Source organism: Acanthochromis polyacanthus, chromosome 6 (genome assembly GCF_021347895.1).
Source record: "Acanthochromis polyacanthus isolate Apoly-LR-REF ecotype Palm Island chromosome 6, KAUST_Apoly_ChrSc, whole genome shotgun sequence".
Classification (NCBI taxonomy): Eukaryota; Metazoa; Chordata; class Actinopteri; family Pomacentridae; genus Acanthochromis; species Acanthochromis polyacanthus.
In genome coordinates, this window is record NC_067118.1 from 7,342,031 (window position 1) to 7,461,834 (window position 119,804).

General features: G+C 39.8%; 1 protein-coding gene across 2 annotated transcripts; it reads left to right on the forward strand.

The window, feature by feature from the left end:
* Nucleotides 1–14,441: 14,441 nt before the first annotated feature.
* lamb2l (laminin, beta 2-like) lies at nt 14,442–109,180 on the forward strand. 2 transcript variants are annotated; one of them, XM_051949811.1, is made up of 35 exons: nt 14,442–14,636; nt 37,440–37,495; nt 47,534–47,703; nt 54,949–55,084; nt 55,399–55,472; nt 55,764–55,952; nt 56,697–56,760; nt 59,057–59,259; nt 59,579–59,708; nt 60,815–61,003; nt 61,088–61,267; nt 63,143–63,255; nt 63,604–63,683; nt 63,803–63,959; nt 82,545–82,685; nt 86,176–86,337; nt 86,423–86,544; nt 89,001–89,121; nt 90,594–90,786; nt 90,889–91,032; nt 93,509–93,740; nt 94,777–94,940; nt 95,907–96,131; nt 97,066–97,280; nt 97,377–97,473; nt 98,158–98,530; nt 98,617–98,801; nt 98,917–99,164; nt 100,941–101,156; nt 101,236–101,380; nt 102,713–102,920; nt 104,507–104,648; nt 106,963–107,139; nt 107,222–107,387; nt 108,563–109,180. In XM_051949811.1, the coding sequence occupies exons 2-35, from the start codon at nt 37,453–37,455 to the stop codon at nt 108,697–108,699; spliced, it is 5,541 nt and encodes a 1,846-aa protein (XP_051805771.1). In that variant the 5' UTR covers nt 14,442–14,636; nt 37,440–37,452; the 3' UTR covers nt 108,700–109,180. The 2 variants fall into 2 exon arrangements, with proteins under 2 accessions (XP_051805771.1, XP_022061638.2); XM_022205946.2 differs by lacking the exon at nt 14,442–14,636 and adding an exon at nt 31,443–31,732.
* The last annotated feature ends 10,624 nt before the right edge of the window (nt 109,181–119,804 follow it).

Consider the following 119,804-nt stretch of genomic DNA (forward strand, 5'->3'; position numbering starts at 1 on the left):
AACATTTGTTTACTCCACATGTGAAATAAACAGATCTGCAGAATCAGTCCTGTGTATAAAAATACATTTTCCACTGATTTACACGACAGATAACACTGCTACTGTCTGCATGTACAAGTCTACTGATCAACCAAACGAGGCATTTGGTTTCATTGTGCCAGGAGATCCTCAAAACAGAAATAAATGAGTGATTTCTATCAACCTGTTGGGTTCAAGACTTTCATTGCGTTTCAGTCATCACAAAAAGTAAATGGTGTTAAACAGTTCACCCTTTTTCCCTTTGAACAACATCACACTGTCTGCTGTCTGCATGTTCACGCTCACGGCTGAATATCTCACCTCCTAATCGACTCTTTGGTTCAGCATAGCAGTGAGTCGACATGCAGTGATTTCAGCCATCAGTGAACACAAGGTGGAGCCATCTCTCCCCTTCATCAGGCTGTTTTTGGTGTTTCTTCTCTCTGGAAGTTTACACTGAGGGTCTGATCACAATACCATCTATAACACCAGATTTTTACACCCTAATCATTACATTGCTGTGGAATGGCACCAAATTTGCTAAAGTTTGATTAGAGAATTTCTCCCCTGGATGGAAGTATGAAACAGAGGAGCCACCGTTTTAGCTGTCATGTATTATTGAACCATTCTAAATAGCTCTTGTGATTTTAATAGTCATGTGCTCTGCAAAAATGCATTAGAATATTGCGTTAACACATGCTAACTAATAAAAATAGCACTTTAGCTCTGCATGTATTTGGTCAAAATATTGTAATAATTTGGTGTCATTTCAACCTAAAAGCCAAATTTTATGTCAATCCTTCTAATGGTTGCTGATATTTCATTGTTTTTCATGTCCTGGATACATTACAGCTTGAAGTTTTCACACAGTTCATCGGTCTGTGTGCTCACCCTCAATAACAGAATACCTTCTCTTTTTAGTCCCTACTAAGTGTAAGGAGCCCAAAAGCACAGCAGTGAGCAGTGTTTTCACTCAACCATTTAGAAAATACAGTTATTCTCCCTCCTTCGGCTGTAAAACTGCCGATATAACCGCTGTTAAACACATTGCTGCCATTCTCGCTGACAAGAGATGAATGGGGCTGGGCTTCCTCAGTCTTAAGATGGCGCTGTGCGAGCAGCAGCTGGTTACGGGAGCTCTCAACCCTTTTTTCTTACTTTTCGTTTTTTCTATTGTAAATAGGCACTTTTTCCTATTTTTCCTTAAAGTGGGTGAAGCTTTGTGCAATCGTGCATATAGGAAACCCACTTTTATCACACTTTTATTCGGAGTTGTGCTGTTTTTTGCACTTTTTGGACTTGCTTCAGGTGAGCCCTCTGGGCACAGCGGCGGCCGCTCTGAGGAACAAAGACGCTACACACGTGAGACCCTTCTGGGCCTCCGCAGCTCATCCTTTCTCCACACGGAGAGGCCCCATGTCCCCGCGGAGATACGGAGGAAAAGAAGAGGCTGCAGAGGAGGACGGCGAAAGCGCAGGACTTATTTTCCCTCTATCATCATGGGGAACGTCCTCTCCATCACCAACAAGGTAGAGGAGCTGGCCACGCTGACGCGGCTGAAGGAGCATCGTGAGTGTAGCCTCATGTGTTTCACGGAGACGTGGCTGAATGGACATACACCGGACTCTGTGGTTTCCCTGAACGGTTTTACACTCGCGCGCGCGGACCGGAACGCGGTGGGAAGCGGCAAAAAGTCTGGGGGAGGATTGGCTGTGTACGTGAATGAGCGGTGGTGTAACCCAGCAAACGTGCATGTGAAGGAACAGCTGTGCACGCGGGACTTGGAGATGCTTACGGTGGCGCTGCGGCCGTATTATCTACCGAGGGAGTTCTCGCACGTGATTGTGTTTTGCGTATACATCCCACCATCAGCTCATGCAGGGACAGCGTGTGAAAGACTCCACAGCGCCGTGAGCGAAGTCCAGAGCCGCCATCCCCGGGCGCTCGTCCTGATCAGTGGAGACTTCAACCACGCCTCCCTCTCTGCCTTTCTCCCTACTTTCACACAGTATGTCACGTGTCACACGCGGGGCGACAAGACACTGGACTTACTGTATGTGAATGTGAAAGGCGCCTACACCGCTGCCCCCCTCCCCCCACTGGGCCGCTCGGACCACAACCTGGTTCATCTGCTCCCCCACTACACACCCAAGGTGAGAAGAGGACCTGTGCAGAAGAGAACTGTGAAGGCATGGACAGATGAGGCCAGTAAGAGACTCAGAGACTGTTTCCAGACCGCAGACTGGAGCGTGCTCTACAGTCCTCATGGAGATGACATCGATGGCCTCACGCATTGCATCACAGATTACATCAACTTCTGCGTGGACAGCACTGTGCCAACTCGGACGGTACGGTGCTTCTCCAACAACCACCCCTGGATCACCCCTGAGCTCAAGCCCTCCTGAACCAGAAGAAACGGGCTTTCATCTCAGGGGACAGAGAGGAGCAGAAGAGAGTGCAGCATGTGCTCCAGTGGCGGTTCAGAAGGGCCAAGAAGGACTATGGGAAGAGGCTGGAAGAGAAGCTGGTTCAGAACAATGCGCGGGACGTGTGGAGAGGACTTAAGAACATTTCTGGACATGGACAGAGTGCCAGAGGGACAGCTGATGGGGACCAGCGCAGGGCGGACGAGCTGAACTGTTACTTTAACAGATTTGACTCTCCCGCCACCCCCTCTGCCCCCTTTCCTGCTCCCCCCTCTTCACACATCCCCAGCCCAGCAGACCCTCCCCTTCCTGCGACACCTTCACCGGCCCCCAACTCACCCACACGAACTACTCCCACCCCCTGCAGCCCACCTCACTCCCCCCCTCACTCCCCCCTCTCCTTCACACCGGACCAGGTGAGGAGAGAGCTGATGCGACTGAAGCAGAGGAAATCTGCTGGACCAGACGGCATCAGTCCCAGGCTGCTGAGGACCTGCGCGGACCAGCTCTGTGAGGTCCTCTGCCACCTCTACAACCTGAGCCTCAGCCTGGAGTGGGTCCCCGTCCTGTGGAAAACCTCCTGCGTGGTCCCAGTCCCTAAAACAGCTCACGCCAAGGAACTGGCCCACTACAGACCTGTCGCCCTCACTTCCCACCTCATGAAGACCATGGAGAGGCTCCTCCTCCACTACCTCCGCTCAGTGGTGAGCTCCGACCTGGACCCGCTGCAGTTTGCCTACAGGCCCAACATGGGGGTAGAAGACGCCGTCATCTACCTGCTGCAGCGAGCGCTCACTCACCTGGAGAGCGCCGGCAGCGCTGTGAGAGTCATGTTCTTTGACTTCTCCAGCGCCTTCAACACCATCAGGCTGGCGATGCTGCGGGGGAAGCTGGTGGATGCGGGAGTTGATGGACATCTCGCTGCCTGGACCACTGACTACCTCACTGACCATTCACAGTACGTGCGGCTGCGCGGCTGTGAGTCAGAGGTGGTAGTCTGCAGCACGGGGGCGCCCCAGGGCACCGTCCTCTCACCCTTCCTCTTCACCATCTACACCTCGGACTTCACCTACAACACGGACAGCTGCCATCTCCAGAAGTTCTCTGATGACTCCGCCATTGTGGGCCGTGTGTCTGAGGGGAACGAGCTGGAGTATCGGTCGGTCATCATGGACTTTGTGGACTGGTGTGAGCGCAACTATCTGTGCCTCAACACCAGTAAGACGAAGGAGATGGTGGTCGACTTCAGGAGAAGGACACTCCCACATCCACCAGTGAACATCCAGGGGCAGGACATTGAAACAGTGGACAGTTTCAAGTTCCTGGGTGTTCACCTCAACAATAAACTGGACTGGTCCCACAACACCGATGCTCTGTACAAGAAGGGCCAGAGTCGCCTCCACCTTCTGAGGAGGCTGAGGTCCTTCGGAGTGTGCAGACCTCTACTAAGGACTTTCTACGACACTGTGGTAGCCTCTGCTTTCCTCTACGCTGTCGTCTGCTGGGCCCCGGGCAGCACAGAGCGGGACATGAAGAGACTGAACAAGCTGACCAAGAGGGCCAGCTCTGTCCTGGGCTGCCCACTGGACTCTGTGATGGATGTGGGTGAGAGGAGGATGTTGACCAAGCTCTCATCCATCATGGACAACACCTCCCACCCACTGCACCGGACTGTAGTGGAGCTGAGCAGCTCCTTTAGCACGAGACTCAGACACCCTCAGTGCAAGAAGGAGCGCTACCGCAGGTCCTTCATCCCCACTGCCATCAGACTGTATAACACTACTGTGTAGTTGTTATTATGTGCAATATTTATTATCTTGTTCTTGCACTTTCATGACTTTTGCACTCCTGTTTTTTGTTTTTGTTTCTAAGAGCCCTGTAATGTTAAATTTCTCCTTTGTGAGATTAATAAAGTCTATCTTAATCTTAATCTTAATGCAGTGTGTAATTTACACCCTGCTGATGTACCCATCATGCTACAGAGTTATATTATAGGGTGATCTAGAAAGAGCAGCAGGAGTGGCAGTTGTCAGTGAATAACTCCTGTTTGCCACGAGTGTTGCTGCTTTCTACCAGAAATCCTGGATCCCAATGAAGAACACACGGTGTTCTAAATGAGTGATTAATAATACACAAATACAGTATAAAAAAAGGCACTAATAGAAAAACATGTCAGACAGTTGGGACAAAATAAGATCCACACAATAATGCAACTCAGAGTCAAAGACAGAAAGAAAACCTCCATATGTCCCTATTTATACTTTCCATATCATTTCAGCTTATTCTGACCACTTTAAGCTAATATGTTAAAGGAGAAATTAGGTGTTATAGACATATTAAAAAAGCATATATTGTCTGAAAACAGATACCCAAAAATCGGAAACAAACAGACGTAAATTGAGAAACAGTAGCAGAGAAGAGCCTCATTACATCAGCAGAGACTCCCATGTCAACTGAAATTAAATGTGCATGTAAATTAAATAACATAGCAAAAATTAAACACATTATTTTTAAATTGTTTAGATTTTAGAATACCGGCAGAACACTGGACTGCACATTTGCTTTAAGATTGCAGTGTAAACGGTCATTCTTAGTCCGTTTACAAATCGGAAATCGGTAACAGTTTCAACAGGAGGGACTCACATGCATTAAAGCATGCATTAAAATGCATGAGCCGCTGCCAAAACATAGTACACAGAAGCTCAGACACACACAGAAGAGGATGCGAGTTAATTTTTTGTTAAGAATGTCATTACAATTCAATTGAAATTCAATGCATTTTATTAATCCCACTACTGGCGATTCATTTGCAATAGCTTGTTGCACAGTATGCCTACATGTATATACATAAACGCCTTCATATCCATGCACATCATAATAAATTAAATTCAACAAATAAAATTATTGCATTGATGAATAGCAGAAGGAAGGAATGATTTCAAATACTGGTGGCAGAAGCATGGCGGTGGCGGCATCATGAAGGTAAGCATGGCGGTGGCGGCATCATGAAGGTAAGCATGGCGGTGGCGGCATCATGATGTGAAGCATGGCGGTGGCAGCATCATGAGGTGAAGCATGGCGGTGGCAGCATCATGAGGTGAAGCATGGTGGTGGCAGCATCATGAGGTGAAGCATGGCGGTGGCAGCATCATGAGGTGAAGCATGGTGGTGGCAGCATCATGAGGTGAAGCATGGCGGTGGCATCATCATGAGGTGAAGCATGGTGGTGGCAGCATCATGAGGTGAAGCATGGCGGTGGCATCATCATGAGGTGAAGCATGGTGGTGGCAGCATCATGAGGTGAAGCATGGCGGTGGCATCATCATGAGGTGAAGCATGGCGGTGGCGGCATCATGAAGGTAAGCATGGCGGTGGCGGCATCATGAAGGTAAGCATGGCGGTGGCGGCATCATGATGTGAAGCATGGTGGTGGCATCATCATGAGGTGAAGCATGGTGGTGGCATCATCATGAGGTGAAGCATGGTGGTGGCAGCATCATGAGGTGAAGCATGGTGGTGGCGGCATCATGAAGGCAAGCATGGCGGTGGCAGCATCATGAGGTGAAGCATGGTGGTGGCAGCATCATGAAGGTAAGCATGGTGGTGGCGGCATCATGATGGTAAGCATGACGGTGGCAGCATCATGAGGTGAAGCATGGTGGTGGCGGCATCATGAAGGTAAGCATGGTGGTGGCGGCATCATGATGGTAAGCATGACGGTGGCAGCATCATGAGGTGAAGCATGGTGGTGGCATCATCATGAGGTGAAGCATGGTGGTGGCAGCATCATGAGGTGAAGCATGGTGGTGGCATCATCATGAGGTGAAGCATGGTGGTGGCAGCATCATGAGGTGAAGCATGGTGGTGGCAGCATCATGAAGGTAAGCATGGTGGTGGCGGCATCATGATGGTAAGCATGACGGTGGCAGCATCATGAGGTGAAGCATGGTGGTGGCGGCATCATGAAGGTAAGCATGGTGGTGGCGGCATCATGATGGTAAGCATGACGGTGGCAGCATCATGAAGGTAAGCATGGTGTGGTGGTGGCGGCATCATGATGGTAAGCATGGTGGTGGCGGCATCATGAGGTGAAGCATGGTGGTGGCGGCATCATTGTATTGATGAATAGCAGAAGGAAAGAATGATTTCAAATATTGGTTAGTTTTAGGGAGAATGCATCAGCAAGGACAGGACAAAAGAAACCAGAACACTTTTAGTTTTCTCAAGGATTTATTGATTGCAAAAAGATCTTTTTTCTTTACTCAATTAAAATTTAAGAGGCTCTCCATAAAAGGTTAAGGTGACAATGGTTGAGGATGACTGGACTGACAGTCCACGCTTCAAGATGGTTAACTTTAGTACATCTTTATTATTTTTCTTCTATAGTAATGTGATTTTAATGTGTAAACTTTGACATGTTGCACCTTTAAAGTTTTTATGGGTAACGTGTGCACAGGGACACTAAAACTGACGAATCTTTGCGACAAAAGAGTGTGTATGCTCACTGCAAATTACCCAAAAGCACGTGCAGAATGAAAAGAAGACCCGAATCCAGGTCTTCAACTGTTCATTTTCCCTTTCTGAGCGTAGCAATCATGTGAAACACCTCCAGATGTTTCTCCACCCAAAAGGTGCAGCGCCGGACAAATTACAGTCTTCACTTCTGTCAGGATTCTCTCTCATTTCTTTCTGTCTTTGCTTCCCAACTTTTAAAAATCTTTTGGTTTCTTTCATATTCTGACACACAGCTCGTTTCTCTCCATTTCAGTTGACTGCTTTCATCACTGCATGGTGTGTACCAGGCGTGTCGTCTATCACATACACTTGCGCGCAGTTTTTTTTAAACCTGCTGTTTACTTTCATGTTTGCATTTCAGGAGAATACCTTGTGCAGAACTGTTGATAATTATGGATTCCAGCACCTAAGCTTCCTAAGCTTCATCTTGCAGAACCTGCAGTGGCCTTCACAGGTGAACCTCTCTCCTGCTGTTTGGTTTTATCTCCGCTTCAGTCTGTCTCATTTTAACCCCATTATCAACAAATAACTGCCACATTTTTCTTCTCCTTTTACCCTATAAACCATCAGTTTTATCCCTTTAAAAATCACGAGACTACTTTTTGAGAATCTGAATTAAATATTACACGCTTTTTCCTACCACTGTTGTTACATATTTTGCAAAATATAGCAATTTTATTGCATCAACATTTTTTTTGATTTATCAGATTGCATGTTTTTTTAACGTGTCATCAATTAATATTATTTTATGAGATTAGATTTAACTTTATTGACACTGCACACAGTACTAAGACAACAAAATGCAGCTTAGCATCTAACCAGAAGTCCAAAAGCTGCAGTAAAGTCCCTCATTTCCAATATGTTACAATATAAATGAAATCAACAATGGATCATGTGTTATAAACACAGTAACATATGAATACGTACATACAATGCTTGACAAATGTATTAGATCACCTGCCACAAAAACAAGAAAATAGATATTCTAGAAATCTGTCAAAAACTTGTTTCAAACTAAAAAACTGTATCGTTATTTATTAGGCAAATAACAAATTGGAACAACTAAATAGTCCTTATTCACATATATGAACCAAAAATCTGAATATTTTATTTATGAGAAGTCAGAAATGAATCTAGAATAACTTACAACCACGAAAAAAAAAATCTTTCCAAGAATGCAAGTAAATAATTCTATTTTAGCATTAAAGGTATCGTTTTTATTCAAGAACTAGCACATACTGGTGGATTAACCATTACAGAAACATTAAAAATGCTTTTGATAATCAGCAATACTGTTCATTGAGGGCAGCGATGGTGAACACTTTACACTGGGTGGTGGTCTAATACATCTGTTAAGCACTGTAGATACATATAATATAAAATAGATCATCTAAAGAGATAAATAGATGTATGAGCTTTATAATTACTATAGTAGTATGGTATAAACTGTATGAATATAGTAAACAGTAGGATATATGCAGTAACATACACTACAGTTCAAAAGTATGGAGTTACCCACACAGTTTCATGTTTTCCAATGAAAACTTCCATTTTTATTCATGTGCTAACATAACTGCACAGCGGTTTTCTGATCATCAATGAGCCTTTCAACACCATTAGCTAACACAATGTAGCATTAGAACACAGGAGTGATGGTTGCTGGAAATGTTCCTCTGTACCCCTATGGAGATATTCCATTAAAAATCAGCCGTTTCCAGCTAGAATAGTCATTTACCACATTAACAATATCTACACTGGATTTATCATTCATTTAATGCTATCTTCATTAAAAAAAAAAGTGCTTTTCTTTCAAAAATAAGGACATTTCTAAGTGACCCCACACTTTTGTACGGTTGTGTATTTGTATAATTAGCAGTATCAAAGATGAGTTCTGCTTGTGAAATATCACTTATTATCAAGTATTCAGTGAAAGTTAATGCATCTCTCACGAATAACCTTTTTAACTAATTTTCTAATGTTTTTTTAGTCCTTTTTATCCCCCGCCGGCCGTAGGCACGGAGGGGGATATTGGGGCGTGGGCACGTCCATCCGTCCGTCCGTCCGTCCGTCCGTACGTCCACATTTCGTTTCCGGAGCATATCTCAGAAACTACTTGAGGGATTTCAGTCATATTGCACCCAGCCCATCTCTATATAGTATAGATGTGCCTTTTGGGGTGTATGACCTTGACCTGATTTTCAAGGTCATTGTGAGGCATTTCAAATATTTTTTTGTTTCCGGAGCATATCTGAGAAACCAGTTGAAGGTTTTCCTTCATATTGCACACACTAAGCCTGTTAGTAATGTAGATGTGCTTTTTCGGGTGCATGACCTTGACCTGATTTTCAAGGTCATTGTGAGGCACTTCAAGTATTTTTTAATTCTGTTTCTGGAGCATATGTCAGAAACTACCTGAAGGATTTCATGCATATTGCACCCACACCACCTGTGCATAATGTAGATCTGCCTTTTTTGGTGTATGACCTTGACCTGATTGTTTTTATTGTAGTGAAGATATATCATTTTGTAGGTGTATCGTCCAGTATATATTATTATTTCTTGCACTTAGAGGTACTATATATAAGGCGGGGGATGTTTTAAGCGAAGCGTGTTTATTTATTAAATGCTGCCTGCATCCTAATTTGACTGTGACACTAGCAAATAAATGTAAACAAACAGTTCTTTAAAGAAATAGAGGACAAAAATATTAGAACTTCACACAGACAAACACTTTCAGAAGAGTCCGTCCCAGCGTCCGGTATAGCTGCCGGTTGTGGATATGTGATGTGTATCGGTTGACTCGTCTGGCACCACATAATGAGTTTGATGATTAAGGCTGTCATCATGTCTTGATAATTCCCCTGGTTCAAATCCTGCTGGTGATGAGCTCTGAAACTGTCTTCCCTCCGTGAGGCTGCACGCTACAGGAGAGCAATCATTTTCACCTCCAACATCAAACTCTGTATTCTACCAATGTCAAAGAGGAAGACATAGCATGGGTTAAAGTAGGTCAAAATCCACAACCACATCTTGTTGTGACAGGAAAAATGCAAGGCCATGAAGAGAAATATGCGAGATCTGGATTCCAGATAAGAACGGGACCTCAGACAGCTGCTAAAAGTGCAGAAAGCCCAGACACATGTAAATGTTTGTGTATATAGCATATCTATATTTTGTCTGTTAATGTTTCAGTCCGATCTGCAATCGTCTAACACGTAAATTATGTCGCTCTTGGAGGTTATAACACCGATAAAGAAAAGAAAAACCTGTTGTGTTGGTATTCAGAGTGGTGTCAGAGGACACAAAAAATGTAGAAAAACATTTCAAGGTTGTGGAACATTGTGGACATTTTGTCATTCACAGGTGTAAATAATAGAGATAAATGACTGAAGTTAGTTTTGCCAGTGCTGTGTAGACTACATAAACCACAGCAGAACGACAAAAAAAAAAAACTTTTTACCTTGAAACTTTAGTGGAAATCTGTGAGAAATGAAAATGTTAAATTCATTGAAGTCTATATGAATACCAAATGGCATATTTTCTTCTATTTATTAAACTGGACTGAGTTCTTCCTGTGAAATGCAATAAATATATGGAAATAACAGCTGTCAGTGTCCACGGTGTTTTACATTAACATGAGCTGAGAGGCTCCATTAAGAAGGAAGTTCTTTCTCTCAAAGCAGAACCTTAAGGCCTAAGTTTAAACTTTAAGTTTGCTGCTGATCACATGGACAAAGGAAAGGCCTTCTGGAGGAAAGTTCTGTGGTGAGATAGAAGAAAACTGATCAGAAATCTGTTTGGAGGGGAGAAGATGAGGCCTTTAACCCCAAGAACATAAAACCTACCATCAAGCATGGTGGTGGCAGTATTATGCTTTCCGGAAGTGCTTCTGTACTGGATTCAGACTGTATGTTGGACTGGTTTTGGAATTTTTTGGGACTGGTTTATGTTTGGTTTTAGTCTCGACTCTTCTGGTTTTGGATGTGATTTAAAGTTGGTTTAGGATTTATTTCGCACTAGATCTGGACCTGGCTGAGGACTGGTTAGCTGCTCTTGGATTTTTAGTAGTTTACGTATGGTTTTGGTCCCAATTTTGTACTGTTTTTGTACTGGTTCTAAAACTGGTTTTGGTTTTGGGTTGGTTTCAGACTGGTTTCTGAACATTTTTTTTGACTGGTTTAGGTTTGATTTTGGTCCTGGTTTTAGACTTGTTTAGGAATTGTTATGATCCTGCTCCAGCTCCTGTTTCTGTCCTTTGCTCTCCCTCCTGTTATCTCTCTCTCCTGTCTCTCACCCTCCTGCTCTCCCTGTTTCTTCTGCCTGCTGATTACTGCTACGAGTGTCAGCTGCAGTAATCAGCTCACTCCGGACACCTGTTCACAATCACCTCTTGCAGTATAAATCCCAGCTCATTCATTTACACCTTACTGGATTATTGACCCCACATGCCTTCATAAATTCACATCTCCACACGGACTCTGTTTTCCCCTCCTCTGGGTTTCCCTCACTTGAACTCAGTTCATCTCTTGGATTCTCGTTAGCCCCGCTTTTTGTCTCCAGCTAGTAGCTCCGGTCTAGTCTCCGTTCACCCTAGGTTTCCCATCTTGTAAGTACCCCTCTTGAGCTTAGTTAATTTAGTTTAGTTTTATGATCTCCCGTTTTTGAATTCTTAGTGTTGGTTTGTTGAGTTGTCAGTAGTGTGGTTTAGTTCTGTCCCCCCAGTTCGGTTCTCCATTTATGTATTGGTTTAGTTATGTGTTTGAATAAAACTCTTTCCTTTATTTACTTGTCTGCCGATTTCTGTCTGTGCTTGGGTTCTCCAGCTCCCCTGTAACAGGAATGGTTTAGGACTGGTTTCAGATTGTCTTTGGCAGGTCTCTCTTTAACTCCAAGAACATCAAACCTTCCATCAAGCATGGTGGGGACAGTATCATGCTATGTGGAACTGAAGCTTTACAAAATAATGAAGGAAGACTACCTCCACATTTTTCAAGAAAACCTAAAATCATCAACAGAAGGTTGATCTTGGACACAGGTGGATGTTTCAACAAGCCAATGAGCCCAAACACACATCAGACGTGGTAAAGAAATGGTTCAATCAGGCTAGAATGAAGGACTGGTCTCCCCAAAGTCCTGACTTAAACCCATCAAGAAGCTGTGGACTGATGGAGAAACGAGTCAGAAATTATCAGAAAGACAAGTTTAATTGTCAAGAGGAGGGTCAAAGATACAATCGGATGCGAAAGAACCAAAATGCATGATTTTTGTGACAAAGATTCATGTGTTTCTATAATTTCATAATAGAAAATCAAGAGTTCTAGGAGTCATTGGAAAATATACACTGCTGTGACATATATGATCTTTACAATTGATAGAAACCTTTGTCTGAATTCAAACTGTTTTATGAGGAAGTACTGGTGTGGTGCTAAAAACTGATTCCCAGATGGTTTCCACTTGTCTACAGCTGCTTTTATCTGGATCAAACAGTCTCAACATGCAAACACACAGAGCTGCAACTGTTAACTGATCAGTTGTAAGCTGTTAAAGGTATTCTAATAAGACATAAATTGGTTGGAGTCATATTTAAAGGAAAAAGTCTTAATTTTCTGACTCCAGCATATTAAATGTGATTATTTTCTGGTTTGTTTACTCCCTTGTGATGGTAAACAGAATATTTTTGGACTGTGGACATTATTCTGATAAACAGCAATCTACATTTTTCACCGTTTTCTGAGATTTTACAACCAGAAATTAATCAACAGATTAGATAGTTGCAGCCTTCCATGACAGGCAAAGTTTCTAACGTCCTCTGATGTTTAGACTGCATATGTTTGGTATGATTAACCTTTAGATGCATAAGGGTCATTCCAGGTGAAATGACCAGATATTCCTTGGGGGTGTTGCTGCACCATCTTCAAATTAGTCCTAAATTTGTATGCTATTAGATAGTCACAAAAGTACTTTCTATGCAAAATTGTAGGCCTGTAGCTCAAATAGTTTCTGAGTTGTGGGGGTCTGAATTTTTCTGAATTTGGTCTATAAAAAACCTCGCCAGTGTTTTTTTTTTTCATCTTTCAGTGGTTATTTCTCAGCCTCCAGACATACCAGAGAGCTGTGAGTTGGTAAACAAGGCCTCTGCATGTAGCTAGTGCCCCCCTTATATTTAATTGTACAATGTCATGTTTCAAGCAAAAGAACCTATACCTAAGTTATAACTTAGGCTATAACTTAAGTATACCTAAGTTATAACTTAGGTATACTTAAGTTATAACTTAGGTATACCTAAGTTATAACTTAGGTATACCTAAGTTCTACCATTACACTTTTTGAAGGGAGTCACCTTTAACAACTAACATTTCAAAAAGAACAAAACATACATAATACTACCATTGGAATGACTACTAATACTTGTATGACATTACCCATGCCATTTTGAGTAAGAATATCTCAGTAACTACAAATATAACCCAGCTGCTTTTTTGTACAATGATAGAAGACAGATGGAACTGTCTTGTAGAAAAATTTGGGGTCTCTGGTACCTGTCCCACACTGAGATTTTTGCCACCAAAAATAGCCAATTAAAAATTTCGCCCAACTTTGGGAGCTCATATTTTCCAAACTGAGGTACCTAGAAAGCTCCAGTTTGCTAAGTTATCACACAAGTTTGTGTAGAATGGAACCCAGGGGTGTTAGAACACTTCTGTGCAGTATTTCTAGTACTTTTAAGGTCCCAAACCCCACTCGTGAGTAGGTATCTCTTAATTTTTTTTAGCATTTTTAGCAAGCCCCCATGGCCTGCAGAGTGTAGGGAAACACCTGGGGATGTTTGTGGGGCACTAGCTACACGCAGAGGCCTTGTTTACCAACTCACAGCTCTCTGGTATGTCTGGAGGCTGAGAAATAACCACTTAAAGATGCAAAAAAAAAAAAAAAAAAAAAAAAAAGCTGGCGAGGCTTTTTATAGCCCAAATTCTGAAAATTTCAGACCCCCACAACTCAGAAACTATTTCAGCTACAGGCCTACAATTTTGCATAGAAAGTACTTTTGTGACTATCTAATGGCATACAAATTTAGGACTAATTTGAAGATGGTGCAGCAACCACCATCTGGTGAAACCATACGGAATGACCCATAAGTGGGTCAAAAATGATTATTGTGATTAACATGATTGGTGAAAAAAACTCCTTTTGCTATTGTCCTATAGGTTAAATCTCTAAAATATGTCTGCCTTGAATGAAATACAGTGATTTTGGTGCATTAATATTATTTCAGTCACTTTTAGAGGAGTAGAAAGTGACATAGGAGCCATAAAGCTATTTTAACTGATTAAAATGGCTCATGTAGAACACAGTGGAGGTAAATTATGCAGACTGCTTTTATGGAATAAAATGAGTCACTTTTAGGCACCACACCTGTAGATGCAGCCGCCCCCCCCCACCGGGGACTGATGCTGGCGGTGGGCCGGGTCTCCGTGGGTGAGGTCCGGCTACCTGCTCCTGTGCAGCCGGTGACACCTCCTCCCTTCCCGGCGGGGCTGAGCCTCCACTGCTGTCCCGGACACCGACTCACACGGCTGCAGCGGGACACGGAGAGTCTGTACGGGAGGAAGAAAGCGAAAGAGAGGCAGTTTGCCCGGTGTGTCGGAGAGGTAACGGCCGCAGAAAGCTCCGGAGCAGGTGAGCTGACCGGGTTGGATTTAAGCTAACTTTCCCCGCAGAACAACCGGGAATAAGCGACGGGTTCGTTACCCTGATGTTCCTACAGGGGCAGTGAGGTTCTGCTGCTGTGTTCTTGGAGTCCTCTTGAACCTGACAGTGATCATGGTGCTTCTGTGGTTCTACTGTTAGAACCCAAATGTTACTTTTAAGGAACTTTAGCGCACTTTATGCTAGGCTAATTATTAATCTTTGTAACGTTAGCTGTTAGCTTTCTGTCATGTTTACCAGCAAACAGGGAACATTTTACCAGAGTTTAGAACAGTTCCTCAGTATTACCTACAAGTTCTAATAATGTTTGAGAGACAACATTATAATCTGATGTTCACAGGACGTTTTAAGGATATTTATCATTTCTAGTAATGTTCCTCTGAGTTTAAAAGTGAACTAAGACAGAACGTTTTAACATTCAGAGGATGTTTGGAGGATGTCAGATTATGTTCAATGATAATTAAAGAACAACGTTCTCAAACAAACATACAGAAAATGTTCTCCAGATGTTATTGAGACCTTGGATGATTTAAATGGATGGATAGATAGATAGATAGATAGATAGATAGATAGATAGATAGATAGATAGATAGATGAATAAGTAAAAGATTCCTGTAATGTGATGTATTAAGAAAGGTGCAACATTCTCCCTGCAATGTTCTGAGAATGATTTGGGGATGTTTCTGTTGAGAATTTTCTTCTTTACAACATTCCCTCAATGTTACACGATAACAAAAGAAGGTTGTTCTGAATATTTTAAGAACTTTTTTTTCAGAAATCTTTACAGACTTTTATCTACAAGAACATTCTGGACCTAAAAACCCTCAAGCTGAAGACATTGGAAGAACTTTGCAGAACGTTTGTAGAACAAAAATTATGCTTTTATGGTCTAACGTTAGCATTCAGAGGACGTTACCAGGAACATTGCTTTGCAGTCAGAAACTATTTATTTAAAGAGTTCTTGACTGCATTGTGAGGAAATTCAACAAAGTTCATGAAATTCTTTAAAAAGTTTATTCAAGTTTCCAGAATGTTCTTCTCAAAGGTAGGATTCATTTCAAAAGACGCTCTTAAAATATTCCTAAAGCATTTTTCAAATGGTAGACTGATAACTTCCTTTATTATCATGTAGCATTGTGGCAACATTTTATAGAACATTCTCAACAGCAACATCCCCAAAACATCCTCGGAACATTTCAGACAAAAACCACATTCTGTCTTCTGAGGCCTCAATAGCATGTCCACAACATTTTCTGAATGTTGATTTGAGAGCTTTCTTCTTTTTTATCATGGAACATAATCTGAGAACATCCTCAATAATAAATATAAATTGAATAATGTGTTTCATAGAATACATTTTAAGAACAAAAGGGAATTAATGAACACAAACAAAAATATTGTGTTGATTTGAAAAGCATAAACTCCTACCTACCTAAATATTAGTAAAAATCCAAATTAAAGAGATACTCCACATCATCTGCTGAAAGAGGAAAGTTTTATTTGCTTCTGTTAAATCTGAGTTTAAAATGTCCACTGAAGAGCCAAAGAGTGATGCTGAAAAATAATTATTTTTTTATTTTTTCACTGAATTACCCTATAGATTAAATTTTAAATATTTGTTTGACAGAAAGTACTCACAGATATTGGACTTTTTTAATTACAATTTTTTTATAAGAACATCTTTGTGGGGAAATACTTAGAATTTTTCTGTCTGGTTCTTGATCTGAAATATTTTCGACCAAATCAAGACTAATGTTAGAAAATTGCCTCAGAATGGAAAGAAAAAAGAAGGAAGGAACTAGAAACCTACAAATTGGAAGCTTTGAGAGGCTGGCGATTTGATGAATGTTTGTGTGTTTGTGTATTTGCGTCACTGGTGTTGTGGGTTTTATAAATGCGTTTACACAGTCGCAGTATGAGGACCTGGACTTCCTTTTTGGACAGAAGTAAATCCCCATAATGCAGATTGTTAAATTCTAGGCTGAAAAGTTTGGGTTAGAGTAAAGTCAGTTGGAGTAATGCTTAGAACCAAAGGTAAGTGGATGCAGTGTCCTTTGAAGTGATGGAAATACGACTCTGTGTGTGGAACTGTTCTTTTTCTAACACCAGCAGCAGATTTCTGCTCACATTCCTACCAGATTAACCAGAAGGTCAGATTAACGGAGAGCAGAGTTCAGACTCAGCATCTAAAACGGTAGAAATGATGGTCAAGTGTTTGCTCCAGTTGAAGACCAGACACAGTTTTTCGCTGAACTGTTGGTTCCTTGAGCTCAGGGTAACATTAGAAAGCACTCAAACTGGTTCTACACGATAATAAGATTTTTAAAAAGTACCAGAGTTTGCACCAGGTGAACAAATGCTTTAAATCCACAACAATAATCAAGTTACAAATCAATTCTTGCTTTATCTGGGATTTGAACCTCACTCAACCCTTTTAAATCTTTCAACACACCCATAATCAGAGATTTTCCTCTTCAATGGCTGTGTGAAGTTGCTGGATATTGGCGGGAACTGGTACATGCTGTCGTACACGCCGATCCAGAGCATCCCAAACATGCTCAATGGGTGACATGTCCGGTGAATATGCTGGCCATGCAAGAACTGGGACGTTTATCTGAATGTTTTTTAGAAGAAAAATATTCTAGCTGGATGTCTGTGTCTCTTTACCACTGACCGCTAAAAAAGGCTGAAAAATGAGAGTCTTTAACTTACTTTTCTTTTGAGCTTCAACCGAATACCTTAAACTAAACTGCTTTTGGTTTTAAACGTCAGTGACTTCATTCAAGCTAACGTTGCTAATACCTACATTAAACCAGCTTCTGTTCTCCTAACTGATGCAACCTAACAGGGATTTAATCTGCTTTAAACACAAGTAAAATTGATGAGCAAATCATTGATCATGAAGCTGCGTAAAAATCTGTCTTTTTCTTAAGTCCTTCCTGTCTGTTATTGATCAGACAATCTGCAATGCCATTCACGTTATCGGTGATTTCCGGATTTACTGGGTTTGTGTGTGCAGCACAGGGAGACAGACTGAGGAATAAAAACCTGCTTTCTTAATCTGAAGTGCTCGACTTTACTTTGGTCTAGAGCCATTTATCGACACAAAACATAATAGGTTTTAATGTCAGGGTCACATATGTAGACGGGAAAAGACAAACAAGTCGGGACTTATTGCAGATAATGACGGAACTCATGACGCATTGTGCTTTTTAATGTATCTGAGAATATTTTCTCAAAGACACGAACAGAAAGGTCAACATTTCATTTTATCGGAGCATTTCTGCAGCACTCCAGAGGTGATTTATGAGTGTTGGTGTGCCCAAAGTGAGAACCAGTCGATCCAAACACCTCTAACAACCTGCCGGCTGTTTTAAAAAGATTCATTTCACCTTCCTCAGTCAAACTCCAGACCATCCGCTTCACACAGTTACACTTTTTATTTGTTCTTCTGGCTCTGTGCTTTACATCGACGGCAAACTTTATGTCAGATAAAGCACTTCTAATGCATTGTGTCTGAAGTTTCACAAACTGACTCACAAATGTAAGTTTTCTAGACATATTTTGACTTTTGAACAATTTTACATTTTTTTAAATAGTTCTGGAGAGATTTTGAGTAATATTGGATATATTTGGATTCATTTTTGGAAAAAAAAGTATAAATTCAATAAATTTCATATATCTTTATCTTGTTTTTGGACAAATCTTGAGCAACTTCACACAAACAGACATACAAACACACACAGACACAAACTGACAAACAAATTTAAGTTATTTTGAAATTTCAAATTAATTTTAAACAATTTTAAATAGTTCTGGACAGATTTTGAGTCATGTTAGATACATTTGGAGTTATTTGGGGGTAAAAAGTCTGGAACTTTATCAAAATTGATCAATTTTTTTACTTATTGTGGACAAATGTCGAGTCATTTTAGACACAAACTGACACACAAATTGAAGTTTTCAGGACTAATTATGAGTTATTTTGGAATTTTTAAATAAATTTGGAACAATTTTACACAATTTTTAAAAATTGTTTTGAGCAGATTTTGAGTAATGTTGGAAATATTTGGAGTTATTTTTTTGTGTGTGGGGGGATATGAATTCCATCAACTTCATCCAAATTTTATCTAATTTTGGACAAATTTTTGAGTCATTTCACACAAACTGACACACATATTTAAGTTTTCTAGACAAAATTTGAGTTATTTTGGAATTTTTTAAATTAATCTTAAACATTTTTTTTTAATATTCTGACGAATTTTGAGTCATGTTCGATACACTTTGAGCTATTTTGGTTAAAAAAAAAGTATAAATTCGATACAATTTGCAATTTTTTTATCTTGTTTTAGACAAATTTTGAGTCATTTCACTTCAAAAGTTACTGAACAACAAAGGATTATGTCTAGCAAAAGCATCAAACTTAGAATTCTCTACCATTCCACTTTTCTTTGTGTCAAAGTGTTTTATAGGAAAATTCAGCAGTTTCATCTTCTCAGGGTTCTAAAACCGAGGCGTCCTGATGGCAAAAGTTTCATGTTTAGATTTAGACCTCACACAATCAGAAGAACCCGTCTGAGGATCTAACACCACAAAGGGGATCGAAGGGGGTCAACATTTCTGATATATAGCCTAAAAACGGACCTAATGAGCTTAAAAAGTCGTCAGTACAATCTTAGATTGAGTTCTAAAATGGTGAAGTTATGTTAAAGTTACTGGATCAAACCCAGTGCTTGACAAGCAGGTAAAGCAGCTACTAACTAATGTTCCTCCATCCGACATGACCAGTTTGACCAGTTGGGGTCTGCTGGACTCGTGGATCCTCTTAACCTCCAGGTTAGAGCTGATATTAGCAGCAGGGTGAGAGGTCCTCAAGCTGATTAAAGCTGGTAAGCCTACTGGGCCATGGGAACCTCCAAACACTCTAAACACCAGGACACAAAGGAAATGTTCGATTCCCAGCAAAAAAGCAAACATTCTCCAGCATTTCCTCACTGAATAATAATATTAAAGCAAAGGTAGACAATATTTTTTTGCATCTTTGGCCAAAAGTGCCACAAAAACCCTCTGGATTCTTATGGACTTATGGACTTAGTTCACTTTTAACCTCACAGGAACATTATTAGAAATGATAAATATCCTTAAAACATTCTGTGAACATCAGATTTAAATGTTCTCTTTCACACATTATTAGAACTTGTAGATAATGTTGTGAGAATGTTCTCTGCTTGTGTCAACGTTTGCACCAAGGCTTCTTTTAGTTCCCAGAATGTAAGTTGGGAAAGGTTCTGTCTTCTGAGGCCTCGATAACATCTGGAGAACATTTTCTGAATGTTGTTTTGAGAACGTTCTTCTTTAGTTATCATGGAACATAATCTGACAACATCCTCCAAACATCCTCTGAATGTTAAAACATTCTGTCTTAGTTCCCTTTTTACCTCACAGGAACATTATTAGAAATGATACATATCCTTAAAACATTCTTAGAACATCAGATTAAAATGTTTTCTTTAGAACTTGTAGGTAGTGTTTCCTGCTCGCTGCTAATTCTCACAGAAATTCAACTTAGCTAGCCAGAGCTGACAGATAAACATATGATGTGGAGTCTTTCCATACGCATTTATGACTGAACAGTAATTTTCTTGGTTGCAATTTGCTCCATAGATGCTGAATATGTTCTTATAAAAGCCGTTGCATTTTCTGAATTCATTTCCCTGAGCTGTGGCCTCACTTTGCTCTTTCCTGACCTGCTCCATTTGACTTAATACTGAACTGAAACCTCCTCAGAGCTTCTCAGTTCACCTCCAACCTTCTCGCCTACTGATTCTCTATATTTCTAGTCCAAACATGAATGTCGGTGGTTGTGTCGGTCTGATGTGTTAAACTGAATCACATCATAGTCTTCTTGCCAGCTACAGTTGGTTCATGTCCTTGCATGAGTCTTTGTCAGCCACAGCGGGTGTGTCCCTTTGAGTTTCGCTTAATTTTATGATTAATGATTAATCACTTAAGACACTAAACAACAGAGCTAATTTGAGAGTAGAGCTGCAAATAAAAAAAAGCTGCACTAGTTGAGCATGAAAGCGATTGTGTGTTCAAACTTTCCACTGTGTGTGTACATAGGTGGTGTGGAACAAAGGATAAAAAAGCCCTGCTGGTCTCAGGTGTTCTTTATTTGATTTCTGGGTCAATAGTGGTGAAAATCTGCAGCGCATCCCACACTGGGAGACGTAACTATATCTCTTAAATCCCAAAATGGAAAATTATCTCTGATGATGATCTGTCGTTTAGTGTAAGATGCCAGCACATGTAACGCAACTGTTCAGACAGTATTATGAGATTTCCTTCAGGTCTGGAGTCGTTGATCTGATATTGTATGTAGTGGATTAGGAAGCCCTTTGAAGAAAAATCCGTTCCTTGTTAGGCACAATTCATAAACCCAGTCCTTTTGCTTGAAGATGTTTTGTTTGGGTGGTCGGCTCCTATCAAATCGAGCAGATGTTCAAATAGTTATTTTTCCTAGCAAGTTAAATTTGGACAGAAACAGAAATGAGAAAGAAGTGGAATAGGCTGAATGAAGTCTGCAAACATTGGAAATTTCTGCATTATTGCCTGAATAACAACCATGATTTTATGCACTATTTTTTCAACTTTATCCCAAAGCCTGTAAAAAGATCTATAGTCTGATTTGGGTGGTGGTGGAGTTTTTGGAAACATTTCTGTGAGATCAGTTCAAAATTAAAAAAAGAAATAGAAATAAAAATAAATAGGAAAAAATAAAATAAAAATCTGATAATTAAAAAAAAAAAGTAATCCATTTTAATCTAATAAATCTAATAAATCCAATAAATCTGTATAGGTATTAAGTAATAAAATATACTGCATTTCTAAAATAAAAATACCAAAATAAATAAAAAAAATATTAAATAAAAATATCGTAAGTAAAAATATGATGAATATGTAAATTTAATACATTTTTTCTAATAAATTATAATAAATCTAGTAAATCTATATAGCTATTAAGTAATAAAATATAATACATTTATAAAAAAATAGAAAATACAAAAATTAATGACAAAAATAAAATTAAAATATAATAATTAAAAAAGATAAATATGTAAATTTTAATCTAATAAATTACAATGATATAATAAATCTATATAGATAATAGGTAATAAAATCTAATATATTTCTAAAATAATAAAACGCATAACACCAAAATTAATGTGAAAAAAATATCAAATAAAATAATATACCTATTTACATGTTAAATATTAAAATGTAATACATTTATAAAATAAACAATACAAAATGCAAAAATAAATATAAAGTAAAATATAATGTTATAAAAATCTAATAAGTATTATAGATAATAATAAACTGAAAAATAAATGACAAAATCTGAAAAAAATAATAAAACTAAAAAATAGATTTAATTAATGTTTGAAATAATAACCATATGTAAATATTAAATAATAAATATATTTTTAAAATAAGACATTCAAAAAATGAATACAAAATCTAAAATATAATTATAATAATCTTGAAATTATATATCATAAATATTCTAAATAATGATAAACCTATATATTTATTAAATAATAAAATATAATACATTTTTGAAACAAAAAATATAAAAGTCAAAAAATATATGCAAAAAATCAGAAATTTAGAAAATAGAAAAAATGGAAAAATACAAGACTTTATTTCCATTTCTTATACTCTCAGTTGATGCCTTAAAAAACAACTCAAGATGTATTTATTTCCACTCTATCCATTTGACTCACCTGTTGTGCTTTAGGTTTGTAATCTGTATATTCTCTTACTTGTAATATGACTGTTTTTTATTTTTTCTTTGGCTCTGCTGTTGCTTTGTTTTGTTGTTTTCATGGTCTTATGTTGTTTTTCCTTGGGACTATGCGCTAGTAAAAGGCGCTATATAAATAAATAGCCTTTACTTACTTATTTACCACATCTGTGGATAAGTGTGGATCATTATCTGGTACTTTCATCTCTCTAGGAGAGTGGAATCATCTTTAGCTATTTGTTGATAGAAAAAAAGACTGATGTCTTTCAATCTGATAAGACGATCCAGCACTGGTTGTTTTGGTGTGTCTGTTAGCAGAATGGCTTTATTAAGTCTTATGATGTTCGTTGTTGTGTATTTTAGTTCATAATCATTTCCTCAGAGTTTCAAAGATACAATTCCATACTAAAGATACTAAAGACCCCAATTACAAAGTCAGTGCTTCTGTTGTTTTTGTACCAGTGCTGTATTTTCATGTTGAGAACCGTTTTTCCCAGAAGATGTTTTTCTCCACATAGTATCAAAACCATCCTGGAATTTTCACTTAATTTAATCTGGTGAGCATCAGTCATTGTGGCTTCAAGGTGTGTCGCAGTAATTTACAACCTAGCATTTACAAAACGATTAGATTGTGTTTGTGATGGTAGCTGAGGGGGATGCAACACTCACCTTTTGATGAATTTAATACCAAATAATACCATATTTAAAGGGCTTCAATGCAAATATTTTAATTACCAAGTGAGAAAAACAGTACAATATATTGTATACAGCTTCAATGCTTCGTGTCGGGTCAAATAAATCACAAGTCTCTGAAAAACAAATATGTTTGTTCCAGGCTGCTAGAATTATTGTTTTTTGTTCCAAATATGTTCTGAGCAAGTTCAGCAAAGTTCTACTTATATTTACAGTGGGAATGTTAGAATAATTAAAGACGTTCTGAAGGTGTTTGGCGATGATGTTGGTAGTGTCACTTTAGTTCCCAAAATGGAGTGTTGCACTGAGAATGTTTCATCTTCATTTCATGTAACAGTGTGGGAACTGTACACGTATGCGTGTCGTCAACGACATCCCCTCAGAACTTTACGGGATGTTCCACTTTTGTTAAAATATTACAATACTGGCACATCTTACAGATAAACATCAATTTCAATTCAGTTTAGCACCAACAGCATATGTCATCTCATCACACTTCACACAATAAGATACAGACCTTAAACAAAGAACAGAGAACCCAACAAGGACCCAAAAGACCCCCTCTACCCCCACCCCATAATGGGGAGGAAAACAACAAACCTCTGACAGAACCAGACTCAGGGAAGGCGGATGTCTGCCTTGACTGATTGGGGTGAGAGTCGGGATGGAGGATAGAGCGGTAACGTTCCGTCTAAACATTTTCCTAATGTGACGTTGAGGTTTAGGAGGGTATGTAACAGACATTAGTAACTACTTACATGGTAAAAGTTCCTCCAACGTGTTGATAAAGTACTGGGCATCCAGCGACAAGTGATTAGTGATGAGAGTGGTTCGTGTTTGGGCTGGTGTTGAACACAGGTCGTGGATGCTACCATATCGTTATTGATCTGCAGAGTGTAAGTACAAAAGTTCAGCTCATTTCATTAATACAGGAGGTCCTCGGTTTATGACATCCTCGACCTACGGCATTTCATCTTTACGTCGGAACCAGTTATGGTCAGGTCCTCAGTTTACGAAGAATTCTGTTCTGTTGGAACTGGTTACGTGGAACTAGTTGGCGAACAGAGTGGAAGAATACATTGTCACGCGGCTCTTTAAGACGGCTTTATTTACATTCACCGGTTGTACGGAACCTTGCATTGTGCTACACTTGCTAACTTTTTGCCCTTCATCATGGCTCCCAAGCATAAGTCCGACTCTTCTGATGGCAGTACTTTGAAGAAAAGGAAAGTCATCTCCATGGAAGTGAAATGAGATATAATGAAACGCTCAGGTTGTAGAAAGAGTGCAACATGTTCTGTTATCTTATTGTAAAATGACTCATACATGCGTGAAAGTCATTGATATTCTTGACTTTTCCGAAGAACTGATCGATATCGTGATGCACATAATGGTTTTGTTTACTAAAATTCACTTCTGTCAATCCACAGGGACGGAACTCTGATGTAAGTCGAGGACCCCTCTGTATCAGTTACCTCCCCTTTATCTCATTTCATTAATTCCACATCCTCAACTCCTCTCCTGGCATCTTAGGTGATGTCAGTTAAATATTATGTAGCTGTATGAACCAAGGGTCGACTGATACTGGTTTTCTGGGGCTGATGCTGTCATAACTGGGCTTCTTCTTTAATGAATATGATTATCGGTGAATATGTAAAATAGAAATAGGAGTCCTTAAATTAGGACACTCTCGACTGAGATTGATCAGTTTGTCTGCTGGTGTTCTTCTATTCTCTTCTTTTTCGAAGGTTTCATTTATCGGTACAACAGCAGTTCATATTCCTGGTGACATATCTCTTCAAGGTTCTGTGCCACTTTGTTTGGTTTATTGTTCTGCTGGAGATATGAAAAAATATTGCTTTAGTGGGTTGTTTTGTGTCATCCTGTCCTTGTTGATCCTTCAGTGTGCTGCAGAGCTCTAAACATGAGGCAGATTGTGGATTGTGGTTTTTATGCAATGAGTGAAGTAAGTCCTGTAGAAATAAGTTACACTTATACTGTATGTTGTTTTTTTGCTGCAGAAAATGATTTTTTTTTCATTAATTTGCGCCTTTATTCCTATTTGTTTTTTACCAGTCTTGGAAAAGTTAGCAATTCCCACCCCCTAAGTTTGACATATATTTTATGTTTTTTATTGTTTTCCAAAACAAATATTTTGAATTTTATTGATTTAATACATTTCAGGACTGCGTAGATAATGTTCAAGTCACTTATTGATAACAACTGGAAACAAGCACCATTGGAAACTGTTACTGAAGAGGGATTTTAGATTTATGAATTCATAAAGCATAGAAGTTTAACAATTTGTATGCAAATTTATGGAATAGTCTGGACGACGACTTCAAAATGAGTATAACTGTAACACAATGAAAAAATGTACCAAAAAAGGAAATAAAAATGTAATAAAGTGGAGCAGTAAAGGTGTTCTTGGGGTTTGTTAAAATGTAGCAAATAGACAACAGTAAGATGTGAGATGTCTGGACATGTTAAATTAAACCCCATTATACTTATTTTGAAGACAATGCTTTCATTTTTCTTCGTTCTTTTCCTTTTGTGTGATTTATTGTATGATTTTTTTTTTAATTTTATGATTTTGTGGCATGTCTGAAACAAAGAAAGATAGAAATACAGTACCGGTCAAAAGTTTTAGAACGCCCCAATTTTTTCCAGTGTTTTATTGAAATCCAAGTAGTTCAAGTCCAATGAATGGCTTGAAATGGTACAAAGGTAAGTGGTGGACGTCCAGAGGTTAAAAAAAAGGTAAGATTACCCAAAACTGAAAAACAATGTTCATTTTGGAATTATGAATAAAGGTCTTTTTCAAGGAACAAGAAATGGGTTAACAACTTAAAGTTGTTCTGCAACAATGGAGGTTGATCAAGCCTTGAAAGTTGGTGCTACCAAATCCTAGGTGTCCAACTTTTCTTCATTACTTACAGCCCCCTCTGTCTGCATAAAAGTAGTGTTAGAACACACCGTGGAACCAAACCCTCCAGAGCATTATTTGGAGAAAAGGCAATTAACAATAGAAGAGAGACAGACCATCATAACAGTAGGTCATTCCTACAGAGAAGTTGCAAAGAAAGTCAAGGTGTCAGTGAGTCCAGTTTTCTTCACCATCAAACGGCCCACAGGAACGTGGGGAAACTCTGACAGGAAGAAGTCTGGAAGACCCAAAGCCACAACAGAATCAGAGGACAAGTTTGTGAGAGTCAACAGCTTCAAGCACAGCTTCATAGTGGTCCTAGTAAGAAGTCTCAGTTTCAGCTGTGAAGAGAAAAATTGGAATTGCAGGTTTGACAGATGGAGTTGCAGCAAGAAAGTCATTGCTAAGATGCCAGAGTACGAAACAGAGGCTTGCCTGGGCCATGAAACACCACCAATGGACTACTGAAGACTGGAAGAAGATATAATGGACTGAAGAATCAAAATCTGAAATCTTTGGTTCATCACGCAGGATTTTTGTACGCCGTCCAGTAGGAGAAAGGATGGTTCCTCAGTGTGGAACATCAACTGTCAAACATGGAGGAGGAAGTATGATGGTCTGGGGCTGTTTTGATGGATCCAGTGTTGGTTCTTGTACAGAGTGAGAGGAACCCTGAACCTAAACGTCTACCACAGCATTCTGCAGCTCCATGCAGTACCCTCTGGTATGTTCCTAGTTATTCAGGGGTTCATCCTCCAGCAAGGTAATGACCCAGAACACCAGTCCAAGCTATGCCAGAACTACCTCAGGAAAAAAAGAACCAGATGGTAAGCTTGAGAACGTGGCAGCACAATGTCCAGTCGTTGTCCAGTGAAAGCAAAGAACCTACAAGAACCTCACATTTATGGGAACTTCTGCTACGGAGTCAGAAGAACTTTCTGAACAATATTTGATTTCCATAGTAGAAAACATGCCATCAGGGTGTTCAGCTGTTATATCTGCCAAAGGTGGTACTTTGATGAGTGAAAAGTTTGGAATACATTTTGGTTTCTTTATAGATTTTTTTTAATTTCATTTGTGTATTTGTTCTATGCTTTCATTTCAGAGTACAATGAGTGTTAACATGCAGAATTTCCAATGAAAAAGTGGAAAACTGGGGTGTTCTAAAACTTTTGACCGGTCGTGTAAACAGCATGAAGGACTGTCCAGATCTGTTGGAATCAGCCTATCTGGAATGTCATGGAGGTGTTTTAGTTCATAAGATAGATAAATATAGGTTGGGAACCACTTGGTCGAGATGTCAGTGCACGTAGCAGCAGCATAAATATTGAATCACCTGCCTGTAAAAGGAAAAGCAGACTTCCTCCATGATCTCATCTGAATGATCTGATCCAGTTTCCAGCCCGGTCATGTTTTATAACACGTTAACGTCCATTAGAAGTGTACAAAAACCCACAGACACAGTCGCGCTTATCATGTTGTGCTGCTAAAGGATATGGGAACCTGGCTTTGTTTGGACTTGAGATTTTTTGGCTTTGTCTGACCGCTGTGCAGGAGTTACAGCAGCGGCACTGAACTTTCTACCGCTTCCTCTTATCTTATTGCAGAGATTATGTGTGTGGATTTATGCCAAAGTCTTTGCTCAAGGTCTTTGACTGGCTGCAAGGAAACATTAACACCCTCTTTCACCTTTCTCCTGCTTTGTTCAGCTTCTGTTGTGCATTTAAATACATCGATTTGCAGAAGCAGGGACTTAAACTACCGTTCAAAAGTTTGGGTCACTTACAAATGTCCTTATTAACTCATTCAGAGCCACTTTAACAAATATGGAGCAGCTCAAGTCATTTAGAGCAACTTTCACCAATATAGAGCAACTTAAGCTCATTTAAGCAACCTCAACTAATATGGAGCAACTTTAACTAATATAGAACAAAAAACTAAAACAAAAAATTATTTACATTTTTAGAGTAATTTTTCTAGCTTTTAGTGCCATTTTTCTCTTTTACTGCCATTTTTGGAGCTTTCAGTGTCATTTTTTAATCTTTGTGTGTAAATCTTGGCATCTTCAGTGTCATTTTTGTGTCCATTAGTCTTTTTTTTGCATCTTGTAGTGTCATTTTTGTCTTTTAGTGCCATTTGTTGCATCTTTTAATGTTATTTTTGGATCTTTTGGGGGTAATTTTTGTATCTTTTAGTGTCAATTTGGCGTTTTTTGTGTCATTTTTGCATCTTTTTAAAGTGATTTTTGAATCTTTTAGTGTAATTGGTGTCTTTTTGTGCCATTTGTTGTTTCTTTCATTGTCATTTGTGGATCTTTGAGTGTTATTTTTGCATTATTTTTGAGTTATTTTTGCAACTTTTAGTGCTATTTTTGTCTTCTAGTGCCATTTTTGCATCTTTTAGTGTCATTTCTGCTTTTTTGTGTCATTTTTCCTCCATCTTTTCATGTTCTTTTTGGATATTTTGGGGTCACTTTTGCATCTTTTAGTGTCATTTTGGCATCTTTTCTCCTCATTTTTGGATCCTTTAGTGTCTTTTTTTTGTTGCAATTTTTTGCTTCTGTTACATATTTAAATACATTTAAACATATCACTTTATACACACCGGCACATTTAATAAATCTAAACACATGCATTTCCTAAAAGTGTAATAATCAAAAATTGCAAACCTTGTTTGGTTTCATTTTAATCTTTCACAACAATCCAACAGAATGAAATTTTGCAAATGTCTGTACATGCTTCAACTTTCTGGGTGGTTGGTTGTTTACCTTCTGTTATATATTTACGTCCATCTTTATATATGAGCAGAAACATACATTACATCAATAACTGGGTTGCTTACAGCATAAAACTGTGTAATTGAAAAAATATGCAAAACTCTGTGTCACATTTTAATCTTTAACAACTATCCAATAGAATGAAAGTCTGCTAATGTCCATTCATGCTTCACCTTTCTTAGTTGGGTGTCTGTTCAACTTTTGTTTAATATTTAAATACTTAAACTTATAAAAATGGGCACTTATAATAAATCAAATAACATGCATGCTGCTAAAACTGTGATGTTCAAAAAAATAAGCAGAACTTTCTTGGTCACACGTTAATCTTAAATCACAATTAAATAAAGTAAAAGTCTGCAAATGTCCAGGAATGTGCACCCAAAAAGCATTATTAACCGATCGATTGCACATAATAATGAGTGACCAAAAGCCTAATTAAACATAAATAATTCAACAGTTTTTGCTAAACAGATGGACACACTTCATGCTGGTGAAGTAGATGAGAGGATTACTAACGCAAACAGAGCTGCAGTCAAACTTTGAAGTGCAAAAGTCCTCCAGTCCTCCCTCTGATTCTCCAGCGAGTGAAGCTGTCTGACCCAGAACTTCCACCAGTTGTTAAACTTTCCTCTTCTGTGCTTTCTGTCTGACATTTTCAGCATCTCCGTCTCCCTCTTTAGTGGAGGTCAGAGGTCACTGTGAATGGGAACGCCACTTTGTTTTCTGCAGCAGTTATTTAGTCGTCACGTTCGCACACATGCATGCACACGACCCACACAAACTCTTTTCCTCTCCTTTCTAATCGAGTCATTGTACCAGAGTTACTTCAGTGGCTCGAGTGGAATTAATCGATGTGGGCTTTGTGTGAAGTTTCAAGTGGAATATCGCATCCTTTCTGTTTTTTAGAGATAAAAAGAGAAAACTTAACATGACATTCATATTCTTAGCTTGAATCGGACTTTTGAAATGGTGAAATTCCACCGAGTTTCAGCCCACATCAGACTGCACTGAGGTTTCACAGTTTGGAAATACACTGTTTCATTTACATGAAGCTAGCAGCTAGTTAGCTTAGCACAAGGACTGAAAACAAGGGGAATCAGTTATCCTCCTCTGTCCACTGCTATTAACATTAGCCTATCAGCACTACTATTGAGAAATCTGTCTAATTCATACAGATATCGACTGATATTTCTACTCTGCCAAGGAACACGGCGGAGTTATGTGACGATTGGTGTTGGTTTGTCTGTCTGTCTGTCCGTCTGTCTGTTTGTAACATTATTCAAAACTAACAGGACTAACAGATTTGGATGAAATTTTAAGGGAAACTCAGAAATGACACAAGGACCAAGTGATTAGATTTTGGCTTATAGTCTGGATCCACAGATTTGTTAAACAAATTGTAAACTTGTAAAATTCTACATTTAAATTATTTCTGGACCAAAACAAGTTGTTTTGAATGTAAAGTAAAATGCTATATTGTTCTTTTGCCATTTTGTGTCTCAGTTTGTCATATTTCATCTTGTTTTTGTTGTTTTTTTTCTCTTTTTGTGTTTCCTTTTTGCCGATATTTTGTTTTCTATCTTATTTTTATTGTTTTATGTTTTGCTTTATTTGTTGTTTTTTGTCTCGTTTGTGACATTTGTCTGTTTTTTGTCACTTTGTGTCTTGTTTTTGTGATATTTTGTCTTGTTTTTGTTTTTTGTCTTGCTTTTGTTGTTTTTTGTCATTTTGTGTCTCCGTTTTGTAATATTTTTTAAGTTGTAATGTGTAAATGATAAACTGAGACAATGTTGTTGAAATTGAAGTTATTTTTTCTACAGAAAATTCAGGTTGTTCATAAAATTTTGTAAAAATATTCCTTAAACAGGAACATTTTCAGAATGTACTTATAGGACTAAAACAAAGGAAAAATGTGGAGTTGTGGTTATTTATGATTTTACTGGTCAGTTGAGATCAAATTGGGCTGAATGTGGCCCTGAGCTAGAATGAGTTTGACAGCCCTGATCTAGACTGTATTTCTGATTCATTTAATGTCATCTTCATTGGGAAAAAAAAATAGGGACATTTCTAAGTGACCCTAGACTTTTGAGCGGTAGTGTATATTTACCCCAAACATCAGTCATCTGCCTTTCCTGAAGACCACTTATCGACATCAGCCCTTGAAGATCCACATCCCTCATTTCTGTAGCAGTTTGTGTCAAAAAAACTAAAATCTGACTCTCTATTGTAAACGTATTGTGAACTTTTGCTGCTCTTCTTGCAAACTTTCATTACTGTGATGTTGTGTAGTTTGTGGCCTAGTTTACCCCCAAATATCTCTCTGTCACTGTCAGTGTCGCTCCTCTCTCTTTTTTCTTTAACTCATTCCTTTTCTTCTCATCCTTCTTCATTTAAGTTTCCCTCTCTCTCCCTCTTCCTCCGGCCTCCTCAGCCTCTCTCACTTTCCCTCGGTGTCCAGAAGAAAGGGGTGGTGCATTCCAAAGGCCTGGAGACCATTCCCCTCTTTCAGCCAGTGGCCCGCGGACTGACAGAGGAATTAGAATAAGAATAGCTGCCCATTCACCCCGGTGCCCCAGTGAGAGGGAGGACAGGAATGAAGGGGGTCCCACAGTCTCTCCCCTCAGCTCCCATTGGACGGCGGCGTTCCCTCTGTTTTTACATCGCTGCCGTCAGTTGCGCTTTGGAGTTTGTTTTACGCATTCTGGCGCACATACACGCCGCACATGTGCATGCACGCGTAAATGTACACACTGCGGGGTCCGGGGCTAGAACACGTGCAGCGAGAATACAGGAACCTGTGGAGCTGAAGTCGGCCTACGGGGACGCAGAGTGACCAGGAGGAGAGCGAGGCGACCCGGGACAGCGTGAGTACCAGGCCGGGCTCAGTCGGTGCCGTTGGTCCTGACGGTGGTTGTCCGTGGTTTCCGTGGCGTTTACGGTGAAAGTTTAGCAGTAAATGTGACCTTGTGACGTCGCCGCCCCTGTAGGTTGATTGTGGCCAAACTGTAAACTCCTTTAACTGTGGAGCTGTTAAAGTTTAACAGTGCAGTTCCTTCAGCAGGTGGCTTGTGGTGTATTACACAGTTCATTAAAAACATGTAGATTTAACACAGGAAAGTGGTCATGATAGTGTGATGCTTTCTAACTTCTGACAGGTTTCAGGATTTTTCTTTGTAAGTCATTTTTGCATATTTTCATGTCATTTTTGTCGTTTAATGTTGTTTTTTGCAAATCTGAACCTTATTTTTGCATCTTTTAGACTTGTGTTTGCATCTTTTAGAGTAATTTTTGAATCTTTTATGTCATTTCTGCATCTCTAGTGTCATTTTTGCATCTTATAGTCTTATTTTTGCATCTTTTCATGTGTTTTTTGTGTTTTAGTGTCATTTTTGGCATCTTTTGGGTGATTTTTGTCTTTTAGTGTTGTTTTTGCATCTTTTAGGGTCATTTTTGCATCTTATTGTGTAATTTATGCACTTTCTGTCATTTTTGTCTTTTCGTGCCATTTTTGCATCTTTTGGTGTCATTTTTGCATCTTGTAGTGCCATTTCTGTCTTTCAGTGCAGTATTTGGAACTTTTAGTGTCTTGTTTGCATTTTTAGAGTAATTTTGCGTCTTCTAGTGTTAATTTTGGTCTTTTAGTGCCGTTTTTGGATCTTTTAGTGTTGTTTTTGGACATTTTGGGGTCATTTTTGCATCTGTGTCATTTTTACATCATTTTGTGTCAATTGATACATATTCATTGTAATTTTTGAGTCTTTCAGTGTCATTTTTGAGTTTTTAGGGTAATTTTTGCATCTTTTAGTGTAGTATAGAACTCGATTCAAGCTTAAAAGTTAGACATTAAAAATCCAAAAATGAGAGGATTAAAGAATAACACAGCAAAGAACTAGGCAGCTAAAATTAAAATCAAACAAGAGAGAACATAGAAAATAAACAGGACATGAGGCAGAATAGAAAACTAAAAATAATTCAAGCTAAAAGTAAACTTCAAATCAAAGCAAATCCATAAAAGTGTGTTTTCAGAAGTGATATAAAAGAAGTTCCTGACTCTCCAAGCCTTATTTTGGGCACTTTTCTTTTGAGTTATAGTTGAAAAAAACTGCAGTTAGTGACTCTATTCTCTCTGATTTTGCTGTTTTCTTTAAAATGTGTATTTGTGTATCTCTAAAAACCAGTTCTTTTCATTTTCCATATTTCTCTCATTTTCATTTTTGCATTTTCCTTCATTTGTGTCGAGAAACTACACACACTCTTTTGTATAGCGTTAATTAAACCATCACTTATTATGATGATTTGTCGTTACACAAGCAGTGGATTTTACATTCAAACTAACTTGAAGCATAGAAGTGCATTCAAAAACTCAACCATGGAAAACTAGATTTACCACCTGGCTGCTGTATGTGTCCACTAAAACTAGTCAAGCTGCATTTTACATCCGTTTTTATCCAAAATCATGTGTGCATGTATGCTAAAGTTCATTGAGATACACAAAAATACAGATTCAAATTCCTTATTTGTGACCCGAGGTACATGCAAGCTCCATACAATGACCTCAGTTTAAACACAGATACTAAAACGACTAAAGTGTCATCAGTTTAGTATCTGATAAAATGCAAAATATGGTCCTATTCTTGAGTTATGGGGTTAAATTATGGTCAGAAATTTTTGAGTTGTGCCTAAAAACACATGTAGTTGTATCCACTGTGAACTTTGACTTTAGACCAATCGGTTCATCATCAAGTCCAAGAGTACGTCTGCCAAATTGAGACACAACACAGGAAGGTGGTTATAATATTGTGAGGCTTTTTATATTGTGAATGTTGTTTTGGGATCTTTTGGGATCATTTTTGCATCTTTTTGTGTCATTTTTTGCAACTTCAGTGTCATTTTTTCATCTTTTCGTGTCATTTTTGGATCCTTTAGTGTCAATTTTGTGTTTTTTAGATTAATTCCTTGCAGACGTCCTGACACAAAGCCATTGAAACAAACATCTTATTGATGCGGTAACAATCCTAATGCATGTGTAAATCTGTTGGGCAGGGCGTTGAGATGTTGAATCTGCTTCAGTGCTTTGAAAATGTGAATTCGGGTCACCATAGAGCTCTTATTGCTAAACTGAGTGTGAAAAACGCAGACCTGGATTAGCGCGTAAGGTTAAGCTGTTTTAAGAAATTCTTTAAAATAGAAGAGCTTTGATTTGTGGAGCAACAAAGCAGTCGTCCCTCTGACTTAAGTGGTTTATTTAGGCTGAGAAAGCCATCCAGGCCGCAACACATTCGCTTAAAGGAGTCCGTCTTTTTATGTACTCCGGTTCTCTTTCCTTTCTGTAAACACCTTTAGTTGTCTGAGAAGTCACGTTGGGTCATTGTGCGACGCGAACAATGTGTGTTCACGTCTGTCGGTGTTTCTACACAAAAACAAACAGCTGGATATACACTGGTCAGTCCCTTTCAAGCGGCGTCCACATGAAGAAGAAACGAGGTCTAAACGCAAAAATTTCTTGCCAAATCTGCGTATCATCCACACGAAGACGGCGTTTTGGGGGTCTGTAAACGATAATTTTTGAAAACGGGTTCCAGAGTGGAAAGATTTTGAAACGCCGTTTATGCAGCTCCATGTGTATGGGCGATCCGCTGCTTTTCAGAAACGCTTGCGTCATAGTTTCGTATCTTCATTGACACGCATGCACCACACGCAGCCACGACAACAACAATGGCGGCGTACAGTGTAGCAAATGTGCTGATGAAGCTCTCTGTTTACAACTTTTGCCACAAGTGCACATGCCCACAGTTTTTTTCTTCTGTTTGCGTGTTTCCGTCATATCGTTACAGCGCCCCTAGAGGTCTGGCATGTGTTTTACAGCATTTCCATGCGTATAGAGTGCATTCGTGTAGACGCATAAATTTTCTGAGACGCCTTCGTCTTTATGGCGATCGTTTTTGAAACTGTTCAGTGTTTCGTCTTTGTGTGGACGGGGCCTCAGTGTCACATGTTAGCTAGGCAGACCCGAGCAGAGAGCCACTACTACCAGAACCGGAGAAGTTGAAAAAGGGTTTTGTTGTACAGGGGTGGATATGGCTGGAGTGCAGGGACCGGGATGCAGGAACGGGGATGCTGGTGGAGGGAGGATGTGGCTGGGTGGGTCTGGGGGCCGGGGATCGGTGGTTGTCTGTGGTCCGGGCGGGACTGGAGTGCCGCAGATGGTTGTGGGGGATCCCTGGCGGCCAGACGTCAAAGGGCTCAGAGTTCGATGGAGGAGGAGGGGTTCGAGACGTAGCACTCTGACGATCCGGGGGGCTGAGGTGTTGGATTGGCCGGGCAGAGACGGCGTCTCACCGGTGATGTTCCGGGAGGGGCTCCGGGAGGCAGGGAGCAGCTGGTTGGCTGCTGCAGCTTCAGCGGCCGGGAGGGAAACGGGTCGGGGGCGCCAGGAGGGGGTCCAGGCGGGATGGGGGATCCGAGTGGGGAGGGGACCGGTGCCGAATGGGTTGGGGGGTTCAGGCGAGGGTTCCAGGTGGGGAAGTTCCCGGGCAGCTGGGTCTGAAAGAAGGCCGGAGAGATATACGTTAGAAAACGTCAAAACTTTCAATAAACTTTCTGGAGGCTAGAGAGTGAACTGACAGCGAAGTCTATTTCAACAATCTGGCAGGGTGTGGAGTGTTGAGCCGGTACTTATTGCTTGGTGAGTAATCAGGATGATTTCTTCCAGCTGCCCGGGACTCGTGGAGGAGGTTGATTACCTGAGTGGAGACGGCTGTGAAGCCGAACTCCACTCAGGTGCCATGCTGTGAGGGAAAGCAGAGGAAAAGGGATGGATGGGAGACAGGAGGCAAGACAGGGAGGAAAAGGATAAGGGAGGGGGTTTTGTTTGGGATGCCAGGTAGGGAGGGAATGAGGAGAGGGCCCTGACACTCAGTGAGCAGATCCTGGTGTTTGGAGAGCCTGAATACACAAGAGGTCTGTTTCTGTCGTCGGTGTCACAACACAATCAAGACCCTTGAACCTCTGAGAAAACCCAAGTGCCACACAGCAGGACACGTGGAAGAAACAATGATATGGATAATATTTACTGCAACCAAAGAAGACCATAGTTAAGACTAGGGATTGACTGATGGGGTTTTTTAAGAGACAATGCTGATTATACACCACTGTTCAAAAGTTTGGGGTCACTTAGAATTGTCCTTATTCTTGAAAGAAAAGCATGTTTTTTCATTGAACATAACATTTAATGAATCAGAAATCCACTCTAGACATTGTTAATGTGGTAAATGACTATTCTAGCTGGAAACGGCTGGTTTTTAATGGAATATCTCCATAGGGGTACAGAGGAACATTTCCAGCAACCATCACTCCTGTGTTCTAATGCTACATTGTGTTAGCTAATGGTGTTGAAAGGCTCACTGATGATTAGAAAACCTTTATGCAGTTATGTTAGTACATGGATGAAAGAGGGAGTTTTCATGGAAAACATGGAATTGTCTGGGTGACCCCAAACCTTTGAACGGTAATGTCGGTACAATTCATTGGTTGTAAGACAGAAACATTGTTTTGGTCACAGTCTGGAGCCCTGTAACCAATCAGATAGATCTGTAGTTGGGACATTACAATCCATCATTGGTTAAAAAAATAACAGATAATTGGAAAAATACCAAATATTGATAGATAATCAGTCTATTCATTGTTACCATCTGCCTCGACTGTCTGACAAAGACCTACACCGATCAGGCATAATATTATGACCACCTGCCTGATACTGTGTCGGTCCTCTTAATGTGGTCCATAATGCTCTGAACCACTGGGTCTGGACCAGAGGACCTCTGAGGGTGTCCTATGGGGTCTGGACCAGAAGACCTCTGAGGGTGTCCTGTGGGGTCTGGACCAGAGGACCTCTGAGGGTGTCCTATGGGGTCTGGACCAGAAGACCTCTGAGGGTGTCCTGTGGGGTCTGGACCAGAGGACCTCTGAGGGTGTCCTATGGGGTCTGGACCAGAAGACCTCTCGGGGTATCCTGTGGGGTCTGGACCAGAGGACCTCTCAGGGTGTCCTATGGGGTCTGGACCAGGACGTTGGATCCTTTGGGTACTCTGAGTTGTGTAGTGGTTCTGTGAGTCAAACTTGTTCCACTGCATCCTGTTGATGCTTGATCAGAATGAGGTCTTGGAAGTTTGGAGGTCAGATCAACATCTTGGGTGATTGTCATGTTCCTCAAGATGAGTCTGATTGTTTGATGTTTTTGCGATGTGGTGGGGTGCATTTTCCTGTGGCTATAGACCAGTGTCTAAGTCTCATCAACACGGATGCCAAACTCCAGCGTTTTCCAGCAGAACACCTCATAGAACCAACATGATCAATGTTATTCACTTCCCCTGTCAGTGGTCATAATGTTGTGGCTGATGGGTGTAGAGTATAAACTGCATTTCTTATTGGACAGAAACACTTAAAGTTTGTGGTAAATTTGCTGTCAGTGTTGACAAGCAACCATGGTCTCTATTTTTCTACTGGCAGCTGTGATGAGATGTTTTCTACACTGACGTCTCTTGAAACTGATGTTATTTGTGTTTGTTACAGCCAGACCGACGGAATGACGTCCACCATGACTAGACATCTGGGCCTCTTCATTCTGGGTGAGTAGAAGTTGTAGAATATCTGATTTATCTGTTTCTGTTCAGGATGCTTTACATCTCATTTAGGCTGAGACGGTGTGAAAAAGAGGTTTTGATTCGGCTGCAACTGGACTGCAGTCTTTTTGGCTTGACTGTAGTGTGAAAACTGAACTATTTTTGAGTCGTGTAAAGAAGCAATTTATATAATGAAACAACATCATTTAATCACCATGGTAACACAAATGGGCATGAAGTCACGAGTCACGGATCTTTGCTCGATTGAGCCGGCTTTTTAGAATTTATTTTCTCACAAGTGTCCAGAAAGTGCAGTGACTACAGGATGCATTTCTAACATGCATTTTTCTTGTTGTATATTTTTATTTACATTTTTAATTATTTATCTGTATTTATGGTGGTGGGAACTCTACTCTTTCTGCCATAACAACCAAATTTTCTCTCGGGGATTAAGGAAGTTATTCTATTCTATTCTATTCTACCCAACAGTGAGCTACTTGCACAATCTGTAAATGCCAGCATCTGAATGTGTGTTTTCTTGGCCCAGGCTATATAAAGCACAGGTGTGGCTTCAGTAAAACTACACATTAAGCGTGTATTTTACGAAAGAGCAGTGAATGCAAGTTAGACCCTCCAGAAAAATGCGGGCAAAAATCCTTGATTATGCGGGCTAAAATCCTTGATTATGCGAATAAATATGCAGGGTTTTTATGCCATTTTATGCGGGGAAATTGCGGAAAGTTGCAAAGTATGCGAATAGTTGTGAAATATGCAAAAATATGCGCAATTCACCTGCCGTCTGGCCGCAGAGGGATGTGTCCTCTAATCAGACACTGGGACTGCTGCGGGGTTACTGGACTGACAGCCTGTGCTTTGGGAGGGGGAGGGAGAAGCTCACAGCAGCACCTGCTGCTTGTTGAGGACAGTAACTGCAGAATGATCCGAGTTTTCCTGTCAGTCTCCAAAACGGCAGAAAAATTCGCTGGATTTGTGGCTAGTCGCTTTTGACAAAAAAAGTCGCTAGGACGCTTTGGAAAGTCGCTAGATTTAGCGAGAAAGTCGCTCCGCATCAGCTCGTGCTTCTAGTGTGTGTGTGAATGCATGAACTGATGATGTCAGGCCGGGCGTCACATAAAAACTAGCTCACAACTCCATTCATATTGATTATAGTTTTCTCATTTTATGCGGAAATTGTGAAATCAAGCGGGACCCGCATATTTCTGTTTTTTTTCATTGAAATGTGAGATTCTTGCGGGAATTATGCGCTGTTTTGCGGGCATTATGCGGCCTTTTGGGAAATAATTGACCCCCCGCATAATCAGCGGCATTTTGGTGATTAATGCGGGAATTCATGCGATCGCATAATAGCGTTTTTCTGGAGGGTCTAGTAAGTAGGGCTCTGCGATGTAACTGAAACTTTATCGCAGTACAATGTTTTATCTCAGTCAGTATCAATAGTTATTTTAAATTTCCAGTCAGGTATTTTTGATAAAGGCCAGAAAAAAAATCAATTCAGTACCTTGCTCAGTTTATCACAAGTCATTTTGATGGTAACATGGCAATAAAATCCACGCAGAAATAAATGAATTCACATCCATGAATATAAATAAGTAAGAATTAGAGACTGATTTATTTAGTATTCAGTAAATGTACAACAACAGAACTTTTCCTTCCTCGCTTTCGTGACTGTTTAATACGTTTAAGTGAAACTGTCATACATTCATCCATTTTCTTATTTCTATTTAAGAAGTGTTTGTGTTCCAGTCGTTTTGTTGTGCTAAACAGGATGACTGAGTTTCAGTTCAAACAGCCTTGACAGTGATTCTACATTTTTCCATTAAAGTTTTGCTTTAAGGACAAAAACAATCCGTAATATTACGGACTGGAAAATGGTGAATAAAATGCTGTTATCTTACTGATATTTTTCAGACAGATTGGCTAAAGCTGTTTAAAAACATAAACAAATCTGTCTGTCTGACAGACTCGCTTTAAAACCGTCAACTCCAATTTACATATTTTCCTGCAGACTCACTCCTGTCTGCTTCGGCCTCCTGCACACCTCATACCTCATATGTGCTGCAAAAACCAGCAAATAAACTGATCAGTTTGCTAACAAACCTGATCGCATAGCATGCCATGTATTGGCAAAATATAGCCAACGGGCACCTCCATTTCAGTAAGTTTACTCAGAAACTAGAGGACCCTAGACCATTAAGAAAAACTTTTTGTGGAGTTTTTTAATCAGCAACCAACTGAGCAAATAGCCCTAGTGTATACAAAATATTTTTATTCTTTAGACATAAAATATCTATGTATTTCTCCCATTTTAAAAGGCTAAACAGATTCTTTAATCTTTAACCAGAAAGGAATGAAAAGCTAAGACAGTAGAGAAGAACAGCATTAGACAAACTGATAAATCTCAGTCACATAAACAGAGGACATAATTTAACCACTCCTGTTTCTATTTTACATCTTCAGTTATTAAGAGGAAGCTTTGCTATGAATGACAGGTTCTTTGATATCATATACTGTTAAAACATTATATTTAATGTATGTCGGTTCCAAATATTGGTTAACGGTCTTTCTTGATTGGCAATAGTTGGCTTCAGTAGTCCTGAATAAATCCAGCTCATACACCAGGAGAAAAGTTCATCAATGCGAGAAAATAAAGGAATTTCGTAACAACAGAAAGTAAAAGGGTGACAATTTTGTGCTAACTTTAGCCAAACACTGCAAAGTTTCCTGAATCTTTAATGTTTGTGGGGATGGAAGTCAACTTTTACAGTTTTATTTTGATTGACTAAAAGCTGTTTTCCGAACTGCAGTCACCTCCAGTAGATGCTCTGATCAGAACCGCTTCCATGACGTTAAATCTCTTGCGATCATTTGAACTCAGGTTTATCGGGTCAGCGTGCAGGATCTGGACCGGACTCTGAACCGGGAGAATCTGGGGTATTTGTGGAATGGGTAGTAAATGACGGGGCCACTGAAATGGAAGGTTGAAAGGCTCATTGTTTTAACAAGTATACACTCAGCATGTTCAAAAACTCCTGAAAATTTGCACACGCATCAGAACTGGCAGAAAAATTTTATGTTTTATGGGAAAAATGGCTCCATAGCGCCACCTGCAACATTACTACGGTCAGGACGTTTCATCTACATCTACCAAATTTGGCAGCCATATGCAGCATATTCAGGTGCAGAAAAAAGCCAATGGCGGCCATACTCTAAACCCAAAAGGAAGTCTGTCATTTTGCTTTTACTATGAGATTTTCTGCTATTTTTGCTCATTTTCAGGGGTTAAATCATCGTAGGGGGAAAGTCAAAGAGACATCTCGAAGGACCTATCAGTCAATCCTGAATAAATCCAGTACTTAAAACAGCAGAACACTTAAAATTTCATCAGTGTGAGATAATAAATAAATGATGCTCTGATCCTAGCTGCACCATATTTCAGTTTCTACCTGCAGAACAGCTTCCATGACGCTAAACCTCTTGCGATCATTTGAGCTCCGGTTTAGCGGGTCAGCGTGCAGGATCTGGACCGGACTCTGAACCCGGAGAAGCTGGGGTATTTATGGAATGTGTAGTAAATGACGGGGCCACTGACAGCAGATCTGAGGCAGAAATGGAAGGTTTAAAGGCTCGGTGAAGGGGCCACACACACACCAAGCTACAGTTCAATTAGCTTTGTTTCACCGCCAGGATCTGTCACCGCATTTGATCAAAGTTAAACTGAAATTCCTATTTTTAAAACGAAGCCTACACGTATTCCAGTTGCCTCCTACCTCCTCCTACATGCAGGTATCTGGGTCAGTCGATTATTAACTAGATTATGCTGCATTATTGGAGCCAGACACTGTCGGCTCCAATAACAGTGAGCTGTAGTTGGCTTTATTCCTGCAGTATTAGTGAATGGATGAAATAATGAATGAATATGCAGGTTACCTTGCCTGGATTATTATTTAAATTTAAAGTATAAATGTAAATACATATGACGTCTGTGTGTAAAAACTCTGTAAGAATTAGTAAGCCTCAAAGTTTGGCCTCTTCTTGAAATCTGCTCCAATAAGACGAAGGTAAAAGTTCAATGTGTCAGGATGCCAGACAGACGTATGACTACTATTATCATTAAACAGTACAAATAGTGTAAATAAACCTACTTTATGCTTATATTTTATAAGGAAAAACACCTGTACATCTATAATTTCAATAAATTCTGTATTTTCAGACTGTAGCTATTATTTGCCTAATTTTCAGAGAGAATCAGGTCTTTTTTTTTTTAGATCAACTAATCAAAAATATACCTTTATTTCTAACTGTGCCCGTTGTTTAGTTAATAGATATCCAACACTTCCTCCTCGGTCACCTGTTTGCAGCATCAGTACAATAAGGGTCATGTGAGTGTTTTCACCCAAAGACCGTAAATGACACTCAGCAAATTCTTGCTTGTGCTCATGTCTTGTACCATCTATTTTTTATGTGCAGAGCTGGAGAAGGTGTTTGCATCTCTTTTCGTCCACCGCTCCGACATCTGGAATGTTTCCTCTAATGAATAACATTTTTCCCTCCGTCGCTGCATTCCTGCCGTAACTCAGTATACAAGATGCCTCCGGCCGTGTTTACCTGCGACTCGTCCTGCGTGCTGTAATCAGCCTCTGACAAACCAGCTGGTGTCCGACAGTCAAAATCCATATGAACAGCTTCAGTTTCTGTGCTTTTTGGTCACAAAACAAGAACCTTCACCTAACTGATGGGCTCTCGGTGGCCTGATTTGAAGGCTTAACTTGGGGTGTGCATGGAGACCGGTGTGGGTGGTACCCAACATTAAAAAGGGAATTATTTTCTTTAAATTCTTTAACTTTGTGAAGTATTAACAAATCCAACTTCTGTGTGTAATACCCAGTAAGAGATGTTGAATGTCAAAGTTTACCTGTTTCTTGAAATCTGGTCCAATAAATTTAAAAATAAGTAAGAAGTTCAGGGTGTCAGGATGCTATATGACCATACAATATATTATCACTAAACAGTAAAAACAGTGTAGATAAACCAACTATATGCTTATATTCCAGAGGTAAATGCATCTGTATTTTCGGTGAATTATCATAAATTCTCAGACAGTAGATGGATTCAGTGTCCACAATGACCTATGCTGATGTTAATTTGTCATCTTCCCAAGTCCACAAAGGTACACATGTGCCAGGAAAACAGCAGGAATGATTGTTTTGAGGCTACTTCAACGGTAAAAGAGCTCATATTAAAATAATAATTGATGCTGGACTTTGGAGATGCTTTGATTTGGACCTGCTTCCCATCAACACTATTGAATTCTCCAGATATCTTGTGCTGCGTCTATAAAAATGCTTTGATTTGAAGGAAATTGGCTCACTGACCTGCTGAAATCTGCAACCAGCTGCTATACTTTGCATCGAAATGCAAAATCTCAATTCTTAAAGCATCCTTGTGGGTGTTTATGTGATCAAAGTGGCGGATAATGAAACGTACCTACACTACTGTTCAAAAGTTTGGGGTCACTCATACAATTTCAAGTTTTCCGTGAAACCTCACACTTTTATCCATGTGCTAACATAACTGCACAAGGGTTTTCTAACCATCAATGAGCCTTTCATCACCACTAGCTAACACAATGTAGCATTAGAACACAGGAGTGATGGTTGCTGGAAATGTTCCTCTGTACCCCTATGGAGATATTCCATTAAAAATCAGCTGTTTCTAGCTAGAATAGTCATTTACCACATTAACATTGTCTAGACTGGATTTATCATTCATTTAATGTTGTATTCATTGAAAAAAAAAAGCTTTACTTTCAAAAATTAGGAACTTTCTGAGTGACACCAAACTTTTGAACGGTAGTAGCAGACCGATGTGCACAAACATGGAGACAATGAAAATGCAGTACAACTACACAGTACATCTTGTCTACTATTACGCCCATCTACATAAGGTTTTTAGCGTCATTTATGCATTAACATCTCATGCACACCCTCTGATAGCTTGCATCTGTAGGTACAAATGCATTTACAAATGCATATAGTAAAACCCTGAGAGTGGAGATGCTGGTATAGTTAGCGCTATGCACCACAGGACGAATACAATGCTGCCGTTCTTCATGCTAGTTGGGGCAGGGGAAAGCCGAGTGGAAGATGGCTGGTTCGGCCCACACAGAGAGGGGGAAAAGCACGGATGTCTTTATAGAAACTGAGTCTGTTTTACAGGTGAGCGTAGATGACGGCTTTGCTTTGTAATTACCAACACAAATGCCCTTTCTTTTTCTGCCTCAACACGGCCTGACGGATTGGAGAAAGCCATTAGAGGCAGAATGACCCAGGTTTAACGGCATTCCTCGCACGTGTGGTCTATTTCAAAACGCAGCGGTTAATTAAAAACTGAGGCTGAATTACGAGCGCCGAAGGCTGCATGCCGAGACAGAGGACCTCGTAACACATCCGAGTGTCGCTTTCATCACTTCATCAGTCTGAAATATGCACTTAGATCACTTAGATGCCTTCCTTCCTTAAGATAGTCATGTTTTTGACAAATGTGAATTGATTTTACTCACTGTCAGAGTATATAAATCAATTTAGTAGTATTTCTTCAGGCTTTGTAGTGAGTCTTTCTCCACTACAGGGTGTCTCTAAAGTCTGGACAAATAGGTAATCTCATTAACTATCATTTTTTTGCCTCCACAGATTAAATATGGCTCTTACATTTTTTTGTTCATGAAGTTGTTGAAGACGTCATGAAAAGTTCCATCTTTGAGCTCATAACAAAAAAAATGATAATAGAGGAGTCAACTAGTGATATTTCCAAAGCCATAAGTAGCTGCATGTCACAATAATACAAAACTAGACATATAGAATACTTTTTAATATGAAATACTTGATCACAGAAATGAAAAAAATAAGGGTTTTGATTAACTTTGATGACTGATTGAGCAAGTTTGACAGCACAAAAACACAAAAATGCTGATCTAGTCCAAGGAAGACATTATTGTAGTTTTGAAAATGGTTTAATATGGGCGTATTTTTAATTTTTCATACTCGACGTTTTTGGCAGGAGACACTGAATCAATGACGATTAGAAATAACATTGTTCTTAATCATTTCTGAGATATTGTAGTTGAAACATCCTCAAATTTCAATGTGAGAAAAAAACCTGCTGGAAGTGTGTAGAAAGACTTTTTTTTAAAATCTCAGAAAGTCTTACAAAGTATTTGACATATCAAGCTAAAATTTCACAGATATCTTCATAGTTATCTGCAGTTTATGGGGTTTATGCTATAAAAAGTTCAGGCCAATCCAAGATGATCCAGCAGAAATTCTTCTAAAAATGTGAGATTCGAGACGGAGTGACCTACAGTCCAACACTTGCTTTTTTTGTTCATGGAAGGAGCGTTTGTGTGTTCAGTGTTTTATGATGCCTCACCTGGTTCAGGTTATTTGACCAGTGAATGAACCTGCTCTGTGAAGTCATACCTGCAGGGTGAGGTCAGCTGAAACCCAGTTACAGCTCTGAATCAGTTTCTGTTTGAGTAGGATAGTCAAACTATATATTCAGCTTTAGCACAGACATATGAAGTGTTTTACTGCATCTCTTAAAACTCGCTATCGAGGGAACTGCAAAGTCAAACATTCTACTTTCTTGTATCTGCACATTACATGCTTGAGTTTCAGTGCTGCATCGCCTCGTGTTTTATGTTTGACCAGGGTGTGTTAGATCTTTATCTGCAGTCCACAAGTTTGCCCTCGAACACATCCACGTGCATTCCTGAATGCACACACCATGAATGTTGTCCCATTTCATATTACATCTGTTACATTTACTGTACATGTTGTGGAAACACATCGCAGGTTGATTTTTGTTGGTATATTCTGTGCTTCCTGTCCGGTTTATTTAGAACTGGCAGCAATGTTGGGCAGGCGGTTAATGTTAATGTTTCACAGGAATTCAGTTCAATCTTTGACTTGAACTCAGGGCATGGCGTTTATTGTGTGTTTCTGTTTCGCTCGGGTTTGCAGTCTATGCATACGTTTTCAGTTTTGGATTTTTGATGGCAGTTTTGTGTATAATCTTGGATCTTTTTCATTACAAAATCATAGAAATTGTACAGATAGTGGCGTGATGTTTTCTCGTCTGGTTCAAGAGAGTATCTTAAGTGCATTGTGTCACTAAGCATTATAAATCCTGACCTGCAACAGTTTAAAAGCTGCCATTTTTGAACAAATTGAGACCACTTTATGTGCCTCATCGTGACTCAGAAAAACTGATTGGAATGCGTCACTTCTGTTCAAAGGATAATTTGACTGAGAATCACTACTATTTGCATGGCACTTAGGCTTTCATAAACAAAACCAGGAAGATGGAAGATACGCTGCGTTTATGATGAGGAATCTGACCAAGTAGTTCTTCATCTGCACTCCACACGTCCATGTCTTTAAAAACAACATCACTGGCAGCTTTTAGTGATTCTTTTCAATCTGTGTGACCACTTTACGGGTGCACAAGTCTTTATGTATGGATTTGAATTGTTTCTAGCAATTTGAGGTCATGCAATCATACTGAAGTGCTGCACATAAACAATTTGAGGTCTGAAAATTTGCTCTGATGCCATGTTTCTCACAGTGCTGCCATCATTTGATGCAAACACAACAGGAAACTAGCCCTCGTTTCAGACACTGCACTGCTGCCACCCAACTGGCTATTGGATAATTGCACTGACTAGTCAGGTGGACAGGTGTTCCTAATAAAGTGCTCACTGGATGGGCGGCAGCACAGTGTTTTTCTCATACTACGGAGGATGCTTTTGATTCCATGTCAGACCATCCTCGTCTTTCCCATCAAGCCTCAACATGCAGCTTCTGTTGTTTTCTGCAGATCAACAGGATGAAAGACTTTCATTTATCTCTCTCGACATCTCCCTTCCCCTATCAGTAGACCGCCAAGACTTTTTTCTGGCAGGCACGGAAGTCATGACTTGTGATTATCATTCTCATCACACTGGGACATGAAAACTAGGGCTTGGTAGGAGTGATCTGTGAGAAGCACTAATGCTGACATCAAGTGTCTGTCTGATGGTGTTTTAAATGTAAACTGATTGGAGAGAGATTACTTGAAATGGTTTATTGCCTTCAAAATGTGAAAGACTTATGACCAGAGCATCCACTAAGCAATTAACAACTTGTAAAATGGAAAACACGATTCTGTCAAGGTGGATGCTAGAAGAAGACTCAATTGCAGACACTATAAAGAAATCTGAAGTCGAGTTTTAATTTAAAAAAACAACAAAATGATGCAAATGGTAACTTAAGTCCAGATAAACCAAAAAACCTAGAGGTGGCAAACCAAAAGTATAAAAAAGACAACTAAAGCACCCTTGAAGAAAGGAAAAAAAAATAACAAATCAGTTTTAAAAACAAACGCACAAATCAAATTTTTACGAGGAACATGAAGAAAACCAAGAAGACCAATACAAAGGAAACAAACTTGAGGCTATAAGGGACAAATTGGCAAAGATAGGACTATTTATACACTCAGAACTGGCTGTAGAGGCCAGACACAGATAAAACTGATGAAAGAAATCAAAAGAGGAGGGAAACATACAAAAAGCAGGAAATACAACAACTAGAGATCAACAACAAAGTGCCAAAAGTATGTTATGTTTAGACTTTGGTGCCAAAGGTAACTTAAGTCCAGATAAAAAAAAAAAAAAAAAATAGAACTGGCAAACCATAAATATCCAAAAGACAGTTGAAGTCCACAGTGAAGAAAGAAATAAAATAACATATCAGGGTTTAAAAAAAACAAATAACCCCCAAATTGGCAAAGATAAGACTATTTTTATTCAGACCAGACACGGCTGAAACTGATGAAAGCAATCAGAAGAGGGACAACAGTCAAAAGGCAGGAAACAAAACAGCTAGAGACACAAAAGGATGGGACTTTTTTCAAAATAAAACAGGAAACTACAACTAATCAAAAAGAGGTTCAAACAATTACTCTCCCCTTTGTTTCTGCCACCTGCAGCTCTCGGTGTGATTGGACAGGAGGTCCCATCAAGCCCTCACGGCTGCACCGAGGGAAGCTGTTACCCGGCAACGGGAAACCTTCTGATTGGACGGGCCGTCAACCTCACCGCCACCTCCACCTGCGGACTGAATGGTCCGGAGGAGTACTGCATCGTCAGCCATCTGCAGGTCAGAACACGCCGACGCTTAGTCAGAGAACATTTTAAAAGAAACAAGATGATGGCTCTATTCACACCTTCCAGGAAAAGACTAATTAGGCTAGTTAAACAATGTATTTTTCTGCTGCTCATTATGCACTATGACTCACATTAATTGCTCCACAGTTTTAAATTTTTAGTGGCCAAGAGGGATTAGAACTACATGACTTGTGAGATTAATACAAAATACTTTTTCAAAAAATCTTTTGTTTTGACTGCTGATTTAACCACTTCACCTACCGTACACTTTACATTCTAAACAAAGTCTAAACATAACATACTTTTGAATTTAAAAACATTCAAAAACCCACAATGCACCAAATTTTGACAAAGAACATGAGGAAAACAAGACAGGTTGATACAAAGGAAACAGACTGGAAGGTACAGCGGACAAAGTGGTAAAGACAAGACTATTTATATGTACACTAGGAATGAGTGAAACTGATGAAGGCAATCAAAAGAGGAGGGGAAACAGTCAAAGGGCAGGAAGTAAAACAGCCAGAGACCAACAACAAAATGGTGGAAAAGGTAACTGAAGTCCAGATGAATATAAAACCCGAGAGCTGGCAAACCAAAAATATTCAAAATACATTTGAAGCACACACTGAAGAAAGAAAAAAAAACATATTATGTTTAAAAAAACAAACAAACAAGCAAACAAACAAAAAACAAAATGCACAAACCAAATCTTTACAAGGAACAGTAGGGAAGCCAGGCAGGTCGATACAAAGGAAGCAAACTGGATGCTTAAAATGACAAATTGGCAAAGATAAGACTATTTATGTTTATACCAGACACAGATGAAACTGATGAAGGCAATCAAAAGAGGAGGGAAAACAGTCCAAAGCAACCAGTCAATGCTTTTTTTAATATATTAAAGAAGTCAGATGTAATCAGCCACCTAAAGTCATACACGGATTCAGGCTGAAGGTCAAAATGTGATACATGTTTAAGAATATTCTCCTTCAAAACATCAATTTCAACAATGCAGTTTTCTTTTTTTTAAATGACATGTATGGCTGAAAACAATCCAGTGGGCCTGAGTATGTGTATGACTTCACATTCTTTAGTGCTGAATAATTACGCTACAACTGTCGTCTTTCTGATTTTAGAAAGCTGAAATTTTCCAGGACAGTTTATTTAGGTGCGGTTTGTGTGTTCGGGAAAGTTTGTTTGTTCTTCATCATTCACTCGACACTACTTCATCTTCAATTGTTCATCCCTCCCGCTTGTTTGTGGCCTGGTTTCCATCAGCGAGGCCCCTCTAACGACACACATCCACCAGGTGTAGACATACGAGTCAGCCACACCTTCACTCGAACTCACTCCCTTGCACTTCAGTTTTTTGCAAACATCTGTCTGCTCATTTTGGGGATAATTAAGGAATGTAGACGAATCATAACAGCATAAAAATTCTAGCTCCAGTGTCACACTGACACCAAAACCACCGTCCTTAACCACAACAGGCTGGTTTGGATTCCAGCCCACGGCCTTTTGCAGCATGTCATCCCCCTTTTCTCATCTTTCTTTTCATTTATTGCTATAATTTATGGCATAAAATATCATACCCATAAGATCCTCATTAGCTTTTGCAAGGCGGGAGCTATTCTTCCTGGGGTCTTCATAATTTCACACAAAATACATACAAAAATGCACATACACAATACATACGACACACATTGAACCAAAGAAGCATTAAACACGAAAAACTCCCACACTGTATCATCATAAGAATGCAATTTTTGTTCTCCAACAAAGATTCTGTGACCCAACAATAATAACGATCTGCTCTAGAAACCAGCCATGATTTCAGTTTCAGATCACATGATTTGTCTTATTGCTTTAAGTTTGTACCGTTTCCTGCAGTATACATGTCATTAGGACATACTACTTTGTCATAACATCGCACCTTGAACTCTGTTAGTGTCATATTCTGAGCTCAACTTTGCGTTTTTATTCAAATGTTAGTCTGAAATCTGATTTATTGATAGAGATAAGACTCCTTAGATTGGTTTTAAAGTCACCTAAATGATACATGCACCTCATAGCTGCTGATTTCTTTAGTGGTAAAAGTAATCCTAGTGATTCTTGTCTGTACAAATGCAAACAGGAATATCTGGCAACCAGACTCCAAATTGTAAACCGATATGCTTTGAAAAAAAGACACCATATTTCTGGCTAATGTTCAGGTGTTGCTACATGCAATATGAAACTGAGCTGTTCAGATTTTTGCTTCTCTGACATTTTACATTCTGCCGAGCTTCCTCTAAGAAACACGGCCTTCAATTTTTAAAAAAAAATCTGCAAAATGTCCCTTTGTTTTGTGTTCACTCTTCATGAGGTTAAAATGCACTTTATTTTTGATTAAAATACATGTTTCTAATGTATTATTTTGTTCATATTATGCAGATAAACTGATGAATAGATGCATAATTGGTGTAAATGACAACAGCTTCTATGTCTGCATCTGCAGTATGCAAGACTATATTTAGATGAGACAGGTGAAACTGATGAAGGCAATCATAAGAGGAGGGAAACATACAAAAGACAGGAAGTGAAACACCTGGAGACCAAGAATACAATGGTGAAAAAGGTAACTTAAGTCCAGATGAATAAACAAACACAGAGCTGGCAAAGTAAAAATATCCTAAAGATCATTGAAGCACACACTAAAGAAAGAAATAAAATACCATATGAGGGTGAAAAAAAAACACACAAACCAAAAACCACAAGTCAAATTTTGACAAGGAACGTAAAGGAAACCAGGCAGGTCGATACAAAGAAAACAGCCTGGATCCTAAAAGGGACAAATTGTTAAAGACAAAACTATATATAATTAGACCAGACACGGTAAAACTGATGAAGGCAATCAAAAGAGGAGGGAAAACAGTCAAAAGGCAGGAAGTAGAACAGCTGGAGACCAACAACAAAATGGTACAAGTCGGTAACAAGTCCAGATAAATCGAAAAACATATAGCTGACGAACCAAAAATATCCAGAAGACAAGTAAAGCACACACCAAAGAAAGAAATATAATAACATATCAGAGTTACAACACAAATTAAAAAAACTCCCGAAATGCATAAACCAAATTTTGACAAGGAACATGAAGAAAACCAGGGAGAGTGAAAACAAACTGGAGGCTAAAAGGGACAAATTGGCAAAGACGAGACCATTTATATTTAGACCAGACACAGGAGAAACTGATGAAGGTAATCAAAAGAGGAGGGAAAACAGTCAAAAGGCGGATTCGAATGATTATTCTCCCCTTTGTTTCTGCCACCTGCACCTCTTGATGTGATGATCGGTATAAATGGCAACAGAAAACAGTTTCTACATCCACATCTGCAGAATGCAACTCTTGTTTTCCCTTCTCTCCCTGCATGACACCACTTCTTGCGTGTCCACCACCGTGTTTGCATCCGTGCATGTATGTGCCTGCACTTCCATCGCCTCGGGGCAGGAATATTCACCTCTGACAGCTTCCAGGTGAACATGATTGACACTCTTTGATTGGTGAGAGGCCCTCTTGTTACGACAGAAAGGGGAAGGACGTGGTGACAACCTATCCCTCGTGAAACATTTGTCTCTCAGCTTTTAAGAGACTTCATCAATCATTTGTGTTTGACGTAGCCTCTCCAAGGTGGTGTTTTTAGTTGCCCGTGAGATGACATTGCAGAGACTTTACCTCCAATAGGGGCCCTTAGCACTCACCTGGTAGCATAGAAAGAAAAAGAAAGTCAGAACAAAGAAGGGAAAGCAAATGATGGCAACTGGAAGAAATTCAAAGAAATGCACAAGGAAAGGCAGGAAGAATAGTAGGTATCAATGAGTTTCAGAGCCGAGGCAGAATGAGGGAGGAGGGGCGCACTTTTTCGTTTTTTGTAAAACCACCGTCGTAGTGTGACAAAGAAGCGTTTTCAGATCTGCGTCGGACTTACATCAGCGTATTGTTGGAGCAGAAAGCCTCGTAGCTGAGCTGACCAGGCTTGACTAATGGGAGATAAATGAGAGCTCAGAAGAGGGAGGGAGGGTCTTAAAGCCACACAAGTTAACACCGAGCACCAGCAGCTTTACAGTGCCCCTCAAGGATAGCACAAAGAGGATTCACAACGTCGGTTTCTACGTTGACATCAGAGCTATGAACTTTCTGAAAAAACACCTGAAATCTTGGATTTTTGGAAGCTAATCTGAGTGAATAATCAGACTCTAAAAATCACACGGCTCCAGAGGATGGATGGACGAGATTAGGACGTGGGAAGATTAATGCTGGGATTAGCGACTGTAGGTGAAGCTGGCAAGCATGCATGTAAAAACACACGTGCACATGCGGTCGTGCACATCCACACGCTTTCTTTTCAGCTCTCAGCCAAGTTGGTTTAACAGCCGTGTTGTTGTTCGCAGCTTAATCACCCCTGACAACAACCTAATTAAGAAACGCTGCCCTGGAATCCACAGTTTCTCCATGCCAACTCTCAGTTTAGCCTTGTTCCCTTGACCTGCTCCCCTCTTCACGGCCTCCTCTCCAGTCACCCACTTCACCATCTCCCACCATCTCAGGCCTCCTTCTCCTTTGTCCTCCAGCTCCGATGCTCTTTGAAACCCCTCTCCACTGCTCTCACCTGCATCTTTCCCTTTTCAAATCCACCCTTTCCAACTTTTTCGATAACACACCCCTTCATTCAGGCTCATAGTCTTGACCTTGGTCCAGACTTTCTTTAATCATTCCCATGCTCTCTGCTGCCTCATCAGTGTCATTTTTTCCACAAACTTGAGTGCATTTTATTGTCCTTCCTCCTTCATCTGCTCCATCAGTGCCTCACTGTGATCTTTTTATTTGTCCCCATTTTTGTCGTTGATGCAAAAGTTAAAGTCTGTAGGATGAAGAGCTTTATATATTTGGGCATATCTGTTGTTTGACTCTTGTGCTGAAAAATCGTTGCATGTGATGAAGAAAATAGCACATCCTTTTGCTACAAACACCCTCTACCCCTAGTGTCCACTCTTAATTCCATTACCTTTGACATTGATAACTCCCTTACTGTTTGTTGTCTGCCAGTCCCCTTGATTCCATCAACATTGTCGTTGATTAGCAACCATATGCAAACTGAACACTGTTCTTTTCTGTATTTACATGCTGTCAACTCCCAGCTGTCTGACCAGCTTTATAAAATGTTTTACTCTTCTACATATTCTGTTTTGACTTACCCTCACAGACTCAAGGTCTGTGTTGCTAAGCCAACCCTACGCTACTGTTCGAAAGTTTGAGGTCACTTAGAAATGTCCTTGTTTTTGAAAGAAAAGCAGGTTTTTTTTAGTGAAGATAACATTAAATTAATACTAAATCCAGTATAGACATTGTTAATGTGGAAAATGACTATTCTAGCTGGAAACAGCAGATTTTTAATGGAATATCTCCATAGGGGTACAGAGGAACATTTCCAGCAACCATCACTCCTGTGTTCTAATGCTACATTGTGTTAGCTAATGGTGTTGAAAGGCTCATTGATGATTAGAAAACCGTTGTGCAGTTATGTTAGCAGTAAAAATGTGAGTTTTCATGGAAACATGGAATTGTCTGGGTGACCTCAAACTTTTGAATGTTAATGTGTGCTGGAATACACCTCACTACAGCAAACTTCACATGAGGACTTTGGGTAAATTTCTTCAACACGCTGCTTTTACAATCTGCAGCAATCACCTGAGGTCCTGTGTGAGATTATTGTTTGTGAAGGTCATCATCACCATTTCAGTCCACACTCATATATTTCGGCATAGACTACCGTTAGTGTACATTGGATGTTCTGGGTTTTTATCCATCTTTTTGAACGTTAGCTGCTTTTTGAACATATAAAAATTCTACAAACTTACAAAGTCCACACCAAAGCAAGTTGCTCTGACCTACAGGAAACACTTTGTTTTAAGTCCAGGCTTTTGTTCTGTTACCTACAGTTGTAAAGCACACTTTATATACCCTTGTAATCGTGTATATCATGGCTGTTTTGGGTTTCCAATGACTCCTGTTTGTATATTTTTGACAGCAGATTGTGTTATTTTTACAGGAGACCTAATATAAATCTGTTAAAAAAGAACCAAAAGTCATGATTGTCATGTGTTTCCAGGATTCTATTTTGGACAATTGAGAGTTACGGAAGCCACTGGAAACTCAAGGTTGCCATGAGTAGAAATGTTTGATGGAAGAACATTCTGTAAAGTGTTCCTCAGCAACATTCCTAACACATCCTCAGAATGTTGCAGGCAAAATATCCCACTTTGTAGCAACCAATAACGTAATGATTTTGGCCACTGTAAATGCAATAAAACCAATATCATAAAAACTTATTTCCAATAAAATGCAGTGCTGTTTATGTATTATTGCAATATTAGCTGCGGTTATTAAATTTTCTAAGGACTTTTTTAATGCTAGGCCACTAGCGTAAGAACTTATTAGGTTATTGGCTCAAAAACGTTATTACATTATTGGCTTTGTTACATTTGAAATGCCCAAAATTATTAAGTTTTTGGCCGTTATTACATTATTGGTCATTACACACCTGTAGATGGCCTTAAATGTGAATAATATGGAGTTACTAATAATGGTACATTTGAACTCCTGTATTTATATTTTTAACTGTGCACATAGCAGACAACATTGGAATTCCTCTGGGAAAAAATGAAACTTTCTGTGCGATTCTCAAAATATGATTTGCCACAGTTGTCACAAGCGCATTAGAACAGATTTATTCTCTCTGGTTCGACCTTCCCTGTGTCTATGTACATGTGAAATACCAAAAATGCACTCTGTGATCTGTGCTGTTCACCAAGATAAAGCCCGCTTAGTCTCGCTTTTGCCTTTCATTCTTATCCTCATTCCTCCATCTCTCCTACTGTCTTTCTTCCTCGCTCTTCGTCTTCTTTCTCTTTTACTTGGTGCTTTCTTTGGTCTCCCTCCGACTGTTCTTCCTTTTCAGTTTTTTTAATCCAGTTAGACACAATCCAGTCCCCTCCAGCGTTTTGCTCCAGTGACATTGACACCCTGAGCCACATTAGTTCAGATCAACAGACATGCAGAGCTACATCTAAAGTGACTTATTGCACAGCTGGGTGAAAAACTAAAAATAGCCATCCTGCCTGCTAACTTTCAATTTCCTTTAATGCAACTCATGTTTTTCCAGTTGTCGTTTCCTAAATCAAGCGTTTTTTTCTCCGTCACCAGGAGTCAGATAAGTGTTTTAGATGTAACTCCCAGCGTCCCTACAACCCTGACCACCACCGAAACAGCCACCGCATCGAAAATGTGATCTACCTCACAGACAGGAACGGAGACAACACCTGGTGGCAGTCTGTCAACGGTGGGTATATTTACTGTGTAGCAGAACACAAGAACATGGTCAGTGTGGTTGTTCTGCCGGCTGACTCTGTCTTCATACGTTCATGTTTGCGCCTCGTTTTTTAAAGGTTGCATCCAAACAGTAAAAGAGGACGTTTATGCATTAATGCAGTGAGTTTTGCTGAATCTGTCCAAGCAGGAACAGTGACAGACTTTGATATTCCCTAAAGAAAGAGAGAAATTTCTCTGACAGTCATTCAAGCAGACAGCGACTCGAGAAAACACGACATAAGGTGTGCTTTTGGGGCATTAAATTACATTTTTCTTCCTCCACAGGGCAGGAGGACGTCAGCATCCGACTGAACCTGGAGGCCGAATTCCACTTCACACATCTCATCATGAAGTTCAAGGTAGGTGTGTGTGCGTATGTGTGTATGAAGTTTTAAGAATAACAGAGGTCTTCAAAGACACACAATGGTGTTTGCAGAACTGTGGTCTAAATACAGTGCTGTATTGTGCTTGAACATGTCGGGGGGGGGACATACCTGTCTAGGTGTGTGTTTGTTATGTACACTCAGAAATCTGGTGGCTGCATTCCATCGGGCCCTTATCTGTTGGTTGAGCAAACGTTAAACAAAAGCTTTAGATAAATCAGTCAGACGAAGATATGATATGATGTCTCTCTTTCTTTGCCTCTTCAGACGTTCCGACCTGCAGCCATGATCATCGAGCGTTCGGCTGATTTCGGCCGTAAGTGGCGCCCCTATCGCTACTTCGCCTCAAACTGTACGAGGACTTTCCCCGGCATACCTGCCAACGGCCTGCAGCACATCAACGACATCATCTGCGAGGAACGCTACTCTGACATCGAACCCTCCACTAACGGAGAGGTAAGACGCTGAAAGAGTACCGCAAGCAGTAGTAGAAGAGGTCTGTTGAAGGATGAAGCTCAATAGGCTTACCATTGCTCCAAACCTACAAATCCCAACTGAAGGTGTGAATCTCATGAAGGAGATGTTTACATCGACATACACAGTTGTGACCAAAAGTTTACATTCACTACATACATGCATGTGTTTCGATGATTCAATGAGTGAAAGGAATCATTTGAAACTCAAGACTGCCATGATATGCATAGTCTTGGTATGTTTAGAAAAGCTTTTGTTCACAGCTCTAGTTTCCATTTTATGAAAGGTTTCAATATGTCTTGGAAGCTGGAGGCAGTGTACGGTTAAGTGTTACTCAGATCTGAGCCAGTATTATGTGGGTATTCATTGTAATGCGGTGTTCTTCAGTTTGGACACACTTTCTCATTGAGTGGTTTTTATTTGTTTTACCTTTTGAGTGTGTTTTGGTGATGAACCTTGAATATAATCACAGCTTTTATTTGTTTGACAGGGCTGTTGCTGATCAAATTTCTTCGATAACTTTTAGCAGAAATGAGGTTTAATTTGATCAAAATCGAAAGTGTTAAACATGAAAGAATAATTTTTAGGAGGTTACTGCTGTCACAAACAGAAGTGTATCTAAAATTGCTCAATGCCTATTTAAGTGAAAAAAATTGTGTATTTTTAAGAAGTAGTGGGATTTCTGTCTGAATTTCTCTCGCTGAAAAATTATTTTCTGTATTCCAGGTCATTTATAAAGTCTTGGATCCGGCCATTCACGTGAAAGACCCATACAGCCTGGACATTCAAGGTTAGTAAAGACTTTTTAAACATTTAACAAAAACAGGGAACACAATCTGGAGCAGGACAGGATGTCTTATTTTGTATTTCACCTTGACTTAAAAAAAAAAAAAAAAATCACATACTGTCCACAAGCAAAGACTGTGCTCAGGAGGAATTTGGATGATTTTTTGTGTTCTAAAAAGATTCTGCTGCAGATTAAGACCCAGGTTTTTCCATCTCTCATGGCCCATTTACAACCTGGTGTTAACATGTGATTTGTAGCTGGATAACTTATCTGGATGAAGGGAAAATTCCCAATAATGTCACCTGCAAACTGCAATTTATGTACCTACGCAACCTTGTGAAAAGCCAAGCAAACAAACAAACAATTAACATTGTCTTGTTGAAACATCCAACTGTGTCCAAGATTAACCTTCTGTCTGATAAATGTGGAGGTAATCCTCCTTCTTCATTATTCCATTTACTATGTGTAAAGCTGGTTGATAGTAGATTTGGTGTTCTTAGGGATAAATTCACAATAACGTAAGCTGCAGACTGCAATTTATAAGAAAAAAAGTCAAACTCTTGTTTCAACCCCATGCAAAGCCAACAAACAAACAATTAACATGAACTTAGCAGTAAAAAAATGGAATCTGTGCAGCAGCATTGCTTCCCTTAACCTAGGATGCATCATTACTGTTGAAAAGTCCAATTTCTGGCACAGAACTGACATGATGAGAACGTACACTGCCTGTCCAAAAAAAGAGTCACTGCTTGAATTTAACTAAGCAAACAGGTAAGAGCCTTCCATTGGCTAATTACTGCAGTGGTAAATATGTTTCAGTTTCAGCAACTTCTTTAACTCTAGCTGATACAATAAGGAGCTTCTCATTTCTTAAACATGTTGGAAGACATATCCTGTGGTGATGGAAAGGATGTTAATCTGTTTCAGAAGGGTCAAAGCAAAGAAAACAACTAAAGAGATTTCTGAAACAACTAAAATCGGGTTAAGAACCGTCCATAGCTCAAAAACATTCATCATGTCTTATTATTAAAAACTGTCAAGGTAATCAACATCTGTCTATTCACTTTATGTCTGAACAAAAGAACTCAAAACTACTGTAAGAACCGTCCAACGCATTTTTAAAACCTGAAAGATAGTGGTGAACCATCATCTTGGAGGAGCAAATGTGGTCGGAACAAACTCTTGGGTGATCGTAGTAAACCAACAGTAGAACCCACGGCTATGTTTAATAGTGAAAGTAAGAACATTTCTACATGAACAATGTGAAGGAAACTCAAAGGATTGATACTAAACAGCTGTAGCTCTGAGAAAACCACTGATCAGTGAGGCTAGTCAGAAAAAAATAGGCTTTAGTTTGCTAGGTAGCATAAAGATTGGACTCTGGAGCCGTGGAAGAAGGTCATGTGGTCTGATGAGTCCAGATTTACCCTGTTCCAGAGTGATGGGGGCATCAGGGTAAGAAGAGAGGCAGATGAAGTGATGAACTCATCATGGCGAGTGTCTACCAGCCTGTGGGGGTTAGGGTTATGATCTGGGGTTGGTCAGGTTCAGCAACGTTATGTTCCCAAAGAATGAGGTCAGCTGATACCTGAAGATACTGAATGACCAGGTCTTTACATCAGTGGAGTTTTTCTTCCCTGATGGCATGGACATGTTCCAAGATGATGATGCCAGGATTCATGAGGCTCACACTGAGAATGAGTGGATCAGGGAGCATGAGATGGACTGACCTCCACAGACTCCAGACCTCAGACCCACTGAGAATCTTTGGGATGCTCTGGAGAAGACTTTATCCGACTCTTCCATCATCAATTCAAGATCTTGATAGAAAATTAATGCATCTGTGGACAGAAATAAATGCTGTGACATTGAAGAAGCTTATCGAAATGATGCCACAGAGAATGTGTGTCGTTCTCATAACTACATGTGGTCCAATGAAACATTTGTGTGTGCGACTTTTTTTGGATGGGCGGTGTATTTTAATACCAGCTGTAGATGTAGAGACGCTTTGAGTTGGATGACAGTAACCAGAAAATACGTCTACATACAGATCACATGTTATTACATAGTGTGAGTTGGGTTTCTTTGTCTTTCCTGCAGGCTTGTCTACAACCTTCTCATTATTTTTCCACAGAATTTTTCATCAACCTTTTAAAATGTATTTTTGCTTCTATTTTGACAGCTTTATATTTTTCAGTCAAAACAAGTCAGCAAAGAAATGCATATTGATGAATTTTTAGTTTTTATTTATTTTTTGGCTCAATATGAGGTTGACTTGGTATTTTCCTGTCTTCTCCAGAACTTCTTCGCATCACCAACCTGCGCATCAACTTCACGAAGCTCAACACTCTGGGCGATGACTTGCTGGACCGGCGCTCTGATGTCCTGCAGAAATATTACTACGCCATCTACGAGCTGGTGGTCCGAGGCAGCTGCTTCTGTTACGGCCACGCCTCCGAATGCGCTCCAGTGCCGGGGGTCTACACCCAGGAGACCCTCACGGTGAGTCAACACCAGAACGTTATTTTTTTACCTGTAATCTGTAATTTCTGTGCAACTAATGAGAAACTCATGAGATGGAACAAGATGCAACTATATTCATCTCCAAAGGAAATTCTTTTGCCAGATATTGCACAGAAACAGAATTAAACAACATAAGAAAATGCAGTGCCGAGTGCAAAAGCAATAAGATATGAGTACGATACATGACTGAAAGTAAAAATAAATGAGATAAAATGTTGCACCTCGCTGGTGTCTGATGTGATTGCCGTTGCCCCTGCTGTCATTCATCTTCCTGCTGTCATCATTTTGCTGCCTTCAGACTGGTCAGATCCACGGTCGCTGTGTCTGCAAACACAACACCGAGGGCCTGAACTGTGAGCGCTGTAGAGATTTCCACCACGACCTGCCGTGGAGACCGGCCGAGGCAGAGAACCCGCACACCTGCAGAGGTAGACCTCAAGTTTACCACCTCACCACATGCAGGCGGTGAATTTTTGTATTTAAACTGCTGCCAGTTTTTAGTTTTTTATTGAAATACTTTCTGAGATTTTCTTTATTGTTTTAAAATGTGTATCTCTAGCTTAAATAGCAAGTGAAAGCCACACACAGCTAGAATTATTGTGCACTAAAACGTTCTGAGAAGGTTCTAGCAATGTTTTGTGCTAGGAGTTTTTTTTCATGTTCTCAAAATTTTCTTTCTAAAGCATGCTAAAGCTTAATTCTGAAAACATTTGCTGAATATTGACCTGAGAATGTCCTTCCCTTGTTATCATTGTAAGAATGTTTTATAGAAGAATCTTCTGTAATCTCAACAACACCAAAAATGGCTGACTGTTGGTTTGAGAACGTTCTTCTTTAGTTATCATGGAACATAATCTGACAACATCCTCCAGACATCCTCTGAATGTTAAAACGTTCTGTCTTAGTTCACTTTTAACCTCACAGGAACATTATTAGAAATGATAAATAGCATTCTTTGAACATCAGATTAAATGTTTTCTTTCAAACATTATTAGAACTTGTTGGTAATATTGGCCAATGTCATGGGAACGTTCCCTGCTTATGTAAAGGCTTCTTTTAGTTTCCAGAATGTAAGTTGGGTTTTATAGAAGAACGTTCTCAACAGCAACATCCCCTAAAATGTTCCACCTTTTTTAATATTTTACTTTACAGGAACATTTTATAAAAACACATTCTGTCTCCTGAGGCCTCGATAACATTTGGAAACCATTTTTTGAATGTTGCTTTGAGAACTTAAAACCTTCGTAATACGTTTTCTGTCAAACATTGTTAGAAGTTGTTTTAATATTATGGGAACGTTCCCTGCTTGCTGGGAACTCTTGGAACATCATCCACACAAGAAAACTTACCTGCGATACAGTAAAAACAAGCCTTTATTCAAACAGATTGAACTCTTTGCTACTTTTTCGGTTTTAAAGTTACTCGATTGTTACTGAAGATCTCTCAAAATCTTAACTCCAAGAAAAGAAGATTCCCTCTTACAGTCAACTTAATATCCGCGTTTATCCACTAAGTGTTTACTTGTTTTCTCCAGAGTGTAACTGTAACGGCCACTCTGGTCAGTGTCACTTCGACATGGCGGTGTATCTGGCGACGGGAAACGTCAGCGGAGGAGTTTGTGACGACTGTAAGCACAACACGATGGGACGAAACTGTGAGATGTGCAAACCTTTCTACTACCAGGACCCCAACAGGGACATCAGGGATCCTCGGGTTTGTGTCGGTGAGTCACTGCAGTAGTCCGCTTTTTGTTTTTTGTTTTTTTTAACTCTCCATTCACGCTTTCTGTCTGAATTTTCCCTTCCAGCCTGCGACTGCGACCCGGTGGGATCTCTGGAGGGCGGAGTCTGTGACAGCCACACCGACCTGGACATGGGGATGATCGCCGGACAGTGTCGCTGCAAAGCTCACGTTAAAGGAACTCGCTGCGACGACTGCAAAGAAGGTTACTACGGACTCAGCCAGAACGACCCGCTCGGCTGCCAACGTACGTATGTTTGTGTTTCCGTCCACTGCAGACGTACTTTGTGTTTGAACAGTTAGGAAAAACGGATTATAGTTTAGCCAAGTTAAGGAAAACAAGACCAAATACATGCTCTTCTTAAAGGCCCTAGGTGTTGATAGTTTACACATTGTAGGCCAAGCATCTTTGTGGATCAAAAACTTCCATATAACTTGTCAGAAAAGTGTCTGAATTTTAGTTTCAGACACTTGTTGGTTGCAGCTAAACTCAGACGTGATATCCTAGTCGCATTGAGAAGTGCAAATTTTTTGTTTTTTGTTTGTTTTGTTTTTGTTGTTTGTTGTTTTTCCAAATTTGAGTCATGCAAATAGTTAATTCTGAAGCTAGACTTTTGGAATAAAGTTATTTTTTTTAATGAAATATCATAATATTTGGGTCAAACGCTATCATCTCAATGTCATAATTGATAATCTTTATCATCCCAGAGAGGCAGTTTGTCTTGGTGCACCACAACGGTACAGTTTTACCACACTCTAAAACCACACAATAGACAAAAAATATGACGATAAAATTAAAATAAATTATGGTAAAAATAATAAAATCATCTTCAACTTAAGACAAAAAAGTGAGGATATAATTAAAGAAAATAACAATAAAATAATATAAAATGACAGTAATAATAGTGATAAAATAGTTATTTTTTTAATCAAATTTTAAAATCAGACTTGTAGAATAAAGTTTTTTTTTTTTTTAAATATCACAGTATTTGGATAAAAAGCTCTCGTTTAAATTTCATGTCTGTAATCTTTATTATCCCAGAGTGGCAATTTGTCTTGCAGTCAGTGGTACACAGTTTTACTACACTCTAAAACCACACAATAGACAAAAAATGTGACAATAAAATTAAAATAAAATATATTTAAAAGGATGAAATCATCTTCAATTTAAAACAAAAGAAATGTGATGATAAAATGAAAGAAAATATGATTAAAATACATGAAAATAGTGCTTAAAGTAGTACATTTTTGTCAAATTTTAAATTCAGACTTGTGGAATGAAGTTAGTTTTTATGAAATATCACAATATTTAGGTCAAAAGTTATCATCAATTAATACAAAACTTGTCAAGGAAACAAAGACAAAATTAAAAAGTCTATCTATTGTAAAAAATTTTACTTTTTAAGGGAATTGCTCATGTATGTGTCAAAATGGCTCAATAGCGCCCCCTGCAAAGTTAGGAGAATTAGGCCCCTGAAGCATGCTTCACCTGGAACTACACAATTCAGTAGGCATACGTAACACATCAGGGCACACGAAAAAGCCTCGTGCACAAATACACAAAACCCAACAGGAAGTCAGCCATTTTTAATTATGTGTCATATTTTGGGACATTTTCAAAAACTGTAAACTCAAAGTAGATAACGAGAGAGCTCAAATTTGGCCAGGTTGTACACCAGGCATGGGTGCTCAAGAGTTGTGAAAATGCTCCGCAAAACTTTAAGGACCTGGAAATGGCGGCCCCCGGAATTTAGACTTTTGGCCTTGAAACAGGAAGTGCCGTCTAACTAGCCTGTACATGCTTCAATCTGCGTCAAACTTGACGTGTTTGATCAGAGTCCAGGCCTGATGACTTCCATACGACAATATCCAGACTCAGTCACCTGGTGGAGCTGGTGCTCACAGCTTTAAAAAGTCTATGTGAATCTAAAAAACGGTAACTAATCCAAACACACACTCTGGTGAGAGAACCTAAAATCCAAAATGTGAAACAAAAACAATACATGGAAGGGAAGGTAGAGAACTCAGTGGTTCTTCTTGATTGAGTAAAAAGCTTGAGTAAACGGGAAAAAAGAGCTACTTAGCCTTTATTATATTCTATATGAATGTGTTTCTCTGTCAGCCTGCAACTGTAACCCTCGTGGCATCATCATGATGGGAGCTCCTTGTGATCAGATCAGCGGTGACTGCTCCTGCAAAAGATACGTCACCGGTCGCTACTGCAACCAGTGTCTGGTTAGTAGTCGCTGGATTTACATGTTTTAATCAGCTTGTTGTATGAAAACATCAAGGCCTTTCTGAAGCATTTGCAGCTGCACTTGTCATGCTGTTAAATATTCTACTTGAAGGTCCATTGCAAAGATATGGTAATGTTTTCCAGCATTTCAATAGCATTGAAAGCAGTGACATGGCCAGGCACATATGGACTCACTGAAGTCTTGCCTCTGAGGAGCGTTCTGAAGAGTTTTTTCTTATTAGGCAAGACTGTTAAAAGGTCAGCACATCTTTAGAAATCAGCCTGAAGGTAAAACTACACAATAAACACAACTTTCTGCATCTTGTGTTTGATTTCCATCCCTGCAGCCTGAATACTGGGGCCTCAGTAATGACCTGGCCGGCTGCAGACCTTGTGACTGTGACTTTGGCGGAGCCTTCAACAACAGGTAGAGATGTGAATGAACGCTGACTGACATGAAGCTGTGCATATTTCGTTCTGTTCCTGAAAGTGGCAGAGAGACGTCAGTTTTAAAGCATTCAAACATTGTTCTGCCTATTCCTTAAGGTGCATGATGGAAAATGGCCAGTGTGACTGCAGGAGGCATCTAATTGGTCGACAGTGTTCGGATGTGCAGCCTGGCTATTACTGTGCTCCGCTGGATTATTACAAGTATGAGGCCGAAGACGCCACTGGACACTCTCCCAGCGACTCTGCATTGCCGGTGAGCTCAGCAGTAGCATTCAGTGAAACCCACTAGTTCACCTTTCAGGCCACGATATTTAGGGCAGATTGCTGGGATGCAAGGAATTATTTTTCACATTTTTGAGGCCTAAACGTGCTCAAAAACTCATGAAAGTTTCCGCAAATATCAGAACTCGAGAAAAAAAATTATATTTTGTGGGGAAAATGGCTCTATAGCGCCCCCTGCAATATTAGCACTGGCAGGATGTTTCACCGACATCTACCAAAATTGGTATCCATATGTAGCACATGTGGGCCGTCAAAAAAGCCTCTTGGAGCCATACCCTGAACCCAACAGGAAGTCCTCCTAAGGGGTAGTTCCTCGAGATGTCAGATTTGGTCAATTTATACAAGAGGCTTTTATGACAAAAAGTTATCGAAATCTTCCACAATAGTCAAACGGTGAGGCCATGGTGGCTCCCTGAACTTTGATGCTTCACCAGGGAACAGGAAGTGCTGTCTAACTCCTCTGTACATGCTCCAATCTGCCTCAAACTTCACAGATTTGATCAGAGTCCTGCCCTGATCACATTCAGGATACATTCATAGTCATAGCTCTGCCTGGTGGCAACAGGAAATGACATGTTTTACACTTTGATCTGCTATTATTAGCCGGTTGACCATATTAACCTCAAACATGGTGACATAAGCCTGAAGATGATGATTCTTGTAGAAAATTGCAAGTTTTCGTCAAACATCATATCTGTGGTGGTGCAGCCAATTTCAATATCTCGCCATAACGACAGAAGTGTTTATATCTCAGCTGTACATGATCCAGTCTGGCCCAAATTTCATTTGCTGGACAATAGTCCAGCTCTGAAGACATCCATGTTCCAAAAGTGAGTCATAGTTATAGCGTCAACTATTGGTAACAGGAAGTTGTAGCCATCATATTTGCACGTACCGTTGCTAGAAACTTTGTGATATAATTCTTGGCTTTGGTCAGCTGAGTCTCAACTCTTTGAAATTTCTGCCACACCTCGACATGTGTAGATGTGCGAGGACCCGCTCAACGCTGTTTGCAGCTTTAATTTAGATTAGAATTCATAATTTACAGTTCAAAGTGCTGTTGACAGGACGAAACATAAACAGGCAAGTTCAGCAAAGTCTGGTGCAAAGTTATAAAGACACACAGCAAATGTATAAAAATGAAACAAAGTTTTACAGCCTTATATGTCTTTTAGTTAAAAAAATAGCTCTTTTCTGCCAGGAGTTAGATTAGAACAGTGTCTTGTCTAACTGACAGTTATAGAAGAATGTGCTGTAACTAGAGATGGGGTGTTGTGGGCCAAGGCTGTACACATGAGTGAAGAAGTTATTGGGCAAAACATACTGATCTTCTCTTCTAAATCCTGGCGTATAAATGATTTAACCCTTTAAGCTTCAGTGTACCGCCGGCGGTACACCTACTAATTTGCATAGGAATTTCAAGAATGTCCGACGATTATACAAACACTATACACCGATGGAAAGCTTAGATTCTCATGAATCCGCTGGTATAAACCACTTTCAGATGCGATTACCACAGCGGGTGAGAAAAACACATTTGTCCGACAAAAACAAATATTCATCCATCCGTTCTCTATACACGGCTTCAAAGCACACAGCGCGACTCACATTTCCGGGTTTATTATTACACACACAAAAAAAGATTCCACAAAAAACGGCCATAATCCAACCTTTTACATCAGATGACACAAGCCAGTAAACTATTTTGTCCAAAACATGTCCTGAAGTCGGTATAAAATCCCCGAATCGGTCGTTTTCAAGGAAATGCACCTCCCGATGCGCGTCCAATATTCCCCGTATTTTTCGTAATTTTTTTATTTAAAAATAGAATATTAGCGATTTTTTGTACTGAAAACGGCTGGAAATGACTGAAGCTTAAAGGGTTAATTTGTTCTTTAAAAAGTCAGACAATTGTATTCAGGGTCTTGTATTGTGTGCTTTTTCAGCAAATTAATGAAAGTCCCACAAATTCTCAAAGCATGTCTTTAAATTCTTTAGCTCAAATTATTTCTAAGATGGTTCATTTCACCATGACTTTATGACTCACAACTAAATGGTTTTAGTCCTTTTCTAAACAGCCCGATTTAGTGTCTGTAGATTTAATTAAGTTCAACTGCTGCTGTCCCTTTCAGGAAAAAGACTCTCTCTGCATCTGTGATTGACAGTACACAAAGCAAGAGTGTGAGAGACCAAGATTTCCTATCGCGTCTAAATTTTTGTCTGAGCGATCATTTGACATGGAAATATCACTGAATTCACAGCACAGTCATTGTTTGTGACTCCTGTGTTTTGTGACTTCGTCAAACAGTATTGCAGTGCTAGAGATAGTATTTTGCTGCAGAGCTATACTTTGAAAATGACTCTGGAGTGAATACTAGTTAACCCGTACTGTCAGTGGGCTGCATTTGTTTCACTATCTGGGTATCTCCCATTTTCTGTATCAAAGGATTAAAGCCAGCAGAAGCAGCTGTACAAAGTAAATAAACCTGGTTTTTCACCTGAAAGAAGTGAGAGGGGCAGGACTATAGAGAGGCTAAGGCTGACCACTCTTCCTTTGTCAGTTGGAATATAGGAATTAATAAGATTCTTGTTGGCTTGAAAGACTGGGAGTCTGTAAAAATCTGCAACACGACCACGACATCTGTGGAAACATGTTCTTATAATTTGTCCTTGGACCAAGACCTCAGCAAGTAACCACAAAGTCACAGAGCACACAGCTCTCTATTGGAGTGTAAACACCATTAACTGAAGGTCAAACCATCTTCTGTCTGTCTTGTGTGTTTTGTACAATTTGCATACAAACTGCATACTTTCTTCCATGTTGTTTGATAACACAGCAAGGACATTCTTAGATTAACACGCAGCAAATGTTTTACGAAGAACATCTCTAAAATATTTTCACACTTTCTTGTACTTTTAAAAAGAACATTTTGAAAACTTCTTGTCGCAAACACATTTGTAAAACTTTGCTGAACTTTCTTATAATGTTTATCCAAGCTGGAAAACAGTCTTCAACTTTTCTTACTTCTTAAACCAGTAAAGGCAACACTGATTTCTATTAATTTTTCTGCCCCAATCTCTGTCTTGCATCACAGTTTCTTCACTGCATAATGTGCAGTACTGTTCAAATGTTTGGGGTCAATAAGGACATTTCTAAGTGAATTTTGAACATAAGCATATATATTGTTCGGTTATTCCAAGATTGTCCCCACCGAACAGGGTTGCAAGGAGAGGTTTAAGACGTTGTTATAACTCGTTGTGATTTATTTTGCTTTTGTGGTTTATTTTGCTTGTGTTTGTTAGAGTTTGTTAACAGTTCATCAACAATTTTCCAGTTGTAACCACAATGCAGCAGCAACAGCAACAGCAACAGCAACAGCAACAGCAACAGGTTATAAACCTGTAAAGATGGAAAAGGGCTGTGGTGTAAACTATGCATGGTATTATGAAATAAATATGCACAAATACATATTGCATAAATAGCAGAAATGCATATTGAATAAATAGCATAAATAAACATAGCAAATAGCACAGCAAGAGCATAGCAGCAGTTAAATAGCATGCATAATAGCAAACACAACAATAGCAAATCAAGCATTGCATTTGACGCAAGCCACATAAAAAGCCACAAACAAAGCCAAGCAAGCCATGCATTGCATTACTGAAACCATTAAAATACAAATAATTGCTTAAGCTCAATATAAACCAATATCACATAAGCCAATTCCACAATGTACAAAAACTTTCTATTAGTAGGTTTAAAGTGCAGAAATAGTGCATGTAGTTCAACAGAGAAGGATTAACACAGCAATCCACTACTACGCCAGTTAAAAGCACTACATTACCCAGCAAGCATTGCTGGGAGGACAAATGGCCAATCAAAATGGCTGACAGAACAAGCAGCCAATCAGAAGCGTCCAAATATCTTAGCCAGCACGGCAAATCAGGAAGTAAAAATGAAAGCGCTCTGATTCAAAACTACTCACGGAGATCTTAAAATTACAGCGTTAAACATTACTCTGTCCACACCGATCACACACAAAACCATGATCAGTCCTACAACACTTAAATCCGGACACACATATATGCTAGAGACAAAAGTCAGCGGCACGGCGGCCCCACGAGCAAACAGAGTAAACCCACGTCTTACCGGTGGCGTCTCTCTCCTCACAAGATGTTTGCCAAACTACGTGAAGTCAAGCTACGTGATGCTTCCCGTTTATAGCCCGTGTCCCGGATACTAGTGTTTTACCAATGTGCGCGGCAGACAGGAAGGAGAACCTCCCACTTCACCTGTGTTTCATTACCGCTAATGCACCCGTGACGCTGACTGATTTAACCCGTGACTGACTGACTTAACACCTCCCACTTGACCAACTGATCAAAAGATCCAAGGCGGTCACAGATAAAATGCATTATTACATGTGTATAAAGGTGTTACAAGTTTTTTTTTTTTTTTTTTTTTTTGAGCTCTGAGGCAGTGCCTGCAGAACTGATGGCCGAAGCAGTCAAAGTCACTGGTCTTCCACAGGAATGAGGACAACTAATCTCCTCACATCTCTCCGCAGGATGACTGACATCACCTGCTGAGTGTTCTTGGCTTGTCCAATTCCTTGAGAGGCAGAAAGGCCTGCACATGTTTTGACATCCGCATCTCTCACAAGTCCCTTCTTGTCAGGATACACGGCCTGGATCCGACCGAGCCGGAATTGTCCTCGTAACGCGTTGTTGTCAGCGATCCAAACAACATCACCAACTGCTACATTCCTCTTGGCCTGATGCCACTTTGATCGAACAAACAGGTTGGGCCCGGCAAGTTCACTCCATTTCTTCCAGAACATATCCACACCAACTTGAATGGCTCTGAGACGACGCCAAGGATGAGTGCACAAGTCGATTCCTTCAGTGTCGCCTCCTTGTCTTGTCCTTCCAAGGAGTAAGGTGTTGGGGGTTAGATACTCTATGGAGTCCTCTTGTGCTTGAGCCCTTGCGTCGATTGGTCTTTCGTTGGTGAGGTTTGCTGCCTGGTAGAAGAGTGTTTGGAGTTCTCCCCAGGTGAGTGAACTTGTAGTCCCTCCAAGACTCATGAGAGCCCTCTTTATGAGCTTGACAGCTGCTTCTGCTGCTCCGTTGCGGTGAGGTGCATCCGCTGGATGAAAGTTCCATGCCCACTTCGTTCCGTGTTTTGCGGCTTGAGCTTCCACTGATGATCTCTGAACGGTGGCCAGGTAGGTATGCAGGTCTTTCAGGGCGGGTTTGGCTCCAATAAAATTGGTCCCATTGTCTGACCACAATGTTCTTGGATGGCCCCTCAGTGCTACAAAGCGGAAATAAGCTTGGAGGAAGCTTTCCGATGATTGATCATCCACAATGTCCACGTGAACTGCCCTTGAGGCCATACAGCAGAACACTATGCCCCACACCTTTTTTCCTGTTCTCCTTTTGACAGCATCTTTGATTTCGAAAGGGCCGAAGAGATCAAGTGTCGTGTACTCAAAGGGGCTGGCACGCTGAGAGCGCTCAGGTGGCAGGTCGCTCATCATTTGCTGGCACATCTTCCCTTTCCTTTTGTGGCATGTTATGCAGTCATTGACGACCTTCTTTACTATTCGTCGGCCTTGCACTATCCATGCTTTCTTTCTGGTGTGTAGAAGTGTGGCAGCAACGCCCTCGTGGTTTTGACTGTGAGCTTCTCTTGCTAGTAGGGTTGCAAGCCACGACTGAAATGGGACCAAAGGAATGGCTGCACCATCCTCCTTCCATGCCTGGACTCGCCCTCCACAGAGAAGAAGTCCGGTTTTGTCATCTTTGTGGACCACCAAGCGGTTCAGTGTAGAGTCCTGAAACTGGTTGCCCTCTTGACATTCTAGGACAAGGTCTCTGAAGGCTTGCTCTCGCTCCTCGGAGGACAGGGTAAGGTGGTTTGCCTCCCACTTTGAGGAGTCAGAGGTCTTGAGTCTTTTGAGCCACGTTTCAGCAGCCCGTCGGATCCAGGCTATCGAAGCACATAGCCTGGACAGGGAACTGAACCGCTCTGGCTTGATGAGGCGCACTAGTCCAATCGCACAGGGTCCATCTGTCGGATGTGCACTTGGGACAGTGGTTGGTGCTGGTCCATTTGTGATTCCTTCAAGCTTGGTGAGCACAGCAGAGAACGCTTTACGTTGAAGTTGACTGACTGTTTCAGCGGCTGAAGGCGTGATTTCGCTTGCCATCTTCATTGGCCAACCAGACTCTGGCAACCTAAGGAACTCAGGGCCTTGCTGCCACTCTGAACCCTCGTCAAGCTCCTCAGGAGTTGCGCCTCTGGTAAGTATGTCAGCAATGTTCAGTCTGCCTTCAATCCACCTCCAATCTTCCACAGGCCCGGCCTTTTGGATCTCCCCGACCCGGTTAGCAAAGAAGGTTTGGAAGCCATAGCTGTCCTTTTGGATGGCTGCAAGGATTGTTTGGCTGTCCACAAAGTGAATCCATTGCTTGACTTTAATATGGCAGTGCTTTTCAAAGTACGTCTTAAGGCGGGTGGCAAAGACTGCACCACATAGTTCAGCTTTGATCACATCACCCTTCTGGTCAAGGGGGGTAAGCTTTGCTTTGGATTCGACCAACCTGATGACAACTTTGTCTTGAGTTTCCCACCGTAGGTACAGCACAGCTCCATAGGACGATTCACTTCCATCGGAAAAGGTGATTCCTATTGGTGGACCTTCAGCACCAGGTGGCGTTAGGCTTCTCTCAAACTTGACTTGACCAAGCCTTACGTATTCTTCAAAAAGCGTGACTGCAGCTTCGCGAAGCCTTGGTGAGAGTGGGGTGTCCCACGTGTCTTTAGAGGGGGTTTCTTTGCCAGCTTCCTGGAATGATTCTCGGACCAACATCACTCCTTTCTGTTTTGCTGGTGAAGCAAGACCAATGGGGTCATACAATGAGGCAATCTGGCTGAGGAGTAAACGTCGGGTCAAGGGGTTTGGTGTTCCCTTCCTGACATCTTCAGCACTTAGATTGACGTCAGTCCTCATTTTCCCCCTTCTCTTGGAGAAGTTGATAGATGTGAGCAGCTGTAGCTTGTCTGTCTCAGGGACATAGCCAACTCCTAAGGCCTTGTTTTCTCCGTCATGCATTTGGTTGGGCAAAACCAAAGTTTTGGGTATGGTTCTTTCTGTGCTTGAGCCTGGAGGCAAGGTGGTTGGGGATCCATTCCTCCCACTTTGATGCGACAGGACCCATGGCTTGAGAAAGAAACCGCCTGCTTTTAAGATCTCTTCCACACCTCTGGTGATCCTTTCCAGGGCTTTGGGATCGTCATGCGAGGTCAGGATGTCATCCACGTAGCTATCTTCAATCAGAGCACGTCGTTCTTCCATCATGGCTGCAAATTGAGGGAGATTGGCCGTCTCTCTCATCGCAACCTGGGCGATACATCCTGCGGGTTTATCCCCGATATGGACTCTGACAACAGCATACACCCCAATATTGTCCTCAGGGTTATCTCGCCACAGAAAGCGGTGGAGGTGGACTTCTTCCTCTTTGAGCCACACGGAATTGTACATCTTCCGAACATCACCAAGTGCAGCATGGAGTCCACTCCTAAACCTCAGGAGAACGCCTCTGATGGGATTGAGCACGTCAGGACCCTTGTGGAGAAGGTCATTGAGACTGATTCCTTGGAACTCCTGGCTGCTGTTCCAGACGATTCTCACAGGGGTTGAAGAGGAGTGGGGGTTCGGTGCAACTAGATGGCTGATGTACCATTTAGGTCCTTTCCAACTGCTGATCTCCTCCTCTGAGAGTTTCCGAGCTGCCCCTCTTGAGACCATTTCATGGATCTGGTCTTTGTATGCAGCCTTCCACATTGGTTCCCTTTCCAACCTTTTCTCCGTGTTCCTGAAGGTCGCCTCCACTGCTTGCCGATTGTCAGCTAGCGTTGTGAGGTCAGCCCTCCATGGATAGGCTGAGTCCCAATGAGGAGAGCTGCTGTGATGATCTGCCAGCACGTATGTCAAGCAGCCCTTGATCTTTTCCAGATCCCTCTCTTCCTTGAGGGTCATTTCCTGTCCACCAGGGGAGCACTTGCCACACTTGCAGCTACCACATTGAGGACTGCACGCTGCTCCGATGCTGTCCCATCGGAACCATTCAAGGATCTCCTTGTTGGTGGCAGTAGATCGAGCAATTGCAGGCCCCTCTGCTTGAGGCAAGACAGTCTCTTTGTAGGCCATGGAGACAGATCTCATAGTCCGAGCAAGGTGAGTTTCAGAACGGTATACTGCCAGGTCCACTCTCTCCAGGAGATCAGGGTGGGTCCCCCCCACAGTCTTTCCAAGCGGGCCGTCCCAAAGGACTAGGTCACCCACAATCTTGATAGGCTGTGGGACAAGGCGGCCTTCCCTGTGGCTGATAAGGAGGTCGATCCTTTTGGGACGGACCAATTCCTCCTTTGGCACATTGGGGAAGAACCGTCGCAATTGCTCAGTAGTAACTGGCTGGGCCACTTCAGCAATGTTTTGCAGGCCATAGCAAAGAATCCTGTGGTCTGTGATCTGCCCCTTGGGTGTCTTTACCTTCAGACGCAGGGAATACCTCTGGGTCACAACAGACTTTTTCATACCTCCAACACCGTGTACAATGAGCTTGATGCTCTCACCACTTAGGCCAAGTCGTTCCGCTGCTTCATTGGTGATGTAGTTGGTGTCGGACGCGAGGTCAATCAAAGTACCAATGAGGCACCCAGAGTTTGTGGTGACTTCCATGAGCATCATTACTACTGGATGTTCACCTCCAGCGTTAGAGCGGACAGAGGAGGCGGCTTTATTTGAGAATGCACTCTTGCATCGCTCTCTTTGCTCAGGGGTAAGTTCCGCCAGAAACTCCTCTTGCTTCTTAGTGAGGCCAAGCTTCCTTGCTCCATACCTCACAGTGCTACACTCCTCGGTGGTGCTGTCTTTCTTTGGAGTTGGTGGCTTGGGGCACAGTAGGTAGTTGTGGTCCGATGCACCTTCCTTCCGACACTCAGCTTTGGGGCAGAGGAATCTGGCGGTACACCCTTTACCATCCTTAGGGTGGGTTCGCAAACACTTGACGCACAAACCAAGCTCTTTGAGATGAGTCCTTTTACGAGAGAGATCTTGCTCTCTGAAGGTTTTGCATGCGAATAGCTTGCCGGCATGTGAGTCGTCCCCACAGACGGTGCAATTAGGGAGGCCCTCTCTCTGTCCCACCGTGGACTTAGTAAAGGCTTTCCTTCCCTTTTTGTCTGGATGTTCCGGGACCCTTTCCACCATGCTTTTGTCAACAGTGTTTGGCTCGAGCTGGTCCAGCTCTTCAAGGATTGATTCCTGTTTCTTTAGGAACCTCAGAAGGCAGTTGAAGTGGTCAGCGGGCATGAACCCTGAAGCTGGATCAGACTTGTGCACAATCCAGTCCTTCTTGAGTGAGGAAGGGAGCTTGCTCTCGATGGATTGAGCGACTACGCGGTTCTTAACAGCGTCCTCCTCACCCAGAATCTGCAAGTTGTAGAGTGCCTTTTCAACAGCCTGAATCAACTCGATGGTGCGTCTGGGGTTGTTGCCTTTGACAGGTGCAAAGGACTGGACCTCGTTGGCAATGAGCAGGACAATTTTGGCTTTGTTCCCATATTTGCTGTCCAGAAGCATGAACATGTCTTTGGTGGACGTGCAGCTGGTCAGGACAAGCTCCTTCTTCACCCGCTCATGAAGACTATTCAACAAGTGGAACTTTTTGATGCACTCCGCACCTTGGGGGTTTCCCAACTGCTGGAGTTCTTCCCACTCGGTCTTCCACCGGTAATACTCCCTCATGTCACCGGTGAACGTTGGTAGCCGAGCTCTCTCAAGGCTAAGCTGGGGCTTGAGGTTGGAGTTTGCATATGTTGCCGCTGGGGCATGAGTCGGCTCTTGCTGTGTGAGTGGCTGATTCACTGCTCCCATGTTCACTGCAGGCTTTAAGTCAAGGCTGTTAGCGATATCAGGGGGAGAGGGCAGAGCTTTGTCTTTAGCTGCATAGTCATCCTCACGGAATTGTTCTCTTCCCCTTTGTTGCTCGGCTTCATCGTCCTCTAATTTGTCAACCAGTGCAAGCAGTCTTTTCTTTAGTCCCTTGTGGCGTGACTGAAGATCCACCGCCTTTGAACTGGGAACCAAGTCATTCCACTCTGCCAGCATTGCTGCAAGTTCAGTGACCTCTCTTTCAAGTCCTCTTATCCTCAACCTGCGCTCCTTGAAGGTCTTTTGAGGGTTTGCATCTTCCTCCTCTGCTTCACCAATGACAGACTCCGCTGTTTTGACTTGGTTGAAGAATACCTCCTCAGCATAGCTGGTCCAAAATATTCCCTGTGTGGCTTTCTTTACTTCAAGGAACTTGCTTTCGCACTCCAATGTCTTATCGTCAACCTGGGCCGCAGACGCGACAAGGTCCTCATCTGATGATTCCCTGAGAGCTTCGGCATACTGATTCCCAGTATCTGTGACACGGGAAAAGTCAGTTTTGAAGATGCTCCATTCCCTGAGAATGTCAGGTGGTTCCAGAAGTCCAGGTTTGGTGAGGGTATTGCCCCTTTTGCTGAATGAAGCCTGAGCTCTTGATCGCACACTCTTAAGCTTGTCCAGGTCTGACATCGTCACTCCTTTTGTGCTGCCTGGAGAGCCGTTCCACTGTTGGGGTTTGTCTTGCTCTTTTATCCTTTAGGCCAGCAGGATGCGCTAGAGATGGACTTGGGGTTTGGCAAAGTGTGTGTTGAATGGGCTGCACTTAGTCCTGTGCAGTTGGCCGCGGTTTATAACTGTTCGGTTATTCCAAGATTGTCCCCACCGAACAGGGTTGCAAGGAGAGGTTTAAGACGTTGTTATAACTCGTTGTGATTTATTTTGCTTTTGTGGTTTATTTTGCTTGTGTTTGTTAGAGTTTGTTAACAGTTCATCAACAATTTTCCAGTTGTAACCACAATGCAGCAGCAACAGCAACAGCAACAGCAACAGCAACAGGTTATAAACCTGTAAAGATGGAAAAGGGCTGTGGTGTAAACTATGCATGGTATTATGAAATAAATATGCACAAATACATATTGCATAAATAGCAGAAATGCATATTGAATAAATAGCATAAATAAACATAGCAAATAGCACAGCAAGAGCATAGCAGCAGTTAAATAGCATGCATAATAGCAAACACAACAATAGCAAATCAAGCATTGCATTTGACGCAAGCCACATAAAAAGCCACAAACAAAGCCAAGCAAGCCATGCATTGCATTACTGAAACCATTAAAATACAAATAATTGCTTAAGCTCAATATAAACCAATATCACATAAGCCAATTCCACAATGTACAAAAACTTTCTATTAGTAGGTTTAAAGTGCAGAAATAGTGCATGTAGTTCAACAGAGAAGGATTAACACAGCAATCCACTACTACGCCAGTTAAAAGCACTACATTACCCAGCAAGCATTGCTGGGAGGACAAATGGCCAATCAAAATGGCTGACAGAACAAGCAGCCAATCAGAAGCGTCCAAATATCTTAGCCAGCACGGCAAATCAGGAAGTAAAAATGAAAGCGCTCTGATTCAAAACTACTCACGGAGATCTTAAAATTACAGCGTTAAACATTACTCTGTCCACACCGATCACACACAAAACCATGATCAGTCCTACAACACTTAAATCCGGACACACATATATGCTAGAGACAAAAGTCAGCGGCACGGCGGCCCCACGAGCAAACAGAGTAAACCCACGTCTTACCGGTGGCGTCTCTCTCCTCACAAGATGTTTGCCAAACTACGTGAAGTCAAGCTACGTGATGCTTCCCGTTTATAGCCCGTGTCCCGGATACTAGTGTTTTACCAATGTGCGCGGCAGACAGGAAGGAGAACCTCCCACTTCACCTGTGTTTTTTTTTTTTTTTTTTTTTTTTTTTCCTCTTTCTTTTTTTATTTGTAATCATTTACAAACATTAAGGCATAACATTACATTCATAACCAATCAAAATATGCTACTTTGAGTAGAAGCCAACATCAATCAATGATACAATGAAAAATAATACAAAAAAAAAACAAAAAAACAAAAAAACAAAAAAAAAAATTCTTAAGGGTCAGTTTAGAGGTCAGTTAAATTGTAATGCTCTATTTGATTTAATAGCTCTATTGCAGTTTTCAATTTCATGTATTTCAAGGATTTATAATATTCTTTAAACTCATTTATAAAACATTTAAATACGGGAGGGGATTTGAAATATTTAGACTTATGTATATGATGTTTTGCCAATATGAGGATTACATTTATCAACAAGTTATCTAATTTACTTTCCAGAATCATTCCATATAAAATATCAGCCTGAGAGGATAGTTTAACAGTTACCTTCTTATTCTCCAACCATTCTTGGATCTGAGACCAAAAAACCTTAACCAAGACACATTCATAAAAAATGTGACTTGTAGTTTCCATTTCTGTTTTACAAAAGACACATTCATTACTATCAAATTGAAATCTAAGTCTTAAAAATTCACTTGATGGATATATGTTATTGATCAGTTTAAAATGAATTTCTTTAGATTTTGGTAACAAGGGGTATTTTAAATAATCTGTTCTTAATTTCTTGACTTTAATCAATTCAAATTCTCTAAAATCTTGGATTCTACAATATTGTTTGGGATATAAATCATTAGTAAGTATTTTTCTAATAAAACTATTGTTACAATTTCTATCCAAAAAGTTTATCTCTTCTATAAAAAAATTAGGCAATCTAGGTACTGAATTGGAATGAATAACTACTTCTTTGGCTTGTGATAGGAATGGTTTAGGAATAGCATTTACAAGACTGAAAAATTGTTTTGGATGACAGCAAAAGTTCCATTTCACCCCAAAGTCATTGTATGAGAGAATATTTCCATTTGAGTCCAGCAAGTCCATAATACACCAAATATTTCTGTCCATCCACTCTTTGTAAAATAGAGATTTGTTCCTTCGAAGAATGTATCTGTTGTTCCAAAGCGGTGTAGTATGGGGGGTAAAGTTATGTTTGTATAACATCTTCCAGTATAGGAGAACCTGCTGATGAAATCTTGACAACTTGATGTTTAGTTTTTTAACATCATAATCGCATTTTAACAAAAACTGTAACCCTCCACAATAAGCAAAAATATTATTTGGAAATGTATTCCAAAAAACATCTGGATTCTTTAAAAAGGACTTCAACCAGTTATTTTTAATTGTACCATTCATACACTCATAATCAATAGCTTTTAGGCCACCATGTTCATATTCCTGGAGCAGAACAGCTTTTTTCAAGTAATGGGTTTTGTTGTTCCAAATAAAGTTGAAATTTAGTTGATTTACAGCTTTAATAAAAGATGGTTCTAATGCTAGTGAGTATGTGGGGTGCAGAATTCTAGACATTCCATCAACCTTTGAGAGCAAAATACGTCCAAAAATGGTAAGATCTCTTTGCATCCAAAGGTTATAAATACTTTTACATTTGTTCAATTTGTTCTCCAAATTTTCTAAATGTCTTTCTTTTGAATCTTTAGTTATATGTATGCCTAAATATTCGACATGTCGTTTTATATTGAAATTATGTATGGAGGTATCGGGAATACTTTTCACTGGTAAAAGTTCACACTTATCTAAATTAAGAAATAAACCTGAAGCTTTGGAAAATTGCTCCACTGCATTTAAAGCTGTGAGAATTTGACTATGGTCTTTAAGAAAAAGAGTTGTATCGTCAGCATACTGACTAATAAGCAGTTCTTGATCAAAAACTTTGATCCCTTTCAGAGTTTGTATATTTTTTAGGTGAATAGCTAGCATTTCTGCAGCTAAAATGAATAACCCAGGACTACAAGGACAGCCCTGAATTATACCCTTATTTAAGTTAAAACGATTTGTAGTACCAAGGGTCAATGCCACTGAACTATTCCTTTCTTTGTAAAATATTTGCATTGTTTTAATAAACTTTATTCCATAACCAAAAAGCTTTAAAGATTGTGTTAAGAAGGGATGCTCTAAATTATCGAATGCTTTTTTAAAGTCTAAAAAAAACATTAAACTATTGTCTGTAATTAACTCTTCATAGTCTAGTAGATCAAGTACTAGGCGAATATTATCATGTATAGAACGGTTTTTCATAAAACCTGTTTGAGTTGTGTCAATAATCTCAGGAAGAGTACGCTTTAATCTTGCTGCATATATATGAGATAAAATTTTATAGTCATTATTTAGGAGTGTAATAGGTCTGAGATTATCGACACGTCTTCTGTCTTTTCCGGGTTTTGGAATAAGAACAATAACTCCTTGCTTCATTGTTGGTGGGAGGTTTTCTTTTTCAATTGCTTCTCTAAACACATCAAGCAGAAACTCCCGTAGTTCAGACCAAAAATGTTTATAAAAATTTGAAGTCAGGCCATCACAACCTGGTGATTTATTGAGTTTTAAACTACTAACTGCTTTGTCTAATTCATCTAAAGATATGTTTGAGTCACAAAGTTCAATTGAATCATTTTTGAGTTTGGGAACATTATGGTTTTTTATTACATTCAAGAAATCTTCGCAATCTGTTGGTGAGAAGCAAGAATTATATAAGTTAGAATAAAACGAGTATATTTCTTTTGCTATTAACTTAGAATCAAAGCATTCATTACCATTTATTATTAAGGAGTTTATTACATTTTTTTCTTGTCTACTTTTTTCTAATTTAAAGAAATATGAGGAGTTCTTTTCTGCTTCTTCCATCCATTTAGATTTAGATCTTATAAAAGCACCTTTAGCTTTCACTTGGTACAGATTGTCTAGTTGATTTTGTAATTCCAAAATGCTTTGTTTTTGTTCATTTGATGAATTTAAATTGTTACACAAATCATTTATTTGAGTTGCAAGTTCTTTTTCTTTGATATTACTTTTTTGAGCGATATCTTTACTATATCTAATTGAGTATTGTCTTATTTTGTATTTTAAAAATTCCCATTTTCCACAGAATGTTTCAAGGTTTTTATCATTTATAGTTTCCCTAATCAATGCACATACTGTTTTACAAAAATCCTCCTTTAACAGTAGAAACGAGTTAAATTTCCAATAACCCTTATTTCTTTTTAGAGATGTTGGAGGTTTGATTTCCATTGTGATAATAGAGTGATCTGTCAAGGGAGCTGTATCCATTGAGACATTTGCTATGATATGGCACAAGTTATTGTTGACCAACCATAAATCAATTCTTGATTTGGAACCACCATTAGGTTTAAACCATGAAAACTGTTGTGTGTCTCCATATTTTTCCCTCCATATATCAGTTAGATTTAATTCATTGCAAAAAGTTTGAATTAATGCATTATAATAATTTTGGTTGTATTTACTTGGCCATCGATCTAACCATTCATCTGGCACACAATTAAAATCACCCCCTGTAATTATAGCTTCAGTGGGGTAAAGTCTTTTTTGCTCTAATATAACATCAGTTACTTTAGTAAACAGATCTTTGTTTTGAGAAGGAGTATTATATCCATAAATATTTGCAATAATTACAAATGTGCTGTCAATCTCCATAACTATTATAATAAAATGTCCGTGTTCATCTTTTTTAATAGACTTTACTGAGCCTATGTAATTATTTAACAATATTGCAACTCCAGCTGACTTTGAAGTACCATGAGAATAGTAAATTTTATCCCCCCATTGGTTATTCCAAAATTTCTCATCTGCAGATGTCGAGTGTGTTTCTTGAAAAAAGATTATTTGAGCTTTCTGACCTTTAGAAAATAGGAAAATAGCTTTTCTCTTGACCTTATCTTGTAAACCTCTTGTATTCAAAGAAGAAAATAAAAGACTGCTTTTCAAAAGCACCATGTACAAATAAAATAAATAAAATAAGTAAAAAAAAAAAAAAATTATTATTATTATTTTTTTTTCCTTTTCTTTTCCTTCCCCTTTTTCCCTTTTTCCTTTCTTTCTCTTTCCTTCTTTCCTTTTTCTCCTGTAAACGTGTATTAGCTCAATACCACACTAATACGAATAACAAAGGCTTTTAACAGCCAGCAGAACAGCAAACTTTCAGAACAATAAGTCAATCTTCAAGTTTTACCCGAGTGTAACATAGCTCAGTATCGTCGTTTTCATGGAGGAGCGGTGATCCTTCTTCCTTCCACATATGCGTAGGGACCCTTGAATCCTGCTTTCTTCCCTTCACCTCGTGCTTTGGCGACGATTGGCCATAACGCATCTCGAGCCAGCTTGTCTTCTTTGGTTAGATCTTCCACGAAGTGTATCTTCAAGTCCTCACACACCTTGTGCTTGTTTGAAGCCCTCCATATTTCATCCCGGTAGACACGCTTGGTAAACTGCATGATGACTTGACGTGGCTTATGGTCAAGTCTTCTCCCAAGCCTATGGACCGTATCCACAGCCTCATCCATCTTCGGCGCCAGTTGTGGTGAAATGCGGCTCAACAGGTTGATAACATCCTGCCTGGTGTTTTCACCCTCTTTTTCTTTGAGCCCGTTCACTCGCAAATTCCATCTTCTTTTATATCTTTCAGATTCTCTGACTCTTTCACGCAGCTCGTCATTTTCTCGGGTTAACTCCGCCACATTACTTTTCATCTCCTTCACCGTCTTTTTGCACTCTTCTAACTCCGCCATGATGAAAGTAATGCTCTCACTGTGGTCATCAACAACATTCTTTATTTCACCAAGCCTATTGTCTTGCTTATCAAACCGTTCAATGAGAGAATTGAGAGAGGCTTGTATGGCAATCAGAATGGTAGTATTAGAAGGTTCTGGAGCAAAGTCCATCTCACCGGTTTTCATTTTCTTCATGTCGTTCTTGTTTGGAGTTGTTGGCAGGCGTTTGGCGCTGGTCTCTTTTGATGCTTTTTTAGGTGATTTAGAAGTCATCACGTCACCAAAAATAACATCCACACAACCGTGTTAAAAGTCCAAGGTTGTTTTGATGGGTAAATCCTTACAACTCAGAGAAAAAGTGAAAGTTTGTGTCTGCCGACCACAGGGCTTCTGCACTACGGCGCCATCTTGCCTCCTCCCCCCCCCCACTTCACCTGTGTTTCATTACCGCTAATGCACCCGTGACGCTGACTGATTTAACCCGTGACTGACTGACTTAACATATATAAAATGTGTTTTTTTTTAATGTCATGTGGTTAGAATGCCAGTTAAAGTTGAGTCTGACTCTTGACTGTTTGAAATCGGCCTGAGGATAGATTATTTTTTTATCTGAAACTCAGAACCTGCCAGCATGTTTGTGAGGCCTGTTTTCTCTTTCAAAAATACATACAATGATACCATATATCAGCCAGAAACTGTAAAAACAGAAGGAACCAGGGGATTTTTAGCTTTCTACCAGATCATGTAAAGTGTTGTTCTGTTGGGGAAATTAACCAAGGCTAAACCTAGTGCTCGCTAATATGAATTACAGCATCTGAGCTTTGGTTATGTGACACATGTCTAAGTGAAACAACATACTGTATATAGACAAGATATTCACGTGGACTTTAAATCAAATATGATACAATCACTTTAAAGGTGGTTGGAACTTAGCAAATACATCAATGCCCATAATAGGCTGAAACGTCAAACTGTACCGTTCAAAAGTTTGGGGTCACTCAGACAATTTCATGTTTTCTATAAAAACTCCCACTTTTATTCATGTGCTAGCATAACTGCACAAAGGTTTTCTAATCATCAATTAGCCTTTCAACACCATTAGCTAACACAATGTAGCATTAGAACACAGGAGTGAATAGAAATGTTCCTCTGTACCCCTATGGAGATATTCCATTAAAAATCAGCCGTTTCCAGCTAGAATAGTCGTTTACCACATTAACAATGTCTACACTGGTTTTCTGATTCATTTAATGTTATCTTCATCAAAAAAAAAGATTTTCTTTCATAAAAAGGACATTTCTGCGTGACCCCAAACTTTTGAACAGTAGTGTATGTCTTCTTGCTTTCTTACATTCTTTCCCTCTGGCTTCTTAACTACTTTCCACCCATTTCCATCCGCTTCACTCTTCAGAGACCCCCTGTGTCATACGCTTCCTCACGTAAACCCTCCAGGCAAGCTCAGACAGTCTACACTTACATCTATGCTGCAGGAATGTTGGGGAAAACTGACTTCAGCAACTTTGGAATGTTATGAGAAGAAAAGGCAGTAATGTAATCTACTAACCAGGTGGGGTCTTGAAATGGTGGTTTGTTTTACTGATGGACGGGTCAGTGGACGGGTTTGGAAAAACCAGGATACAGTTTAACGTCCACATTTGTCTGTGCAGAATTCTGAACCTCCGCAGCTGAAATGACCCATAAAATGACCAGATACCGACCTGCCACAACCAATTATCGCTATGCAAGACACAATCTCCCAACACTCAGTCTTTGTTTCTGCTTCTTACACTCCAGAAGTTTCAGCACAGCATGACTCTTCCTGCTCTCTGTGTTAATTTGCCTTTTAGAAGCAGAAAGATGAACAAGATTAGAGACGTTTTTACACAAATGTTTGCCAAACACAGCGATGAATCCTCTCCTTCCTCCCTGCAGGGTAAAGTTCGTCCTCAGGCTACAAACGACTGCGTTGAGCATCTCAGTAACCAGCTGAGGAGGCACCGGAGGCATCGTCGCATCACCAACTCACAGCAGCATCAGGCAGCGCTGAGACGCATCCGCCAGCTTCAGCAAACAGTATGAATGGTTCTTTAATTTATTCATGATTTTAGTTAAGGTTTGTCAGAACACAAATCCAAGGGGCAGTATGCTCTGCCAAGAAAAATAGCTTCCAAAAACAGTTATAGGTAATAGTTGACTCATGATTCCCATTTTTTTGGCCTGTGACCCCTAAAAGGAAATATTATCTACTTAATACACGACTGTTCAAAAGTTTGGGGTCACCCAGGCAATTTCATGGTTCCATGAGAACTCCTACTTTTATCCACGTGCTAACATAACTGTACAAGGGTTTTCTAATCATCAGTGAGCCTTTCAGCACCATTAGCTAACACAATGTAGCATTAGAACACAGGAGTGGTGGTTGATGGAAATGTTCCTCTGTACCCCTATGGAGATATTCCATTAAAAATCAGCTGTTTCCAGCTAGAAAAGTCATTTATCACATAAACAATGTCTGGACTGGATTTATCATTCATTTAATGTTATCTTCATAAAAAAAACCCTGTTCTTTCAAAAATAAGGATGTTTCTAAGTGGCCCTAGACTTTTGAACAGGAGTGTAATTCTGTATCTGTCAGTCAGACAAGAGGCTATTCTCATCTAACTCTGGGCAGAAAAGAGCTATTTCTTTAACTAAAAGACAAATGAGGTTATTTTTAAGTTCCTAAGTTATTTTCCACATCCCAACAATGGTATCTGCAAATGTAAGGCTACAACTTCCTGTTAACAATAGGTGGTGCTATGACTAGCAAAATACAGATTCTGAATCAATGTCATGATGAGAAACGCCAGTGAAAAAATCAGGCTTTTACCTTTAATAGTTGCTGAGATATTGCTGCTCAAACAGCTTCAAGATTTTAGGTGCTAAAAACCCTGTTCATAGTTGGTCGGCGGGCATTTTTTTAAAAGAAAAATAATCGATGTGCCAGACTTAAATTCCACAGATACCATTTTAAATATCTGTGGTTTGTAATAAAACAGTTTCTTGTCAATCAAAGATGGTTGAGCTGATGGAAAGACCCACATATGAATCAACACTTCAACAAAAACCCAACATTACAACCTTCATTAAAGTAGGATTCATTTCAGGCGTGTTGCAACAGACTGCATTAGTTTCAACTTAGTGGACTCAATAAACTGCAAGCTGAGTTAAAACCTATAGAAACAGATGAATTCAGTGTCCATGATGTTTTCTGGGAATGTTAATGGAAGATGTGAAATGGATCTGGGGTATTAACCTAAACATTTGTATGTACAGTTCATAAAGTTGATCATTTAGATGTTTGTGGTCATGTGCAGTCGGTGCTACTCTGCATGTGGAAGCCTCTTCGCCTAATTAACTGCTGGGCTGTCGAGTTAATTACGTCAGTCTTAGCTAGTCAACCTGAAACAGAGTGCAGGAGTTTCTAGATGCCGGTGTTGCAGTCAAGACCACCAGAAGAGACCCAGTGGAGCTAAATCCTGAAAAGAATAAAATGACTTCTGAAACGGAAGCAAAGATTACAGTTCGCTGACGTTCTCAGGTGTTCTGAGAGCACTGAAGTGGTCTTTTAGCCATTATAATTGAAGCACTTACAGTGCCTTGTGAAAGTATTCGGCCCCCTTGAACTTTTCAACCTTTCGCCACATTTCAGGCTTCAAACATAAAGATATAAAATTGTAATTTTTTGTCAAGAATCAACAACAAGTGGGACACAATCGTGAAGTGGAACGAAATTTATTGGATATTTTAAACTTTAACAAATAAAAACCTGAAAAGTGGGGCGTGCAATATTATTCGGCTCCCTTGCATTAATACTTTGTAGCGCCAGCTTTTGCTGCAATTACAGCTGCAAGTCGCTTGGGGTACGTCTCTATCAGTTTTGCACATCCAGAGACTGAAATTCTTGCCCATTCTTCCTTGCAAAACAGCTGGAGCTCAGTGAGGTTGGATGGAGAGCGTTTGTGAACAGCAGTCTTCAGCTCTGCCCACAGATTCTGGATTGGATTCAGGTCTGGACTTTGACTTGGCCATTCTAACACCTGGATACGTTTATTTGTGAACCATTCCATTGTAGATTTGGCTTTATGTTTTGGATCATTGTCCTGTTGGAAGATAAATCTCCGTCCCAGTCTCAGGTCTTTTGCAGACTCCAACAGGTTTTCTTCCAGAATGCTCCTGTATTTGGCTCCATTCATCTTCCCATCAATTTTAACCATCTTCCCTGTCCCTGCTGAAGAAAAGCAGGCCCAAACCATGAGGCTGCCACCACCATGTTTGACAGTGGGGATGGTGTGTTCAGGGTGATGAGCTGTGTTGCTTTTACGCCAAACATATCGTTTTGCATTGTGGCCAAAAAGTTGGATTTTGGTTTCATCTGACCAGAGCACCTTCTTCCACATGTTTGGTGTGTCTCCCAGGTGGCTTGTGGCAAACTTCAAACCAGACTTTTGATGGATATCTTTGAGAAATGACTTTCTTCTTGCCACTCTTCCATAAAGGCCAGATTTGTGCAGTGTACCACTGATTGTTGTCTTATGGACAGACTCTCCCACCTCAGCTGTAGATCTCTGCAGTTCATCCAGAGTGATCATGGGCCTCTTGGCTGCATCTCTGATCAGTCTTCTCCTTGTTGGAGGTGAAAGTTTAGAGGGGCGGCCGGGTCTTGGTAGATTTGCAGTGGTCTGATACTCCTTCCATTTCAATATGACTGCTTGCACAGTGCTCCTTGAGATGTTTAAAGCTTGGGAAATCTTTTTGTATCCAAATCCGGCTTTAAACTTCTCCACAACAGTATCTGGGACCTGCCTGGTGTGTTCCTTGGTCTTCATGATGCTCTCTGCACTTTAAACAGAACCCTGAGACTATCACAGAGCAGGTGCATTTATATGGAGACTTGATTACACACAGGTGGATTCTATTTATCATCATCAGTCATTTAGGACAACATTGGATCATTCAGAGATCCTCACTGAACTTCTGGAGTGAGTTTGCTGCACTGAAAGTAAAGGGGCCGAATAATATTGCACACCCCACTTTTCAGTTTTTTATTTGTTAAAAAAGTATAAAATATCCAATAAATTTCATTCCACTTCACGATTGTGTCCCAATTGTTGTTGATTCTTGACAAAAAATTAAAATTTTATATCTTTTTATAATGTTTGAAGCCTGAAATGTGGCGAAAGGTTGAAAAGTTCAAGGGGGCCGAATACTTTCACAAGGCACTGTATGTCTTCTGTCAGGAGTGATGGTTGCTGGAAGTGTTCCTCTGTACCCCTATGGAGATATTCCATTAAAAATCAGCTGTTTCCAGCTAGAATAGTTATTTGCCACATTAACAATGTCTACACTGGATTTATCATTAATTTAATGTTATCTACATTGAAAAAAATGCTTTTCTTTCAAAAATAAGGACTTTCCTACATGACCCAGAACATTTGAACGGTATTGTAGGTGTTGTATAGAGCGTAGGTTGTAATAATTGAAAGATAAAATTCTTCTTTGGTGATGTTTCTGCTTCTTTTAGCCGGATGTGCGGACGGTTCATAGAGAACACACTCCCAGCCACATGGTGACCTGGACTGGACCTGGGTTTGCTCGAGTCAAAGATGGCGCCGGCCTGGTGTTCACCATCGACAACATCCCCTACGCCATGGAGTACGACATCATGATCCGCTACGAACCCGAGGTGCCCGAATGAAGATCATGACCTATGAAACTGATCTAAAACGTAGTTATTTGCACTAATCTTTGCTTCTATCTGTGCTTTACAGTCGACAGAAGACTGGGAGGCCGTGGTCAGTATAACCTCCGTCCAGCTGCCCTCCAGTCTCCGCTGTGGAAACCTCCTACCGACTGAACAGCTCTACACCGTCACCCTGCCACACCGTAACAGGTACCTGCACCACCGCCGTCTTTGTGTATAAACCTGAGATGTGGTCCGTGTGCAGCCGGTGTGTTTGTTCAAGTCACTGCAGGGCTTGTTTGAGTGTCCCAGATAGCTCAGGAGAAAAATTGCATCATGTCATTGTTGTAACCTGAACGTGTCGTGGCTTGTGTGAGTTCTTATTTCACTTCACCCCGCAGCGGTTTCACTATTGTTTCACCGATGGCAGGAAGACAAAGTAGGACAGACGATGTCGGAATCAGGTACAGGAAGGAGCAGGTTTGTTTACTGATATCGGGATGTGGGAAAGATCTGGAAAAGAAACCAGGTGTTACTCTACATGCGTCTGGTCCAGGTTCATCAAGAAGAAAGCTTCAGAAAAAAAGGGAACTAGCTGCAAAGGAAGTTTACTCAACTTCCTTTGGTTAAGTGAGATTCAGAAGCTGAATCAAAGCTTTGTGTTTGGTTTGTCCAACTTAAGATTACACGTTCAGCCACAACATTATAACCGCTGACAGGTAAAAGTGAATGAACTAGAATCTGGACTAGACTGAAGATGATTTAACCTACAGGTTCTGTTCTGTAAAACTGTTATTCTATTTGTGAAAATTTAAAAAAAAAAATGGAATTCCACAGGTTTCTCTCTTTGTTATTGCATCTAGACCACTTTAGACCAGGTCCTGATCAAAAACCAGTGAGTTTAGGATGGTCAAATATGTAAGAGATTGTCATACAAAGGCTAAAGATTCTATAAAACATCATTTTTGATTTGTAAAACAATAAATTGTTGTGTTAAAATGTCAAACATAAAGATTTTCGTGTGGATTTGTTTTGCAGCTGGATCACTTTAGACCCGGTCCAGGTCAAAACCGAGTGAGCTATGATGGGTTAAATCTGTAATAGATTGTCATATGAAGGCTGAAAACTCTATAAAACATAATTTTTGATATGTAAACCAATACTTTATGTGTTGAAATGTAAAACAAAATGGAGATTTTAGTGCATTTTTTGCATCTGGACCACTTTAGAACAGGTCCAGATCAAAAGTCAGTGAGCTTAGATGGGTCAGTTCTGTAACAGATTTTCATTCAAAGGCTAAAGACTCTTCAAAACCATAATTTTTCATTCGTAAAATCATTATATTCTGTGTTAAAATGTAAAAGATAATTGCTTTTAGTGTGTGTCTTTGCATCTAAATCATTTTAAATTCAGATTCAGATCAAAAACATTTGCCTTTAGTTCATGCATTCAGCCCTTTTTTTAACCTACTCTGCAACGTGACTGAAATTTGTAATGAAAGAGTGTAAAAAAGATGCACAAGACTAAACACACGACAATCGTTTGACAGTGAAAGGATAATCAGCTTGAATATATCTTAAGATTCATTATAAATAATTAAAGATTTTTGCTACACAGCTAATCTTTTTCATCTTTGAATTACTTTCACCTTTGGCTTTTCTCACTTTCCTCCTTTCTGAAGGCTTGTTAATAGTTAGATGGCATCTACTCCAACAGCAGCATCATAAATATCTTCAAGTAAATGATTATGTCATGATATTTACCTCATATTGGTCCGTTAATATATCGTCATGGAATGACCACATTAGGCCGATTACTGCAGATCACACAGATTAAGCATTAATTATCCCTGTAGAGAAATCTGGGAAACAAAAACAGGATATAAGACAAAAACCTGTGAGGCTGTTTAGTTTCAACCTGCTGAGAAGCTTTTCAGAGTCTGAACTCATCTGGAACTAAGAGGTCCGACCCTGCCCGGATCTGTCCGTCTCAGCGGACCGAGGTCAGCTTCCGTTCACCGCTGAGGTCCGTTCATCGGCCAAAACCAATTAGCAAAGGGAGACCAGCACACAAACGCAGGGTTTACAGTAAGTCCAGAGGCAGGTAGAAAACGCCCTGAAACAGGGTTTAATCCAAGAAACTAAGCAAAGTTATGTATGAGAGTAAGAAATAAATGTTGCTGTAAAAAGTCAGTAAAATTAAAGAGTGCTTTTTTCCCCCCAGTCGTTACACTTTCTGGAAATAATGCCCCAAAATACATTTAAGTACCCAAATGAAAATTGTACAATTAAACAATTGCTAAAAAATGAGAACCCAAAAAGCATGTTGTCTTTAAAAAATCACCTCAATAAGGTCATTTATCACAGCAAGAAGCTAAAAACAGAAACAAATGTTTACAATGGTTTTAAACTGCTCATCTGTAAGCAAATGTGAGCCAGAAACGCAGGATTTTTTCAGAAAATCACCTTATTCTACGTCTTGTTCTGTCTGATTGATTGCATGTGATTACATTTATATGTAAGTACAAAACACACAATTTTTACAAGTTACCTCGTTGCATTCCAGCTGAATAACTTCAGAAGGAGGAACAAGAAGTCAAAAAAAAGAGTAGAAATTATTATGTATTTATCTTTTTCAGTGTTTTTGTGTGCATCATGTTTTTCCAGGTACATCCAGATGCCGAGGCCGTTTTGTTTTGAGCCCAGTAATCGTTACGTGGTCGCCATCAGGTTCCAGCGTCACGGAGTCGCACACCGACACCTAACCGCCTTCATTCTGATCGACTCGGTGAGATTCAACTAACTGTTTCTCATTCTGCTGTTTTTACAAGACAGTCTAGGAAACTGACACCACTGTGGCTTTAGTAAGTCATCTGCTTCGCCTCTATCAGTGAAGCTGAGAGTCCAAAGTTAGATCATGAGCAGGGTTCAGTCAGAAGTGACCTCACAATGAGTTTAAATGAGTGAAGTTTCCCCCTAGTGGTGGGAAAATATCAATACAGATGTTGAAGCTGTGTTGAATTGACTTTGATTTTGAATTAACTTTCCAACAAGGATAAAGACTTTGTTTTAAAGCACTTTTGGAAGTTTTTTCTGTAAACACAACACAGGTTTTGGTATTTAACTTTATTTTCTTGCCAATAATAAGCACCTTTCCAAAATAAACCCTGAGAGAATCTTGGTTTGTAGAGTTTATATCTGTCTTTCAGCTGTTACATTCTAATGGTTTTTTTTTTTCCATAAGTTAATTTATAGTTGCAAGCAGGGAACTTTCCCACGACATTTGCTAAAACAAACCTTACCTGTTGAGAACATTATTAGAACTTTGCAGAACTTTCTCAGTTCTCTACAAGTTCTAGTGTTGTTTGGAAGAAAACATTTTAATCTGATGCTCAAAGAACGTTTTAAGGATTTTTATGATTTCTAATAATGTTCCTGTGAGTTTAAAAGTGAACTAAGACAGAACATTTTAACATTCAGAGGATGTTTGGAGGATGTTGTCAGATTATGTTCCATGATAACTAAAGAAGAACGTTCTCAAACCAACATTCAGAAAATGTTCTCCAGATCCTTTGTGGCCTCAGAAGACAGAATGTGTTTCTATAAAAGGTTCCCTGTAATTTAAAATATTAACAAATGTGGAACACTTTACCTGCAATGTTCTGTTAATGTTTCGGGAATGTTGCTGTTGAGAACGTTCTTCTATAAAACGTTCCAACAATTTTCATGATTACATTAAAGAAAGGACGTTCTAGATGCAACATTTGGAAAATGTCTTAAGAACATTTCTAGAGCGCCTTTATAGAACTTTATTCTGCCTTTAAGAAGAACATTCTGGGAACTAAAAGAAAAATTAAAAATGTTAGTAGAACTCAGAATGTTCTAACATTAGAGTATATTTGAGGATATTGTCAGATTATGTTCCATGAGAACGTTCTCAAACCAACATTCAAACATTCTTCTAATTTAAAAATGAACAAAGTTAGAATATTCTGAAGATATTGCTGGTAAGAATGTTGTCACAGTGTCACATGACAACAAAGGAAGTACATGTTTTAACAGCATTTTTAGAACATCTTTTTTTTTTTACCTTTTAGAGGTACACTTTGAGAACTAAAACTTCCTGCTGTAAACATCACTAGAACTTTCTCAGAATGTTTTAGCATTATTTACCATTTCTTCACCTGCATCAGTGAAGCTGTAGTCCTTCAATCTTTTCCTGTTTTTTGACCTGAGATTTCTGTTTCTTTACCCCAACAGCTGGTCCTGATCCCCAAATACACAGAACTTCCTGGTTTCGAAGGTAACACACCAGAAGCGGAGCAGCGACGGGATGAGATGATTCGCTACATGTGTTTGGATTCTTTCATGATCACGCCGATGCCAGCTCTGGCTGAGATGTGCTCCAAACTTATCTGCAGTATTTCCTCAATCATCCACGACGGCGCTCTGCGTAAGTATACACAAATACAACAACAACAAGGTGTTCAGATTCGTCATTTCTTTACCAGTAATGCTAATGTGATGTTTCATTTATTTTTTTATCTGTATGCAGCCTGTCAGTGTGACCCTCAGGGATCCCTCAGCGGGGAATGTGATAAGGTCGGAGGTCAGTGTCGCTGTAAACCCAACGTTATGGGTCGCCGCTGTGACCAGTGTGCACCTGGAACCTATGGCTTTGGAGCGAATGGTTGCACTGGTGAGTCAAAAAACAACTGTTCACAGGTAGAAAACAGTACGTTAAACTGGTATTTACACTTCAGCTTTACTTTTTGCACCCGTTGTTGTGTTGCAGGTGTAACCCTTGTGTTGCCTTAGGGTCAAAAATGACCCGGCCACTATGTTTAGAAGCAGAGAAAAAAAACCCTGAATTAATTAGCTTTAGTCACCGGTATCAACATTAGTCTTTAGTATTAGCATTGGCTGTCACTATTAGCATTACTCTTCAGTATTACCATTAGTCATCACTATTGGCTTCTGTCTTTAATATTAGCCATCAGTGTTCACATTCATCATCAGTATTTGTATTAGTCTTTAGCATTAGCATTAGCCATCACTATTAGCATTAGTCATCAGCATTAGCATTAGTCTTCCTTATTAGCATTCATCTTTAGTATTAGCATTAGCCATCAATCTCAACATTGGTCAGCAGCATAGGCAATTGTCATCAGCATTAGCATTAGTCATCAGTATTTGTATTAGTCTTTAGCGTTAGCATTAGCCATCACTATTAGCATTACTAATTAGCATTAATAGTAGCCATCAGTGTTCACATTCGTCATCAGTTTTGTATTAGTCTTTAGTATTAGCATTAGCCATCGCTGTTCGCATTAGTCATCGGCATTAGCATTAGTCATCAGTTTTAGCATTTATCTTTATTAGTATTAGTGGTCGCCATCAGTGTTCACATTTGTCATCAGTATTTGTATTAGTCTTTAGTATTAGCATTAGCCATCACTATTAGCATTACTCATCAGCATTAGCCGTACGTATTAGCATTAGTCTGTAGTGTTAGCATAAGCCATCACTCTGAGCATCGGTCAAAAGCATTGTTATTAGTCATCAGCATTAACATTAGTTATTAGTATTTGTCTTTAGTGTTAGCATTTGCCATGACGATTACCATTAGTCATTAGCATTAGCATGAGTCATCAGTATTAGCATTTGTCTTTCGTGTTAGTAGTAGCCATCAGTGTTCACATTCGTCATCAGTATTTGTATTACTCTGTAGTATTAGCATGAGCCATCACTTTGAGCACTGGTCAACAACATTAGCATTAACCATCAATGTTAACGTTTTGCAGGTCACAGTTTGCAGTTTTGAGAGTTTAGTTTGACAGCTTGTTTTCTCAGCTTCATTGGCTGTTTGGAATAATGCCCTGTCCATTAGCATTAGCTGTCATTATTTGCGTTAGTCCAACATTAGGAACATTTTAAACAGTTTTCTTAGTAGATTTAACCATATTTTACACCCTTCATTCGACATAATATGTATTTTGACACGCTAAGTTTTTTTCCTTTATATAGTTTAGATTTTCCTGAATAATGCCGAGGTAATCCTCCTGTTTCATTTTTACATTTACTTTGCAATAACAAAACAGCTCCAGAGCATGATACTGCCACCACCATGCTTGATATAAGGTTGACTGTTGTTGGGGTTAAAGGCCTCACCTTCTCTCCTCCAAACATATTTCTTGATATTATGGCTAGATAGTTCCATTTCTTTTTTGTTTTGTTTTATCTCACCAGATTTATAAGAAATTTATGAAAGAACTGTTTCAAAGATTTGTGTGTTTCAGTGATGTCATAATTTAAATTAAGAGTTGTAGGATTCATTGGAAACTGAAGAATTATAAAGCACAGTTCTGAATAAGTTCTGAATGTGGGGTTAATAAAGACTTATCTCATATCATCAACTTTTCTTTCTCAGCGGTAATCACTGCTTCTGCCTCCTATATGTTTAAGCAACAAAAACTGCTTTATTTAAGCAATTCTTTGCTTTTCTGTACGGGACATGTGTTCAAGGATTTTAATTTCAGCACACAAAAGTGCAATACAGAGTGTTTTTCTGTCAAAGGTAAGCAACCGTACAGTTAAACTACACTCTTTCTTGTTTAAATATTATTAAAGAATTATAGAGAATTATAAAGCACAGTTAAGAATAACAGTTCACATGAACCTTTACAATTTATGGAAGGAAGAAAGATTTTTAGTTTAACTGTAAGGTTGCTGACCTTTAAAAGAAAAACGCTGTGTATTGCAGTTTTTTGTGCTGAAAAAAATATCCTTGAAACCATGCCTCATACAGAAAAGCAAAGAATCGCTTAAATAAAGCAGTTTTTGTTGCTTGTAAATACACGAAGCAGAAGCAGTGATTACCACTGATATAGAAAAGCAGATGATATGAGATAAATCTTGATTAGTGGTGAAATTTGCAGTTTTACAGCAGCAAGATAGTGCAAACATTTAAGGCATGTATTCCAAAAAATAAACTAAAATATAAATCAGTACTAGCTATAGAAATAACAGTATTGTACATGTCAGTGTTATTATTACAGATTACAGACTAGTATTTGCATTACACAGATTGTATGTAAGTAGAAAATTCCGATACAGCATATATCCTAGTATATGTAGAAAAATAGATATAGCACAGTTATTTTTCTCCCCCCCAGCCTGCGACTGCCACCCTGAGGGTTCTCTGAGCCACCAGTGTGACCCAGGTACCGGCCACTGCCAGTGCAGGCCAGGAGCTACTGGTCGCCAGTGCTCCGACTGCCAGCCAGGCCAGTGGGGCTTCCCCAGCTGCAGCCCCTGCCAGTGCAACGGCCACGCCGACCTCTGCGACCCACGGACCGGAGAATGTGGAGGCTGCAGGGACTACACAGCTGGACACCTCTGTGAACGGTGATGACAACTCACTCTCACTCTTTAACCTCAGTCTCTTTGAAATAAATCCTTCTGATTGATATTTTGATTGTATCTGCACTGTACAAAATCACAGGAATTGCTTGGTTCTGCGTTGAACTATTCACACTGTTTTTTTATTTTTCTAATTTTTTATTTTTATTTTTAGCATTATTCATCAATTTCAGCATTAGCCATCAGTATTAACTTTTAGCATTAGTCTTAAACATTAGCATTAGTTTTAAGTATAGCATTAACCAACACTATTAGCATTAGTCATCAGTATTAGCATATTAGCATTAGTCTTAAGTATTGGCATGAGCCATCACTATGAGCATTTGTCATCAGTATTAGCATTAGTCTTAAGTATCTGCATTAGCCATCAGTATTAGCATTAGTCATCAGCATTAGCATTAGTCATCAGTATTAGTATTAGCCATCACTCTGAGCATTGGGCAGCAGCATTAGAATTAGCCATCATTATTAGCATTAGTCATCAGCATTAGCATTAGTCTTGAGTATAGCATTAGCCAACACTATTAGCATTAGTCATCAGTATTAGCATATTAGCATTAGTCTTAAATATTAGCATTAGCCATCACTATTAGCATTAGCTATCAGTATTAGAGTAACTCATCAGTATTAGCATTAGTCATCAGTACTGGCATTAGTTTTCAATGTTAACATTAGTCATCAGTATTGATATTAGTCATCAGTATTTGCATTAGCCATCAGCATCAGTATTAGCATTAACCGTCACAATTAACATTAGTCATCGATATTTGTATCAGTCTTTAGTATTGGCATTAGTCATCACTATTAGCTTTTGTCTTCAATATTGGCATTTGGCTTTAGTATTAGTAGGAGCCATCAGTGTTAGCATAGGTCGTCAGTGTTAGTATTAGCCATCAGTATTTACATTAGCTGTTAGTATCAGCATTTGTCGTCAGTTTATTAGTTGTTGGTATTAGAATTAGCCATCATTATTAGCATTAGTTGTCTGATTAATAGTAAATATCCCCTTTATTTGTCCTAGCTGTGTGGATGGATTCTTTGGAAACCCAGTGCTTGGATCAGGGGAGCACTGTCGGCCTTGCCCCTGCCCCGGCAACCCTGGCTCTGATCACTTCAATGGGAATTCTTGTCATGCTGACCATACATCTAATCAGATCATCTGTAACTGCAAACAAGGATATAGTGGTAAGCTATGACAATACAGCTCACTTGTTCTCATTTTATATTTGATGAGAACTTTTTATTCTACAGTGTTATTGATCAACTAGGCTTACCTGATTGACTTTTTTGTATGTATTTGTACCATGCAAAATCAAAAAGTGTCTGATTCTGCATTGAACTTTTCACTCCATTTCCTGTTTTTTTTTTAATTCTTATTTTTTGTATTGTTATACTGTATTTATTTGTATTCATGAGCCATCTGTCTTAGGAGTAGTCGTCGCCATTAACATTAGTCATCAGTATTAGCATCAGTCGTCAGCCTTTGTATTAGTCAATATTAGCAGGAGTCATTAGTATTTGCATCGATTTTTAGTATAAGTATTTAATAATAGCATTATCCATAATTATTTGCATGAGTCGTCAGCATGAACATCAATCATCAGTATTAGTATTAATCATTAGTATTAGCACTTGTCATCAATATTAGCATTATTCATCAGTATTTGCATTGGTTTTTAGTCGTATAGTTAGCCATTTGTCATCAATATTAGCATTTTCCATATTGTTAGCATGAGTTGTTAGCATTACCATTACAAATCAGTATAAGCATTAGTGGCCAGTATTAGCATTAGTCTTTAGTATTAGCATTAGCTATCAGTATTAGCATATGTCATCAGTATTAATATTAGCCATCAGTATTAGGATTGGTCGTCGGTATTAGCATTAGTCATCAATATTAGCATTAGTCATCAGTATTAACCATAGACTGTATGGTATTAGTCATCAGTGTTAGCATTAGTCATCAGTGTTAGCATTAACCGCGACTATTAGCATTAGTCATCAGTGGTAGCATTAGCCGCCACTAATAGCATTAGTCATCAGTGGTAGCATTAGCTGCCACTGATAGCATTAGTCATCAGTATTAACATGAGCCATCAGTATTAGCATTAGTCTGTCTATCTATATTTATTCCCTCCATTTTCATCCCAGGTCCGCGATGTAACCAGTGTGCCCCTGGTTACTATGGCAACCCAGAGCAGGCCGGTGGGCAGTGTCTCCCCTGCCAGTGCAACGGCAACATTGAGACCCAGGACCCTGGGTCATGTGACCCGAGGACCGGCCAATGCCTGAAGTGCCTGTACCACACCGATGGCCCGTCCTGCGACCGCTGCCAGATTGGTTACTACGGCAACGCTTTGGCCCAAGACTGCAGGCGTGAGTGATGATGGTGGATATTTAATTATGCAGCATAACAATGTGTCGTTCTTCCATAACATGTTTTTGAGGGTATTGCTTCATTTCTATTAGCACTGGTCATCAGCATTAGCGTTAACCACCACTATTAACATTATTTGTCTGCATTAGCATTAGCCAGCACTATTAGCATTATTCGTCATCACTGGTAGCATTAGTCGTCATTATTAGCATTATTTGTCAGTACTAGCATTAGCACTAAGTATTTGCATTAGTCATCAGTAGTAGCATTCGTCATCACTATTAGCATTGGTCATCAGCATTAGCATTAGTTGTCAGTATTAACATTTGCTGTCAGTATTAGCATTAGTCTTCCATTGACACCTTATTTCTCAAAATTTTGTAAAACTTTGGGGCTATAATTGGCTTTTTCTAATATGTGTTCTGTCCCCAAACTATTCAGTGCTTCATAAACCAATAAGTTCTATGGATATATAGAAGTTATTTATTATATGTAGATATACACTACCCTTCAAAAGTTCGGGCTCATGCAGAAATGTCCTTATTTTTGAAAGTAAAGCAGATTTTTTTCAATGAAGATAACATTAAATGAATGATAAATCTAGTCTAGACATTGTTAATGTGGTAAATGACTCTTCTAGCTGGAAACGGCTGATTTTTAATGGAATATCTCCATAGGGGTACAGAGGAACATTTCCAGCAACCATCACTCCTGTGTTCTAATGCTACATTGTGTTAGCTAATGGTGTTGAAAGGCTCATTGATGATCAGAAAACCCTTGTGCAATTATGTTAGCACATGAATAAAAGTAGGAGTTCTCATGGAACCATGAAATTGTCTGGGTGACCCCAACCTTTTGATTTGTGGTGTATATTCTGTGAAATTTGCTAATTATGTCCATATAGATGCTGAGTAGAACTGTTGTGTTTCTCAGGCTGTACCTGTGTTACTGCTGGAACCATCCACTCTGCCTGCAGCGACGGTCAGTGTCAGTGCGACCGGCAGACCGGCAGCTGTACCTGCAGGGAGAACGTGGACGGACACAACTGCGACCAGTGCGCTGCGAACCACTGGAACTACGGTCAGGACAGAGGCTGCGAACCCTGTAACTGTGACCCTCAACATGCTCTGGGAAGTCACTGCAACATGGTGAGGAACACAGTGGGCCTCAGAAAACAAACAGCATGTTGTTGTTGATGTTACTGTTTGACCTTTTTTTAATCTCTGTTCTTGTTGCGTCTGCAGTTCACGGGCCACTGTCATTGTCGTCCAGGCTTCGGAGGTAAACAGTGCACCGAGTGTGAGCAGTTCCACTGGGGAGACCCACGGGTTCAGTGTCAAGGTAACTCAAGTTATGAGCAGTATTTTCTACAGAAACAACATTCTTATCATGTTTATGAACTTTAATATTGATTGAATCGTAATATTCATCTCCCCCTCGGATTGGGAGGAGTCGCTTCCCCAAGTGAAGGAGTTCAAGTATCTCGAGATCTTGATCATGTTGGTCATGAGCTCTGGGTAGTGACTGAAAGAATGAGATCGCAGATGCAAGTGGGCAAAATGAGCTTCCTCTCTCGGGTAGCTAGGCTCGGCGTTAGAGATACAGTAGGGTGAGAAGCTCAGACATCCGGAGGGAGCTCGGAGTAGAGATGCTGCTCCTTAGCCTCTAAAGGAGCCAGTCGAGGTGGTTTAGACTTCTGAGTCAGATGCCTCTGGTGAGACTTCCTTTGGAGGTTTTCCAAACACGACCGCCAGGGAGTAGACCTCAGGGTGGACCCAGAACCCACTGGAGGGATTATATATCTCAGTCTGGCCTGGCAACGCCTCGGGATCCCCCAGGAAGAGCTGGAAAGCGTTTCTGATGGGGAGCGACGTCTGGAACGACCTGCTTCGCCTGCTGCCTCCGCGACCTGGAACCGGATAAGGGGAAGAAAATGGATGGATGGATGGATGGATGGATGGATGGATGGATGGATGGATGGATGGATGGTAATAAATTGTCTGGCTTTTATTCTGGCTTTTTCAGAGTGTAACTGCCACCCGGTGGGTTCAGAAATAGTCCAGTGTGATCGGGCAACGGGTGCATGTGAATGCCATGAGGGAGCGGCGGGTAAACGCTGTGATGAATGCGCTCGAGGCTTCACCGGCAACTTCCCGAAGTGCGTCCAGTGTCACCCATGTTTCCAGCTATGGGACGACGCCGTCTGTCAGATCAGGAGAGACCTGGAGCACATCCAGTACACGCTGCAGAAGATCCTGGACAGCGGCGTCACGCCAGGAGTCGGAGATGGTCGCATCAGAGAGCTGGAGAGGAAACTAAAGCAGGTGAAGGACCTCATCAGTGGCCAGGACAGCGACAAGATCCACCAGCTGATTGGACAGAGCATTGATGACCTCAGGTGAGGAAGAGGCTGACATTTTTATAGTAAACGATATGGATATCAAAAGCCCAAATAGTGACAGATCTCTGAATTGTGTGTTTCAGGGCTGAGATCGCTCTCACAGATGGACGTCTGATGAGCATCGGTCGGGAGCTGAACACAACAGCAGAAGACAACGAGGCCCTGAAACGCATTTTAGATACCTTAGAGAAGGAACTGAGGGACGTCAATGCCACGGTGGCTCACAAACAGAACCTCATCGACGACTACCTCACCTCAGGGTTTGCAGGTCAATCAGAGGAACTCATAAAAACCTTCATTTACCATCACAGTGCAGATAAATATACAAAACACCAGAATCCACAGCTTTTAAAAGACAAACTCCTGCTTGTTGTTCTCCACAGATCAGTTTGAGAAAGTGAAGAAGTACTACCAGCAGTCCTCGCAGGCTCAGGAGAGATGCAACGCTTCAGTGTCTGGTCCTTCGAGTCCTGTAGAGCAGTCCAACAAAACCAGAGCGCTGACCGAGGAGCTGCTGGACGCCCGTAAAGACAAGTTCCTCCGAGGTCTGGCTGCTGAGAACAAGTCTCTGAGTGAGCTGCAGCAGAAGAGCCACGACCTGAATAAGAAGGTGCATCATCTCAGCCACAAGGTAAGAAGTCCTGGAAGTCACTCATCATTTCTTAATTTAAGCACGTTGTTTATTCAGTTCAACTCATGTCAGTTTTATTTATAGAGTTCCAATTCACAACAAATATTATCTCATTGTACTTCCGAACAGAAAACCCGAAAATCTAAAGTTCTCTTTGAATTACCTGAAAGCAACCAGTTGCTGACAGTGAGAAAGAACCAAAAACATTTCCAACGGAACCAGACGTGATGCATAAATAAGGTTCCTGTTGGTTCCCTGTATCTTCTGCTCAGTCATTTAAAGAACTTTTTTTCTCTATTTTCATCTTTAGGTGGAAAATCTAATTTTAAAAAAAAGTCCAACAAAGAAACCTTCCCTAATTCTGTAATTGTATTTTCTTGAGTCCATGAAAAATCTAAAAAAAAATGCAAATCAAGTTAAACTTTAAATCTTCTGACTCGTGCTTGTTTTTGTGACTGATTCTAACTCGATCCCACTCTTGGTTTTTTCGTTGTTGTTTCCAATATAGTGCATACTTAGTTGTTGTACGTTGTCAGATTTGTTGTAAATGTAAACAAAAAGGTAAAAATGATTTAGAATATTACAGGCTGCATTTAGATTTGTGTTCTGTAGTTTTACCACAATTCCTCTGAATTGTTTTGACATGTGTGAGTCCTACAGTGACATCTAGTGGTAAAAGCAGTTCAAATAAAAATATTGTAGAGCCTTTCTTTTTGCCACATGAATAAAAGCTGCTCTGTTAGTTTACCTCAAGCTTATTACTGTTAAAGCGGGTGAAATATGTTGTACATAAAACAGAATCCACAAGGATGCACTGCCTAACAGATTAATTGTACATATAGAATTTTATTTGTTTATTTTTAGGATGGACATAATCTGGAAATAGAGTAGATGATGAGTTTATAAAATAAATGACTGATGTTTTATATCACTCATAGATTATATAAAAGCAAAAACTGTCTAGAAAACATGATATGTATCATGAAAAACTGACATCCTTTATCTTACTTGAGTCAGTATCATCACAGTGCTTTGCTTGTGATTGCCTTTGAATTAAAATATTTCTGAGTCTAATAATACTTAAGTTTACCTTTTTCAGACTCGTCATCTGTAATGAGCAGTATAAATGGAAGGTTCATGTTCGTTTTCGTGGTATTTTAGTATGGCAAAGGAAAGCCCCAAAACAGAGCAAAAAATGACTTTATACTGCTTTTCATTATTTATTAGATTAGCCACACAGGAAGACAGCATTCTATTTTTGAAGCCCATAGAAACAAAATGTTAAGAACAAAACGTGTAATAATGATAATAATAAGCAAATGATGCAGAGACTGCTTGTCTCACCTGTAATATATTTAAATATTTGATTTTATGGCATATATAATTAAACATCAGCCTTTATAATTTGTATTTGGTAGTCGACACAGAATCTTGTTTACTGCTGGTTTCAGTCCAAAGAATGCTAAAATATAATATTGTTTCCACTCCTCTGTCTGATTCGACTCTTCACTTTAATCGTTGCTTAATTCACCCATTTTTTACAAGCATGATTTAGAATTTTAGTTTATCTTCATTAAACCATAAAATATATTTAATTATTTGTAGGGCTGGACCCGAATATCCCGAATATCCGAATATTCGTTCGCTACGGCACTATCTGGAAATTATTTATTTTTGGTATCCGAATAATGCTAAAAAAGATTGTTGTTTCGACTCCTCTCTGTCTTATTTTACTCCTTATTTTTATTAATGTTCACATAATTCTGCTCCTTTAAGGTGTGCGGAGGTCACAGCAACTCCAGCGTCAACGACAGTTGCCCGGACAGTCGATGCGGCGGCGCCGGTTGCCGTGACGACCTGGGTAACCGTGTCTGCGGAGGCGAGGGATGCAACGGGACGGTTAGCGCCTCCGTAGCTGCACTAAACAACGCCAGGAACCTCTCAGACAGTCTGAACGCCGCCAAGGACGAGCTGCAGGGCGTCTCAAAGAAGGTTTGATGGAGGAATTTATTTTTTCTGCAGCGACTGTAAAGTTTCTCTGTCGACGTGACTCTCGATTCTTTGTGTGCAGCTCCAGGATATTGCCGCTCTGACTCAGGATGTGAAGAACCAGGCGATGAACATGCTGGAGAAAGCCCAAAAGAAGAAGGACCACTATGAAAATAACAACAAGAAGCTCAAAGACTTTATTAAGAAGATCAAAGACTTCCTCACTGGTACGACCATTTGAAGTTGTTGTGAAGCTTTTCTGGTAGCTTAGCATCTCATTAGCATCACATAGGAACAGACAGGTTGTTGTGTTTATCAGGAAAATATTTCATTCAAGCACAAAATGGAACAAATAAGTACTTTTAAGAGTGTTACATGCTATCTAATATATCAGCTGAGAAAAGATCACCGACATCAACTCATGTGAATCGCTTAGTTTAGTTTATTGTCATTTAAACGTATTAAAAACAAAAAGGAAGGAAGTTCATAATCAGATCCGGCAGAATACAGAATAAATAGCATTTTGCAGTAAAATGTAACAAAATGATAAATGAATAAATTACCTAAAAAGCTAGAACAAATAGAACACATAGTTTCTGAAAGCCAAGCAGGATGTAAATAAATTATTAATGCATCGATAACCAAATGCAACAGCAGCACATAGTACAGAAGCTTAAAGGTATGAAAATACAACAGGAAAAGGTTTACAAACTCACTTGTTCTTTAACTCAAAGTACTAATGCATCCATTTGTATTTAACAAAAACTTACCATCATCAAAAATACTAAAAAAAAAGACAAACATGTTAATATGTTCAAATTGTGGACTTGAGAAATACTATTTACTGTTATTATTATTGTTCTGTCTGTGTGAAGTAGAATACAATAGAAATAGAATTAAATAATCAGAAATAATAATAGAAAAAAGTAGAAAGAATACTATTATTATAATTATTCTCTCAGTGTGACAGAGTAAAACAGAAATAAAACTGAAAGAAATCAAAATAATAGAAAGAATCTTCTTCTTCTTGTTATTATTATTATTGTTGTTATTCTCTGTGTGTTGCAAGATTAAATAGAAATAGAATTTCAAGAAATAGAAATAATAATAGAAAAAGTAGAAAATTTACTATTATTATTATTATCTCAGTGTGATATAGAATAAAACTGAAAGAAATCAAAATATTAAAAATAATAAAGTTGAAGAAATCTTTACTTCTTCTTCTTCTTCTTATCATTTTTATTATTTTCTCAGTGTGAAGTAAAATCAAATAGAAATAAAAATTAAGGGCACAAAATCAAGAAGATTGATTCTCATTTTGATCACATCTCATAGAAAAGAACTTCCTGAACAGTACTTCCTGTTTCTATTAGCTCACTTCCTGTTTAGTGCTGCTAATCTGCTGCTAACAGCAGGTGGCGCTAAAGAGCATTAAAAGGGAAACAACAAACAGATTCCAATGCAGCGATGTGAATTCTGTGGTAGGTTTTCGTCTAAATGTTGTTCTGTAGCTTCATTGTTGTTTTTCTTTCCTCTGCGTCCTCCGTTGTTCCGTCCAGAGGAGGGAGCCGATCCGGAGAGCATCGAGAAGATCGCTCAGCAGGTTCTGTCGATCCAGCTGCCGGTCAACAGAACCACTCTGAACAAGATGATCATGGAGATAAAAGACAACCTGAGGAACCTCACCAACATCCAGGGGATCGTCAATCAGACCTCACAGCACATCAGCAAAGCCAAGGAGCTGCTGGACAAAGCTAAAGATGCTAAGTGAGAGATGCTACTGCGAATTAATAATGAAAAATGTGTTTCCCATAAACAAACTTGTTTACTGTCAGAATGAGCTGCGTTGACCGCTTCTTATTTTCACACTCCCTGAACCAAATTCAGCTAAAATAACAGGAGTCCAAGCAAGCAAGGAATGCTTTCACAGTTTTACCTACAAATTCTAGTAATGTTGACATTTTAATCTGATGTTTAAAGAACATTTTAAGGATATTTGTCATTTCTAATAATGTTCCTGTGAGTTCAAAAGTGAACTAAGACAGAACGTTTTAACATTCAGAGGATGTTTGGAGGATGTTGTCAGATTATGTTCCATGATAACTAAAGAAGAACGTTCTCACACCAACATTCAGAAAATGTTCCCCAGATGTTAGGCCTCAATAGAGCATTTTTTAAATGTTCTGAGGATGTTTTGGGGATGTTGCTGTTGGGAACGTTATTCTAAAAACATTCCCACAATGTTACGTGATGACAAAGGAAAGACGTTCTCAATGCAACGTTCGGAAAATGTTTTCAGAACTTTTTTAGAACTTTATTTTACATTCTATTAACTCAAAGAAAATTTCCCACTGAAAACATTACTAGAACTTTGCAGAACTTTCTGAGAACAGTTTTAGAAAAAAAAACAACAACTCCTAGCTGGATCAAAGAGTAAGCCAGAAAGCTGACAACGTTCCCACAACTTTACCTACAAGTTCTAATAATGTTTGGGAAGTAAAAGAAAAGTTCCAGCTGAAAGAAGCAACGGAACTTTGCAAAACCTTATCAGAACTTCTTTACAACAAAACAATTCTAATCGAGTCAAAGGGCAACCCAACAAGCAGAGAATGTTCCTACAGCATTACTTACAAGTTCTAGTAGTGTTTGAAAGCAAACATTTTAATTTTGTTTAAAGAACGTTTTAAGGATGTTTATTATTTCTAACAATGTTCCTGTGAGGTTAGAAGTGAACTAAGACAGAACGTTTTAACATTCAGAGGATGTTTGGAGGATGTTGTCAGATTATGTTCCATGATAACTAAAGAAGAACGTTCTCAAACCAACATTCAGAAAACGTTTTTTAGATTGTCAAGGCCTCAAATGACAGAATGTGTTTTAATAAAATGTTCCTGTAATTTAATTTTTTAGAGGTGGAACATTTTAGCTGCAGTGGCTAAGGATGATATGGGGATGTTGCTGTTCTTGTATAAAATGTTCCCACAATGTTACATGATAACAAAGGAAGAATGTTCTCAATGCAACAACTGGAAATGGTCTACGAACATTTTTGGAACATCTTTAGAGAACTTTGCATTTATAAAAAAGTTTAGCTGATAGTGTCAGTGTTTCTATATTCACTAATTACGTCATTCCTCTCGTCTCTTGTAACTCTCAGTCGTCTCTTTTAATGTCATTCAGCTCATGTTTTGGTTTTCCGGCCCACAGATTTTGCTTTTGGGTTTATTTATGTCCAGTTTGTGTCCAGAAATGCTCTCAGGCTGGAAATAAAAACCACCAGAAACAAACACAGTTAACAGCTGGCTGGTCAACGCAGGAGCTGATTGAAAACTTTTGTTGGTTTGGTTCTGTAGGAGTCGAGCAGAGGCAGTGAAGGACACCGCTAACAGCACCAAGCAGGCGTTGGATGTGTCCAAGAAGGCCATCGACAAAGCAAAGAAAGCGCTGAAGGAAGCTCACGACAACCTGAACGACACGAGGAACGCTACAGCTCAGGTACAGCATGCCTGAAAATCAGATAACGAGATAAATTAAAGCTCCGAGCAACGTTGAACGGGTCCTCGCACGTAAACGCATGTCGAGGTGTGGCAAAAATTTAAAGATGTGGAGACATAGCTGACCAATGTTACATCACAAAGTTTCTAGCAATGGTTCGTGCAAATTTAATGGCTGCAACTTCCTGTTACCAATAGGTGGCGCTATGACTATGAGGCACTTTTGGAACGTTGATGTCTTCAGACCTGGACTCTTGTCCAGCAAATGAAATTTGGGTCAGACTGGATCATGAGCAGCTGAGATATAAATACTTCAGTTGTCATGGTGAAACAACCCGGTCTCACGGGGATTCGTGAAACTGTCACGTAAGTTTTAGTTTCGGTTTCGTGCGCACCAACACGATTTCGTCATGTTTTTCGTGCCGCTCACCACGAAATGTTTTTCGCTGTGGTAATCACATCTGAAAGTGGTTTATACCGGCGGATTCATGACGATCTAAGCTGTCCATCGGCGTATACTGCTTGTGTGATTGCGTTTGCGGCCGCCGGCCGCCGGACATTCTTGAAATTCCTATGCAAATTGGTAAGTGTACCACCGGCTTATGGTTAGGTTATGGTTATGGTTATGGTTATGTTTAGGAACGACGTCATGCAAAATATAGCGTTGGATTCGCCACGGTTTTACATTAAAAATATAATATACACATTCTTTTGAAATACGTTCTGAGTGGCACGAAAAGTCCGCCGTTTAAAATACATTGGTGCGCATTTCGTGGTGAGCGGCACGAAAAACATGACGAAATCGTGTTGGTGCGCACGAAACCGAAACTAAAACTTACGTGACAGTTTCACGAATCCTCGTGAGATCGGGCTGGGTGAAACCATAGACTGTATATATAATGGACGTAGCATCTGGCTCCAAAAATGAAGCCCACCCGGAAGTGTCAAAAACTTGCAATATCACGCCGTCCTCTAGGGTTGGCTCCAAAAAGCTTTTTCTCCATAGACCCCAATTCATTTTTGGAGAAAATAAAATTTCATAGACTGATGTTCTACAGCTCAGGATTTTTCTCCCGTTAGTTTTCATGGTCAAAATGAGAGATCAGGTGGCCGATCTTAAAATAAATCAATACTGAATTTTAAATAAATCGTTAAAGTTGGCGGAGCCAGGGGGCGTGGCTATACCTGATAGACAGCAACAGAAGCCTCTGCGGTAAAATGTGGGCGGGATAAGAGAGTCCTCAGCCAATCCTGCCCCTAGTTGCTCTCCGGTCCAGTCTGTTTGATGACGCTTTTTACGTCACTGGCTCCAAAAAATCCAAAACGGCGACCAGGAAGTAGCAAAATCCGGGCTTCATTTTCTCTGCGTTGAAACCAACGGGTGACGTCACGGTTAGTTTACGCCTGGGTGAAACGTCAATATTCACCATGCCAACAGGTGGCGCTATGACTGTGAATGTATATTAGCACATGGATGTGATCAGGGCAGGACTGTGATCAAGCATGGAAAGTTTGAGGCAGATTGGAGCATAAAGAGGGGAGGTAGACAGCACTTTCTGTTTCATGACGAAGCACCAAAGTTCAGGGAGCTGCCGTGGAAACGCCCTGAGACTATTGTGGAAGATTTTGACATCTTTTCATCATTCAGGCCTGCTGTATGTACTGGATCAATCTGAGGTCTCTTGGATTTACCCCCTAGGAGGAGTTCACCCCTGAAAATGAGCAAAATAACAAAAAATCTTACAGTTAAATCAAAATGGCAGACTTCCTGTTGGGTTTATGGTATGGCTCAAGGTTCCTTTTTTTGAATTCCCGACCAATTTTCATAGACGTAGGTGAAACGTCCTGCCCAGAATAGGTGTTGCAGGGGGTGTTGTGGAACCATTGTACCCATAAAATATCAAATTTTTCACCAGTTCTGATGTCTGTGCACATTTTCATGAGTTTTTTAGAATGTTTAGGCCTCAGAAATGTGACTCCTGATCCCCCAGGTAGCTCTGCTGGTTTAGTGGGCCACCCCTACACAGGTTCTATGGCCCCTGATGCAGCAGCCTGGTTTGATTCCAGCTCCCAGGCCTTTGTTGCAGGTCTTCCCTCCATTGTTCTTCCTACTTTCTTTTCTGCCTCTCCACTAACCTGCCTAGTAAAGCCAACAAAATAACTTCAAAAAAGAAATGCGATTCTTTTGGGTGAAAAATAACTCTTTGCATTCCATTAAGGTCCGATACACACTGCTGGTGGTGTTAAGGCTCAAATAGTACACAAATCTGCTCATTTAAACCCTCTACTCTTTGTTTTTTGTCATTCTTCTGTAGGTGAAGGAGAAGCTGGAGGAGCTGGAGGACAAGCAGATGGACGTCATGATGCGTTTAAACAACCTTTCCATCGGCGTCGACGCTCTGAAGAACAAGACGGAGCAGAACAGGCAGATGGCTAAAGACGCTTTGGAACAGGCTAACAACGCCACTAAAACAGCTTCATCTCTGGATAAGGTGAGAAGGTCAAACTGTACGACAGGAAGCAGAAATGTAGAAAATAAATGAGTGTAGCTGACGACGTTGTGTCGCCTCCCAGAGTGTAAACGACACAGAGGAACGGTACCGCGAGCTGAAGAAGAAGCTGGACTCTCTGGGCGGTGAGTCTGGGAACCTGACCAGCATCCACCAGAAGGCCAAAGACATGAAGAAGGACGCAGAAGATCTCCTGAACAAAGCCAAGAACGGCATAAAACAGCTGGACAGTCAGTATCTGAAGCTTTTACACTGTTTACGATTCTCATTAAATCACTTTAAACGCCTTATTCTGCAGCTCGACCCGTCAGATCTGAGAATAATTTAATGTTTAAAGTCCCACAGTTCAGCCTGAAAGTGAAAGAACAACAAGCTGCTCTAAACCCACCTCTCCAGACGTTTACATGTTTATTCCTTCTCTTCCTTCTTTTTACTCATGTTTCTTTGCTGTCTTTTAATGTTCTGTTGTTTCCTGATTCTTGGTGTATTTTTAAGTGTTTTGTAAAGCACCTTGTAGCTCCAGTTTCGGAAAGTTCTGTAGAAATATAATGTATTATTATTGTTAAAAATGTGTTATTATTATTATTGTTAGTAGTAGTTTTGTCTCTCTGAGGTAGAGTAAAATAGAGATTAATTTTAAAGAAATACAAATTATAGAAATAAAAGTAGAAATAAAATTGTTATCATTATTATTATTATTTTTATTATGCTCTGTGTGATGTATAATTAAATAGAAATAACATTTAAAGAAATAGAAATAATACAAAACTAAAAAGTAGAAATAGAATTGACTATTATTCCCTCAGTATGAAGAAAGACCAAATACAAAAATGATTTAATGAAATAGAAGTAATATAAACAAAAAACAGAAATAAAATGCATTATTGTTATTATCTTTGTGTGAAGTAGAATAAAATAGAAATTTAAGGAAATAAAAATAATGAAGTGGAAAAAATGTTTTTCTAATTCTCTGAGTGTGACGAAATAAAAAATAAAGTAGAAGAAGTAGAAATGATTACAGAAATAGAAACTAAATTTACATTATTGTTTTTGTTGTTATTATTATCAGTGTTTCTTTAAATGAGCAGGGCTGCATACTCTGCACTTTCTACACAATTTAGAAGAATTTGAGAAAATTCCTACTTTAAGGTTTAAAGTCAAATGAAGTCTATTTGTAAATCACATTTAAAACAAGAGGAGTAGAACCAAAGTTCTGTTCAATTAGAAATAGCAGCACATAAGTAATAAAGAGAAATCTGAATAAAAAACACAATAAAAAGAATCAAAATAAAGGATTCAGCATTAGTTGAGCTCAAAGAGAAGAGACGAGTCTCTGTTGTATTTGTGTCCGGATGTTGGAACGTCTGATTTTTTGACTCTTCTTTTCTGCTCCGCCTGGTTTCAGAACTGGAGAAGAAGTTCAGGAACAACGAGCAGCGGATGGAGAAGCAGCGGATGGAGCTGGACGAGCTGAAGAGAAACGCCACGGTGGTGCGAGACGAGATCCGGGAACAAGTGCAGAAATACAGCAACTGTCTGTGACGACGCTCCCGGAAGTAAAAAACAAAATGCTGCTGTGGAGGAGCTCCCTCCGTCATTCCACTGGTACGTTTTACACATTTACCTGTCAAGTGTTAAATCTGTGAGGTGCTGAACCACTTCCTCACTCCTACATATCAACAACACGCCTGTGACGTGTTCCAGCCTTACAGGAGTGGAGAACCTGCGATAAAGCCACCATGAGTTGATTCATGAATAAATAATCCACCGAATATTAGAGCGTGTTATCAGAAAGAGTTACTCGGACCAAAAGTGCTGTTCACATTTTGTGTGTTCTGTGTTTTTTGCTGTAATTTGACCACATTAGCCTGATATTTACGACATTCCTGCTAAGAAATCTGCGGAATTAAAGTTTGTGTTTGTTATTATCACAAAGGAGAATAAAGGCAGAAATATCTCTATAAGCTAAATTCATTCTGAGGCGTGACGATGGAGAAAAATAAATTTCATACAGTTTATGTGAGTTCATTGCGTCGTGTTTGTGTCTTCATGAATGTTTGTTTTACGGCTGCAGAAGATGTTTCAATCCATCGCCACAAGGGGGCGGCCTATCCTCAGCCAGACAGCTCCTTAAGGTCAAATAAAGTCACATTTATTCATAAAATACGTTTGAAAACATGCTTTAAACAGGCGGCAACACGATTATGTTCAAATAAAATAGAATAAAATATTAAAACAAGCAAAAAAGGAGAGCTGTTTATAAAAATTATTCCTACAAAATTAAATTTTAAAGAAAAATGAAATATTAGAACCGTTAAAATGTCATTTTTAAAATAAAATAGAATAAAAATAACAAAACAGGCAAAGGAGAGCAACTTATAAAAATGATCCTTGAAAAATTAAATATTAAAGAAAAATGTAATATTAGGACAATAAAATGTCATTTTAAAATAAAATCAAATAAAATACTAAAACAGGCCAAAAAAAAGGAGAGCGATTTGTTGAAATTATTCCTAAAAAAATACATTTTAAAGAAAAATGAAACATTAGGACCATTAAAATGTAATTTTAAATTAAAGTAAAATAGAAAAAAATACCAAAAGACAAAAATGGAGAGCAACTTGTAAAAATGGTCCATAAAAAAAATAATATTAAAGAAAAATGTAATATTAGGACAATAAAATGTCATATTAAAATAAAATCAAATAAAATACTAAAACAGGCAACAACAAAAAAGGAAAGCACCTTGTTGAAATTATTCCTAAAAAAATACATTTTAAAGAAAAATGAAATATTAGGACCATTAAAATGTATTTTTAAATTAAAGTAAAATAGAAAAAAAATACTAAAACAGATAAAAATGGAGAGCAACTTGTAAAAATGATTCCTAAAAAAACAAAGAAAAATGAAATATTAGGACTATTAAATTTCATTTAAAAATAGAATAAAATACTAAAACAGGCAAATACAAAGGAGATCAACTTGCAAAAATTACTCCTATAAAATTTAATTTGGAAGAAAAATTAAATAGTAGGACCATTAAAATGTAATTTAAAATAAAATAAAGTAGAATAAAATAGTAAAACAGGCAAAAAGGAGAGCAGTTTGTAAAAATGATTCCTAAAAAGTGAAACATTGAAGCAAAATGAAGTATTTGGACCACTGAAAGCAGCCAAAAGCAGTGAAAAAAAACGTGTATCTTGAAGTTTTTCTCGACATCTCTTGAACATTTGGCTGAAAAGGGAACTTTCCACAGCTGGTATTTTGACTAGAAAAACCACAGACGTTATTAGAAACACTAATTATCACCACCTTCTGTTGAAGCCAGGGACTTCCTGTGTGTTTTCACTCACTGGAACCTTAGACCAACGTAGGTGTAATTAATGAAATTAGCCATAAAAACTGTTTTTCCTGCTTTGACGAGCCAAAACGTGTGCAGTCAAGAAGGCCTGTTAAAATCTGACTCTGCGTACTGACTGCTCTAGATTGGAATTTCTCAGACTTTTCTTATCTTTTGTTGTATTTTCATGCAGGGTGATAAATACAGTATGAAAATGTTTTGCTACTGTGCTAAAACAACCGTACAGAAATGTGCAAATCCTGCATTAAAATCAACTAAAAGTGTGCACATATGAAGCAAAATGCATTCAGAATGACTCCAATAAATAAATAAAAGTTCAATAAATGCTAAATTTAATGGCTACAAAGCTCAAAATTAAGCATTTAGTAACTTTTAACACAACGTTTTGATTTTTCCCAACTTTGCTGTTTTGGTTCTGTGTCGTCAGCTTTGTTGTGGCTGCTGATGTCCACAAAAATAAAATAAAAAAACAATAAAAACCCACTTTATACCACCTGAGCCATATATTTGAGCCATATATTTTAATCAAACTGCAAGAGCACATTGAAATTATTCAATCGGGTGGCCATGACAACTCCAGTTAAACGGTAATGTGGTCTTCTGTCTAACAGACCTGTACATACGTTTTACCAACAGAATCTGCAATATCACTGAAATGTCAAATGATTTTAAGTTCTGTCTCAGTATTTGCATTATTTCTAAGTATTTTGTCTCATAAACAATCAAAAAGGATGAGTTTGAAAGACTTTATTGGTGATAAAGTAGAAACCCAACACAACAAACGTGAACCCACCTGTGATTACTGACACACAACTTAGAAAACTTGAGTCCATCTGTGAATTCCAGTCAGCCTAACTACATCACCATGGTTCTAAAATGAGCTGTGAACAGCAGAACTTTCTAGCTTTGGACCTTAGGCTGTGTATGTCTTCATCGTGGCTCCACATGGACAGAAAATGCCAAAGAAACTGAGACGTCTGGTTGTAGGTTTCCATAAAGACGGAAAAAGATTGATGAATGATTAAAAATCAGTGAAGAAACAGTTGCAGCAGTAATAGGAGGTATAGAAGCAGCTTTAGTGCCACTAACAGTCAGGCACACAGACGGCAGCTTCTTCAGACGTACCACAGCGGTCATCAATGGAAATCAAAGTTCTGTGAAGCTCAGAAAGTTCTAAGGACGCTTCATGATGTCAGCCTCAGCAGCATCCAAGAAAAAAAACACACCTTTGTTTGCTGTTTGAAGCAAAACTGTGAGAGAAAACTTTGCTGAAGAACATAGAATAAAAGCCTGATGAATGCTGGGAGTACATTCTTTGATTTCATGACAACAAGATGAACTTTTTCCAGCATGTTTGCTGTAAACCTGATCAATACCACCGTGAACACAGTCCTGAAGCACGGAGGTGGGAGTGTCATTATTTGAAATAAAAAGATGTATGGAATGATTTAGAAATGGTAAACAATTGCTTTAACTGTTTTGTTTTGCAGATTTGACCTGTTTTATTGATTTACAGGTAATAAAATCCCCATTTTAAAAAAATTTTCCTTAATTTTTGAATGGATTCTGAGGAAAAACCAAAAAGATTAGTGGGTGTTTTTTTAGTTTTAGGGGTTTATAGATGGATGAAATGTGACAAGAGGCCTCGAAATCGACTGGGATTTATTTTGTAAAGGTCCACAAACCCAACATTTGCTTTACTTTTTGAACATGTGACATGCTTTTTCTGTAAACTCCTGATTTTCTGTGTTTTAGTCGCACATTTCAGGTCTAATCCAACCAACTGAAAACACCTGTTGAGCCTCGGGGCATCTTTTTCTTGCAGCAGCAGTGATTTTTCTCATTTTACTCACCTCAAGCAGCTCTGCTAGCCTTTCCTGGGCTCTAACAAAGAGAGTTTGTCCTCCTGCAGCTCAGGGAATTTGTAATATGACAGAGATTTCCAGCAGCCTGTGTCCTGGAGAGAACCAGCACCTGCAGCAGAACCGGACCACAGAGAACAAACGCTCATGTAAAACCGTCTAAAAGCTGCTTTTCATCTGTTTACTGCGTCAGTTTTCACAAGATGAGCTCACAGGATCAGATCTGTGTGCAAACAGAGTCACCTGCAGGCAGATCCGTGCGCGCTCACGGCTGCTCAATCAAAGGGAATCTAATCCGACCGACCGGCCGGGAGCGCGCATTCCTGCCGCGGACACACAGGCTGGATGGAAAACACGAGGTGGGTCAAAGCAGGAGGAGCAGGAGCGGATTAAACTGCTAAAACTGAGCTTAAATTAAACTGTATAGTATATTGTCAGAGTTTATCGATTAGAGCAGTTTTTAATATTGTTTTACATCCTTTTAACACGATTTTACTCAAAAATACAACAGCAGATAGTGAAATAAGTGAAAAGTTAATAGTAAGAATAGGTTAACAAAAAAAAACTGCAGGCTGTGTATGAATGTATGCAGTTAAAATTATGGTCTGTTTTTTCCTTCAGTGTCACGGTAAGGTTTTTTATTTATTATAGATTTACAGGACAAGTGGTTGATGTCAGACGTTTTGGGTTTTTTTGTCAGAGCTTGTGAAATGAAAAATAAAGTTTATTTGCTTTTTGTAAGAGACACACAAAAAGACTTAGGCTGTTTTACAAGGGTTTTAAATGCAATGTTTTTTATTCATCTATGTTTCTTGTTTGTTCATTTACACATAATAACTAGAAAATTACAGAGAAAAAAAATAATTTACACCTTAGTGTTAAATAATGAGCTACAGTAGGTACGGAACGTATTCAGACCCTTTGAAATGTTTCACTCTCTGTGTCATTGCAGCCATGTGCCAAAATCAAAAAAGCTCATTTTATTTCTCATTAATGTACACTCAGCACCCCATCTTGTCAGAAAAAAACAGAAATGTAGATTTTTTTGCAAATGTATTAAAAAAGAAAAACTGAAATATCACATGGTCAGAAGTATTCAGACCCTTTGCAGCGACATTCATATTTAACTCACATGCTGTCCATTTCTTCTGATCATCCTCCAGATGGTTCTGCTTCTTTATTGGAGTCCAGCTGTGTTTAATTAAACTGATTGGACTTGATTAGGAAAGGCACACACCTGTCTATATAAGACCTTACAGCTCACAGTGCATGTCAGAGCAAATGAGAATCATGAGGTGGAAGGAATTGCCCAAGGAGCTCAGAGACAGAATTGTGGCAAGGCACAGATCTGGACAAGGTTACAAAAGAATTTCTGCAGCACTCAGTGTTCCTCAGAGCACAGTGGCCTCCATCATCCTCAAATGGAAGAAGTTTGGGACGACCACAACTCTTCCTAGACCTGGCCGTCCAGCCAAACTGAGCAATGGTGGGAGAAGAGCCTTGGTGAGAGAGGTAAAGAAGAAGCCAAAGATCACTGTGGCTGAGCTCCAGAGATGCAGTCGGGAGACAGGAGAAAGTTCCACAAAGTCAGCTATCAGTGCAGCCCTCCACCAGTCGGGGCTTTATGGTAGAGTGGCCCGACGGAAGCCTCTCCTCAGTGCAAGACACATGAAAGCCCGCATAGAGTTTGAAAAAACACATGAAGGACTCCCAGACTATGAGAAATAAGATTCTCTGGTCTGATGAGACCAAGATTGAACTTTTTGGTGTTAATTCTAAGCGGTATGTGTGGAGAAAAGCAGGCACTGCTCATCACCTGCCCAATACAATCCCTACAGTGAAACATGGTGGTGGGAGCATCATGTTGTGGGGGGTGTTTTTCAGCTGCAGGGACAGGACGACTGGTTGCAATTGAAGGAAGGATGAATGCGGCCAAGTGCAGAGATATCCTGGAGGAAAACCTCTTCCAGAGAGCTCAGGACCTCAGACTGGGCCGAAGGTTCACCTTTCAACAGGACAATGACCCTAAGCACACAGCTAAAATAACAAAGGAGTGGCTTCAGAACAACTCTGTGACCGTTCTTGACTGGCCCAGCCAGAGCCCTGACCTAAACCCAATGGAGCATCTCTGGAGAGACCTCAAAATGTCTGTCCACCAATGTTCACCATCCAACCTGACAGAACTGGAGAGGATCTGCAAGGAAGAATGGCAGAGGATCCCCAAATCCATTTGTGAAAAACTTGTTCCGTCATTCCCAAGAAGACTCATGGCTGTACGAGCTGAAAAGGGTGCTTCTACTCAATACTGAGCACAGGGTCTGAATACTTCTGACCATGTGATATTTCAGTTTTTCTTTTTTAATAAATTTGCAAAAATTTCTACATTTCTGTTTTTTTTCCTGTCAAGATGTGGTGCTGAGTCTACATTAATGAGAAATAAAATGAACTTTTTTGATTTGACACAGAGAGTGAAACATTTCAAGGGGTCTGAATATTTTCCGTACCCACTGTAAAACAACTGAAGAATGTTCACATCAAAAATCTGCACTTCTACAAAGGCTCATTTCTGATTATTTTTATTTAGTATTTTTACATTTGACTGTGTAATTGCACTACTTTTAACGTATTCAAATCAAGCAAAATTCGTAATATTCCACAAATATTTGCAGTTACTTGGATCTTTATTTATTAAGGATTGAAATTATGTTTAATCATAGAATTTACAGATGTCTAGTAATTTCAAATATTTTTTATTCCGATGGAAAAAGCAAAACTGCAAATAATGTTCTCATAATTTTTAATTGTGTATATATACGGAATATTTATATATAATATTTACATAAAATATTTATCTGTAAAAATACAAATCTAGAAAAAATAGCAAAAATAATAGAATATTAAATAATAAAGAATAATAGTGATGTTGTATTTTTGTAAATCAGACTAAAGCATCAATATTTCACAAATATTTGCAGTTGCTTGGAAAAATTGTTTCCAGGAGACCAGGTGGAAAGGTCGTAAAGCTAGAAGATTAGGAGCAGGATTCAAGGGCTGAATCCCAAACCGCCCCCTACACACTCCCCCTCCACTACCGAGTGTCACTCCAAAAGAAGTCACACTCGCAGCTGTGGAGGGCACCTATTATTGAAGGGGAGGGTATAAATACGATCGGCAGGAATGGGACGCCCTGTTGCCTCACCGGAAAACGGAAGACGTCATCGCCATGGTAACAGAAAGACGCCTACTGTGCATGGCTGTAGCGCTGTGGCACAGGTTGCAACTAACAAGGATCGCTGCTGCTTCCAGAAGACGAAAGCATCCCACTTTTTTCACTCACATTTTTTCCAATCCTATTATCTGGCATTTCAGATCCAACAAATGAATAAATGAATTCTGTCAGTTGTGTTCAAATTTTAAGGTGTCAGGGGGTGCACAATTAAATCAAACGTCAGCAGAGAAGAAGATTTGTTTCTTTTGTTTTATCTTTTTACACCACTCTTTGTGATGTTCTGTCAGTGTGAAAAAGGCGTGGGAGAAATAAAGGACGCATGTGGAACTCACATCAATATGTTTGTTTCCTCCTCCATTTCGACGTTGCACTTCCTGAAAAAGTTGTCCGGAGTGAGCATCGATGCAGACTCGCTATTTAAGGGCTGAACAGTCCACTCTCCCTCCGCACTACGCGGTTTGGGACGGCCCTTAATATGGAGGACCCTCCACGGGAACGTGCAAACGGAGGGGTAGTGTAAGGGATAGTGTGTAGGGGCGGTTTGGGATTCAGCCAAGTTGTTCTATCATGGTGTAGATAGGAAGAGAAATGGAGTAGAAGTTATCTTGAAGGAGGAGTTTGTTAGGAATGTCCTGGAGGTAAAAAGAGTGTCAGATCGAGTGATGAGCCTGAAGCTAGAAATCAAAGGTGTGATGTTCAATATTGTTAGTGGGTATGCTCCACAGGTAGGATGTGAGCTGGAGGAGAAGCAGAAATTCTGGTTGGACCTTGATACAGTGATGCAGAGCATCCCTAGAAGTGAGAGAGTTGTCATTGGTGCAGACTTCAATGGACATGTTGGTGCAGGAAACAGAGATGATGAGGAGGTCATGGGCAGGTTTGGTATCCAGGAGAGGAACGCAGAAGGACAGATGGTGGTTGACTTTGCATAAAGGATGGAAATGGCTGTAGTGAATACTTTCTTCCAGAAGAGGCAGGAACATAGGGTGACCTATAAGAGTGGAGGTAGGAGCACACAGGTAGACTACATCTTGTGTAGACGGTGTAATCTGAAGGAGATCAGTGACTGCAAAGTAGTGGTAGGTGAGAGTGTAGCCAGACAGCATAGGATGGTGGTGTGTAGGATGACCCTGGTGGTGAAGAAGATGAAGAGGGCAAAGGCAGAGCAGAGGACCAAATGGTGGAAGCTGAAAAAGGAAGAGTGTTGTATGACTTTTAGGAAAGAGTTGAGGCAGGCTTTGGATGGTCAGGAGGTGCTTCCAGATGACTGGACAACTACAGCAAATGTGATCAGGGAGACAGGTCGGAGAGTACTTGGTGTGTCATCTGGAAGGAAAGGAGATAGTATCTGTCAAAAGTTTGGAAACACCTAGTTTTTATGATTTTTGAGAGACATATGCATGATTCTATTGTTTATCTGCAACAAACTAGGTTATTTCACAGTATTAAGATTTATTTTGATCAAATAAATATATAAATTTACAGATATTGGTACAAAATCTTAAGAAACAGTTAAACTTTATTTTCATCGAAAAATCCTCCCTTAACAGCTATAACAGCTTTGCACACTCTTGACATCCGAACAGTTCGTTTTTCCAAATATTCAGCTGAAATACTTTGCCATGCCTCTAGTAAAACCTGCCAAAGGTGTTCTTGGGAAGTTGGACATTTCTTTCTGACCTTACAGTCCAGTTCGTCCCAGAGCAGTTCAATCGGATTTAGGTCTGGTGACTGGGCAGGCCATTCCATGATAGATAACAATCCAGCTGACTGTTTGCTCTCTAAATAACGCCTACAGAGCTTGGGTGTGTGCTTGGGGTCATTGTCTTGTTGCATGGTGAAGTTGGTTCCAATTAGCCGCAGTCCAGATGGAATTGCATGGCGTTGAAGTATGGAATGGTAGCCATGTTGGTTCAATATTCCTTTCACCCGGAATAAGTCTCCAACCATCCCTGCTCCAAAACAGCCCCAAACCATTACGTTTCCACCTCCATGTTTGACTGTAGGTGTGAGGCAGTCTGGTAACATTTTCTCTCCTGTTCTGTGTCTCACATACGTTCTTCTCTTAGAACCAAAAATCTCAAATCTGGACTCATCTGTCCACAGAACCTTCTTCCAGTCATTCACTGTCCAATTCTTGTGTGCTTTCGCCCACTTTAGTCGCTTTGCTTTATTAGCAGCCTTAAGGAGTGGTTTCTTGCAGGAAATTCTGCCCATCAGCCCTGCATCTCTGAGCCTCCTAGCAACAGTTGATGTTGACACTGGTACATCACGTGTATCATTGAGCTCTGCTGTAAGCTGAGGACTAGTTAAGTGTCTGTTGCGAAGGCTGGACACCCTGAGATACTTGCCCTCTTGGGGAGTGGTACATTTTGGCCTTCCACTCCTTTTTCTGTCTTTGTTGGACCCAGTACTGTTTTTTCTCTGCAGGCAGTAGTAAACGCCTTTTAATGAAATCTTCAATTTCTTGGCTGTAGCTCGCAAAGAATATCCTTTATTTCTCAAAACAACTACAGACTGGCATTTTTCAATAGAGATTTGCTTCTTTCCTGCCAGTTTTTGAAACTACTAACACTAAAAAAGATGTGTCACTACCTTATATACTACCCTGTTTCAATGCTCAAAGACCAAACTGTTTTCCATGCATCAATGCACTAAATCATGGTCTATAAGGCATTTAACCTACATGCATATAATGAGTTAGTATGTGCTCAAAACCTGTTGTAAACAGAAACACATGAAGTGGATCAAAATACAGCTGCATGTATTTCATCCAAAACCTACTGTTAATGACTGAGGTGACAGTTTGATGAAAATTGACCTTTTTGTACCAACATCTGTACATTTATATATTTATTTGATCAAAATAAATCTTAATACTGTTAAATAACCTAGTTTGTTGCAGATGAACAATAGAATCATGCATATGTCTCTCAAAAATCATAAAAAACTAGGTGTTTCCAAACTTTTGACAGGTACTGTAAGGAGACTTGGTGGTGGAATGAGGAGGTGCAGGAGTGGATCCAGAGAAAGAGGTTAGCTAAGAAGATGTGGGACACTGAGAGGACTGAACAGAGTAGACAGGAGTACAGGGAGATGCAGCGTAAGGTGAAAGTAGAGGTGGCAAAGGCCAAACAAGGGGCTTACGATGACTTGTATGCTAGGTTGGACAGTAAGGAGGGAGAGACTGATCTGTACAGGTTGGAAAGGCAGAGAGACAGAGATGGGAAGGACGTACAGCAGGTTAGGGTGATAAAGGATAAGGATGGAAGTGTGTTGACAGGTGCCAATAGTGTGATGGGAAGATGGAAAGAGTACTTTGAAGAGTTGATGAATGAGGAAATTGAGGGAGAACGAAGAGTAGAAGAGGTGACTGTTGTGGACCAGGAAGTAGCAAAGAGTAAGGATGAAGTGAGGAGGGCATTGAAGAGGATGAAGAGTGGAAAGGCACTTGGTCCTGATGATATACCTGTGGAGGTATGGAAGTGTCTCGGAGAGGTAGCAGTAGAGTTTCTGACTGGGTTGTTCAACAGAATCTTAGATAGTGAGAAGATGCCCGAGGAATGGAGGAGAAGTGTGCTGGTGCCCATCTTTAAGAACAAGGGAGATGTGCAGAGTTGTGGCAACTACAGAGGAATAAAGCTGATGAGCCACACGATAAAGCTATGGGAAAGAGTGGTTGAAGCTAGACTAAGGGCAGAGGTGAACATCTGTGAGCAGTAGTATGGTTTCATGCCAAGAAAGAGTACAACAGATGCAATATTTGCTTTGAGGATGTTGATAGAGAAGTACAGAGAAGGTCAGAAGGAGCTGCATTGTGTCTTTGTAGATCTGGAGAAAGCTTATGACAGGGTGCCCAGAGAGGAACTGTGGTTTTGTATGAGGAAGTCTGGAGTGGCAGAGAAGTATGTTAGAGTGGTGCAGGACATGTATGAGGACTGTAAGACAGTGGTGAGGTGTGCTGTAGGTGTGACAGAGGAGTTCAAGGTGGAGGTGGGAGTACATCAGGGATCAGCTCTGAGCCCCTTCTTGTTTGCTATGGTGATGGACAGGATGACAGACGAGGTTAGACAGGAGTCTCCATGGACTATGATGTTTGCAGATGACATTGTGATCTGTAGTGAGAGCAGGGAACAGGTGGAGGAGAAGCTAGAGGCGTGGAGGTTTGCCCTGGAAAGGAGAGGAATGAAGGTTA

Excerpts from the sequence above, each read along its gene's own strand:
- lamb2l (XM_051949811.1), top strand. The coding sequence starts at position 37,453 with ATGACGTCCACCATGACTAGACATCTGGGCCTCTTCATTCTGG. Across the intron at positions 90,787-90,888 it reads CATCCACGACGGCGCTCTGC|CCTGTCAGTGTGACCCTCAG; the intron begins GTAAGTATACAC and ends ATCTGTATGCAG. Across the intron at positions 93,741-94,776 it reads GCTGGACACCTCTGTGAACG|CTGTGTGGATGGATTCTTTG; the intron begins GTGATGACAACT and ends TATTTGTCCTAG.